General features: G+C 48.5%; 1 pseudogene; it reads right to left on the reverse strand.

The window, feature by feature from the left end:
• Positions 1-19,842: 19,842 nt before the first annotated feature.
• Positions 19,843-69,031, reverse strand: LOC149337351 (uncharacterized; annotated as a pseudogene).
• Positions 69,032-144,179: the final 75,148 nt, after the last annotated feature.

The following is a 144,179-nucleotide window of genomic DNA, read 5'->3' on the forward strand; positions in this document are numbered from 1 at the left end:
CCTAGTAACGCTGTCCAGTTCAGCGAAATAATCAAAATGACTCTGTCAAATGCACCCCTTGTAGCTAACTTACAAACAACGACTACCGAAGTGCTTACTACTGTAAAGACACTGCGGGCGTATTTCATGAAGAAACATCTACTACAATCACAAGTCGATGAATGAGAGAGAATGGGGCTATGGTTGGGGCGTGGGAATCTCTGCCAATGCATCATGTAGGTGGCCCTGACAAGGGCCGTTCTCTTGCTTCAAAGGAATTGAGGGCTAAATGTCAGGCGAAGAAGTTGGGGCCAAGTGGAAGTTCATGAAGCTCTCCTCTCAGGTCCGAACCTGTGGGCTTCTAACCTTTGAACCGCAGCCTCTCGCAAATTAAATTCTGCCTTCAGGACGCGTATGGTCTTGAGCGGCGTGTTTAGCAGCACGAGGCGATCCGGCCCATGGCGGGCAGAGCTTTTTTTTTTGTCTCGTACAACAGCTTCGAAAGAGGGGAAGCCATTCTTCACTTTCCGCTGCAGTCACCAGAAAGCACTGGAGTAAAGCAGCCTCTTGCAAATTCAATTCTGCCTTCTGGACGCGTATGGTCTTGAGCGTCGTGTTTAGCAGCACGAGGCGATGCGGCCCATTGCGGGCCGGGTCACTCTTCACCTTCCAGAGCTTTTTTTTGTCTGGTACAATAGCTTCGAAAGAGGGGAAGCCATTCTTAACTTTCCGCTGCAGTCACCAGAAAGTACTGGAGGAAAGCAGCCTCTTGCAAATTCAATTCTGCCTTCAGGACGCGTATGCTTTTGAGCGTCGTGGTTAGCAGAACGAGGCGATGCGGCCCATTGCGGGCCGGGTCACTCTTCACCTTCCAGAGCTTTTTTTTGTCTGGTACAATAGCTTCGAAAGAGGGGAAGCCATTCTTAACTTTCCGCTGCAGTCACCAGAAAGTACTGGAGAAAAGCAGCCTCTTGCAAATTCAATTCTGCCTTCAGGACGCGTATGCTCTTGAGCGTCGTGGTTAGCAGAACGAGGCGATGCGGCCCATTGCGGGCCGGGTCACCCTTCACCTTCCAGAGCTTTTTTTTTGTCGGGTACAACAGCTTCGAAAGAGGGGAAGCCATTCTTCACTTGCCGCTGCAGTCACCAGAAAGTACTGGAGGAAAGCAGCCACTTGCAAATTCAATTCTGCCTTCAGGACGTGTATGACCTTGAGCGTCGTGTTTAGCAGCACGAGGCGATGCAGGTCGATGCGGGCCGGGTCCTTCACCTTGCGGAGCTTCTTTTTGGTCTGGTACAACAGCTTCGGAAGAGTGGAAGCTATTCTTCACTTGCCGCTGCTGTAACCAGAAAGCACTGGAGTAAAGCAGCCTCTTGCAAATGCAATTCTGCCTTCAGGACGCGTATGGTCTTGAGCATCGTGTTAATGAGCACAAGGCGATGCAGGTCGATGCTGGCCGGGTCCTTCTTCACCTTGCGGAGCTTCTTTTTGGTCTGGTACAAAAGCTTCGAAAGAGGGGAAGCCATTCTTCACTTGCCGCTGCAGTCACCAGAAAGCACTGGAGTAAAGCAGCCTCTTGCAAATGCAATTCTGCCTTCAGGACGCGTATGGTCTTGAGCATCGTGTTAATGAGCACAAGGCGATGCAGGTCGATGCTGGCCGGGTCCTTCTTCACCTTGCGGAGCTTCTTTTTGGTCTGGTACAAAAGCTTCGAAAGAGGGGAAGCCATTCTTCACTTGCCGCTGCAGTCACCAGAAAGCACTGGAGTAAAGCAGCCTCTTGCAAATTCAATTCTGCCTTCAGGACACGCATGGTCTGGAGCGTCGTGTTTAGCAGCACGAGGCGATGCAGGTCGATGCGTGCCGGGTCCTTCACCTTGCGGAGTTTCTTTTTGCTCTGGAACAACAGCTTCGAAAGAGGGGAAGCCGTTCTTCACTTGCCGCTGAAGTCACCAGAAGGCACCCAGGCAGCACAAACCGTTGGCCCAATATTGGGAGTCTGTTGGCTATGTGTGGCCCTATACAGGACCAATGTTGCCTTCATTGTCCCCATATTGGCACTGCCACAATGTGCCATTTCCAACATTGGCCTTACTTGTCCGATGTTTTCCCCATATTGGCAATGCCGCTTAGTTACACCTCCAACGATGGCCCTACTTGTCCGATGTTTTCCCCGTATTGGCAATGCCACTTAGTTACACCTCCAACGATGGCCCTAAATGTCCGCTGTCGTCCCCATATTGGCAGTGCCGCCTCATTACACCCGCAACGATGGGCCTACTTGTCCGCTGTTTTCCCTGTATTGGCAGTGCCGCTCCACGACACACCAAAGGATGTCCCTGTGATTATATGTGGTTATTTCTCTCAATCCATTTTTTTCAGTATTCGGACTTGTTTATTTATTTATTCTTTATGACCAACAACAGCGCTAGCGTCGAACTCTGACGCGAAATTACAATAAAAAGCGCGATGTAATTGATTGCGCGAAAGTGAGCCGAGGTCACATTCATTCACGAAGGTATACGAATTTTGAAAAGCGGCGTCTTTTGTAATTATGGCATGCAAACAAAAAAAGAAAAAGAGAAAGAGGTGCCACAATCAAGAAAATGAAATTTCGATTCGAGGAACGGTATAATAACGCACTAATTAACGTGCTGCCTCGCATATCTCTCGCATACCTCGCATACCACAGCCCCCGATTATAGGTTGCCGGTTCAAATTCGTGTCTCAAGATATAGGCCCAACTTAACTAATAAGTTTAGGCTGCACGAAACGCTGAATCGTATTACACAATCCGGAACACAATTCCTCACCCACAGGATGCTCACCCTAGAAAAAAACAAATAAATCGCTTTTTCCACTAGGTCACAAATTATTGAGTGGCGCATTTGGAGAGAAGAAACGATGTGAGTAAAACGGGATTTTGGTTTTATCGCAAATAAACAGTTGGCGTGAACAACTTGCTGCGCATTTACTGCGTGAAGCAGCAGCAGACGGGAAAGAAAATGTAGATGTATGTTAAATTAAAAATATAATAAGCGAACAAACAGCTCTGCTTCGTGAAGCCGCGAAGCTAAGGTGGCTAGGTTTTTTTAATGTCGCAAATTGTTTTGTTATTCTGCTGTGCTTTTTGGGTATTCTATAACGACGGCTCTAGCATACGTTTTTGCTTTAAATTATCACTTTTTTCAAACTAAAGATCGGAACTTTTTCCCGGTCGCATTTCCACTAGTTTTTTTTTGTTTGCCTTTTCTTTGCGCATATCCTTAATACCAATGAGCCATAACAGGTGCATGCTGAGTAGCGCGCCGCGTCATTTCGAGCTAGCGCAGACACGCACGGGTGGGCCGCATGACTATGACTTAGACCGACCTGCCTACACTGGTGTGTATAAAATGTAGGGTATTCGTCGCTCTAGAAGCGATTCATTGGATTATATTGATGAATGGTGTTGCTTGGACGTATGTCATCCTACTTTGTCCGCCACAAGTATCATATATGAAACACTCAAAGAACACGCATTGTTCCCGCTAATTTTATTTATTGTCTTATATTTCCGGTATTTTCATAGTAACACATTTATCTCAGCTTCAACCAAAGAGGCACACGACCGCAGAGATTACGCTAATGTTTGGAGCCGTTTTGACGAAATTCATGCCCAAGCTCCACGTTTCCACTTCCAACATCTCCGCATTGTCGTTTCCTTGCCGCTTTTCACGTGCTCAACTGCCTATGGCGCACCCTCCGGACATTCCGGAATTCTTTCACTCATTTCACCCCCCCCCCTCTCCACCCCCTTTTTGAAGTCCCATGCAGCCGCCTTTTGCCGGGCCGAGCCTCTTTGTTGGAAGAGCGCTGGCCCTCACCATGCTAGGAGTTATTTTTTTCTTTGTGATTTTAGGTACACTGACCTTCTCTAACCTGTTTTCCCCTCGCGCCCAACTAAGCGCAACGCCTCTCATCTACCCTCCCTAGATTTTCTTGTACCCCTTTTCCAGCTGCCGTTTCTCTTGCTGCAGCAAATTCTCCGAAAAATATAAGAAACCTGTCCCATCGTCGTCTCCTCCTTTCCCGAACACTCGCCCAACGAGTATCGCCTGTAGCTAGCAAGGCGGCGAAAAGCCACACAACCAGCGTGCCGACGAAGCATGCGCGCTCAAGCTGACGCCGTTCGTTGTCGAGAATCCGCACCCGATACGATTTGACAATTATGACGGAATTCAGTAGCCTGGCCTGCAAGATTCTATTTGTTTGTGAGTACCACCATACTTTTATATTGCAATGTGTTCGGAAATGAATATGGTTCTTGGCGTAATTGCCGCTTTGAATCAGCGCCGACCTTTTTTTTCTCCGGCAGGAAAAGAGAAAGCGACAAAGCACTGGCGCCAACTTCTGAATGCCAACTTTCACAGCGAAATGTCTAGCGCAAAGGCATGCACAGAATGGTGAGAACTTTATTTTTCAGCTTTCAAAAATGGATTTACCGAGCGTTGACTATCTTTTCACTCACCGTGGCGGAGTGTTGTGTGGCCCGACTCATGTTGCGTTCATTACGACGTTGGTAGTCTATCGTTTGTGCAAGATGAGTACCAGAAGCGCTTATTCTTCCACTGCAGCAGTTTTCTGGCCGCGTGTAATATTCCCGTGCCGGGTGCCTTTGTCTTGGCCAGTTGCAGGCGTACGAGAAAAAGCGGAATTCCTCGTCCCAGCGAACTTTATCCATGTTGTCTCGGAATAAATCACCCATGGACTATCGGAAGAGTGATTTCGTGTGGTTTTCAAGTAAGAATTCCGTCTGCCCCGTTACATGCATGCCAAGCGGCATCGATAATCTGCTTACTTTAAGAAAAGTGTATTCGGTCTCCTGCGTTCAGCGCATTTCGCAAAACTGTGCAAGCCGTCTTTGCATGGAATATTATATTTCATAGCGAAAAAAAAATGCTCACAGCTGTTCAATGGGGAGGAGCTGCTACCACCTGTGCCATACTTTGCTGGAACAAAACGGCAAACAACCAGCTCGCAATAGACATATAATTTTGATAGGAAATATAAAAATAGATTGATTTGTATTAAACACTATATCTCTTTTTGTGACTTTTAATATGCATTTGAGGGTGTGACACGGCAAATTGGGATTAGAAATTAGCAATACGGTGGGAAAAAATTGTTAAATTCAATTCAACATTTTGCTATTAGTGTGGGGACTTATATTAAGAGTCATTTAGAAATTATACTTTCAACATATATTGCGAGTACCTTCTCGCACACTGCGCGCCACTAAGATCAATGTGTTATTTTATTTCTTGTCTTTTTTCTGCGATGGTTGTACTTACACTCATGATCACATCATGCACCTCTTTGCAGCTGCGATGTACAGCCAGATCATCGTGCAAGAGCTTGGCGCGGAATTTGTTTCAAGGCACTGCAAAAGTTCTCTTACAAGAGGAGTGCAACGATTAGTGCCGATATGACTAATCGATTCAGCGGCACGGCAGTGTGCATTTCACGATGTACTGGCACCGTAGATGCATAAATTTCGTTCTTTGAATCCGTTCTTTCTTTTTTGTATGTCTGCTGACTGCTTATATGTAAAATGTTACACATACAAGCTCCGGCTGGTGGAAAACAAGCGGTATATGTCTGCATTGTTGCTGGCCAGCAAGAGGTGTGGTACAAAACTAGGTGGGACCCCCGATCGCATACAACTTCCCACTGGCCTTGCAATTGATATGCCACCTATAAAAGTTAGATCAAGGGTGGAAAAGTGGGCACAAGTCGGAGCGAACCTGGAGCTATTATTGATACTGGCGGAATGTGGGCATACTATTGGCGCGAATTTCAGGCCATTATTGACAGATCGACGGAATGTGGGCATACTATTGGCGTGGGATTGGCTGAATATGGGCATAGTATTGGCACGAATGTCGGGCCATAATTAATAGATTGGCTGAACATGGGCATTGTCTTGGCACGAACGTTGGCCATTTGTGGATAGACTGGCTGAATGTTGGGTCAATGCTGGTAGCTAGACTGGCTGAGTATAGGCACAATCTTGGCATGAATGAAGGGCCATTGTTGGAAAAAGTCTCGAATTGCTCAAATGCCAGTGTAGGACCAATATTCATGCCAATTTCCGCCACTCTTTTGCGACTGTTGGACCAATCAATTTGTGCTGCTTGGGGTGCACTGGAGCAAAGCAGCCTCTTGCAAATACAATTCCGCCTTCAGGACGCGTATGGTCTTGAGCTTCGGGTTTAGCAGCACAAGGCGATTCAATTCGATGCCGGCCGAGTCACTCTTCACCTTGCGCTGCTTGTTTTTCGTCTAGTACAACAGCTTCGAATGAGGGGAAGCCATTCTTCCCTTTCCGCTGCAGTCACCAGAAAGCACTAGAGTAAAGCTGCCTCTTGGAAATTCAATTCTGCCTTCAGGACGCATATGTTCTTGAGCGTCGTGGTTAGCAGAACGAGGCGATGCAGGCCATTGCGGGCCGGGTCACTCTTCACCTTGCGGAGCTTTTTTTTCCTCTGGTACAACAGCTTCGAAAGAGTGGAAGCCATTCTTCACTTGCCGCTGCAGTCACCAGAAAGTACTGGAGTAAAGCAGCCTCTTGCAAATTTAATTCTGCCTTCAGGACGCGTATGCTCTTGAGCGTCGAGATTAGAAGCACGAGGCGATGGAGGTCGATGCGGACTGGGTACTTCACCTTGCGGAGCTTCTTTTTCGTCTGGTACAACAGCTTCGAAAGAGGGGAAGCCATTCTTCACTTGCCGCTGCAGTCACCAGAAAGCACTGGAGTAAAGCAGCCTCTTGCAAATTCAATTCTGCCTTGAGGACGCGTATGGTCTGGAGCGTCGTGTTTAGCAGAACGAGGCGATGCAGGTCGATGCGGGCCGGGTCCTTCACTTTGCGGAGCTTCTTTTTGGCTGGTACAGCAGCTTCGAAAGAGGGGAAGCCATTCTTCACTTGCCGCTGCAGTCACCAGGAAGCACTGGAGTAAAGCAGCCTCTTGCATATACAGTTCTGCCTTCAGGACGCGTATGGTCTTGAGCGTCGTGTTTAGAAGCACGAGGTGATGCAGGTCGATGCGGACCGGGTACTTCTTCACCTTGCGGAGCTACTTTTTCGTCTTGTACAACAGCTTCAAAAGATGGGAAGCCATTCTTCACTTGCCGCTGCAGTCACCAGAAAGCACTGGAGTAAAGCAGCCTCTTGCAAATTCAATTCTGCCTTCAAGACGCGTATGGTGTTGAGCGTCGTGTTTAGCAGCACGAGGCGATGCAGGTCGATATGTGCCGGGACCTTCTTCACCTTGCGGAGTTTCTTTTTGGTCCGGTACAACAGCTTCGAAAGAGGGGAAGCCATTCTTCACTTGCCGCTGCAGTCACCAGGAAGCACTGGAGTAAAGCAGCCTCTTGCATATTCAGTTCTGCCTTCAGGACGCGTATGGTCCTGAGCGTCGTGTTTAGCAGCACGAGGCGATGCAGGTCGATATGTGCCGGGTCCTTCTTCACCTTGCGGAGTTTCTTTTTGGTCCGGTACAACAGCTTCGAAAGAGGGGAAGCCATTCTTCACTTGCCGCTGCAGTCACCAGAAAGCACTGGAGTAAAGCAGCCTCTTGCAAATTCAATTCTGCCTTCAAGACGCGTATGGTGTTGAGCGTCGTGTTTAGCAGCACGAGGCGATGCAGGTCGATATGTGCCGGGTCCTTCTTCACCTTGCGGAGTTTCTTTTTGGTCCGGTACAACAGCTTCGAAAGGGGGGAAGCCATTCTTCACTTGCCGCTGCAGTCACCAGGAAGCACTGGAGTAAAGCAGCCTCTTGCATATTCAGTTCTGCCTTCAGGACGCGTATGGTCTTGAGCGTCGTGTTTAGAAGCACGAGGCGATGCAGGTCGATATGTGCCGGGTCCTTCTTCACCTTGCGGAGTTTCTTTTTTTGGTCCGGTACAACAGCTTCGAAAGAGGGGAAGCCATTCTTCACTTGCCGCTGCAGTCACCAGGAAGCACTGGAGTAAAGCAGCCTCTTGCATATTCAGTTCTGCCTTCAGGACGCGTATGGTCTTGAGCGTCGTGTTTAGAAGCACGAGGTGATGCAGGTCGATGCGGACCGGGTACTTCTTCACCTGGCGGAGCTTCTTTTTCGTCTTGTACAACAGCTTCGAAAGATGGGAAGCCATTCTTCACTTGCCGCTGCAGTCACCAGAAAGCACTGGAGTAAAGCAACATCTTGGAAATTCAATTCAGCCTTCAGGACGCATATGGTCTTGAGCGTCGTGTTTAGCAGCTCGAGGCGATGCAGGTCGATGCGGGCCGAGTCATTCTTCACCTTGCGGAGCTTCTTTTTCGTCGGGTACAACAGCTTCGAAAGAGGGGAAGCTCCCAAGCAGCACATGACATCGGTGCAATGTAGGATCTGAGTTGGCAAACGACGGCCCTCTGAAGGCCCGCGTTGCCTCTGTTCTCCCAGCCTTGGCTTAACCATTTTTAGAAGTTGGCTGTATTGGACCAGTTTCTCAGACGTTTTCCCCGCCTTGGCTCAGCCATTTTTAGAAGTTGGCAGTATTGGACAAATTTCTCAGACGTTTTCCCCGCCTTGGCTCAGCCATTTTTAGAAGTTGGCAGTATTGGACCAGTTTCTCGGACGTTTTACCCGACTTGGCTCAGCCATTTTTAGAAGTTGGCAGTATTGGACCACTCTCTCGAATGTGTCGCCTGCATTGACTTTGCCATATTTAGAAGTCGGCCAATTCCTGCAATAGGCAACGCAACTTTGAAGTGCCGACTGCTGTGGAGCATCATCGAGTTGCTATCGTGACTTCTTAGTTTTCTCAATTGCAGCGAGGCGCGATATATATATATATATATATTGTAAGGCTAAAGAAGATGCGTCTGATGGTTTTGCGAAGACGAAGACGAAGTGAAAGTGCTCTCGAGAGTCTTTGGCCAGCGCTACGCTTGTGTGTCTTTCACCGACCTGATTCCGGACTGCTGCCGTTGCTGTTCCCGTCGCCCCAGTACCTCGTAATAAACCCCCCGTTACATTTGGTGGAAGTGCCGGGGTAAAAACATCGGCCCTGGAGCTCCGTAGTCGTGCTCTCCCGACGCGCAAGATGCCTGAGGACGTCCAACACCAGGCCGTACAAGTGGGCCAGGCTGTCATCTGTGCCGGCTCCCTTCGTCAACGGGACCCGACCATTTTCAGCGGCACCGACGAGAACGATGTCGAAGATTGGCTCACATCGTACGAGCGGGTGAGCGTATACAACAAATGGGACGATGTGACGAAGCTAAACAACGTCATCTTTTACCTCGCCGGTGTGGCTAACCTCTGGTATCGCAACCATGAGGCAGATATTCAAACCTGGTCCACCTTTAAGACTAAATTTTCCGAAGTATTTGGTCGGCCGGCTGTCAGGCAACTCCGAGCCGAACAGCGATTGCGCGAACGATCTCAGCAGGCTAGTGAAAGCTTCACTAGCTACATTGAGGATGTCGTCGACTTGTGCAAACGGGTCAATGCTCGTATGTCGGAAGCCGACAAGATCCAACACATCTTGAAAGGCATCGATGACGACGCTTTTCAGATGCTTCTAGCGCGCGACTTGCGTACCGTTGCTGAAGTTGTCACGCTGTGTCAAAGCTTTGAGCAGTTGCGCAAGCAGAGGATTCTGACACGCCAGCGGCCACAGCAGGTTGAGTCGCTTGCTGGGCTCACGCCTGCTCCTGACCCATCGCTGCTACAGCAGATTAAAGACTTCGTGCGGGAAGAAGTGGCACGTCAACTTTCCTTTCTGCCGAGCGCTCACGACCGACCATCATATCTGGCTCCAGCCCTCCGACATACAATTCAAGAACAAATTGCTGAGGCTCTTCCACCGGCCCATCCGTCACCACCTGTCACGGTTCCGCTGACATACGCTGACGTTGTCGCTAGACCACAACCTGTGGCGGCTCCGCTCACATATGCCGAAGCCGTCGCGAGACCGCCTCCTGTCGCGGCTCCAGTGACGTATGCCGATGTCGCCGCAAGACCGCAGCCGCAAATCTATAATGCGCCTCCGGCGCATTTGCGAGGGCCAGTGGCTTACCGTCGACCTACTCCAAGGGTCAGCGATTATTGGCGCACAACGGACAATCGGCCGATTTGCTTCTTTTGTGGTCTCCCAGGTCATGTATCTCGGCATTGCCGCCGTCGTCTCCCGGACGCGGAAATTCCTCCCCAAGCTCCTGGGTACTGGCCTCCACCAAGTCAGTACTCTGTGCCAGCTGCGCCGCCGCAAAGTCGTACTTTCTCGCCGGACCGTTCTACCCTCTCCAGCCGCCGGCCCTCTTCTCCACGACGCCGGTCTATCTCGCCTATGCGACGTCGCCCCACCGCTAACCAGGAGGAAAACTAGGCGCCGCAGTTCCTGAGGCGAGAACTGCGTCCACAACGAACTTCGAAAGGCCTCATCCGTCAGCCGCTAACCTCATTGAAATTTCCGTCGACGGCGTTTCTGTCATGGCGCTTGTCGACACTGGTGCTGCCGTTTCCGTCATGGACGCAAAGCTGTGTAGTTCTTTAAGAAAAGTAAGGACGCCAATTGCTGGACTCTCACTGCGCACTGCCAGCGCTCAGAACATCCAGCCGTCAGCAGCGTGTACCGCTCGCGTTGTCATCCAGGGGACCATATATGCCGTCGAATTCGTCGTATTGCCCTGCTGTTCTCATGCTGTTATCCTGGGCTGGGATTTCCTATCGCGCCATGCTGCTATCATCGATTGTGCTCGAGCTGAAATCGAGTTCTCTCATCTGCCCGAAGCTGTCTTGGACACTGCCTCCCCTTCTGGTGCCTGTGTTAAGGCCCTCGTTGCCGAAGACATTGGCCTGCCTCCCTGCTCTTCAGTCCTCGTACCCCTTTCTTGCGGCCCTCTTCGCGACGACACTGTCCTCTTCACTCCGTCCTCTATCTTTCTGCACCGCAAGTGCCTGCCTCTGCCATACGCCGTACTGACTATATCCGCTGGCCTCTCCGTACTGTTCGTGTCTAACCCATTCTCGTTCCCCAACGCCTTGCGCCTCGGTGAATGTCTCGGCACTGTACAGCCATTCGCGTCTCTGCTCATCCGCGAAGAGGCGGACGACGCGCCGCACCTCTCCATAGCCGCACTCAGCTCACCTACTGCTGCGCCCGATCCCTCCTCAACCGAAGCTTTCCTTCGCTCCATCGACGACAACCTTCCAGCGCCGCAAAGGGCACAGCTTCTCACTTTACTTAATCAGTTTCGCTCCTCATTTGACTCACATCAAAGTTCCTTGGGCCAAACTTCCACTGTCACCCATGCCATCGACACAGGTGACCACGCACCGCTGCGACAACGTCCCTATCGTGTGTCTGTCGCCGAGCGCCAAGTTATTGAAGACCAAGTCGACAAGATGCTCCAGAGCGGCGTCATTCAGCCCTCAAGCAGCCCATGGGCGTCGCCTGTGGTGCTCGTCAAAAAGAAGGATGGCTCCATACGCTTCTGTGTAGATTACCGCCGCCTTAATAAGATTACGCGCAAAGATGTCTATCCCCTCCCGCGCATAGACGACGCTCTGGACTGTTTGCAAGGGGCCGAACTCTTTTCCTCCCTCGATTTGCGTTCCGGGTACTGGCAAGTTCCTATGAAAGAAGCCGATCGCCCCAAAACCGCCTTTGTGACACCGGATGGCTTGTATGAATTTACGGTGATGCCCTTCGGGCTTTGTAACGCCCCCGCGACTTTTGAGAGGATGATGGACACCATTTTGCGCGGACTTAAGTGGAAGACATGCCTTTGCTACCTCGACGACATTGTGGTCTTTTCCCCGGACTTTGACACCCACCTCTCCCGTTTGAAGCACGTCTTGACCTGCCTCTCTGACGCCGGCCTGCAGCTGAACTTAAAAAAATGCCGTTTTGCCGCCCGTCAGTTAACCATCTTAGGTCATGTTGTCTCTAAGCAGGGTGTCAGTCCCGACCCAACGAAACTTCGTGCTGTGGTTGACTTTCCCAAACCTACCTCCATCAAGGACCTGCGCAGCTTCCTGGGTTTGTGCTCGTATTTCCGCCGGTTTATTCGCAACTTTGCGTCCATTGCTGCGCCTTTGACTCAACTGCTTTCTGGAAGTGCGGATTTATCACTGTGGTCTCCAGCGTGCGACGACGCATACAACACCTTGCGCCGTCTCCTCACGGCGCCGCCCATTCTGCGCCATTTCGACTCGGCCGCTCCTACCGAAGTGCACACGGACGCCAGCGGTGTTGGTCTCGGCGCTGTCCTCGCCCAACGAAAACCTGGCTTTGACGAATACGTCGTTGCTTATGCTAGCCGCACACTCACACCAGCAGAACGCAATTACTCCGTAACTGAAAAGGAGTGTTTGGCGATTGTATGGGCCCTCGCGAAGTTTCGACCGTACATCTATGGGCGCCCTTTTGACGTTGTGACCGACCACCATGCTCTCTGTTGGCTTTGCAACCTGAAAGACCCCTCCGGCCGCCTCGCTAGATGGGCCCTTCGCTTGCAAGAATATGATATCCGCGTCGTGTATCGCACCGGCCGCAAGCATCAAGACGCCGATGCACTGTCACGCTGCCCCCTTCCAGCTGAGATCGCCAGCCTTTCCACCTTTTCCACCTCCGGCGCTTCTCTGCCCTTGTTTCGTCTCAGCGACATGCCTTCAGCGCAACGCACGGATCCGTGGATCGCTTCCCTACTCGACTTTCTCGCCAACCCGACGGCTGCTTCCCCGTCACGTGCGCTCCGCCGCCAAGCTGCCCATTTTGCGATTCGTGACAACCTACTTTATCGCCGTAACTACAGCTCCGAAGGTCGCAAGTGGCTGCTCGTTATTCCACGTCACTTACGCTCGGAGATATGCGCATATTTCCATGCTGCCCCCCACAGTGGTCACGCGGGAGTTTTCAAGACCTATACCCGCATACGGCTGCGCTACTACTGGCGCGGAATGTACACCTTCATCATGAAGTACGTACGCTCATGCATTCCCTGCCAACGTCGCAAGACACCTCACCATCGTTTTGCTGCTGAGCTGCAGCCGTTACCATGCCCTCCACGCCCATTCGACCGCGTTGGCATTGATTTATACGGTCCGCTTCCCTACACTGCAGCCGGCAACCGTTGGGCTATTGTAGCGGTGGATCACCTTACCCGATATGCCGAAACTGCTGCCCTTCCGGCTGCCACAGCGACGGACGTCGCCTCCTTCATTTTGCACCGATTCATCCTTCGTCACGGTGCACCCCGTGAACTGCTCAGTGACCGAGGCCGCGTGTTCTTATCTGAAGTGGTGAAGACGCTTCTCAAAGAGTGCAACACGATTCACCGAACTACCACCGCCTATCATCCGCAGACCAATGGCCTCACTGAACGATTTAACCGAACCCTCGGAGACATGCTCTCCAAGTACGTCGCTTCTGATCACACGAATTGGGATCTAGTCCTTCCGTACGTTACTTATGCGTACAATACCGCTACGCAGTCCACCACCGGCTTCTCTCCTTTCTTCCTACTTTACGGCCGCCAACCCTCTGCTACTATCGACACAATTCTCCCTTACCACCCTGATGACTCTGAATATCGGCCTGTTTCCGAAGCCGCGCAACACGCCGAAGCCTGCCGCCAAATCGCCCGCTCACTCACGACTGACACCCAGTATCGCCAGCGCTCCCGCATCGACCAAGACCAAACCTCACCGAACTATTCTTCTGGAGCACTTGTGTGGCTCTGGATCCCTTCAGGCACTCCCGGTCTCTCCTCAAAATTTCTGGCAAAGTACCATGGTCCCTACCGTGTACTGGAGCGCACCTCTCCGGTTAATTATGTCGTGGAACCCCTCACGCCGTCTCCTGATCTCCGCCGCCGAGGACGGGAGACCGTTCATGTCCAGCGCCTCAAGCCCTACTACGACCCCGCCGTCTTGCCATCATCCTAAGTCGCCAGGATGGCTCCTCTTGTCCCCGGGGCGATTGTAAGGCTAAAGAAGATGCGTCTGATGGTTTTGCGAAGACGAAGACGAAGTGACAGTGCTCTCGAGAGTCTTTGGCCAGCGCTACGCTTGTGTGTCTTTCACCGACCTGATTCCGGACTGCTGCCGTTGCTGTTCCCGTCGCCCCAGTACCTCGTAATAAACCCCCCGTTACAATATATATATATATATATAGCTCGCACATTGTCAATTATTTATATAGTTCGGGGCGTAGATAATGATATCTTTGTAAAAACCCGCATAACCTCCGCTGAGATTTTTTAAATCTCAGTTTTTTAAACTAAAATATGCAAGGTTGCATGCATGCATGCGATTATTTTCCCCTTTAAGGTTGTGGTCTTCGTTCTGTGTAAAATGTAAAAAGTCCAGTCGTGCAATGAAAGAATGCGAGTCGGAGAAACATATATGCAGCACTGATTTTCTGGCCTGAATTTCAAAAACTATCAATAGCATTTTGTAAAAATAACTTCTCGATACTAACGTTAGATCCGCTGTACCTTGATGCGCTTGGGCGTCGCAGTTAATGCAGTATACCTGCAGAACAGCACCAAAACATATATGCATGGCGCAACGTGTCGAGCACTCCATTAAAGCAGGAATGGGTAAACAGTAACGAGCGTTTGCTCCATGATAGGACACCGCTGACCATGCGCTTATATAAGAGATAGATATAGCTTAAGAAAAAAAAACGTTGCATCGTCTGCGGTAACTCGCATTGGAAGAATGCGAAGGCACTGCGCCTCCATGGTACTCGTTCTCTCCCTTTGCCTAGCTCTCTTTGATGCTCCGCCGCCGTTTTGCTCTCAATTAGCATTGCATTGGCTTTCATTAGCACGTATTAATCGCTATCGCTTAATCGTCTTCATATGATTACGGTTATAGATTTCAATCACCGTTTTACATTTTTCTTATATAATCTCCTTAATTAATCGCTTTCACTCTGATTACACCCATTTCCGCCTCTCGCGCATTTTTTTTTTTAATTTGGGGCCAATGCTGCTTTCCCGCCCACATACTCTATCTTCGTCCAGCGTATTCGACCATCCAACGACTTCTGCTTATAATTAATTAATTAATCGATGTGAATCAAACTTTTTGTTCGATTGAGTATCACTCATCAAACACATTTCAATCCATTTCAAACTATATTTTCGCTCCTTTGCCTATTTTCCCACTATTTTGCCACCCATGGTTGTTTTCCTGTCCACTCACTACATCGACGCTCATGCTATTTCGAGGGTTTTTCAACATTTTTGGCTCTAATTGATTACTAATCATCCTACTGAGATCAAATTTCTTGCACATTATCCTCACATTGTGCTCTATCGGTACAATCATTTGTTTTATCCTATACCTCTTCTGAGAATGACACTACTACTGCTGACACATTTTGGCGACATGACCTTGCTGACAGAGCCTAATTCTTTCACAATAAGCCTCTAATTGCCGCTGTCACTACTCAAATCGCGGAGACCTCTGTCTGGTTAGAACAGCAGCGAGCGAATTAAGTGTGTATTCGTTTACCTAAATGTGCGCTACGTCTTTCTTGCTATCATGTAACGCTTATATCTGCTCCTGAAGATGAGGAGGATTGGGAGTTCTATGAGCATAAGTAGCTTTGCATCGCATAATCAAAATGAAGTGTCTGTATTAGTGTCATTTATGACTCGTACATTGCATGGTAGCTCTATTGTTGCAACATGATCGAGGCACAAGATGAGAGCACAATTACACGAGATGAATAGTCCGCGATTAAGCATTTTCATTGCTTTGTGCCACCTTTTAAGTTTCGTATTAATGCTTGTTTTCCCGTATTTTTCAGTGTATAAGCTAACCGCACCCCTCTCCAAACGGTTGTTTTTCTGAAAAAAAAAACATACATGAGTCGCAGCAGTGTATAAAGACAAACCTGTTCATTCGGTAGAAAACTGCTCAAGGATCATGTTGGGAGAAAGTGCGATGAAAATGTTTGCGGCGGCCACTGCTTCAGCGCATATCACTTGATAGGCAGTGCTGACACACATGCATGTGTACCATCCAGAGTCGAGAGTACTTTTCAAAAATGTTTTTTTTTTCGATAGCATGGTTAATGCGCACAACGGTATTTACAGAGGGAATTTAGGCAAAACTATCGAAGCCTGCCCCCTCCGGGTCATTAGCAAATATATCAGCAAAATTCACCACTACACCAACTAATGAGAAGTACTTGAAATTGGTGCCTTTGTCAGCAGTACAGACGCCCTGTCGAATTGAACTGCGGCCATCATTTGATACCTATGTTAAGAACAGCTCTTCCTCCAAGTGTGATAAGCTGAACGAGATGGTAGTTTTACTATATTACTAGCAAACACACCACTGTGTAATTATGAGCTTTGCATTTGCGACATTTCAGTTCAGCAAAAAAACTGAAATATGGTGATTATATATGGCTTACACGGCATATGCCTCAAAATAAAAAATGAGGTTCCGCACTTATCTACACCGAGTGACACACAGGGGCTTGCATGTTATCAATGCAATATAACAGCTGTTGATATCAGCAGTACACAGGATAATGCTCAGCCCTAGTTGACAGTGTTTCGTATTTTTCACCCCTTCATCAGTCTCTGTGATTCAAATCACTTCATGCATTAGACCTGCACTCGAAGGAAGCATGACTCAGTGACCAATACACTCAGGAGGTATATTTTCTTGCAACAATGGTCGTTTGGTCAGACAGCCTTATCACATAGTCAGGTAAGACTATGCTACCCGCACAGGACCAACAGTAGCTAGGGTCTATGCCCTGCAGTGAGCATAACCAGCCGGGGAATGCTGGCAATAATAAACTTCTCTGAACTATACAGTTTTCTTCTCAGATCCTCATGTTCAAGCCTACGTCTCAACTTCAATGATGTGTGCTAATGTTTGTGTCTCTGTATACTTGTACCTACCAATTTTGAGGAAATCACAAACTGGCAACATAATTTCATCACACATTCATGTACACGTGGTACTGTTCAAAGTTATTCACTTCAGTGCTGCCTTAAAATGCAACTTGACATGCCAGATTCAAGTCATTTCATTTCTAGATGCAATGTTTAGCACAAGAACGCCTTCAAAAGTGTGCTATTAATTTAACCTTTCACTTGTGTTCAGTACGTCTTCATTAAAGCACCCTTAATGGAATCAAAAACCTTTAAGATTCCATCAATAACACCTAGGTCTTCTTACCAAAATGCTAAAGTTCACCAAGCACATTGAGCTTGAAAGCGCATATACCTGCAAGGCCAGCAGCCATTTACACCTCCTCGGCACACACTAAAAATGCCAGTGAGGCAAAATTTGATCAGGCATCTTTTGGTTTGTCTTGTGCGGCTCCCCTTGATTGCATTCTTGTTCATGGCACAGTACAGTGCAGTGACAAACTTATTTCGCTCTACTTGTAGCAGGACATTAGTTGATGTGGTAGCTTTAGTTTCTCTAACCCCAAGATTCGTAAAGTGGGTTTCGTGGAATCCCAGGGTTCCTTTTGGGGCTCTCTGAGAACCTTAATCCATATATATTTCTTGACTGTTCTTCATTTAACTTTATTTTCAGACTGATAAATGTTTACTTGTGGCTTACATTATGCAGGTAGCCTAAATAATTGAATGTGACCTTTTTTTTGAAGCGCTGCAAATCTGCAGGCTCTATTTTTTCATGCATTTAAGGCAGGAAGGTATGGAAGTAAAAAAAAAACTAGTGAAGTTTCACAGCCCTTCTTGAAAGCTGTTGGTGTTCCTCACTGCTAAAATAATTGAAGACTCCTGTATTAACCAATGGCTAGTTTCGGAGGTTTTTGTTACCCAAATGTAATTTTTAGTATTGCGTATATGAAAATTGGAAAATATCCTTGAACAACCTACTTTCTCGAACAAAAAACTGCAAAATATATGTAATCAAATGAAAAGTACTATATAAACTGAAGTGTTGCATGACCTACATGTCTGTCATTACAATGGTTTAGGTGTCTTTTTCTGGACACCTTAAACACTACTGCCAATGGCGTTGCTGACCTTTTCCTGACTGAAAACTTCTGGCCAAAGTTAATTTACACGACTACCATAACTCTAACAACACTTGTCATTTTTTGCCACATCAGTATGTATGGTACAAGAGACAAGATGTGTGACCTCTGAACACTTTATGCATGAAAAAAATACTGAAAAAAACACACTCGGGCACGTAACTGCACTTCCATTGCAGCAAAAAAGCAGTCAAAACAGAAGCTTAAAGTGTCATTTTGTGAGTAGTCGATGGTTTGATAGCCCACTGTCCGGTCAGGAATTATGGTTGATGAAGTTCACTGGTCAATGATCATGGTCAAAAACAAATGACGATTCGGGAGCGCTACAGCTCTTCTCAACCATGAAGAAGAGAGAGACATTCCTTTTTGACCACCGTCAGTGACCACTGAACTTCACCTACCTTTTGTGTGCAGTATGCTTTGTGCAGCCTATTTTACATTGCCCAAACTGGCACTGATGTTTGAGTATTAGCCTTATTTGGCGAGTGCTTTAATGTCATCATAAATGATAAGCACCTCCCTTTTTTGAGATCATTATGTAGTTCTTATGACCGTGTAACTTTCCTGTATTTGAAGAAGCCACAGTATTATTTTACACCATTTTTCTCACTGTTTAAGAATAAGTTGCAGTGCATCATATAGCCTCACTTTGGTTATGAAAGCGGCCAACGCAAGAATAACCAATGCCATTTGATTTCTGTTTTCTAGCATATAAAAAGCGCTATTTTCAGTGAAAGTAAACAGGAAAACATAAATTTTTGTGATTTCTGGGGTTCAACGTCCCGAAGTGACACTATACTCCATTTCATATATGAGGTGCAACGCTGTGAAAGGTACGGAATTAGTCCACATGAAAAAATAGAGCCATGTTACCACACGCTTCTGAGCCTGAGGGGTTTAAGACACGAGAAAGTGACAGCATTCCGTCAGCAATAAGAGTGCACTTAATCAGGCTCATGACGAATTTGTCATGTATCATGCCTGAAGGCAAAGCATTTATTACTTTTCGCTCCCCACAAGGAACACAACACTTTTCAATTCCGGATGTAGAGGGTGCAAACAAAAGCTCTAGCTTTGGCAGCGTTGCACAAGATGTATGAAACGGAGTATAGAGGTGCGAGGTCTATCAATTTACATTCTCCTATTACATAATTCTTTGGAATCATGCTAATTGCGCATCACTTCAAGTAATTATGCTGCACACCTAATATTCACACCAATTCATTTCAATGCAGCTTCGTGTGCTCAATACTATAATGTCTGCATTCTGTTTTAGACTGTCTGTTTTAGACTGTCAAATAGTAAACAACTTTGATGGGAACGGGAGGGTCTTTGGAGGCGCAGCTGCGGCCCTGGCAGCATCATTTGGGTGGCCCTGAAAAGGGCCGTTATCTACAAAGCTGACGCTTTCCACAGGTGAGGTTGTAGGAGATGATGCACTCAACACCAATGGCTGCAGTGTTGTGCAGCTGAACACAAGGCTGGAGGTCCATTCTCAGCTTGTTTCAATGGAAGCAGAATACATGGAGATATATCAGGTTGCTCCCTCTTCATACAGGCACATATTTCTTCATGCTGAAATAGCAATCTGATCTGTCACAGTGGCTCAGGTGGCCAAGGACATGAGTTCAATCCTGGCTCCTTTTTGATGGAGGTGAAAAGCAAGGCGGCCATCTACTGTGCGATGTCAGTGCACATTAAAGATCCCCAGGAGGTCGAAATTTCTGAAGCCATGCAGCGACGTCCCTCTTAGCCCGAGTTGCTTTCCAATGTTAAACCAAACCAACAGCACTCAGATTTCACTCACAGTGGAGTAGAGAAAAAATAACGTGCCCTCGCTTGTAATTACGCTTCAGGCATCGAACTCGGTCTTTCATATTTGAGAGAGGCCACATCTTAGCTTCTTCCCCAAGACCACTGTAACGCCTTATATTGAGCCTTGAGCTCTCGATCGGTGTCTTAAAGAAATCTCTGCCATTTGGCAAGATGTCAGCCTTGACACTTTCTTTGCACACAGCAACAATGACAACAGCAGAGTTGTCTACTAAAAATCAGTCTCCCACTTTCACGTGTTGCTCAACTCTTGCACTGATCATTGTACACTGCCTTGCTTCCGACATCCTGCGGCTAAGCTGTGCTAGTGGCTTGTTGGCAGTGCGGAGCATTTTTTTTACCTTTCCCAAACAGCTTGCGAAGGGAAATGCGCTGAATTGATCAACAGGGCCATGGTCTAGGCACTGCTCCGCCAGGTGCTCCAAGCTGTGAACGTTGTACACGAGCTGTTTTGCGCCATACAACCTGCCAAACTACTGAACAAAATACCTGAGCAGGTCCCGGGCAAAACTGTTCCAAGCTACACGGTGCTCAGGGGAGGCAAGTATCCTCAAAGCCACGTGGAGCTGAAGAAAATGCTTGTACTGTTCTTCAGTCAGGAGAGACTCGAGAACTACAGGCCCCAGATAGAGTAAAAACGTCCTGAACTCGGTTGCTTTCCAACGGTGCAGTTCCTCAGTTCCTCTGGGTTTTCGCTGAAAACAACTGGGAAAAACTGTGGCCGCTTCTTGCTGCCTGTTGTTGAGCTGGCTCCGTTCCTGTCTGCTAAGTCGAGCAGCATGGCCCGGGGAGACCCAATTTCGCAGTAGCCGCCGCATTACTCCCAGGCAGACCAGGTGCATGTATTCGGTGGGAAAGCATGCCACCATGTCAATATCTAAGTTAGTGAATGGTGAAACACCAGTGTGGTGCTGCCGATCTTCCTGGGAGCGAAATGATTGATCACTTCGTTGAGGTGCGTGGAGGTGCTGTTCTCCCCATAGCGGCCCTTTTGGCTCCATCTTTCACAAGCATGATAGCCTGCATGCCCAGTTATTGCCTTCACGAAACTTCTTGCCGGGGCATCGCAGATCACAGCAGTCAGTGTGACAGCAACGCAATTTCCTTTCAATACCAAACCGTTACTGCTGAGGCTGTGTACTTCTTTTAAAAAGGGGGAAAGAAATTTCTGGAGGCACGGTGGCTTCCCTGTGCCGCAGTACACGCTCACCATAAATGGTGCCGAATTTTTGAGGTTCGTAACTCGGCAAAGTATTGGCCACAAACCAGTTTGACTACTCTTGTGCAAAGGCAGGCCATCAATGTTGGCTTGCAGCCTAATGTTCTCGGGCGCAGGCCCTTGCCCGACTGCTTGCTGAATGCTTTCAGCAAGGCCGAAATGAGCAAATGTGCCGTTGTGCTCAAGTAGCGCTTTTCGCTGTGTCCGCATTACTGTCCTCGCGTCTTTTGGTAGCTCCTCAATCCCACGACGACGACAGAAGTCAAGCATATCATTGAGGCAAGCATGCGTCATGTTGTGCTTGCTAGCTATGAGAGCCAACTCCTCAGTCGCCGAGAGACTGTGAGTAAAATGCTCACGAGGCTCACCCACGTTCTGAGCCACTGTGGATGACACATTCTCATCATCTGATTCTTCTGAGCTTTTGGCATTACTTGAATGGTCTGAAACTGCATCATGACTCGAATGATCTGAGGCTGCAGCATCACTTGACCTGCTGCCTGTGCACGATTAGCTGCTCCCTGGTGACGCACGATCACACTCGTGCACAAACGGTAACGGCGGGTCAGCAGGTGGCGATGGAACTACTCACCCGCTTCCACTGGAGCACGCGTCTTCAGCGCACACTTCGCTTCTGCGTCGCGTGGTTGCTTCAGACGGTAGCAAGAGTTGGGGGGGGGGGGGGGGGGGGTGCGTACGTCGACTGATGTTTCGGTGTGCGATCGTTTCCTGCCGCCTTGATCCAAGCTTGAAGACGTAGATGCGACCGGCCGTGGTGAAATACCGAGATCTTGCGAGATCTCACGGTATTCTTTTTCAACGATACGGTACTTGCGTTGCTTTGCATTCATGGCGAAATGCAGAAGCTTTGCGGTGAAAGGCGAGTACCGCAACAGCCGCACAAAGGGACAGCAGACAGGCAGTACGACCAACACCTCCACACCACAAAAGAAAAACAACGGCGAGCACTCGCGGCATGACTCGCGGGCAGGGTTGCCGTTGGGAACGGTTTAAAAGGAGCCAAAACTTGAGCTGAAAGTAGTCAAAAGTAGCCATGCCATTCCATCTTAGCGCCAAATATGTAGCCAAATCAAATAGAAGCGTTATTAGGAATATGACTGTTGTCAAAGAACAGGTACTTTTAGCATTTCAGATCACGCAAGAAACAGAATAAAGAGCACAAAATTTTAGCCTTTTCCTTGTTCTTCAAGGCACAGGTAGGTTGCAAATAGATGAATTATTAAATGATGTGCGAGTAGATATTTGCACGCTCTAGCCAACAACCCAGTAGGACAGCTATATTAGCCTTCAAGCCTTAGATCGATCTTGATTCGACCGTAAGGCAGTGGAGCTTCATTTTGTTGCACACTTTTTTTATCAAGTTATCACAGAAGAAAACGCGCTCAGCATCAGAGTTGGAAATTCGAAGTGGGAAAATTTTGTGACTTATTGCGTAGGTGTGGAAAAGGCCATTCGCTGCGTCTTTGTACGCTCCGGCCACTGCGTGCCATAAACTCAAACATAATGGGTGATAAAATTCACGCTTAATGTTTGCAATTACCGCATTTCTGACTCCAACTCAATGGAGTACCATATATTAAAAATGCAGCGGCAGCTTCGTATGCCTTCACGACTCTCCGCGCTTTCTTTGTCATCATCAGGATTAATGGCATGCAGCCTCCCAAGTGCAGGGCATTTGAAAGCCGCTGCAGGAGTCGTATGTCCATTTGCCTCAAGAACTGGAAGCATCACGGATCCTTGGCCGAGTGAAATGTTTTTGAAGATGTCACCTTCAGCGTCGCGCCGCATGCAAAGCTACGTCGTTACCCTAGCCGTGCGTAATGGTGCCTCGATGCGAACAGACCCTGCCGGCATGCCTGCCGGCGAGGATGCTGCGAGTTAAGCAGCCAACAAACGCGCCAAAATAAAAGTTCAAAGTAGCCAGGAAGTAACCAGGGAGCCAACCTGAAATATTCATTGCCAGACAGGTTTCAAAAGTAGCCAATTTGGCACAATGTAGCCACCAACGGCAACCCTGCTCGCGGGCGTGCACTCGGAACCTCGGTGCCGGTGCCGGTGGCCTGGATACAACAATGTTTGGAAAATAAAAATATCACAAAAAAGCGGCAACATTGTCCAGGAAAAAAAAAGGTTCTGTAGTTGCGAGCAGTACACAAATTTTTCCCCGCAGGGAGGCGTCTGCAGCATGCAGACGTTGGTAAGTGGCGACACCATGGGGTTAACCCGAGCATCCGCAGGGACATCCCCGCAGGGGGATGATGGTGAACAATGCGTCACCACGGACCCGAGCATCCGCGCTTAGCCGTGCGTGGCATCGCCGTGTCCGGGGAAAAGGGGATCCTGGTGGTTGAGCCGATGCCGAGCGTTTGGACCCCTAAGGCCCCTCGGCGGAGGCAACACACCACTTTGGCCCCAGCTTCCTGTAGACGGCACCTCCGGCCTGACCCGACCGGGGGAAATCGGCAGTCGCCTTTTTTTGTCCTCCCCTCTATCTTTCACTTTCCTATATCTTTCGTACAACTCTCCTGTCTGCTCCTCTGTTCTTCGTTTTTTCCTCTTTTTCCTGGCATACAGGGACTAGACATAAAATTTTGCTGGGTTCCCAGCCACATTGGTATCGCTGGCAATGAGAAAGCAGATGAATGTGCTGGAAAAGCTCGAAACAAAGAAATAAAGAAAGTGTACATTCCCTACAAAGATGGTATGAAGTTGGTGCAGTGCAAATTAAGAAATAAATGGCAGTCGCAATGGAATATCGAAAGAAATAATAAGCTACATTTAGTAAAACCCATCCTAGACGAATGGAAATCATGCTCACACCAAAAACGATTCATCGAAGTTATTTTATGCCGTCTCCGTATAGGACACACACATCTCACACACAACTTCCTGCCAACAAAGAAAGACAAACCTGTTTGCGAGCAATGCGGACATGAACTTACCGTAAACCACATACTACTATCATGCACAAAACTTGAATCATTAAGGAAAAAATATTTTGCCATATTTTACAAAGAACATATCCCATTTCATCCAGCGTTGATTTTAGCTGAACATGCACCCGTTAGTATACTTGATGTTTTTAGCTTTTTAAGGGAAGCCGGTGTTCTTCAAAACCTGTAATGTTCTGACCCTGTGCTTCTTTACTTAGAACGATACACCTCAGCCACTTTCTCAGTCCTGAGAAGGAGGCTGAGGTTTTTATCTGAGTAGTTGGGGGCCTCGAGATCCTTGGCAAGCCAAGGATGTCCACGGAGGTTAACCAACTTAAAAAGCTTCTGCAGACAGCCATTTCTAAAAAGTTTGTATTTAATCAGCCAGGTAATAAAAATAACTTTTAGGCCCTTTACACCACCGTTTTTATCAACTTTGTTTTCACACTCTGCTCAAGCCAATTTTTCCATACCTTGTTTTTGGCGCATGATAGCCTTAGCTGCTTATGCGCCAGTAAACCCAACACAACACAACACTCTTTTTCCTGGCGGCGAGGGTTAACCGTGTGTGACCAACTACCCTGAGTTGAGTCATATTAGGTTATAGTTAAGGTGTACAGCTGTCGTGGGCAGGACTTGCTCGCAAGTTCCTGTCCCGTCCCCTTGTGGGGCTCCATGGTGGGTGGCTGGCACCATGACCGAAAAACTAGAATTTTTATGGCTCCCCCTTTTTCCAAACCAGATCGCTCTCTCAAGAGAGGGCGGAACGAAGCAGAACAGTTTTTTCAAAAAAGAAAAGTCAGTTTTCCTAAGTACCATGTGATTCATAGTGAAGTACAAGATAAGCAAGCTAGAATCCTGTCCCCCTTCCTAGTGTGAAAATGTTTGACAGAAGCCTTGGGCATTGGCTACAAGGTGTCTAAAATGGCCAGCGGGGACTTACTGCTCGAACTGCGTGACAACGTCCAACACTCAAAACTCGTAAACATTGTATCTGTTGGGGATATTCCTGTCTCCGTGACGTCACACCGATCTCTGAACACCGTCCGATGTGTTATATCCGAAAATGACTTTGTCCACATCACTGAAAAAGAGATGCTCGAAGGTCTGAGTGACCAAGACGTGATAGATGTTCACAGAGTCAAGATCCGGAAGGATAATAAGGAAATAGACGCAAAACACATGATCCTGACGTTCAACACCAGCACACTGCCCGACACAGTCGAAGTAGGATATCTAAAAGTTAACATAAGACCATACATTCCCAACCCTCGCCGATGTTTCAACTGCCAAAGGTTCGGTCACGGCTCACAAAGTTGCCGCGGCCGGAAAACGTGCGCGAAATGCGCCTCGAAGGATCATTCTGATCAATGTGACGCAGTCCCGCATTGCGCAAACTGTGAAGGTGACCATGCAACGTACTCCAGGGCGTGTCCGTCCTGGAAAAAAGAAAAGAAGATAATCACCATAAAGACAAGGGAAAACATTTCATTTAAAGAAGCGAGAAGGCGTTTTGCACTCACGAACTCATTTTCCTTCCCAACAAAACAAAACTTCGCCGATGTGGTGCGTGGGCGGGGCGCACCACACCAGGCTTCGGCACCCGTCCCGGTCACACGTAGTGAGCCTGTGGCGGTGCCATCCGCGCCCCAAGGCGGAGCAGCTAACGCTGCTCCGCCAACTGCAAGTCAGGCTGCGCAGACCCCCGGGTCGGCGGGCCTCAAGAACTCTTCCCACAGGTCGAGGTCAAACTCGAACGCGAACGTGCCGCCTGCACGGTCGTCCAGCGCCTCCGCAGAGGCGATGGACACGGCCCCGGGCAGCCCCGCGCCGTCCACGTCGGACGGTCGACGGAGCTCTCTGGATCGATCAAAAAAAGACAGGCCCCGAGTCACGGGGCCAACAACTTGATCTACCTTTCCACCCTATAGAAACACAAAATTAAGATGGCTTTCATAGTACAATGGAACTGTAGAGGACTTCTAAACAATTACAGTGACATAAAAGACATACTAGGAGCACACGCTCCTGTCGCCTTATGTCTACAAGAAACAAATTTAGGTCCACAAAAAAATAACTTTCTTAAGAATTACACTGTTTTCCGCCGCGATCGGGAACAGGCGAGCCGACTATCGGGAGGCGTAGCCATTATAGTGAAAAGCGGCGTCCCTGCTCAAGAGATCAGACTGAAAACAAAACTTGAGGCAGTTGCAGTCAGCATTGTCAGCTACAAAACAATTACAATCTGCTCTGTATATATTCCTCCACATCTAACACTAACAGTCCACCATCTACAAGGCCTCATTGATGAACTTCCAGAACCATATCTAGTAGTCGGGGATTTTAACGCTCACTCGCCTTTTTGGGGAAGTGAGAGCTGTGACTCTAGGGGTCAAATAATCGAAGATTTTATCCTCACAAATAATGTATGTCTTTTCAATACAGAAAAAGCCACATACTGCTCCCCTACCTCAGGGAAAATGACCTTTTTAGATTTATCGTTTAGTTCACCTTCTGTTTTTAACGATTTTAACTGGGACGTCGTTGACAACCCATATGGCAGCGATCACCTCCCTGTACTAATCACTTTAACATCCACACCGGAAATAATCCCCACAAGGCCACGGCGCTGGAAGCTTCACCTCGCCGACTGGTCACTTTTTAGAGCAAATGCAACTTTAGGAGATATAGTTTTAGGAAATCTTACCGTTGACCAGATAAACGAAAAGTTCACTAATTGTATCATAACTGCCGCACTCACAGCTATTCCTCAGTCGTCAGGAGTGGCGCGACAAAACCATAAAGTATGGTGGACAAAGGACTGTAAGGAAGCCAAAAAACAACAAAACAGAGCTTGGGGTAAATTCCGCAGGTATCCGACACATGAAAATCTCGTTAATTTTAAGAAGGCAAGAGCCAAAGCTCGGTACGTCCGTCGGTGTGCCGAGAAAGCATCATGGCAGAGTTATGTTTCATCCATTAACAGTCAGATGACATCTAAAAAAATGTGGGAGCAGGTTCGCAAATTAAATGGAAACTTTTCACCCTTCACAATTCCTTTTTTAACAACACCCGGAACACAAACAAGCATAGAGGAACAGGCAGACATATTGGGGGAACATTTCACTGCAGTTTCAAGTTCATCACACTACACGCAGTCCTTTTTAAAATACAAACATACAGCTGAAAAACAGGCTCCCAACTACTGGAGGTGCAAATGAAAAATACAATAGTCTAATTACCCGCCAAGAAATCAACAGAGTACTGTCTGCCGGAAAAAAAACTGCTCCAGGACCCGACCATATACATCATGAAATGCTTGCACATCTTTCTGAGCCTGCCATAGAAGCACTTTTAAGATTCTTCAACACAGTTTGGATGTCAGGGAAAATACCTGTAGCCTGGAAGAAAGCTATTACTGTACCATTTCTTAAACCTAGTAAACCCCCAACCTCTCCTAGCAGTTATAGACCCATAGCCTTAACCAGTTGCCTCGCCAAATCCTTCGAAAGTGTCCTAAATATAAGACTAACCTTTCTTCTACAATCCTGTGAACTGCTTGATATCCATCAGTGTGGATTTAAAAAAGGATGCTCCACTACAGATCACCTAGTCCGTCTAGAAAATACAGTCAGAGAAGCTTTTATACACAAACAACACTGTCTTAGCGTCTTTTTTGATATAGAAAAAGCATATGATACAACCTGGAGGTTCGGGATCCTCCAGGACTTAGCTGAACTTGGCATCCGTGGCAGAATGGTGAACTCCATTAAAGACTTTTTGTCTAACCGCTCATTTAATGTCCGCCTAGGCTCGACCCTTTCGAGGGACTTCATTCAGGAAAATGGAGTTCCTCAAGGGTGCATTTTAAGCACAACTCTCTTCGTTGTAAAAATGAATTGTATTAGAAAAATAATCCCAAGGTCCATTATGTATTCCATGTATGTTGATGATCTTCAGATAGCGTGCACATCTTCCAATATATCCACATGCGAACGACAAGTACAGCTTACAATCAACAAAATGGCAACATGGGCAGACAAGAATGGTTTCCAGCTCTCACCACAGAAAACAGTGGCCTTACTTTTTTCACTCAAACGAGGCTTGCACACAAATCCAACATTACACCTAAACCAAACCGAGCTGCCTTTAAAAAAGGAACACAAATTTCTAGGCATCACTTTCGACAAAAAACTCACTTTCCTGCCTCACATAAACGCACTAAAGAAGAAAGCGTCGCTATCACTGAACATACTGAAAGTCCTTTCACGCAAACACTGGGGTTCTGATCGGGTATGTCTTCTACACATTTATCGCTCTGTAGTACGTTCCATTCTAGATTATGGCTGCATAGTGTATGGATCAGCAAGGCCATCGTACTTGAAGCGACTGGACCCTGTGCACAATTTGGGATTGCGTCTTTCAACTGGTGCATACAGGACGTCACCCATAAAAAGCCTGTATGTAGAAACCAATGAACCACCACTTGCAGACAGAAGAACAACGCTCACATGCGCATACATTTTAAAGATCCGTTCCCAGCCTAAACACATATGTTACCCACTCGCTACAAAGTGCCCATCCCGAACACTATTTACTAACAGACCCCTCGCAATCAGGACACTTCTTCTCCGCTTTGAAGAGAAATGCCAAGAACTAGACATAATGAACACATTACCTAATATTGCCCGCAAACGTGATCCACTCCCGCCTTGGTACTGCCTACCATCTGTGTGCGACTTCACATTAACACAATTTCGGAAGAAACATACACCGCATGAACAGATATTACATGAGTATTTAACACTAAACGTAAAATACGGAGTATACGAAGCATTTTATACCGATGGATCAAAATCAGCGCACTACGTGGGAAGTGCTGTGGTTCAGACTAATTGGGAAAAAGTAGTACGCCTGCCTGAGTGCGCATCCATTTTCACCGCCGAGTGTTACGCAGTCTCGGTGGCTGTAGAAAAAATAATAAATGAGAACATTCAAAACAGTATCATTTACACTGATTCTCTGAGCATACTAACCTCACTTCACCATGGAAATGCAGTGACACCAGTAATCGGGGATATCATACATAACAAGCGCCACAATACCGGGACAACACATAACATTTTGCTGGGTTCCCAGTCACATTCGAATCACTCGCAATGAGAAGGCAGATGAATGTGCTGCGAAAGCTCGGAACAAAGAAATAAAGAAAGTGTACATTCCCTACAAAGATGGTATGAAGTTGGTGCAGTGCAAATTAAAAAATAAATGGCAGTCGCAATGGAATATCGAAAGAAATAATAAGCTACATTTAGTAAAACCCATTCTAGACGAATGGAAATCATGCTCACACCAAAAACGATTCATCGAAGTTATTTTATGCCGTCTCCGTATTGGACACACACATCTCACCCACAACTTCCTGCTAACAAAGACAAACCTGTTTGCGAGCAATGAGGACATGAACTTACCGTAAACCACATACTACTATCATGCACAAAACTTGAACCATTAAGGAAAAAATATTTTGCTACATTTTACAAAGAACATATCCCATTTCATCCAGCGTTGATTTTAGCTGAACATGCACCCGTTAGTATACTTCATGTTTTTAGCTTTTTAAGGGAAGCCGGCGTTCTTCAAAACCTGTAATGTTCTGACCCTGTGCTTCCCTACTTAAAACGATACACCTCAGCCACTTTCTCAGTCCTGAGAAGGAGGCTGAGGTTTTACCTGAGTAGTTGGGGACCTCGAGATCCTTGGCCAGCCAAGGATGTCCACGGAGGTTAACCAACTTTTAAAAGCTTCTGCAAACAGCCATTTCTAAAAAGCTTGTATTTAATCAGCCAGGAAAAAAAAGATAACTTTTAGGCCCTTTACACCACCGTTTTTATCAACTTTATTTTCACATTCTGCTCAAGCCAATCTTTCCATACCTTGTTCTTGGCGCATGATAGCCTTAGCTGCTTACGCGCCAATAAACCCAACACAACACACAACACAGTACACAAATTTTATTAAATTACAAGACTGCAAATACTGCGTTTAATTATTTCGTTTATTTTGTAACACCGAATAGTTTGTAACTTCGCCTACTTGAATACTATCATACTGAGTAAATACATTAATGATTGCTTTCATAACTGCAAGGGAGTCCACGGAAAGTCATCGCCCGTTCGGCGCGACACGGGCAAGGTGTCGCGAAATTACGCAGTAACAGTCACTTTCTTGGTGGACACCCGAACCACGCATGACACGATTTTATTTACGCAACCCGTCATTATAGGCCGCCAGTTCCTCGATTATTTCCGACACATGGTGCCCTATACCGCTACTACTACAAACGAGGCAAAAGATTGGTTTGGTTTGTGGGGTTTAACATCCCGAAGCGACCAAGGCTATGAGAGACGCCGTAGTGAAGGGCTCCGGAAATTTCGACCACCTGGGGTTCTTTAACGTGCACTGACACCGCACAGTACACGGGCCTCTATAATTTCGCTTCCAAAGAAATTCACCCGCCGCGGCCGGGATTGAACCGCGTCTTTCGGGTCAGCAGCCGAGCATCATAACCACTGAGCCACCGCGGCGGCTTCGAGGCAAGAGAGGCAGAGGTAAAATTGGATTCATTCAATGGAAAAGATCCCCGCAGGGAGGCGTCTGCAGCATGCAGACGTTGGTGAGTGGCGACACCACGGGGTTAACCCGAGCATCCGCAGGGACATCCCCGCAGGGGGATGATGGTGAACAATGCGTCACCACGGACCCGAGCATCCGCGCTTAGCCGTGCGTGGCATCGCCGTGTCCGGGGAAAAGGGGATCCTGGTGGTTGAGGCGATGCCGAGCGTTTGGACCCTTAAGGCCCCTCGGCGGTGGCAACACACCACTTTGGCCCCAGCTTCCTGTAGACGGCACCTCCGGCCTGACCCGACCGGGGGAAATCGGCAGTCGCCTTTTCCTATCCTCCCCTCTATCTTTCACTTTCCTATTTTCCTTTCCGGTTATGGTGCTCGGCTGCTGACCCAAAAGACGCGGGTTCGATCCCGGCCGCGGCGGCTAGAATTTCTTTGGAGGAGAAATTCTATAGGCCCGTGTACTGTGCGATGTCAGTGCACGTTAAAGAACCACAGGTGGTCGAAATTTCCGGAGCCCTCCACTACGGCGTCTCTCATAGCCTTAGTCGCTTTGGGACGTTAAACCCCATAAACCAAACCAAACCTATTTCCTTTCTTACAACTCTCCTGCCTCCTCCTCTTTTCTTCGTTTTTTCCCTCTTTTTCCTGGCGGCGAGGGTTAACCGTGTGTGGCCAACTACCCTGAGTTGAGTCATATTAGGTTATAGTTAAGGTGTACAGCTGGCGTGGGCAGGACTTGCCTTCAAGTTCCTGTCGCGTCCCCTTGTTGGACTCCATGGTGGGTGGCGGCCACCATGACCGAAAAACCAAATTTTTTTATGGCTCCCCCCTTTCAAAACTAGATCGCTCTCTCAAAAGAGCGCGGAACGAAGCATCAGACTTTTTTTCGAAAAAGAAACCTACATTCACAAAGTTTCATGTGATACATAGCAACAGTGACCAAAAGCAAGATCGAATAATATTCCCATTTCTTGTAACCAAATGTTTAACAGATACCTTAGGGCCTGGCTACAAGGTATCCAAAATGTCCAGCGGCGACCTACTCCTCGAACTCCGTGAGAGCATCCAATGCTCGAAACTCTCAAACATTGCTTCCATAGGGGACATCTCTGTCTCCGTGACTCCCCACCGATCTCTTAACACAGTTAAAGGCGTTATCTTAGAAGCTGACTTCATCCATCTAACAGAAACCGAAATGCTTGAAGGACTTTCTGATCAAAATGTAATTGACGTGCAGAGAATCAAAATCCGCAAAGACAACAAAGAAAAAGACACCAAACACATGGTCCTCACGTTTAACACCAGCAGTTTGCCCGAAACAATCGATGTTGGATACCTGAAAATCACCGTCAAACACTACATACCCAATCCCCGCCGCTGTTTTAACTTTCAGAAGTTTGGCCACGGCTCACAGAGTTGCCGCGGCCGCAAAACCTGCGCGAAATGCGCTTCGAAGGACCACCCTTCTAAGGAATGTGACGCAGCCCTACGCTGCGCGAATTGTGAAGGAGATCACGCTGCATACTCCAGGGCGTGTCCGTCCTGGAAAAAGGAGAAAGAAATCATCACCATTAAGAGAAAAGAAAACATTTCATTCAAAGAAGCGAGGAGGCGTTTTGCGCTTAGCAATTCATTCTCCTTCACAGCAAAACCAAACTTCGCTGATTTGGTGCGCGGGGGCGTAGCACCACACAGCGCTCCGGCACCTGCCGCGGCCACTTCCACCGCGCCTGTGGCAGTGCCATCCACGCCCCAGGCCGAGACAGCGAAAGCTGCTCTGCCAACTACAAGCCAGGGAGTGCCGGCCCACAGGTCAGCATCCCGCAGGACTTCCCCCCGTCGGGGGAGGCCTGACACCCACACACCCGCGGCTTCTTCGCGGTCGTCCAGCACCTCTTCCGAGGTGATGGACCAAACTCCCAGCCCGCCTGCTCTGCAGCGAGCGGCGGAACAGCTCTCTTGAGCGAAAAAAAGACAGGGCTACCATAACGGCCCCAGAACATAAGTAAACCTCTCGTTGCTCCTACCCCAAAACATAAACATGGCTTTTCTAGTTCAGTGGAACTGTAGACGAATATTGAGAAATTACGATGACATAAAAAACATTTTAGGGTCAATGTCACCCGTAGCCTTATGTCTCCAGGAAACCAATCTAGGTCCACAACATATGAACATCCTGAAGCATTATAAAACTTTTAGACGAGATCGTGAGCAGGCAAATAGACTCTCTGGAGGCGTCGCGATTATCGTACAAAGCGGCATTCCTGCTCAAGAAATAAAACTCAGAACAAAACTTGAAGCCGTTGCGGTCAGTGTCGTCAGCCATAAAACAATTTCTCTCTGTTCTGTATATATTCCTCCACATTCTACATTAACAGTCCACGATTTACAAGAACTTATCAATGAACTTCCACAACCGTATCTAGTAGTTGGGGACTTTAACGCTCACTCCCCTTTTTGGGGAAGCTAGCACTGCGACTCTAGGGGTCAAGCAATCGAAGATTTTATCCTCACAAACAATGTATGTCTTTTAAATACAGGAAAAGCCACCTACTGCTCCCCTGCCTCGGGGAAAATGACCTTTTTAGATTTGTGTTTTAGCTCACCTTCTGTTTTTAATGAGTTTAAATGGGATGTCATTGACAACCCATATGGCAGTGACCACCTCCCTATACTAATCACTTTAACTTCCTCACCAGAAATAATCCCAACAAAACCGCGGCGCTGGAAACTTCACCTCGCCGACTGGTCACTCTTTAAAGCAAAGGCAACTTTAGACGATATAGTTTTAGAAAATCTCACCATCGACGACGATAAACGAAGAGTTCACTAATTGTATCATAACTGCCGCACTCACAGCTATTCCTCAGTCGTCAGGAGTGGCGCGACAAAACCATAAAGTATGGTGGACAAAGGACTGTAAGGAAGCCAAAAAACAACAAAATAGAGCTTGGGGTAAATTTCGTAGGTATCCGACCTATGAGAATCTCTTGAATTTTAAGAAGGCAATAGCCAAAGCTCGGTACGTCCGTCGGTGTGCCGAGAAAGCATCATGGCAGAGTTATGTTTCATCCATTAACAGTCAGATGACATCTAAAAAAATGTGGGAGCAGGTTCGCAAATTAAATGGAAACTTTTCACCCTTCACAATTCCTTTTTTAACAACACCTGGCACGCAAACAAGCATAGGTGAACAGGGAGACATACTGGGAGAACTTTTCGCTACAGTTTCAAGTTCATCACACTATACACAGTCCTTTTTAAAACACAAAAACACAGCCGAAAGACAAAGACTTCCCACTAGTGGACGTGCAAACCAAAAATATAAAAGTGTGATTACCCTCCAAGAAATAAATACAGTACTGTCTGCTGGTAAAAAAACTGCTCCAGGACCCAACCAAATCCACTACGAAATGCTGGCACATCTATCTCAACCTGCCGTAGAGGCACTTTTAAGGTTCTTCGACATAGTTTGGATATCAGGCAAAATACCTGAGGCCTGGAAAAAAGCTATTATTGTACCGTTTCTTAAACCTAGTAAACCCCCAACCTCTCCTAGCAGTTATAGACCCATAACCCTGACCAGTTTCCTCGCCAAAACCTTCGAAAGTGTCCTAAATATAAGACTAACCTTTGTTCTTCAATCCTGTGAACTGCTTGATATCCATCAGTGTGGATTTAAAAAGGGATGCTCCACCACAGATCACTTAGTCCGCCTCGAAAATACTGTGAGAGAAGCTTTTATACACGAACAACACTGTCTTAGCGTCATTTTGATTTAGAAAAAGCATATGATACAACCTGGAGGTTCGGGATTCTCCAGGACTTAGCTGAGCTCGGCATCCGTGGCAGAATGCTCAGCTCTATTAAAGACTTTTTATCTAACCGCTCATTTAATGTCCGTCTAGGCTCGACCCTTTCGAGGGATTTTATTGAGGAAAATGGAGTGCCTCAAGGGTGTATTTTAAGCACAACTCTTTTTATTGTAAAAATGAATTCTCTTAACAAAATAATACCAAGGTCTGTTATGTATTCACTTTATGTAGACGACCTACAGATAGCTTACACATCCTCCAACATATCAACATGTGAAAGACAAATACAGCTAACAATAAATAAACTGACAACATGGGCAGACAGAAATGGTTTCCGATTTTCGCCACAGAAAACAGTGGCCATTCTGTTTTCACTCAAACGAGGCTTACAGGCAGACCCTACCCTACACCTTAACGAAATAGATTTACCAGTAGAAAATAAACATAAATTTCTAGGCATAACATTTGACAAAAACTCACTTTCCTGCCTCATATTAACACATTAAAAAAGAAAACTTCCCGATCACTGAACATACTCAAAGTCCTTTCACATAAACACTGGGGTTCTGACAGGACAGGGCTTCTAAAAATTTATCGCTCTGTGGTACGATCCTCATTAGACTAAGGTAGTATAGTATATGGTTCAGCAAGGCCATCGTACTTGAAACGACTGGACCCAGTGCACAATTTAGGTTTACGTCTTGCAACTGGCGCTTACAGGACGTCACCCATTAATAGCCTCTACGTTGAAACAAATGAACCATCTCTTACAGATAGAAGAAGCATACTTACATGCTCATACGTCCTAAAAATCCGTTCCCTACCAAAACATATCTGTAATGAAATAGTTACAAAGTGTCCATCCAGAACACTTTTTAATAATAAACCACAAACTACAAGACCACTCCTCTTGCGTTTTGAAGAGATGTGCGAGAGTCTCGGTGTACTGAACACATTACCTAACATTGCGCTCAGACGAGAGCCACTACCTCCATGGTACAACTTCCCTGCAATATGCGATTTCACTCTCACACAGTTTCACAAAAAGCAAACCCCGCAACAACATATAGTAGAAGAATTTCTTGCACTGGAGGAAAAATACAATGGTTTTGCGGATTTTTATACGGACGGTTCAAAAACAGCCACCTACGTAGGAAGTGCGGTAGTACGAGGGCATGAGAATGAAATAATCAGACTTCCACAGTGTGTATCAATTTTCACAGCCGAATGTTACGCTGTATGCTTGGCCGTACAAAAAATAGTAAATGAAAACCTCAGAAACAGTATTATTTACACGGACTCCCTTAGTTTACTTACAGCTCTCCACTCTAGAAATGCAATTACTCCGATGCTCGGTGACATAATACACAACATAACAAAAGCCATAGCTCAAGGAAAAAGCATAAAACTTTGCTGGGTGCCGAGTCACGTCGGAATTAAAGGCAACGAGAGAGCAGACCTCTGCGCTGCGCAGCCTCGTAGCAAACAAATAAAGAAAGTAGACATTCCCTTTAAAGATTGCATGAACTCGGTACATTGTGAAATAAGGAAAAAATGGCAGTCCGCTTGGGACAATGAATCAAACAACAAACTACACTTTGTAAAACCAGTTTTAGGCGAATGGAAATCTTGCACCCACCAAGAACGCTTCAAAGAAGTCATTATTTGTCGTCTTCGTATAGGACACACGCATCTGACACACAATTTCCTACTCTCTAAAAAAGAGCAATTTTTTTGCGAAGAATGCGGAGTTGAAGTTACAATTAAGCATATTTTATTCACTTGTATGAAATTGGAAAAAATAAGGAAAAAGTACTTTCCTCAATTTTATAACGAATACATCCCTTTTCATCCCGCACTGCTTTTAGGAGATGATTCAATTGTTCATATATCATGTGTTTTCAGCTTTCTTAAAGAAACTGGATTTTTTAAGTGTCTCTACATTTTTACCCACAGGTCTGTTTTAATTCTATTACACCTCAGCCACTTTCTCACGCCTGAGAAGAAGGCTGAGGTTTTTAATTTTGGTTGGTTGGGAGTCTCAGTGTCCTTGTCCAGCCAAGGATAGCTACTGAGGTTTCCCAGCCCTGTTTAAAGCTTTTACTAGTAGCCATTTTTAAAATTTGTGTACATGTTCAAAAGGTAATATTAATGTCTGAAGGCCTTTACACCAAGGATGACTTTTTACATATCTCTAATATTCAAAAATAAACTTTTACAATACCTTGTGTGTGGTGCATGATGGCCTCAGTTGCCTATGTGCCATAAAACCCAACACAACACAACACACTCAATGGAAAAGAAGCCTAGTGTAGAACTATATCGACACTGGAAAAGACAGATCAGGAACGAATTGTTCTATGATAAATCAAGAGGCAGTGCCCTACTCTTTGAACATTTAGGTCAGGGTGTCTCAGAACGCGCAGCTACAAAAGCAATTTAACAACGATGACACATGTGCTGTGTGTGGTAGATCTGTAGAAACAATTGAACACCTTGAAATGTGATTGTATCCATCCGAATGTCGATGCGGGCACAGTCAACATTCCTGAGGCCCTAGGGTTCAGAGATAACAATAGTCATGTAAATAAATCAGCGGTGGAAGTTACCAAAAACCGATTATTATCCCCAGTAGCACAAACGGGGCTCGGAATTGCGGGCCCTCGCGGGCCCCACACGGGCAGCCCATGGGGGCCCGCTGTGGGTTATGTGCGGGTTTTGCAACTCGGCATCGCGCGGGACCCACAGGGGCAGCCCAGTGGGCTTGCTACATAGGACCAGCAGTGGACCCCTATGGTCTGCATGCATAAAAACGATACAGGGGGCTTTCCTCGGTCCTTTGTGGGACCCATAGGGAAGGTAATGGGCTTCTTAGAGGGGATCTCCAGGGGGGCTTAGGCGGCAGTGCAGCGGGGACCCACACGGGCTAGCCCAAGTCCGGCCCACATGGGCAAGCCCAAGTCCGGCCCACGTGGGCTAGCCCAAGTTCGGCCCACAGGCAAACACACATAGACCAAGAAAGAGACAGGACACACATCAGCGCTGCATTCAGCGCTGGTGTGTGTGTCCTCTCTCTTTCATGGACTTGGTGTGTTCGCGTTGTTGAACCATCATTATGAATATAGACTAAATAGCCCAAGTTCGGCCCACAGGCAAACACACATAGACCAAGAAAGAGACAGGACACACATCAGCGCTGAATTCAGCGCTGGTGTGTGTGTCCTCTCTCTTTCATGGACTTGGTGTGTTCGCGTTGTTGAACCATCATTATGAATATAGACTAATTAGCCCAATCTGGACTTCATCCACAGGCAAAACAGTGCACTTTTGCTTCTCAACCGGTTTTCCTTGGGTGATGGCTCCCCCGCCCAATTGCTTCTCCTTGTTAGAGACACCTCGGTGCGCGCTATATTTTTCGCATTGAACAAGAAACGCGAGCTGTGATGCATTACGGGAAAGGTCTAGTATTGGACAGTCGCAGGTATTAAGCGACAGCGTAAGGAGCTCGTTGAGGTGAAATCCCGGCTCCGGCCGTCGGAAAAAACCCAAAATTCCTGTAAATAGAAAAAGAAAATAGCCCCACTGCGCCAGGTGGGCAAGTAACGCGTATGCCACGAAGGTTTTTGTTTGTTCTTTATTCCCGTAGGCCACGAAGGGTAATTGCTTCAGGCATGTTTGAGCGACACCCATTGAACGCGTGGTCGGGTGTATGGCTTAGTAACCTGTGTTTGGGATGTGTTCTGGTCTGACAGTAATGAAAAAAAAAAAACAAATATTGGTGTGGTGAATGGGGGCTTAACGTCCCAAAGCGACTCAGGCTCTGAGGGACGATGTAGTGAAAGGTTTGGAAATTTCGACCATCTGGGGTTCTAAAACGTGCAAAGACATCGCACAGTACACGGGCCTCTAGAATTTCGCCTTCATCGATATTCGGCCGCCGCGGCCGGGATCGAACCCGCGTCGTTCGGGTCAGCAGCCGAGAGCCGTAAACATTGAGCCACCGCGGAGCCAGACAAATATTAATGTGCAAATTACGCGTCAGAAATTGGACGGAATGAAAAGGGGTGTTATGGTGCTTCAGTGTACTGGAACAAATGGTGTGTATGTGTACAAGTGGCGTAGTATGCCGTGCTCTGTAAGCTAGATAAGGATTGATCATAGGTAATCCATAATTGGGATTGTAATCGACGATCGTGCATCGAAGTCATGACACGTCGAATGCCAGGGGGCAAAAGGGGCCCAGCTTTATTGAGCAGCGCGTATTTATACCCAGAGTAGGGCGAGGGGGCAAGCGCAGCGCTTCGGTTCATAACGCTTATCAGTTGCCCATTGCAGCCGGCCTGGCGCACGCTGCCCGTCGCACATACGATACATCTTTCTTCTTCTATAACAAAGAACAACGAACTAAGGGAAGTTTGTAAGCACAGGATCAGCTCACTGCAGGGTGTCGAACCGGCATTTTTTCGGGTTCGGTTCCGGTTCGGATTCACGCCTTTCGGGTTCAGTTCCGGGTTCGGCTCCAGAGGGCCATTCCGTTCCGGTTCGAACCGGTTCGGACCGTCCCGAACCGGTTCAAACGGGTTCAAACGGGTTCAGGACAAAACAAATAGAACGCAGATGAGTTTCAGTCAATTTGCTATGCGTTTTCTTTTTTCTGCCACATCGGTATAAAAAATATGCAAAGATTTGTTTACGAGAACATAAAACTGTGCCAGTTTGTAAGGGTTCATGCTTAAGAAGCGCAGTAAACAGGACAAAAGGTAGACTGGGGACGACACAGACGCTGACTAACAACAGGTTATTACATTCTCGGAAAAGTATATGAAGGCGCAGGACACAGTGAACAATCCAAAAAACGGAAGAACAAAGATCAAAAATAAAACAAATATACTGCGCATGCACATCAATGTCGAGTCATGACATCTGTTTCAACGAAATTCGAAGACTATCTTCCATAGTAGACAGCACTCCCCTATCTTCTGGACCTCACACAGTTGCCAAGAAAGTCAGACTCCTTATCTACGAAGTTGATGGATGGTGAACAAGCACGCTCATCTGCTTCCTTCCTGATCATAAAGGCCTCCACCATCTCGCTACCAATTCGATCAGGGTGAATAAGCAGGAGACTTGTCTTTCTAAGTGGGGAAGCAATGAGCATTTGTTCGAGCATCACAGATGGGGGGAACAAGTAGCGGTGTCGTACAACTTGGCTTTGCATTGCAGCGAGTGCAACAATTGCTTCCCCCAGTAGATAAGACAAGTGTCCTGTTTAATAACCCTGTTTGCATATGTAGGGATTTGTCGAGGCCTATGTGATCCGGAAGGAAGCAGATGAGTGTGTTGCTTCACCATCTATCAGTTTGGTAGATAAGGAGTCAGGCTTTTTTGGCAATTGGGTGAGGTCCAGGGCATAGGGGAGTGCCGTCTACTATGGAAGATAGTCTTCGAATTTCACCGCCGTGGTGGCTCAGTGGTTACGGCGTTCGGCTGCGGACCCGAAAGACGCGAGTTCGATCCCGGCCGCGGCGGTCGAATTTCGAAGAAGGCGAAATTCTAGAGGCTTGTGTACTGTGCGATGTCAGTGCACCTCAAAGAACCCCGAGGTGGTCGACATTTCCGCAGCCCTTCACTACGGTGTTTCGGATAGCCGGAGTCGCTTTGGGACGTTAAAATCCAATAAACCAAACCAAAGAAATTGGCAACGTGTTTGTTTGCGACCTTGAGCTGCAACATTCTTGCACGTGCAGCATTGTGCGAGGAAGAAGATATACTTGCACTACACCGAATGTTTGCGACTTTTCTTGGGGCGCTATGAAATGCAACGTTTGCGTCAACAGAATTTTTTGCGCCCTTGATTGAGTGATAAAGAGTGGTTAATCTGGCATGCACCTTTTGTCCACCAATTTGTTTCAGGCATTTATTTTCAAAACTGCAAACAACTCCTTTCTGGGCCTGTCTTTTCTGGACGTGCTGGCGAGAAAACTTTGTGTTGATTCATTCGGTTTTCTCACTCTTCGCTTTCACTTACCTGTACGGCCTCTCCACAAGGCAGATGACAAATGTTGCGATCGGCCATTACTTCCTCTACTCATACATCTGCAGCTTGCCGCCGCGGTGGCTCAGTGGCTATGGTGCTCGGCTGCTGGCCCGAAAGACGCGGGTTCGATCCCGGCCGCGGCGGCTGAATTTCTTTGGAGGAGAAATTCGAGGCCCGTGTACTGTGCGATGTCAGTGCACGTTAAAGAACCCCAGGTGGTCGAAATATCCGGAGCCCTCCACTACGGCGTCTCTCATAGCCTTAGTCGCTTTGGGACGTTAAACCCCATAAACCAACCAACCAACATCTGCAGCCCTGCCTGGGCTTTCTTGATACCAGTGTATTAAAGCGAATTCCGCGGATGTGCAGCTAGACGAGCCCACTTTAACGGCCGCAGATATAACGAACCCTCGTTTATTACGAGCGGATGCGGTGCTACCGTCAAAATATGCATTTCCATTATTCATATATGCCTAATGGAAATTTGTCGGAGATGTAACGAACAAGTCTGGCCGCACCACGCGGCTATAGACCTTATGCGAAATGCACTGCCATCTAGCGGTCGCCGCGCGCGATCCGCCATGTTGGAGGATAGCCGCCGGATTCAGAGTACGTACTGGTACACACTCGTCGCGCGCGCTCGAGTTTCACCGTCCTCAGTATGCCCACATATTGCTTAGTGTCTTGCTGTACGCAGAAGGGTCACAAAGACGCCCAGGCAAAAAAGGCAAGAGCGTTTGATTTGAGCGCATTTCTATTTTTGGACTGCGATCCCCGACATCGGCGATACAAATGTTGCAGTACCGTCGCTACATGTCGAGACGTCGTGAAACGCATTTCGTTATCGCCATGTCGCAAATGAAATTAGAAATAAGCTTTGTAGGCACGAGGAAAATATCACACAAAAGTAGTTTTTCTCCTGCGATTGCCCGTGAAGTGCTGCGATTATCGGCCTCACAAGAGAGTAATCGTGATCAGCTGTTCAGTGGTACGGGTCGCGCTTTGTCAGAACCATCGCTCCTAGCGTTATCCGCCGCAGCGGTTACACTCGTTAGTTTTTAGTGCGAATATTTGTTTCGACGGAAACACCAGCAAGGGTCAAGTGCCCGTGGCATGAAACGTTTTTGCACTGCTAGTCAGTCAATCGTTTCTGTTAGATCCAGGGAAAGGTGCCTATTTTGTGGAGCGACGGCTTGATTGCATCATTGCATGTAGCGATTTCACTTAACCGACCGATTTCCCCGAAACCGTGCGTTGTGTAAAAAAAAGAAAGGACCGTAAGAGAAGCCGCTCAAGCGGTACCATAGTTCCAACTAGTAGCGGGAATGCATAACGCGTGTAGAATCCTCCAAAAATCTCAGTGCACAACTGCTTGCCCGTCGTGGTAAAGCCACAGACACTGCTGCAACGGCGATAGTCCAAGAATGGTAAACAGTTGTGTAGTGGGGTCGTGCGAGGACCTAGGGGTCTATGTGCCCGGTAATAATAATAACGTGTTTTCTTTCTCTGTCTAGGGCACTAGGGCAAACTAGGGGCTCTGGGCACTAAAGCACTAGGGCAAACAAACAAATGCTGTATGCACTTTTTAAGGAAAATGAAAAGCGTCGCATGTTGACAGGCCACTTTTTTCGACACTGCCAACATGAGCTTGAAGTTTACTATCGTTCGCTCTCGGTGTTGACGCAACACACAAAAAACGCTACCACAACATCAGAAATTCAAGCGGCATGCCCGTTCGCAAAAAGTATCTAACCAAATAAAAACTGACTCAAACTAGACTGAAATGCGCACATTTTTAGCCGTAAACGAAAATTACACTTGCTTCGTACATTTCTTGGTGTTCAGCGTCGGCAAACTGACGTAGGACTCCGTGAAAAACTTGTATCTCCGTACCCGGTGGCGTTCGGAAAGTGTTTTCGACGCGTAGTAAGTGTCTGCGAAGTCGCTTGGAAACTTGGGCAGCAGAAATAGGTCGACTGACCATTCAGTCATGTTTACAGGCTCAAGTGACAGGAAATAAGATTTTCGAGCCAGCACAGCAGTAAGGAAGCTAACGCAGGGCACGCCTAAATCCAGAGAGCAGAGGCGGAACGAGCTTCAGTCATCCTCCAACATGGCGGATTTCTGCTGGTTCTTCTTTTCTCCGATAGATGGCAGCAATTTTGCATAAGGTCTATAGCGAACGAGGAGGCGCGGTAAACTACCCTCGAAGTTGAAGAGGTCGAGCTTCCACTAAGCACGCAGATGAAAAAGTGTCTCTCAACCGGAAAGAACATGTCGACCCAGAAGTGCAATTAAAAGGCGGCACTGCCCTGCGCAGCGCTAACCGAAAACTCCAGCGTCTGGTAACAATGTAAACGATAAATTAAACACGGTAACGATATGCTATAACTCTCTATTGAAATAGTAAGTAACCGCCGGCCAAACCAGCGTCGATGGCCTACGAGGGCAATCATTGCCTACGCGGGCAATCATTGCCTACGCGTTATCAGGCTCGGCAAAGCATCCCGTATGGAAGAAGCGCGGTGTGCGTGAGACGGGGGCATCGTCGAAAGCGAAGCTACTGACCATGGTCGCGGATCAACTAAAAACGTTGAAATCCTGGCTTGTTGGTTCATACTTCGAAGCAATAGCGCAAACAGGACAAGGAACCAAGGGCGAGTAGACACACAGCGCTGTGTGTGTCTACTCGTCCTTGGTCCCTTGTCCTGTTCGCGCTATTGCTCCGAAGGATCAACTAAAAGCAGCGATTGATAATTCTGAAATCCTTGCTGGCCATGGCGGTCAAGTGGTATGCATAGCCTGCCCAGTTGTCTGCATCTTTTGCGCCGCTACCATGTGCAGGCATTGTCACACAGCGGACAGTGCAACGGATGTATTCTGCGCCACAAGCGCTGCGCTAGTTCGTCGCTGCATCATCCCATGCAGGAACGACAGAAGGAGCTCGCAAACACGCGTCACCAGACTCATGCAGATTTCTGGCAGCGCTACGTTGATCCATAGCCATGCAGATGTTTTCTCGGATAACTACGTTCCTGCCGACCACACAATCGCAGAAGTGCATGCTCTGACAGAGACGTTGAACACCATGGGCGAGTTCTCCCTACTGCCAGGAATCTCATTTATGGGGCCGACCTGCCACCAACTGCCATGCACATCTCATTCATGATTAGTTATACCCTGTCCCTAAATTTGATAGCTGGCAGCAAGGTCTCGACGAGGATTAAATGACCGCCCTAGATAGCTTGGAAAGAGCCGCGACAGGCTCTGATTTGCACAAGCAGGCACGAATAACGCAGTTTTATAAGAAATAGACGCCATTTTTAGTGGCCTTAGTGTTTATGGATGTTGTACGAAGAATCCACTTGCTACGAACATCAGATATAACGAACGGAAGCCGCGTCACCGTCAGGCTCGTTATAAATGGGCTCAACTGTAGTTTCAATCTGCCACAAAGGGTCAGAAAGGTTCCAAATATTCCATGCAACAACCATAAAAAGAAGCCTACAAGATAGCCGAATAGCCTAAAGCATCTGTAAAGAGAGTTTTCTGTTGCGCCGCCATTGGTACGAATCCCACTCGGAGTCAGAGGATATAGAGTATACAAACCCTGTTAGTTGTTCTTTTTACTGCGTTAGCACTATAGCCTGCTTTCCCAAAAATAACCGCGCTGTGTGTGTGTGTGTGTGTGTGTGTGTGTGTGTGTGTGTGCGTGCGTGCGTGCGTGCGTGCGTGCGTGCGTGTGTGTGTGTGTGTGTGTGTGTGTGTGTGTGTGTGTGTGTGTGTGTGTGTGTGTGTGTGTGTGTGTGTGTGTGTGTGTGTGTGTGTGTGTGTGTGTGTGTGTGTGTGTGCAGCCTCCATCCTTGATGCGCACTCCGGTGGGCGCACATTCGGGCATTCACTGGTAAAAAATACACCTTCAAAAACTTTCACTCATCTTTCTACCCCCATCACCCACCTGTACCCGATATAGCCGAGGCAGATTGTTGTGAAGGCTGAACGTATTCAGTCGCCCAAGCGTTGTACGAAAAAAAACGCCAACAGTCATAAGCCAATCGTGTCAGACACTACGAATGGGAAGTATGACAGCGAGAAGTAGATATAAGTCGCCAGACAGAGAATTTAAGATCGAGCAGTGAGAGAACAACGGATGGAGCCGCGCGCGGGTGACTGGCAGCAATTTTTTCTTAGAAGCAGAACGATTTCAGCGAATAGGGATAACGAAATCACTTCATCGCAGTTACATTTAATCGTAGTAGTATCTTTCTGGGCGTAATCACTATCGCATGCCAGCGAGCGCATATATTTCCGCAGTTCCCTTTTGAGTATTCGGTATTTAATTTTTTTCTTATTAGTACATCTCCACCGTTGCCAAGAACCCGCCTTTCGTTGCTTATTTCCGTCGCGCACAAACAAGAATATACGGATTCTAAAAACAAAACAAGCTGCACCAATTTATACATCCTTCTTTTGGTAATAATAGTAGGAATATCTCGGGTTTAATGTGTCGAGTAGACATTGTGGCTATAGGATGGACCATGTAGTGGAGGGCTTCATATTATCGAGGACCAGCTGGGGATTTTCGGCATGCGAGGAAGCACGCTGGTCTTTGTATTTTTGGAATCAGCAGCCGAGCTCTACAGCCATTCAGCCTTTTTTTTTCTTTGTTGAGCTACGTCGTGAGGGGTTTTATTTAGAACCTGCTGTTTGAGATAATGAGCGCCTACAAAAGTAGAGAGAGAGAGAGAGAGAGAGAGAGAAAAGGACGGAAAGGCAGGGAGGTTAACCAGGCGATGCCCAGTTGGCTACCCTACACTTGGGGAGGGGAAAAAAGGGGAAAAAAGGAAAAAGAGCGGCAAGGAAATGAGTTTTCTAAGTGTCCAGCGACCACCATGTCACAGGGACAGAGGGCGCGCACTGAAAACTTAAAGGTTATAGGCGGGAATGCAACCCCGAGTCTTTTAAGAAAGTCAGGAGCGCTTTCACCGCTTTCCGTTGTCTGGAAGGTTGAGTCCAAGGCCCCAGAACGTTAGACTCTGTTAAAGGACGCGAGTCCAAGCGGAGCAGAGAGACACTTAGGACACCGCGCTCTCGCTCAAAACGAGGGCAGTCACAGAGGAGGTGGCTGATCGTTTCGTCACAACCGCATTGGTCACACGCAGGAGAGTCAGCCATTGTGATCAGATGGGAATAGGCGTTTGTGAACGCAACTCCCAGCCACAGGCGGCACAACAGCGTAGTATCACCGCGGGGGAGGCCGAATGGTATGTGATGTTGGAGCAAGAGGTTGAAGTGATGCGAGCGGGGTGACCAACCTCCAGGGGCAGACCACGACGTTACAGTCAGGTTTCGGGCGAGCAGTTGAAGGTGCCTTGCTGCGTCAGCTCTTGTCAGTGGTATGCGGACAGTGTTGGTTGTATCGTGAGCCGATCGAGCAGCATCGTCAGCTAAGGCGTTACCAACAATGCCGCTATGGCCTGGTACCCACTGGAAGATGATTTCATGATCTTGTTCGATTGCCTGGTGGTGCAGATATCGTATCTCCGCTGTAAGTTGCTCATGGTCGCTATGTTTCAAGGCAGATTGAAGACATTGTAGGGCAGCTTTTGAATCACAGAAAACAGCCCATTTTTGAGGTGATTGTTGTGAGATATACTGTACTGCCGCAAGAAGCGCAGCCAACTCTGCTCCAGTAGAGGTAGTCCGATGCGAAATTAGTTGGTGAATTTGAGTCTGTCGCGCAGGAACGACCACAGCGCAAGCAGAACTAGTAGAGGTTACTGATCCATCCGTATAGACGTGAGAGCGGTCCGAATATTCGAAGTGGAGCATGGACAGTGTCAGTTGCTTAATGGCTGGCGTCGATAAATTTGACTTCTTCGCTATCCCCGGAATAGCAAGGCGCACACATGGGAGCCGCATACACCACAGAGGAGAGGGAGGTAGTGCTGCCGGGGTGAACTGTTGTGGGATCGACGACTGTTGCGTCGTTATCACCTTTGCAAATGCAGAATGTGGTCTCTGCAGTGGCAGAGGCGCAAGGTGATGCTGTGGAATCCTTGAGATATGACGTATGTGCATTCGCAAGCAGTCTAGGACAATATAAGTAGAGATCGGGTGGTCTTTGGCGAGTGCAATGCTACCCATTGTTGATGCGCTCCGAGGTAGACCTAGGCATGTGCGAAGGGCCTGACCCTGCACTGACTGGAGGGCACGCATGTTAGTTTTGCACGTGTTTGAGAGTACAGGTGTACTGTACCGCAAGCATCCGACAAATAGAGCTCTGTACAACTCCAGCATTGACTGGACCGACGAGCCCCAAGATTTTCCACCTAGAAATCGCAGTAAATGAGCGATAGATGTTAGCTTTTTTTTCAGTAGAGTGCAATGCGGGCTCCATGATAAATTGCGGTCGATCAGGATCCCTAGGAAACGATGAGTTTTGCTGTAAGAAATGACTTGACCGTCGATGCGTACCGGATATGGAGTCATACATTTACGTGTAAATGCCACTAGCGCGCACTTTTCTGGTGAAACGCTGAGACCTTGCTTCTGGAGATAGGAAGAAGTGATCGATGCTGCCCGCTGAAGTCTTGCACACACCTGGGGACGCGTCACAGAGGAGGCCCAAATGCAGATGTCATCGGCGTACATACACATCTGGACGGTGTTGGGGAGATTCTCAGGGAGGGCGATGAGAGTCAGATTAAACAATGTAGGGCTAAGGACGCCGCCCTGAGGCACGCCACGGTAGGTGTAATGCTCAGGCGTCGGGCCATCTTCACATTGGATAAAAAATGATCTTTTGGACAGATAGCTCTCTATCCACGCAAACATCCGACCACCGATGCCCACAGTTTCCAGCGCATCAAGGATGGCCTCATGGGTCACGTTGTCGTAGGCACCTTTTACATCCAGAAAGAGTGCCGCTGACAAACGTTTCAAGCGCTTCTGTTGTTGAACCGTGGATACGAGATCAACGACGTTGTCAATAGAAGAGCGACCCCGCCTGAAGCCGGCCATAGCGTCGGGGTATATTTTGTAGTGTTCGAGGTACCACTCAAGGCGCGACAAAATCATTTTCTCCATGACCTTTCCTACGCAACTGGCCAAAGCTATTGGCCTATACGACGAGAGCTCGAGTGGAGATTTCCCTGGTTTTAGTAGGGGTATCAATCGACTCGATTTCCATTCTTGAGGAACAGCACCGTCGAGCCAAGAGTCGTTGTAACGTTTGAGGAGCTCTTCTAGCGCGTCGTGGCAAGGTGGGACAGCGCAGCATATGTGATTCCATCTGGCCCTGGTGAAGACGAACGCCGACATCCTGCAAGAGCAGCGTCGAGTTCCTCGCGAGAAAAAAGGACATCCATGGCTGAGACCCGTGAGGCAGGAGGAACACGCCGGGAACTCGAAGCAGTTGGTACACCAGCAATTTTCCTGCAGTAGTCCGTTGCTACCTCAGACTGCTGTCGATCTTGATAGACAGCCAACGCATAGAAGGGTTGTCTTTGCTGCGGAAGCGTACGGAGGCCCCGCACAGTGCGCCATATGAGGGACATGGGCTTGCGGGGATCCAAGTGCTGACAAAAGGACCTCCAGCGCTGGTTCGCCAGCTGATCCATTCTTCGTTTGATTTTTTTCTGCGTACGTCTCGCCTCTCGTAGATCATTTAAGCACTTGGTTCGTCTGTATCGCTTTTCTGCTCGCCGCCGAAGAGCACGCAGGCGTTCTAGTTCAATATCAAAATCACTGCGTATTCTTGAGGACGTGATGTGACTTCTCGCAACGTTCATAGCATTAGCTATAGTGTGCTCCAGCCTGCCAGTGAGGGCTTCTTTGCTCGTCTCTTCCATATGTTTTCGAAATACTGCCCAGTCAATTCGCGCGAGTTGGGTTGGGGAGGACGCACCAAGGCCGCTTATTTTGAGGTAGGTAGGAATGTGGTCACTTCCATGGGTCTCCACATCACAGAACCAGCGAACACTCCGTTGCAACGACCTAGAAACTAATGTCAGGTCCAGGCAGCTGCTGTAGTTACAGCCGCGCAGGTATGTCGGACTGCCGTCATTCATAACATACAGATCATTGTCGGATGCAAATAACGCCAGATGTCTTCCTTTGGCGTTAATTCTGGTGCTTCCCCATAGCAAATGGTGGGCGTTAAAATCGCCAGTAATGATCCAAGGAGCACGGGTTTCTTCCATGATGGCTTTCAGCCTTTCACAGTCTAATTGAGAGGAGGGTGACACATAAGCTGCAATCAGTGTGAATTCTAGCGTTTTTGTCTTAAGAAACACGCGTATTGATTCTCATTGGGAGGTGGAACTGGGCAGCAAACATACGTCATGTCAGTGCGGAGGTATACCAAGACTTGGCTGCGTTCCCCGCATGTAGGGGCGAAGAAAGATTCGTACCCGGAGAGCCTGATTGCTTCTGATAATTTGGGCTCGCAGATTACCAATATCGGGAAGTAGTTAGTGAATACGTAAGGACGAAAACTTGACATTCGCGACCTCAGACCTCTTGCGTTCCATTGGAAGATTGTGGCGCCTCTGACTTCCTCACGAAAGGAGGGAAGGTGGCCAGCCATTATGGATTAAAGTCCTTGAAGTGCTGAACCCAGGGAGTCCAGCACTAGTAAAACGCTTCGAGCAGTTGGGGATTGCAGAGCCTGTAGGAGGGGCCGAATTGCGTTGACCACGGTCTTTAAAATCACGAGGGTTTGGCGGTCTTGCTCCGGGAGCCCGTCTGCAGCGGCCGACGTGCTCGGCGATGGGAGCTTACGTGGAGGGGCCTCAGGAGGACATAATGGCGGAAGCGCAGGCCAAGGATCGGAACCTGATGACATCTGGCCACCCTTGTCCACAGAAGGCGGACGGAGCACACTGGGGCGAGGTGGAACAGGAGGTGGAGGAGGGTGAGCAGGAGGCGCCAACAGCGCGTCGTTGCGGCTGTCATTCGCAGCAGCCTGTCTGGATTTCCTCTTGCGTCGGGCACGTCTCTTGCGAACGATCGCGGCGGCTTCGCGGTGCGTCGAGCTGTCTCGGACCATTTGTCTTAGGACAGCACGCTCTTCTTTTAGCCGCGGGCAGTCTCTAGATGAGGAGTCATGGGGACCGTTGCAGTTTGAACACCTGAGAATTTGTGCTGTGCATGTCCCAGAATCATGAGGCTCGGCACACCGGGAACACACACTCGCGTTGGCGCAGACTCCGCTAACATGGCCCAGTTTCATACAATTCGTGCATTGTAGGGGCTTTGGTATGAATGGCCGTACTGCGTGACGAAAAAGGCCTACCTTCACATGTGACGGAAGGCTGTCGCCTTTGAAGACAATCTTGACACAGCGAGATTTCCCAAGACGTGAAACTCGGAGAATCACGGTGCCTTCGTTTCCTGGCTTCACAAGTATGGGCAGATCTTCTTGCGTGATCGTCTCATCGACGTCATAGATGACGCCAGAAGAAACGTCCTCGCCGAGCGGGATAACTGTACGGACCGACATGCCTCCGAGTTCAGTGATGGCCCGCAGTGATTCGAGTGCTGGCGCATGATGGACGTCAACAGCAACAACGTTTTTGCGCGAGTTCACGCGAACGTCTTTAATTTCGTTCGGCACAAGGGCCTCAAGTTGCATTGAGACAGCTTGCCTGTTAAGCCGCCTCATGTTGTGGGATCGATGCGCAGGCAGGATGAGAATAGTGTGCTTCGATGCTTGGCCAGTTGTCTTCACCGTGGACTGGCTCGATGAGGAGCTGGCTCTTAATAGTCTTCTTTTGGTCCTGCGGCTGAGGTATGTCTCAAATTCACCTTCGGTACTGTCCTCGCTGAAGTACTCTATGGTATCCTCGCTGTCGGGGTCACTGGGAAGGCTGCAACGCTTCCTCGAAGAACTCGAGGAAGGAGCCGGCAGTCTGGTCGGATGCCCAGGAGGATCCACATCCATCGCCGTATGACGGGGGCGGCGTCCCCGCAATACACACACAAAATACACTAAAAACGCTGGAGACAGATAGAAAGCGATTCCACAAGGATGCACTTCGTCGTCTTTCAAAGATGGTTCTGTAAAGTAAATGTTGCACTACCCACTGCGGTGGCTCAGTGGTTAGGGCGCTCGGTTACTTATTCGCTGTACGCCTACTGCGCCTGTTTCTGTTTTTTCTTTCACTCCCACCTTCCCCCCTTCCTTACGGCGCGGTTCAGGTGTCCATCAAGAAATGAGACAGTTACTGCGCCATTTCCTTTGCTCAAAAACCACCGTCACAACGTTCTTGGATCCTCGCGCTAATATTTCATCTATTTGTGGCAAATGACCCAAAGAAAAGGAAGGCATTCTTAATCGGTGCTTAAATGACTGTAGACACCCAGTTTTATTGCGTGTTTTCTTCTTTCAAATTACGCCACAGATATTAGAATATTCGCCTACTGCCACTAAATAATTTAGAAAACAATTTTTTCTCCCATGCTGTTCCGTTTTCATCAACCAAATGATGGTTGTTACATGATTTCGACTTTAGGTCCAGTGAGGCACGAGAAAACTAATAGAAACGCTGATACGTTGTTTTGACTCACTATAGCACTTAAATCAGCCAGCTTCAAGACCTATAGTTACAACGAACAACGTATCAGCAGTTATATTGCCGTTTTATTGCACCTCACGCGACTTAATTTCCGCTACACGTCACAGCCATCGTTATGTTGGTGAAACCGAAACAGGGTCATGAAGAAATTGAAATATAAATTATTTATTGTGTGTTGGTGAAATACCACGCCATGCTCCGTGTACACCAACGTCTAACACATCGTTTGAATGAAGAAAGCACGCAAGCAAAAAATTTGGTGTCTTTAGTACTTTACTGAGTTAGAGCAGTCCTAACATTTTGATTAAAGATTTACGCAAATATGTAAAAGGGGAGGAGTAATAACTCAAGATTTCACATAAACCTGACGCACAAAGATTGGCGGTAGTACATTGCAGAAGCGTCAATTACTTTTTCCCAGGCACTAGACTTCCTGTAAGTTTGCTGTCGCATATACTGGGTACCATTTTCGCACTTCCCAGCGCAGACAGCTACGGGAGGGTAAATCTACGCGCTAGATCATCTCATTTTGTTCGAAAACAAGAAGTATGCCGAGATGAAAAAAAGTGGCGCTGAACCGGGTCCCGAACCGGTTCGGAACGGTTCCTTTGAATCGTTCCGGTTCGGGTTCAGTTCCAAGATGGCGAAAAATTTATGGGTTCGGTTCGGTTCCGGTTCCGGGCGAAAATTCGGGTTCGGTTCCGGTTTAGGGTTCGGGTTCGGTTCCGGTTCGACACCCTGGCTCACTGCACAAGGAATAGCTCAAGACACTTGTTCAAAGTTCCCGCCGTATGCCAAACGACGCGGGGGTACCATACGACGAGTCTGACGGGTAATCATACGCGGGGGTATTCATACGACACATTCGGGTTGCTGGCTACAGTAGCAGATATCCAATGCGCTGTGATGACGCTGATGTTTGCATCAATTACATTTTTTTTCAGACTTCTGATTTCGACTTTTGTTTTTTTTTTGTTGATTTCAAGCACTTAATTCATATGCAGTCGAGCCCAACCATAACGGTCGCAGTTATAACCAGTTGCTGTCAAAATATGTATTAACCTGTATTATTAATACATATATTAATACATATATTAATACAGCACCTGTATTAAAAAATACAGGTGCTGTCAATAGAGGTTGTTCAGATAGAACGAACAACCACGGTAACAATGCTCGGCTATAACGATCAAGGGCTCTGTAAACTGACCCCGATGGTGAAAAACGGGCGCTTTCTGCCCGTGCGCAAGCCGAAGCGTTTCTCAGCTTCCGTGACACACACACACACAACACGCGTGCACGCGCACACACACACACACACACACGCGCGCGCGCGCACGCGGACGCGCACTCGCACACACCCGCGCGCGCGCGCACGCCCACGCGCGCTCGCATAGGCGCGCGCGCACACACGCGCGCGCACACGCACACGCGCGCGCACGCACGCACGCACACACACACACACGCGCGCGCGCGCGCGCACGCGCACACGCGCACGCGCACACGCGCACGCACGCACATACGCGCGCCCACGCACGCACACACACACACACACGCGCGCACGCGCACTCGCACACACCCGCGCGCGCGCACGCACACGCGCGCTCGCACAGGCGCGCGCGCACACGCACACGCGCACGCGCACACGCGCACGCGCACACACGCACGCGCACGCACACACACACACACACACGCGCGCGCGTGCGCGCACATACACGCGCGCGCGCGCACGCGCACGCGCACGCCCACGCGCACACCCGCACGCGCACACGCGAACGCGCACTCGCGCGCGCACGCACGCACACACACACACACGCGCGAGCGCGCGCGCACGCACACGCGCGCGCACACACGCGCGCGCACACACGCGCGCGCACACACGCGCACGCGCACACACGCGCACGCGCACGCGCACACGCGCACGCGCACACGCACACGCACACGCACACGCGCGCACGCACGCACACACACACACACACACACACGCACGCACGCGCACACGCGCACACGCGCACGCGCACACACACGCACGCGCACGCACACGCGCACGCACACACGCGCACGCACACGCGCACGCACACACGCGCACGCACACACGCGCACGCGCACTCGCACACACCCGCGCGCGCGCGCAAGCACACGCGCGCTCGCACAGGCGCGCGCGCACACGCGAACGCGCGCACGCGCACACACACGCACGCGCACGCACACGCGCACGCACACACGCGCACGCACACGCGCACTCGCACACACCCGCGCGCGCGCACGCACACGCGCGCTCGCACAGGCGCGCGCGCGCACGCACACGCGCGCTCGCACAGGCGCGCGCGCACACGCGCACGCGCACACGCACACGCGCACGCGCACACGCGCACGCGCACACGCGCACGCGCACACGCGCACGCGCACACGCGCACGCGCACACGCGCACACGCGCACGCGCACGCGCATACGCGCACGCGCATACGCGCATACGCGCACGCGCATACGCGCACGCGCACACGCGCACGCGCACACGCGCACACGCGCACGCGCACACGCGCACACGCGCACACGCGCACGCGCACGCGCATACGCGCACGCGCACACGCACACGCGCACGCACACGCGCACGCCCACGCGCACACGCGCGCGCGCACACGCGCACGCCCACGCGCACACACGCGCACGCGCACACGCGCACACGCGCACACGCGCACGCGCACACACACGCACGCGCACGCACACGCGCACGCACACACGCGCACGCACACGCGCACACACCCGCGCGCGCGCGCACGCACACGCGCGCGCGCACGCGCACACGCGCACGCGCACGCACACACACACACACACACACGCGCGCGCGCGCACGCACACGCACGCGCACACGCGAACGCGCACGCGCAAACGCGCGCGCACGCACGCACACACACACGCGCGCGCGCGCGCGCGCGCACGCACACGCGCGCACGCACACGCACACGCACACACGCGCACGCGCACACGCGCACGCGCACACGCGCACGCGCACACGCGCACGCGCACACGTGCACGCGCACACGCGCACGCGCACACGCGCACGCGCACACGCGCACGCGCACACGCGCACGCGCACACACACGCACGCGCACGCACACACGCGCACGTACACGCGCACTCGCACACACCCGCGCGCGCGCGCACGCACACGCGCGCTCGCACAGGCGCGCGCGCACACGCGAACGCGCACACGCACACGCGCACACGCGCACGCGCACACGCGCACACGCGCACGCGCACGCACACACACACACACACGCACACACACGCGCGCGCGCGCGCACGCACACGCGCATACGCGCACGCGCACACGCACACGCGCACGCCCACGCGCACACCCGCACGCGCACACGCGAACGCGCACGCGCACGCACGCACACACACACACACACACACGCGCGCGCGCACGCACACGCACACACACGCGCACGCACACACGCGCACGCGCACACGCACACGCGCACGCGCACACGCGCACACACACGCACGCGCACGCACACGTGCACGCACACACGCGCACGCACACGCGCACGCACACGCGCACACGCACACGCGCACGGGCACGCGCACGCACACACGCGCGCGCACATAAATAAAAAAAATAAAAATAAAAAATAAAAAAAAATAAAATATAAAAAATATAAAAAATAAAAAATGAAAAAAAAAAAAAATAAAAAATAAGAATAATAAAAAATGAAAAAAAAAATAATAAAAAATAAAAAAATAAAAAAAATAAAAAATAAAAATATAAAAAATATAAAAAAGTAAAAAATAAATGAAAAATAAATAAAAAATAAAAAATAAAAATAAAAAATAAAAAAAAAATTAAAAAAAAAGAAAAAGAAAAAGAATAAAGATAAAAATAAAAAAAATAATAAAATAAAACTAAAAATAAAAATAAAAATAAATAAGAAAATAAAAAATAAATAACAAAATAAAAATAAGAAATAAAAATAAAAAAAGAAAAAACAAAAAACAATAATAACAAAGAAAAATAAATAAGAAGAAAGAAAAATGAAAAGAAAAAAATTAAAAAAATAAAAAAAAATAAAAAATAAAAAAGTGCACACACCCGCGCACACCGCCGCCGCGGTGGCTCAGTGGCTATGGTGCTCGGCTGCTGACCCGAAAGACGCGGGTTCGATCCCGGCCGCGGCGGCTGGAATTTCTTTGGAGGAGAAATTCTAGAGGCCCGTGTACTGTGCGATGTCAGTGCACGTTAAAGAACCCCAGGTGGTCGAAATTTCCGAAGCCCTCCACTACGGCGTCTCTCATAGCCTTAGTCGCTTTGGGACGTTAAAACCCCATAAACCAAACCAAACCAAACACCCGCGCACACCCGCGCGCGCGCGGGTGTGTGCGAGTGCGCGTGCGCGTGTGTGTGTGCGTGTGTGTGTGTGTGTGCGTGCGTGCGTGCGTGCGCGTGTGCGCGTGCGCGTGCGCGCGTGCGCGCGCGCGTGTGTGTGTGTGTGCGTGCTCATGCTCCTGAAGCAACACTGCTCCTAAGCCCAGGTCGCTTGCGTCGGTTTGGGTCACAAACTCCCTGTTTAGGTCGGGTAGCTGCAACTCAGCCGTGTCCGCGAGCACCTTGGTGAGGTTGCGCAGTGCAGCCTCTTGCTCGGGACCCCAACTCCAGCGCTCGCCCTTTTTCAAAAGCTTTGTCAAAGGTGCCTGCAGCGCTGCGCAATCTGGGATGAACTGGCGATAAAAGTTCGCCATTCCCAGGAAGCGTCTGAGACCAGCTAGATCTGACGGCGACGGAAACTTAAGCAAAGCCTCGAGTTTATCCTCGCACGGCAGAATGCGGCCTTTGTCGATCGTGAACCCCAATAGTGTTATTCGGGTCGCGGCGATCTGCGCCTTCTTCGGGTTCAAAGTGATTCCCGCGGACCTCAGCCTCTCTAGGATGTCCCTCAAGTGGCGCAGGTGTTCCTCGAACGTTTTCGAGTACACCACGATATCGTCTAGCGTGGTATCGATATATCGAGCGATATCGATATCGATATCGAGCGCGTGGTGCCACTTCGCATCTCCCAGAACACGGTCCATTAGGCGCTGATAAGTAGCGGGTGCTCCTACCAAGCCAAAAGAAATTCTCTTGAATTGGAAAAGACCTCTGTGACAAGTGAAAGCAGTCTTCTCCTTATCACGCTCATCCATTTCAACCTGAAAGTATCCGCGGCTAGCATCGAGCGTAGTAAAGTAATTCGCCCCACCTAGGTTGGACACTAGGGAAGAAATGGTTGGAAGAAATGGGTACGCATCCTTTCTCGTAACCTCATTCAGTCTGCGGTAGTCCACGCAAAGCCGATATGTATCGTCTTTCTTTGGAACTAAGACTACCGGGAAGCCCCAAGGGCTGTTAGACCTCTCAACAACGCCAGTGTCGATAAGTTCGTCCAAGGCGCCGTCTAGTGCTTTTCTCTTAGCCAAGCTGATTGGTCTAGGATTACACTTCCACGGCAGTGCATCACCCGTGTCTATTCTGTGCCTTACTAGTGTAGTGAGGCCAGGCCGGTCCGTGAATGTCTCGTTGAATTCGTAGAGGAGAGATGACAAGCGTGCCTTCTCCCTCTCCGATACGATGTTGACCTCCGACAACAAAGGGTGCATTGCCCTCACTGGCACGGTAGAACAGCTTTCTACCGCGACAACATTCTCTGTGGGCCCTCTCTCAGCGGCGACTGTCCGCCCGCAGGCATGTTTCCGGGCCGGCGGGGGTGATTTTCCACGGTCTCTCCCCGCTCGCGTCGCGTTCGGAGCCGCATAAAGCTTCAAGGCGCCGGTGGTGCGCTCCCGATAGCCTCCGCTGGTTATGTCTATCACAGTGCCTGTCTTGGCTAGGAAGTCTCGCCCAAGAATTACAGGAACGGATAAACAGGGAAGATGAACGAGGCGTTGTCGCCGCACGCGTCTTTCCCAGCGAACCATTATCCTAGCTGCACCGCTGGATTGCGCTGTGCCGCTCGCGAGGCGAAAAGTGGTATCGCACTCTCTCAACCGGATTTTGTTCTGGCGGAGATGGTGTAGCACCTCGTCACCGAACAAAGAAGCGCTTGCCCCTGTATCTAGTAACGCGGTGAATTTCTTTCGAGCTATCGTTAGCTCAATGAACGGCGCTGGCAAGTCAACAGATCTTCCTACGCGACATTCCAAGGGCGCTAATAAACCGGGGTTCTCGGTGTACGCCGCGCGGGATCGAAGGTCGATCACCGGCGGCTGTGGCAGTTTCCCGACTGTGTTTGGTCACGGGCGGGGAGGCGGCCACAGTCGCGGGCGAAGTGCCCCGGTTGGTCACACCTGTAGCAGCGGTTGCTCGGGCTCCGACGGGCTAGGCGCTGGTCGCCACGTTCCGGTCGGTCGTTTCGATCTTGATCTCGCGGTGCGGACGGTGGGGGCTGCTCGTGCGGCCGCGTGTCGGCCTCGCGATCTCGGCTACAGGTGTTCCGCTCTGCGGCAGCGTGTGCTGTTCGCAGCGCGTAGCTGAATGGGTCCAAAGCGCGGTCGGACAATTCCCAACCCCTCGGGACACGCTCGTCAGCAAACTGTGCTGTCGCTTCAGCTCTAGACGGACTAAGCGCTGAGCTGCCATTCCACGCGCAGCGCGGCTCGAGTGACTGCGATGCAGGTGGCGGCGGCCGATACGCTCGCGCAGAGAGGATGTCTCCCTGAATGCGCTTCGCCTCAGCTGCTAGCTCGTCCAGGTCTCTAAACCTGCCTCCTCTCAGGTAGGCCGCGAAAGTCGGGTGCGCTTCTCGTGTGACACGCTCAACTTTCTCCGTGTTTGTGGCGCGAGGGTCAGCGAGGCGATACAGTTCGTCCATCGCTCGGACATACTCTAACAAAGACTCGTCGGGGTGCTGGGTGTGGAGTTCCAGCTCTCTCCTCAAACGCCACTCGTAGTTAGCGGGAAGGAATTCGTCGCGGAAGCTTGCGCTAAACTCCTCCATTGTCCTCGTTCGGTTGCCGGTTAGTCGGTACCAGCGGGCCGCTTGCTCCGTCAAAGAAACAGGCACAACACGCGCGAGCAGTTCGGCGTCTGCGATTCCTGTCGCTTGCTGATAACGCAGCAGACGGTCGAGGTACTCATTAGCCCCTGTTCTGTCATGGTATCCCGTGTAGGTAGGTACGTCTATCCTAAGACGGGGTGCCTGGGCCAGGGCTTGCAAATTGTTTTGCAACATACCCGCTAAGCTCTGCACAACTTGCATCGCGTTCTGCAAGAGCACCTCGGATGACTGCGGACTAACGCCCCCGGAGTTGGGCGCAGCCGCTGATGGTGCCGAACAATGAGGCCTAGGTGCCCCATTGTTCGCACCACGGAGCGGCGAGGTTCCCGATGTGGTGCCCTCCGTACCAGGCCTATGTCCTGCCGACGCGCCCGGGAATGCAACTCGGCTATTCCGCGTGGAACACTCAAGATTTACACCTTCCAAAGGCAAGTCAAGTAGGAAGCCCTGGCTCTGTGCCGCTAGCTCTGACAGCATGAACAAAGACTGGAAGTCAGGCCTATCAGCTGTCGTCCTTTGTTAGCGCGTCGGCAGTCGTTCGCTCCAACAAAGTACACTGCTCAATGCCTAGTTCGCCCCACGTTCGGGCGCCAAGATATGGGGTCACTCGCGTCCAGCCAGCCGGGAAGGCGAGCTTCCGTGCCAGCTATGCGCGGGCGTTCTCGTGTCCCCAACCCGTGGCGCAAAGTCACAGCCACGGCGGGTTCGGACGAAGTAGGCAACGAACAGAGTACGCTAGGAAACCGTTTATTAACCTTGCGCCAGGCAAAGCACACTGCGGAAGAATGTTCTATCCGATAATAGATGGTTCAGCAGCTTACCAGGTCGTCGTCGACCGGCGGTGGATAGTCCGAGGAAGCGGGGGCAGGACGCGGGGTCGGCGGGGCTGAGCGGCAGTAGCACCGCGGCGAGAGGCGAGACTCGAGAGCCTTTGTTCCCGCGCTAGCTCTCCTTAAACCCCTACGACATTGCCCCCCCTTGAGCAACCGGTTGCAATCAAGAGTCGTTCACCCCGTCCCTAAGGCGCCTGGGCGTAGGCGTGATGTCACGTCGAGCTGGGGGTGAGGAGAGTGGCCGCTTGCCCCCCCTCTCCCCACGCCCGGCGGCGGGCGCTTCGTCGCGTGACTCGGGGCGGGGCGGCGAGGGATATCTGTATATCCCACAACTTAAAACGCAAGTAACCTCAGACAGGCTACAGCGCCAGCTGGGATCGGCAAAAATTACGGATTGGAGCGCTTTTCGGGAGGCATGCGACGGGAATCTCGCCGCGAACGGGATCCAATCGATAGAAGAATGGGGAAACATGCTGAAAGAAAAACAGCGCAAGTACACTAAAGAAATCGCGCGAACGACGCAGACACCCGGGGTGGACGCCAGGCTGCTCAAGCTATGGGAAGCTAGACGCGGGCTCACCAAGAGGTGGAAGAAACAAAAGTACAACAGAAAACTAAAACTTAAGATTGCAGAAGTCACAGCGAAAGCAGAGGACTACGCGGCGCAATTGGCAAGGCAAAACTGGCAACAATTCAGTGACTCCCTCTACGGAACTTTGAGCACATCGAGGATGTGGCATATACTCAAGGCTCTCATAGATCCAACAAAAACCAAGGCAGAAAACAACAAAGCCATCTACCGGTTAATCCACCAGTTCGAGGTACCAGATTCAGCACTACTGGAAAAAGTACGCGTTAAGTGCTTCGGGGACACACACCCAGCAGCTTACGCAGAGCGCTATCGGGGAAGTGAAAACGACACCCTGGACAGACCCATCACGCGAGAAGAGGTCTACGCAGCGATTCGAAACACAACCAGAAACACGGCCGCGGGTGCAGACAAGATCAATAACGCTCTCATCTGCAACCTCAGTGATGAGCTAGTCGCAGAATTAACCGACTTTCTCAACAAACACTGGGAAGCGGAGACCGTCCCCGAGGAGTGGAAGCATGCGGAGGTTTTCATGATTCCTAAACCGGGCAAGAAACTACAAATTGAGAACCTCAGACCGATCTCGCTCACATCGTGCCGAGGAAAACTGTACGAACGAGTGGTGACGCTGAGACTACAACAGTACATGGAGGACAAGGAACTGTATCCCCACAGCATGTTCGGTTTCAGAGCAAAACTATCGACCCAAGATGTACTACTTCAAATCAAAGAAGTACTTGGGAACGTCCCCAAGAGCGGAGAAAACATAATAATGGCATTGGACATCAAGGCGACTTTTGAGAATGTAAGTCACGAGGCTATCCTTACGGGCATGAACGACCTGAACTGCGGGAGGAGAGTCTACGGCTACGTCAAAGCCTTCCTCTCAAACAGAACGGCAACGATTGGCCTGGGGGAGTTCAGATCAGACAAATTCCTTACTCCAAATAAAGGAACACCTCAATGATCGGTCATCTCCCCTACGCTCTTCAACATAGCCATGATTGGCTTGGCAAAACAGTTAGAAGAAATCGACGGCATACACCATGCCATGTATGCCGACGACATCACCATCTGGGTCAACACAGGCTCGCTCGGAGAGAAAGAAGAGAAATTACAAAAGGCAGCCACCTGCGTAGAGAACTACGTCAGAGCAAGAGGGCTAGCATGCTCCGCCGAGAAATCAGAGCTCCTAAGAGTTTGGAGAGGAAAATAAAATCGCACAGTCCCCACTAGCGACGACTTAAAGTTGAACGTCTACCTCGAGGGGAAATCGATACCGGAAAAAACACTAATCAGAATCTTGGGGATGTGGATACAGTCAAACCAACGCTGCACTCACACCCTCGCCCTACTCAAAGCATCCACTCTACAAGTGGCCCGCATGATCACGCGCATCTCACACAGACGTCATGGCATGTGTGAGGAGGACACACTCAAGTTGGTCAGAAGCCTGGTAGTCAGCCGAGTGACATACAGCCTCCACTACTACAATCTCATCAAGAGTGAGGTACAACAGGCGGACGTGATTCTACGCAAAGCCTACAAAACCGCACTCCACCTTCCTCACAGCACTTGAACTGAAAAGCTCCTAGCCCTAGGACTACACAACACTTTCGATGGATTGAGAGAGGCACAACTAGTCTCCCAACTGCGCAGACTACAACAGAGCCCATCTGGCAGGGAGCTCCTAAAGAAACTGGGCCGCGCCGATCAAATTCAAGAGATACAGAGGACAGAAACAATCCCGGACGAATATCGCAACACACTAAAAGTAACGCCAATAACCCGGAACATGGATCCTAAGCTACACAAAGCACGCAGAGAGGCAAGGGCTGAATACCTACAAAAGACATTAGCACCCCAAGAAACGACGGTATACGTGGACGCAGCCGCATACACCAGAACAGCGGGGCAGCACAACAGCAATGCGGTAACAACGGTGATTGACTCGACCCTACGCGAGATCACCAGCGCATCACTACAAGACTACGATAGTCGAGGCTGAGGAAGCACCCGTCGCTCTAGAGGCAGATGCCTCTAGAGCGACGGTCTCTAAAAATCCTTACAGACTCACAAACAGCATGCCGCAACTACCTATGCGGCAGAATAGGGCACAGAGCGCTCCGCATACTCCGCTCTGGGGGCCCCATAACACAACGACAAACAAACGAAGAACCAATCAGGCATACGATAGTATGGACGCCGGGACACGCGGGAGTAACAGGGAACCAAGAGACCGACAGGATAGCTCGAGGGTAGACTTATTACCGAGCATCCAACGTAGGCGCCCTCGAGGGGAACGAACCTGTACCCCAAGATTATTCGGCGATTCTAAATTATTACAAGGGCTGCAGAAAGCGGTATCCACCACCGGACAACTCCCTTAGCAGAGAGGACTCTGTCGCGTGGAGGCAGCTACAGACGGGCTCCTACCCGAACCTACACGTACTCAACAAAATGTATCCAACACAATACAATGACAAATGCCCTTGGTGCCAAGAACCCCCCCACGCTGTACCACATAACGTGGACATGCCAGAGAATAAGCGTGGTACCAGTGATAACAAAGCCGAGTGCGGAACAATGGGAGGGAGTGCTCTCCAGCGATCGCCGGGTCGACCAAGAAGGTCTGATTCGGCGAGCAAAACTGGCAGCAGCATCCAGCGGAGCCCTGGACTAAGGGCAACCGAACTTTGAGCAAGATGGACGAAGCCATCTCAAAACCGCCGAATACAACCGAATCTAGCGCTAATAAAGTTTTCACTCACTCACTCACTCTCCCACGCGAAGGAGCTAGACACCGCAGCGGACACGCGACAGAGAAAGAAGACGACACAGGCGGTACCAGACTTTTTGGTGAAATTCTTTCGCAAGCTTTCGACGCTTTCTAAAAGGCAGGATGTCCTCTCCTCAGCCGGAGCCTTGTTCGCCACTCTGTGCACGGACGCTAGAAGGTCATACTTGTCCACCGATGGTTCCAAGCTCTACTTGGGGCCATGCTGTAATACGGCCTCCACTTCTGCAGGAACATTCGCGTTGCCGAGGAAGGTAACTGGAACAACACCCACTTCTTTCCCTTTGCCTTTCCTTGGGAGCTGGTGGCGCAAGCGGTTCCAAAGGAATTCTGTCGACTGCTGCGTTGTGCGCCGAAAGTCCTGCCATCGCCTCCAACCAGACGATCCAAGACCAAAGCTTTCAAAGCACACATTTCGAAGCCAAGTGTTCAAGAATCCCACTTGCCTCCAGCATTCTGCTTTTAGGATTTTCGAAACCCTTTTCCAATGTCCTACAGATGGTCCAAGCGCCCCGAACATTGACGAAACGTCAAGGGGGCAGGTATTATTTCGCAGGCAATAGGCATAGGCCCTAGCTCTGCACGTCGAAGAAGCGATGATTGAAGAACAAAGTGCACACTGATCCTCGGGGGCCAAGTAACACATAAAAGAGCCTACGTCTGGGGACACATAACTTAGGAGGGTAGATGTGTAGGCCAGTTGGTGAGACATGAAGGAGCTAGACACCGCAGCGGACACGGGGCAGAGAAAGAAGACGACACAGGTGGTACCAGACTTCTTGGTGAAATTCTTTCGCAAGCTTTCGACGCTTTCTAAAAGGCAGGATGTCCTCTCCTCTGCCGGAGCCTTGTTGGCCACTCTGTGCACGGACGCTAGAAAGTCTTACTTGTCCACTGATGGTTACAAGCTGTACATGAGGCCATGCTGTAATACGGCCTCCACTTCTGCAGGCCTACACATCTACCCTCCTAAGTTTTGTGTCCCCAGACGTAGGCTCTTTTATGTGTTCCTTGGCCCCCGAGGATCAGTGTGCACTGTGTTCTTCAATCATCGCTTCTTCGACGTGCTGAGCTAGGGCGTATGCCTATTGCCTGCGAAGTAATACCTGCCCCCTTGACGTTTCGTGAACTACCACTTTTATCGACACGAAGAAAGCTATCTCGCCTGTCTCTCTTTCATAAAATATACCATCATAACACAACCTTGCGCTATCTTTGGGTTCAACCACTGTCATACATTTCAACTCGCCGTGACCACAGCAAAAAGGTACATATTCCACACTCAAATACGCTTGCATATTCATACTCGTTTATTCCTCGGACAAGCAATAACTGGAATAACCTACCAGCATCACTAACAAGTATATCTGAAATTGAGAACTTTAAATCAGCATTACACAGTTTCTTTTCATAGCTAGTGCTCATATCATCATCATGGCGTTCGTAGATGGTGTTCATATTCCCAATACGACTGTTTGTTTATTAGGAACTGCATTCCTTGTTTATTATTTGTTTTCCTTGCCATATTTTTCTGTATTTATTAACACCGTTACTGATGTCGTAGTTTACTCTTTGTACCTTTGTTCTTTTTCATTCGTTTTGTATGCTTACTTTCGTTTTTGTAATGGTTTTACAGAGATTGTGTATATTTTTTACTAATAACTTTTTGTGTAAATTGTGTATGCCTCTGCATCCGCCCCTCCCCTCTATAATGAACATTTGTACCCTGAGGGTATAATAAATAAATAAATAAATAAATAAAATGTTCGGGGCGCTTGGACTATCTGTAGGACATTAGAAAAGGGTTTCGAAAATCCTAAAAGCAGAATGCTGGAGGCAAGTGGGATTCTTCAACGTTTGGCTTCGAAATGTGTGCTTTGAAAGCTTTGGTCTTGGATTGTCTGGTTGGAGGCGATGGCAGGACTTTCGGCGCACAACGCAGCAGTCGATAGAATTCCTTTGGAACCACTTGCGCCACCAGCTCCCAAGGAAAGGCAAAGGGAAAGACTTGGGCTTTGTTCCAGTTACCTTCCTCGGCAACGCGAATGTTCCTGAAAAAGTGGAGGCCGTATTACAGCATGGCCCCAAGTACAGCTTGGAACCATCGGTGGACAAGTATGACCTTCTAGCGTCCGTGCACAGAGTGGCCAAAAAGGCTCCGGGTGAGGAGAGGACATCCTGCCTTTTAGAAAGCCTCGAAAGCTTGCGAAAGAATTTCACCTAGAAGTCTGTTACCGCTCTGTGTCGTCTTTTTTCTCTGTCCCGTGTCCGCTGCGGTGTCTAGCTCCTTCATGTCTCACCAACTGGCCTACACATCTACCCTCCTAAGTCTCCAACGCACATAAGCTACACAACCACACAGCACACAGCTCCGCGACAGGGCACAAGCACTCCGCAACGACATTATCCCCCACTGCAAGACACTCGACCCCGAACACTGGACACGAACATGCGACCGCTGAGACGGAACTTTACGTCAACTATTATCCTGGTACCTTCTCCACTCCCTTCTCGGACCTCAACCTCATCCCACACCCACTCTTGAATGCCTCTACGCCTTCTGTACTCTAACGGAGGTTTTCACTGACCTCCAACAACTTTTTTTCCCACCCTCACAATCCTCTTTAAACTCGCCTTATCATGGCCCGGCCCTTCCCGCTCTAGACGGCCCCTTCACGCACACAGAACTTGACACAGCTCTCGCGCGTTGTAACAAACACTCTGCCTCCGGTGCAGACAAAATCACGTACACAACTCTTAAGAACCTTCGCCCCGAAGCCAACACATTTCTTGAAGTCATCAACGACGCCTGGACCTCTGGCACCCTGCCAGTGGTCTGGACATTGTCCCTGCCACAGATGAGAACATGAATCTTCATGCCTCCTGCTCTCCTGCTCCGTACCCACTTCACATATCACTACATCGGAAGAAGTAGCTATTGCTCTCGCGCTCTCCACTTCTAAAGCTAAAGTAGTCATAAGTGACTCACAGCGCGCCATTCTTAGTTTTACTCATCGCCGTATTTCAGTCGAAGTGTTTCGCGTACTCATATCCAATCCTCCTAAACACCTGACCCTCCTGATACGGGCTCCAGCCCACATGGGTCTGAAGGGTGATAAGGGAGCACATGAGCTAGCTCGAAGCCTCACTTTCCGAGCAGCTTATCATCCCGCCCCTACATGCCCGCCTTGGTCAGGAAGGACACCATAATCACTTCACGCGACCTGCTCCAACACTATCATCTTTCTCGCCAACTCTATCTAGGTCCGCACCAAGAACTAACAAAGACAGAGGCCGCCATATGGCGCAAACTTCAGACGGACACTTTCCCCAATCCTAAAAGATTCCATAATATATTTCCTGAACGGTATATGCCGATGTGTAAACACTGCAATATCCCAGCAGACCTCCTTCATATGGTTGGGACTAGTCCACGACCACACACGCCAACACCCACATAACATACCTGGGAGGCTCGTCTACGCAGCTCTCCCATAGACGACCAACGAGCGCTCATCGGTCTCGCTCTAGAGGCTGCCAGATTCCAAGGAGTCTTTGCCGACCCCTAGATCTGGGCCTTCGGCCCCTTGACTGCTTTTATAAATGTTTACGAACCAACCACAAACTTCCACAGGTGGGTGTATCCTAGACTCCGTCGGAATCAGAATACCGGCCAACGACCCAACCCTCCTCGCCATCCCACGACCCCTTCACCGGGAGCTTCTCATTAGGCCGCTCCCGAGGAATATGTACCCGTCCCGCCATGAGCAGCGCCGCAGAGCCCGTGCGAAGGCACTCCATCGAGCGTACGACCCCGAGCCGGACGCCGTATGGGTGGACGCTGCCTGCACGGGTGATGAAGCGACAGCAGCTGTGGTGGACTCCTCTTTATCCGCCCTCCTCACACTACCTCTCCCTCCAGACACGTCCCCAGAGGCTGCAGAGGAAGCCGCCATTGCACTAGCTATCACTCGCACGGAAGCCCGGTATAGATTAAGTGACTCCAAAACTGCGATTTAAAATTTTGCTCGAGGCCGAGTTCATGTCCCTGCTTTTGGCATACTGGACTCGCCCGATGCACCCCCGCCCCGCCATGTGGAGCTGATATGGGTGCCTGCGCACTCCGGAAATCCTGGAAACGAGGCTGCCAACCTTTTAGCCCGAGGTTCTTTAAACCGGGCTCCGGTGGCCTCGGATCGGGGATTCACGAAGGAGCGCATGCACACATTCAGTGAGCTGACCCAGGCATACAGAGCCTCACGCCAGCTCTACCCCCCGCCCCACCCCTCCCTAGATTAAAAACACGCAACACTCTGGCGCAGACTGCAGACACACACTCTTCCCTCACCCCTTAACCTAGCCCACTATCATACATCCTTTCCCACTCCCGCATGCACCCTATGCCCAGAACCCTTCGCTTCTTCCCTCCACATCCTTTCCCTCTGCCCGGCGGACCCTCCCCCGCGGGACCTAGAGAACCTCAAGACCTGGGAGGACTGGGAGTCGCCACCGGCCGTGCTGCTAGTGTTATGGACCTCAGTAACAAAAACACTTGAGTGCAGTGGGGTCGTGCGGGGACCCTGGGGCGTGCCCCGAATTCCTGTTGAAATAAAGAATTCTCTCTCTCTCTCTCCGGTAGCACCTTCACACATTCCTGGGATAATTTAGGCGGAAACTGGGAAGACGTAGAGGCAAAACTGTCTCTGTGTGGGAGCCTACACAACAACAGCCCGCTATCCTTGCAATAGTTGGCTTCTGGTTGCACAATTTTCATATTCTCGTTGGCTAAATTTAAATTTCCCGCAGGATCCCAGAATGCACAAACATTGCAAGAAATATATGCATTCGCTCATAAATCTATTTGAAAAAAGCGCAATTTTTTTTCATATGGCCAGTGCACCTTCGAGCGTTCTACGCTTCAGCATCGCCACGGAGTATTTGGAGGGAGACGGCTCCGAAACTTTGATTTCGTGCATCCCAGTCATCGCGTTTATCATTGTCCATGAAAAGTCCTCAAGGTGGTGGATGAGCGGCTCCTTCTCATCGAAACATTGCTGCGCCTGCCAAAACTAAAACATTTTGGCCCGTTTTTTAGCGGCTTCTGCCTGCAGTGTAGAGCGCACCCTTCTGACCCCTATCACATGGTGTGGGCCCGCCCCTCCAACACGGCTGTTCCCCCCCAACCCAACCCGGGAGGACTGGGTGGCGATCCTGCTCGGCTGCCACGACTTACAGGCCCAACAAGCCTCAAGCCTTAGTCGGGCGTGCCAGAGCGGCGGCCACCGCCACTGGGGTTCCAATCTAGGGACCTCCACCTTGCGCTTGTAAGGATCGGTCGGTCCTTTAAAGGCTGATCTAAGCATACCTCTTGTCCCTTCGAAATGTTTTCTCCTTGGGGTAGAACCAAGACGTCTCTGAAAATGCCCCCTAACCGCAGGAAAAAGCATTAGCGAAAATAAAGGTTTCCCTTTCCACCACTTTATAATTAGTATTGTCATCAAGACTACCCCATTTCTCGATGGAAAACAAGAGGAGAACGAAGAAAGGTCAACAGCCCTGCGAGGAAAAATTGCAAAATTCTTTTTTTTTTCAGGAAAGCAAATCGCGAACGAAGCAAGGAGTGAAGAGAGAGAGAGACAAACGTTATTGTAACAGGTATTCGGGGCACGCCCCAGGGTCCCCGCCCGACCCCACTGCACTCAAGTGTTTATGTTCCCAAGGTCCAGTAGGAGAGCCGGCTGGACGTGGCGTGGATCGGACGCTCGCGCGAACGCTCCTCGCTTCACCCATGCCCACCGCTGAATTCAGCGACGGTCAACACCGCTCTCGCCTGGAGTTCGTGTTTGAAGCTCGGATAACGCCTTCGAACGCACCGGCAAGTCCCTTTTTGCCTGTTTGTGGGGACTTTTTTGCGTTTCGGCTCTCGCCGGTACGCACGGCCCGCTGGGCCTACGCCAGGCCTAGCGACCGAGCTCTGACGGGGCTGTGGCGCATTTTCTGAGTGAGATCTTCGCCCAACAATGGATATGGAAGCCACCGTGGAGGGGACTGATATAGCCCCCGAAGAAGTTTCGCACCAATATGGTTGGTTCACCGTCGGTGAATCTCAACGATACGGTCACGAACGCCAAAGGAATGACTCCGCGGCACACAATGGAACCGATCGCGCCCAGGGACAGGGCAGCATGCGGCAATCTGCCGACTCCTCTGCGAAAAAGCTTGGCCGACGATTTGCTCGACAATCGGTGGCGTCGAACCTACCTCGCTTAAACAAGGGCGTAACCAAGGTGATACTCCGTCCATCGAGCAGCCTCCATATACTCGAGTGCTGTGCCCAACTCGGAATCTTTGAGGGGCGCTACGAGCGGCTGAGGCAAGCGGACGCGTCTCACATCGCCTCCGCGGTTTTTCGATGCTTTCTGCGGATTTAAGTCTGCGTCTTCAGAAACTTTTGCGGGGACCGACGCCGGAAGTCTGCAGGACTACCGGGATAACAAATCCACGGCAAGTGAACTGACTTTTTGTGCTCACATCACGATCTTCAGTTCGCCAGCTTGACGACCAAGCTTAGCCTAACGTCGACTCTGGCCGCCGACGCCCGTAGGGTGCCGGCGAGGCAAGTCACCGGCCTCTTGTGGCCCAGGACTGCACTCGGAGGCCGACATGGAAGTTACGGTTGATGGTGCGACGCTATCGCCGGAGGACTTTTCCATCCAAGCCGGATGGTTTACGATTGATAAGTCAAAACGCAGCGCTCATAAGAGCGACAGCCATGAGGCAGGGGGACGCCAGGATGGCGTTCCGAACGAAGGAAGACAACAAGATGGTCAGCGAGGGGCTGCCAACTCAGCTAAGACGGAGGGCAGGAAGATGGCAATGCGTTCGGTGGAAACGCAGCAAGTTCGTCTTCCCCCCGGACTACATAAAGTCGTCATTAGACCGCAAGGCGGACTTCGACCGCTCTCAGCATGCAAAACTGAGACGGTCTCTGACATCGTGAAGTCGGCGGCAGGTATTGCGGCGGCTGACGCAAGAGATGATATCGTCCTTCTGAATCAGAAGCAAAACACCATTCTGGTAGGCACCGACAGCTCTGAACGAGTGCGGAAGTATATGAATATTGGGCATCTCACTTTAGGGACGGAAAAACTTGCAACGTTTGCGTATCTTGTGACGCCGGATGGACACGGCAAAGGAGTTATTCACGGAGTTCCGCTGACTCACACGATTGAACGGGTGCGTGAGAACCTGATCAACAAGTACAACCCTGAGATTGTCGGGGTTAGAAGATTAGGAAAAGACTCGAGCTCTATTCTGCTGCTCTTCGCAGATGAAAAGGTGCCATATTGGATCTACCACGCGAGCACCCCCTTTCGGTGCCTATTATATAAGAAAAAATACGAAGTGTGTTTCAAGTGTGGCCAGCTCGGACATCGCGCCGATGTCTGCCCGAACGCAGGCGTGGTCAAATGTCGAGGATGTGGCATGGACAACCCAACGCAAGACCACTCGTGTGAACTTAAGTGTGCTCTTTGTGGCAAGGGACATGAACTGGGACACAAAAAGTGCCGTGAGATGTATAGGATTCCTTACATACTCAAAAAGCGCCAGTGGGAGAAGAAGACCCACGACAAGACAGCAAATTCATCAGACAATACATCAAACCGGAGGAGCTGACCTAGGACCAAGGAGGAAGAGGGCTATCGCGGCCGCTCGGTTTCCTTCCCTCGTCTCGGGTCTCGGGGCCATTCCAGCTCTAGGACCGTTCCGGCTCCAGGGGCCGTTCAAGATCCAAGCCCCACTCTGGTTCCAGGACCGGGTCCCAGTCCAGGGGCCGCTTGAGCTCCCGAGGGCGATCACCGTCGGTGTCTTCAGCCAAGAACAAGACGGCAGCCGACCATAAAGAGGTGAGCTGGGTAGGTCGATCCTCCCAAAATAATTCGGATAAGGGGGCAGATGAGCTCCTCCAATTGAGAAAGATGGTTGAGACCCTTACTGACACCGTAAGGAAACATATTAAAAAAAACAGAACAGTTAGAGAAGGAAAATTCAGAACTCCGGAAGATGGGCCAATCCCGGCTTACTCAACAACCAAAGATAACGCCTGCACTGGTGGAGGCGGCGGCCGGTGTCAGTGATGCCTCGGTGGCGCCACCATCGCTTCCCCCGCCTACAAAAAAGAGGACGTGTGACAACACGCAGCCCGAGCTCACGCTCGCAGAGGTATGCAGGAGGCTAGAGGACAAAATTGATGCCCATGTTCAGGCCACAGATAACAAAATTCAGGCACAAATTCAGTCCATTTTTAACGTTGTTCAGGAAATCACTACAGAAACCAAAAGGCTAGGAAACGAGCTGTTAGCTATGAATGCATGGCGGCAGGCCGTAGAGAATAAGACAGACGCTATTACGATAACCCTTCAACAACTTCAAAATGGCCAGGCAACATAAGGACAATAGATATACGCTCTGGCAGTGGAACTGTCGGGGATACCGCCGGAAGCGAGCAGTTCTTCAACAACTCCTCATTGGTAAAGACTGCCCGGACGTGATCGCTCTTCAGGAAACTGGGGGGATTGCAAAATTATCAGGCTATCAATCTTTTAATACCTCTGGCGAGAAGGCGGGAGTTACCACCCTCGTCAAAAGAAACATAACGGCTATTGCGCATGACACGGGGATCAGTCACGTAGAGCACGTTCTTCTAGAACTCATTCCGAATAATAAAATTAAGACCAGCCTATTTGTGCTGAATATATACAGCAGTCCAAAACAAAGAAAGACTCGCTTCGGGTCGCTTCTTCAAAAAACTCTACGCATTGCTAACAAACAAGCGGTGGTGGTAATGGGGGACTTCAACGCCCATCACGCTGCTTGGGGGTACCAGAGAGAATGTGTCAAGGGTAGAGAGCTCTGGCTCGATATGCAACAAGGGGCCTTCACCCTACTTACGGACCCTCAGTCTCCCACTAGAACGGGAAATAGCGTCAGTACGGACACATCTCCGGACCTCACCCTCGTTAAGAACGTCGGCAGCGCAAACTGGGTTAACACTCAAGAAAATTTAGGCAGTGATCACTTTATTTTGGAAACGGTAATTACTGCTGGGCCCTATAAACGCCCAGGCCGACGTCACTCACTTGTTGAGTGGGACGCCTTCCGAAAAATCCGGGAACAGAGCGCTAACACCACAGAAATTGATGACATTGAGGAGTGGATAAGGCAGCTCCAATTGGACGCTCGTAAAGCGACCCAGACTGTGGCGGAAGACTCAGGCCTAGAAACAATGGACACCCGCCTCCTCCATATGTGGCAAGCCAAAACCAGTATGGAAAAGCGACTTAAAAGTCAAAAGTGGAATCGTAACCTTCGCAGAAGGATAGCAAGGCACAACAAAGAGATAGAGGAATATGCGCTCAAACTTTCTAGGCAAAACTGGGAATCGCTATGCGACAAAATGGACGGGAATATAAGTCTCGCTCGCACATGGAGTTTACTCAGATACCTCCTAGACCCTGACGGATGTAAAACGGCCCAGAGGCAAAACCTCCAAAAGATCCAGCATAAACATGAGGGTACAGAGCAAGAGCTGCTCGATGAGATTCGATCTAAGTACATAGGGGACACCGAGAAGGTACCTCTGCATGGTTACTGTGGGATACCCAACGATCGCTTGGACGAACCCATTACTGAATCCGAAGTGCGAGCAGAGCTTGCTAGATTAAATACTAATTCAGCGCCCGGACCGGATGGGGTAAGCAACAAATTGCTCAGAAATCTCGACGACAACTCTATAACAGCACTCACTGCCTACATGCAGAAATGTTGGGAGGCGGGTGAGATTCCTAAGCAGTGGAAGTCGGCTAAGGTGGTACTTATTCCTAAACCGGGGAAACCTTTGTCGATCGAGAATCTAAGGCCTATATCCCTAACCTCCTGTGCAGGGAAATTGATGGAGCATGTAGTGCAGACACGTCTCAACAACTACATGGAAGACCACCATCTTTATCCTATCTCCATGGTGGGATTCAGGTCTCATCTCTCAACGCAGGACGTGATGCTGCAACTAAAACATGAAATTCTGGACTCACAAACGCGGGACGCGAAGGTCATTCTGAGTCTTGACCTGGCGAAGGCTTTCGATAACGTCACGCACAAGGCGATCCTGGATAATCTCAGCCTCCTGGGAGTAGGCCCGAAAACCTACAACTATGTTAAAAATTTCCTTTCCGACAGAGTGGCCCAAATTAACTTCGGGGAAAGTAAATCAGACTACATAGAGCTAGGTAGCAAGGGGACCCCGCAGGGATCTGTACTGTCCCCGCTTCTTTTCAACGTGGCCATGATCGGGCTTCCTAGCAAACTAGCAGCGATTGAAGGTCTCAGTCATTGCATGTATGCGGATGACATTACTATGTGGATTGGCAAAGGAACTGACGGTCAAATAGAGGAGACTCTCCAAATGGCCATAGGAGAAGTTGAAAAGTATGTAAATGATAGGGGGCTTAGGTGCTCCCCGCAAAAATCGGAAATGCTTTTTTACCAACCAAAGAGGAAATCACGGTCGGATCCCCCGCGGATATCTCTTAAGGCTCAGGGACTCGATATCCCGACGGTGGACAGGATTAGAGTCTTAGGGCTGTACATTCAAAACAACGGCTTCAATGGAGAAGCAATAAAGAAGTTGGAGATATGCGCGCAACAGACTATGCGGCTCATCCGCAGAATCGCAAATAGGCGCTATGGCATGAAAGAAACGAATCTAATCAGATTAGTTCAAGCCTTTGTAATAAGTAAGATTGCTTACGTAGCTCCTTTCCTTAATCTCAAGGCAGCGGAGAAGTCCAAGCTGGAAGGGATCATTCGCAGAAGTGTCAAGCAGGCGCTGGGTTTACCAATTCGGACCCCCACCGCAAAACTTTTAGAACTAGGTCTTCACAACACATTGGATGAAATTGTGGAAGGCGTGACAGTCTAGCAGTACGAAAGGCTGTCGGGAAGCGTTATAGGCAGGCAAATCCTCGCGAAACTAGGAATAAATTACGAGAGTCAGCGAGGTCCGAAAGTGGACATGCTTAAGAGCGTGCGCGATAGGCTGATGATCCCACCACTACCGAAAAACATGCATCCCGTCCACCACAAGGATCGCAGAGAGAAACGGGCTGAAGCGCTCGGCAAATGTTTCAAAAACTATCCGATAGAAGACGTGGCCTACGTGGACGCAGCTAATTGCGGGAGGGGGAGAATGGTGATAGCGGTAGCTAGCGCCGAGACATATCTCCGAGCCGGCGCTTCGATCACGACGGACAGTCCCGAAATTGCAGAAGAAGCCGCCATCGCACTTGCAATAGTGGGTACGGATGCGTCAATGATAGTCAGTGACTCAAAGGTAGCAGTGATGAACTTTGCCAAGGGGAGGGTCTCCCCTCTGACGAACGGAATCCTGCGGACTGCAAGGGACGACCGCAAAATTCGCATAGTCTGGACACCTGCACACGCATCCCTGGCTGGAAATGAAGCAGCTCACGAACTGGCTCGAGGTCTTGCTTTCCGAGCCAGTGGCCATACCGAGGGCTTCGCAGACAGGGATCGTCTTGTAGGTTACAGAGAAATCACACAACATTATAGGCTCAATCGAACAAAGTACCCCGCTGCTGATAAATCATTGACAAAGAGTCAGGCCACCTCTTGGCGCCGTCTCCAAACTTATACGTTTCCGAACCCGGTTATGTGTAGTCGTTATTATCCGGGACAATAATCAAACGAGTGTAAGCAATGTAAGGCCAAAGCGGATCTCAACCATATTCTCTGGAAATGCCCTTTTGCCCCCCTGGAGGGACAAAAAATAAAGTCACTTGAACAATGGGAGGCTCTCCTACTCAGCTCCGATCCGGAGACTCAAACAAAAGTCGTCCAACTGGCCGAAGACGCCGCCAGGAGCCAAGACCTTCTGGCCGTCGTTTAGGCGGGGGGCCTATATGCCCTTCAGACTGTTGGCAATAAACGTTTTACAATCCAAAAAATCGGAATCTTTCAACTCATTCGTGACGCCGCGGGTGTAACCTTGGCGGAATCTTCTGAAGACTGCATGCTCCTCAACTTCAAGGAACACACCATACTGGTGGCCACCCAATCCGCGGCACGAGTGGAACGCTACTTAAGCATCCAGGAGCTCACCTACGGCTAGAACAAGATCGCCATCACCTCGTACGTCGCCACGCCGCACGGCAGTGGTAAAGGAGTGATCCAAGGCGTTCCCAAACGTCTATCGGACGCTGTCATCCTAGCGAACCTTCAGCATCCCAGAAATCCTCCAATATGTGGTGTCCGGCGCATGGGTGCGCAGTCGCAGACGGTCCTCATTCTCTTCAACGGTGAGAGAGTTCCTCGTTGGATCAGCTTCGGCGGTGGCATGATTCGTTGCTGCCTCTACAAAAAAAAATACGACGTGTGTTCTTTGTGCAGACAACTCGGACATCGCAGAGACGTTTCCCCGGACCCGAAAAACGCTCGCTGCCGCGGATGCGGCATGGCCAACCCTCCTGAAACGCATAGCTGTGAGCCTAAGTGTGCCTTGTGCGGTAAGGGCCATGAGCTGGGCAGCAACAAATACCGCGAGATCTACCGCACTCCATACATTGTGAGCAACCGCCGCTGGGAACAGGAACGCCATCTGACCCAGCATAGCCAAGAGACACCGCAGTCTAAAGAGCGACGCAGCCGCTCCAAAAGCAGGGGGCGGACGAACTATAGACATCGATCCAACTCCATTCCACGACTGGAACAGAGAGGCCGGTCCGCCTCCAAATCCAGGACTCCTTCACACCAGCCACGGAACCCCGGTTTGAACCAGGACGCCGTCGGCACGCAAAAGGTAGGCTGGGCAGATAAAGCCTCCCAGAAATCTAACTCCAACCCCTCTGAGCTAGCAGACCTGAAAGTGCTGGTAGGGAAATTACTTTGCGAGGTGGAGGAACTAAAGAAAGAAAATGCCGCTCTAAAACAGCAACAAATGCAGACTGGGTCACCGCCTATGACCGGTGGCGCCAATAACCCTACCCCTTCTACCTCCGCCGGAGCAGACATGCATGTTGAATCATCGCGGGCACCCCGCCTAAGCGAAAAGCGGGCGGTTCCCTCTCCGAAGACCAAAAACTAGCCGACAGCATTCACAAAATTGAAGAAGCGCAAAGGCAGACTACCAACACCATCATTCAAATGCAGCTTACAATGACTTCCATCATCGAATAATTGTGCACACACCGGCAGGAATTACTTAACTTAGGCACCTGGCAGCAGGAAGCAGAGAGTAGGCTCTTTCCCGTCAAAATTCGCAAATCCGCTTCTTCTGAAGCGGTATCAGACAAGCACAATATGGCGCCACAACCAAACTACACCATCTGGCAGTGGAACTGCCGAGGATTTAGCCGCAAACGAACTGTACTGCAACAATTCCTCCACAATAGGGACGGACCGGACTTGACCGCACTACAAGAGACACAAACCAATAGCAAGCTAGCTGGATATCAATCCTTTTCATTGGGGGGGTGAAACGCTTGGAGTCACGACTCTCGTCAAGCGAAATATTACGGTTATCCAGCACGATACCCCAGTCACAAATGTCACACACGTGCTAGTCGAATTAATTCCGCCTAGGAAACCTGACCACAGTCGGTTTGTGCTGAATGTCTATAGCAGCCCAAAGTTACGGAAGCCAAGCTTTGGCCCGCTCTTTCAGGCGACCCTGAAACTTGCAGGCAATCACACCGTCATTTTTACGGGAGACTTTAATGCCCAACACCCGGCTTGGGGGTACCCACAGGAGGACATTAAAGGTCGAAAATTGTGGCTCACCGCACAACAGTGTGGGTTGACTCTTCTTACAGACCCTGTAGTCCCCACCCGCTGCGGCAACAGTGTTTCCAGGGATAGGACTCCCGATCTGACTTTTGCTAAAAATTCGGGCACTCCAACATGGATAAACACTGAACAAAATTTCGGCGGCGATCACTACATATTGGAAATAGTGGCCTCAATTGGCCCCAAACGTCCTAGCGCTCGAGCTCCCACCCTTGTCAATTGGGACATGTTCCGCGCTAAAAGGGCCGCCCGAGAAGCTGATACCCCCGATATACTAGACATAGATGTCTGGGCACATGATCTTTGTCAAGATACCAAGGCAGCCACCCGTACGTTAGAGCAGGCTGACCACCTGGAGATTGCGGACAGCCGGCTTCTTCACCTATGGGAGGCAAAGAGAGGACTCGAGAACCGACTCAAACGACAGCGGTGGAACCGCAATCTGCGCAGAAGAATAGCTAGGCTAAACAAGGAGATCGAGGATCATGCGGTCCAACTTACTCAGCAAAACTGGGAGGACATATGCAACCGCATGGATCGCAATATGGGAGTCTCTAAGACTTGGAACTTGCTCCGTCATCTACTTGACCCTGCAGGTAACAGAACCACCCAGAGGCAGAACCTGCAAAAGCTTGTGCATGCATACGCAGGCACACCAGAGGACCCTTTCCTTGAACTTAAAGACAGATATATTGGCAATCCAAGCCTTCCCAGATTATGCTGGTCCGGAAAACACGCAGCTCGACTCCCCGATTACTGTGGATGAGGTTCGGGCAGAGATTGCCAGGCTAAACTGTAAATCCGCCTCTGGCCCAGATGCAGTATCCAACAAGATCCTCCGCAACCTAGATGAACAGTCGCTACAATCACTAACTGAGTATATGCAGAAATGCTGGTCGGAGGGCTCAATCCCACAAATATGGAAAACGGCAGAGATCATTCTCATTCCAAAACCCGGGAAGGCACTCTGTGTTGAGAACCTCAGGTCAATTTCGCTCACGTCTTGTGTAGGTAAGCTCATGGAGCACGTAGTTCATACCCGCCTCAACCGGTTTATGGAGGAGAACGAGCTGTACCCCCCAAACATGATTGGCGTTCGACCAAAACTTTCTACGCAGGATGTAATGCTTCAGCTCAAACATCAGATTATTGAGGCAAAAACGCGGGACACCAGAGTAATTCTTGGACTCGACCTGGAAAAGGCCTTTGACAATGTCAGACATGATGAGATCTTGGAGAACCTTCATGAACTCGGGGTGGGAGCCCGCACCTTCAACTATATCTGCGACTTTCTCTCAGGTAGAAAGGCGCATTTTCAAGTAGGAGGTCTCCACTCGCGTGACTTCCCCCTCGGCGACAAGGGCACCCCGCAGGGATCGGTCCTGTCACCCTTTCTCTTCAACGTTGCAATGTTGAAATAAGACTTCACAAAAAAATTCTCGGCAGCGATCTTTTAACAGCGAGGTAGCTCTTTCCGTACCTTGGCCATTAATCCCCTCGCCTGGGTATACGCCATGTTTACTGAGGTATACAACGACTGTCGCTGTACACAACTGGACCATTATCACTGTCGCCTGCCCAGAGTAGCGAGTTGGAATAAACATTTTTAAGAACGTTTCTAAGAGGCACTGCATCGTGCGGTGCAGCGTCGCTTTGTATCTAGATGGTAGTACCATCTGCTACCAATGTGTTATGCCGGTAAACATTTCATGCTTACTCTGCTCTCGGTTACAGGAGAGGGAAAGAATTTTTTTTCAGCTTACCAGAAATCTTGCTGCCTAAGGTAATAGATTCCGCTGTGGTTTTTTTACAAGCCCTGTAGAAGACTGTTAGCGAGAATATTTTAATCATCAAATGCAAACGTTTCTGTATATTTTGATTTTAGATACCGTTATAAGCAACACCGATGACAATGGCACATCGCCAAGTATTGATGTATGAAAAAAAAAATGTAGATTCCACCTGCCAGACCCTAATTAGACATTGCACTTGTAAGTGGACTTGTACATTGGCCCGTGACGGTTCGCTAAGTTAGTTGCGCAATGATTAACAGCACCTTTTGTGTCTACTTGTGATGTCACATCCCGTTAGTCCGCTCATTTAGTGGTCCTGGTAGACAGCGCAGGCAAATGAATTGCACACAATTCGAGGAGAAGTGCCCGGTGAGGGGGAGCAGGGCGTGACCTTGCAAAGGTGCTAGGATGCAGAGTGTGAACGTTGTCCAGGCACAATGAGAGCTAAAAAGAATAGACCTGCAAAACTGTGAAATGAAATACGGTAAATCCATAGAATGAAATTCCGGGGGTGGGAGGGCGGAAAAAAAAATTCGCTGTGGCTTAGCTTGGTTAAGCCCCGTAATTGCGAAAGCAATATCCGTACCTACGCCATGGTTCAGCTGGTAGTGTAGCTGGTGGTGGTGCTTCTGGTTAGACTTGCGGCGATGCATCGGTTATGCAATCCAATCCAATCCTATCTAATCTAATGTAATCTAATCCACTCCAATCCACTCCAGTCAGGCCGCCGTTCATGTGCACCGCCGTCGCACACGGACGGCGCGAGATGGTCGCCCAGCTCTTCGGCGTGACGTCACAACAGCTGTGGCGCTCCTGGCGGAGAGAGCGGGAGTTAGACCGCCGTTCATGTGCACCGCCGTCGCACACGGACGGCGCGAGTAGGTCGCCCAGCTCTTCGGCGTGACGTCACACAGATGTCATGCGAAAGGTCATTTCATGTGCACCGCCTTCGCACCGCAAAGGCTTGAAAGTGAAAGTAGTATTGCTTTCGCAATAATAGAGAAAATGGGCTCGATGGCTGTGCATCCCCAAATAGGGAGCGGCAACAGGTGGCACGGTACGACTGACAGAGTGGACCAAAGTTGAGCAGTAAGCCCGAACGAAGTACCCGGAAGGAAAGAAAAAAAAGAGGGAGGGGTTCAATGAACGAGCGAAACAGTAGGTGGCGGAGAGTGCGAAAGCACAGGGTTCCTGAGAAATGATAGCAGGTGGTGCCGAGCTAAAGGCAAGAATAGATAAGAATAACCGATAAGAAAAGGTAGGGCAGTAAGGTGGAAGAACCGATAAGCAAGAGATATGCAGCAATGAAAAAACCCGTTTTCTCCCAACAGATGCAAGACTTTTTTAAAGAATCAAGACAGTGGCAGCTTTTACCAGAGATATTTTCTTGTACATGGTCTAGATATGTTGATTTCTACCGTGTGAGGTTTTAAGTTTGTGCATAAGGAATGCTTATTTGTTTTTTCTCTCGCTTCCAGATTAGAAGGCTGATTGGAGAATGAATAACTTAAGACAATGCCAGTTGTGTACACATTGATTAAAACGGCTGGACACTGACTTTTGGACGCCCTTTCTGGCTGTGCCTGCACGGAAACCATTTAGTCAAGTTCTCATTGATTGTGCAGTTTCTCCAATATATCGTTTTTGACAGTAACGGCAATTAAGAATCTGGGTAACAGTACACGCTGTGCAGGTAAATGTAGTCTTTTTATCAAAGGGAAAGTCGCTTGTCGTGCTTGTAACAGTAGTGTCGGTTTCCAAATGCTGGCACATCATGCATCTAGGCCTAGAACATACGCCAATTATTTGCGGGGTTTCTTATCGAGTCCAACGTGTACTAGGATATCTATCAGGTTTGGGCGGTGCCTGTAAGCAACCATTAGTGTGTGGGCCAATGCTTTCTTGGGACGGTTGTTGCTATTCAAAATAATGCGCACAACCCACGAATTTCGGCACAAAGTGTTTTTTAACGGAAAAGAGCTTATAAACGCAATTTTTTTATATAATATAAGGGTTCAGTATAACAATCATTATGTACGCCGATGGCTGTTTTGATTTCTTTTTTGCTATTAGCGTTTTCGCTAACGCCAAAATAATTCCCCATTGATTTTCTACGGCAGTCTACACAGCTCGACACAATCGAAAAAGACACTTTAAATGAAATATTTTGTTACACTTCAGCAGAATGGATCACTGCCTTCAATATTTCCGCAACAGTATCTCACAATTGTGCAATATTCAAAAATTTTGTACTGGAATATTGGACAAGTTTGCGCAGATTATTGCTTACGTCTCGAAGTGCGTTCGAGTATTTCGCCATTAGCGCAGGGAGACGCCACAACCTTCCTACTTCTCGCCCTCCTCCCCCCGCACCAGGCTTTCCTCCTCGGAGTTAAAGACGTATTTAAGAGGATAATAGGCGGTGACTACTGTAAAATGCCGACCTTACATAAAGAGCGGGTTTCGGCAAGAGGACCCTCAATTGCCATACAGTCACGCTCAGTGACTCAGCTATTCCAATTGGCGACAAGTGGAAGGCGGTTTTCAATGGCACATCCATCCCCTTGCTGTGCTATTCGTGGGCTGACGCAACACAGGTCACCGTGTCATTAGTGCAAACTTCACCGTGGGTTGATGTGTCGAAATGTAGCAATACAAGTTGTTTCCGGTATTGTTAGCTACGCCATGAGCGATGTAAATCTTTCCAGCTGGGTAACCCTAGGTAAAAACATCGTTACGTTATTGTAACGTCTGCTTAGGCCGTGGAATTTTGGGTGTTTGCATTTTTGATAGTTCGGCGTCTTTCGGCTCGTCGTACCGGAGACAGCGCCGAACAACGTAACTTTGATACTGAAAAAGAAAACGAAATTTTCCCGCAAGGTTTGTGTACTTTGAGTTTATTGGAGAAGCTGTATTCGAACGCTGATATCCATGAAAATATATCTGGTGAATATGTCTCAGTCCGTCAGATGCAGAAATATATGAAAAAAAAATGTCATAGTAGCACCTGAGAACCTGGCCGAGCTCTCTCTAAGCACGCAGAAGAAAAATCTTCACTGGAAAGAACAAAGGATTCCGCGCAGAACTGGAAGTAAGGTAGGCAGTCTTAAATGTAAGATATTACTGTGGTAACACGTGACATTGTTGCCTGAAATAACCTCCCCGACGCTCCCTAAAAATGGCGAGGACACTTTGGCAACTAATGTGTTGAGAGGCGTAAGCCGAGGACACTATGCCGTTCCCGTGGCTATATCAATGCACAAATTTATTTATTTATTTACAAATACTGCAGGCCCTTCTCCGGCCCATGCAGGTAGGGATACAAAGGATACAATACAGGGGAACAAGTTAGGTACACATATATTACAAAATAAAAACTCATTATAGCGGCATCGTGGTGGTAATGATCCAATTCAGGGAAACGAACATTACACATCTTTCGGGGATCTTAAGAGTAAAGTTTCACAGGTTCTTTATCTTCCTCGCACCAGGGGTGCCCCGTCAGAGACGGTCTTGTGATCAGTTGAGATGCAGGGATAAAAAAAGGCAATAACTGAAAGATTTATATACAAATATTTACAGAATATACCAGTTAGATACAACGGCAAAAAGACAAACAACGAAAAGGCGGAACTGGCTAATACTAGGGGAGGCCCCTACTCGGCATAGCCGAAGATGCATAGCATCTCGCCTTAGCGCAGAACCCCGCTCCCAGCTCCGGGGCCCGGTTTTAAAGCCCTAAAGGCCCGGCCCACATTTCGTAGCTTCCAATCATGTTGTGCCCTTAGCCTGATTGGTTCATCAAGGGCATGGCCAGCCCTCAGGCTTCTACAAGGTAGACCACCCTCTCTACCACCAAATAAAATAAAAACAAACATAAATATACATTCGTGCCAGCACGTCCGCGAATCGGTACCGCGGGGCGGGGGACACCCGTTCTTCCCAGCGCGTTCGCGAGCGGGCGCGTTCCAACAAAGGACGCTTCGCTTTGAGCGCCCCCAGCCGCGTTCCGATGACCCCGCGTGCACTACCGATCCCTTACATTAAGTGTTAATTATGCTTAATTATACATTTTTCCATCTCTGACGTTTTTGACAATTATGTCACAATTATCACTATGCCGTGACTACTTCCGATGGAAGTTACGCCACATTGGTCTCGTGGCTATATCAGCGTGTGCTCTATTTCGACATTTTCGCCAATAATTAAGTAACTAATTATTCTACCATCATCAAACTTGATTTCTAGGTTCATTTTTCCTCCTCTATCTGCAGCAACCATCGGTTCTTGTTTATCTTTTTAGTTCTCGACTTAAACGCGTGTGACACGCTTTATTAACGGACGACAGTATGAGCCATTAAAGGCTTTCGCCTTAAAATTCTGCTTTCCTCACTGCCGCTCCGGCGAATAAGCGTCGCCGACTCAGTGAAAGAGCGCCGCCGCCTGAGGCGCTCGTGTTGCCCTAGAGTTGGATGTGCACGGTGCCTACACCTAGTGAAGGTCAATGCCGGTAGCTGAGCTCTAGCACAAAGATGTTGCTCGGCGCGGAGTTTCCGCAAGTTGGGACGGCCGAAAACGTCAGCAGATCTCGACTTAAAGGAGGACCAGGTCGGAGGGTCGACTTCATGGTTACTTAACCACCGGTTGGCGACGTCCATGAGGTAGAAGGGGGCGTTGCGCAGTTTAACAGAATCGTCCTACCGATTGTAACTGCTGACACGCGCGTAGTAGGCCGACATATCGTCGACGTCCCGGTCGTCGTCGCCACTGAATTGAGAAGGGTCACGCTGGCGCTGCGCCCCGGAACAGTGGACGGTGGTAGGGATGGGCGGCGATGGTTGGCCCAGACCGTCTTGCATATTGGCCGGGGAGAATAAAGTTCTCCTATGAAGTTCCAGGATGAATGCTGAGACACTTCCACCAAGTGTAAAAGTAATTATTGGAAGCGTAGCTAGGCGGGCGCTGGCCGATGAGCGTCACAACGGACGCACTCACAGGTGTCAATAAGGACCACGACTCCACTTCGTCTACCTCTTTGCCGCCACTCGGTCACATTACAAAATGCAATTACTAACGTCAGTTAAAGAAGATACCGAAGACAATCGATTAAGCAACACTTCGTCAGAAATTTGTTTCTTTAGATTCTAACAGAAGCTAAGTTACGAAATATGTCAACTGATATTTAAGCACTGGAACGAACTCAGAAAATATTCGCTACCGGTTCAATAACCTTGTGCAAGTCGAAGAGAATAAATATGCCGTCAAGCATGCACCATCCATCCACAAAAAAAAATAAACAAAAGACCTCACAGTTACGCTCTGGCTTCGCTACCGCTGTCCTAACCAAAGTATATTTGGCACTTTTGGCCGGCGCCTGTCGAACAACAGGACACGGCCAAGTGAGAGGGAACGGGGCCGCGCTTCGTCCGCGAAGCTCTGCCAATGCACCACGTGGGTGGCCCTGACAAGGGCCCTTCGTCTTGCTTGGAAAGTGCGAACGAACCTCAGTCAGCAGTGCTCCAGGCGGGAGCAGGGGCTGCTTGCTGCCGAGCCAGCCAGAGCTGGACCTCGTGCTCCGTCTTTTTCAGCATCTTTGTGAGCAGCAGGTAGCGATCCAGGCCCACGCTGCGCCGGTGATCGTCCGTCAGCGTTCGGAGCTTCTCCATAGACTCAGACCACAACCACTGCAGGCAGTGACCAATGCGGGAATCCATTCTTCCGTACCAGCGCAGTCGGGGAAGAGACAGGAATGACGTTTGCTCGTTGCGACGCCTTTTATAGGCCGCAGTATGATACTCTCGCACCGGAACCGGTTCTCGCGTACTCTCGAACCCGGAGATCAGGCGCCATCTTCTGCCTAGCTACCAAAACGTTAAGAAATGCCTTTGCGCCATGCCTAACAAGCGAGTTTTGTAGCCTCTGAGACTGCTTAAGAATGTCCGTGTCATCCTCCTGGAAGTAAAAGAAGTCATCTGGGCCCCACTGCGTTGTCTCTGCATGCATTAACAGCCATACGAAAAGAAGCAGCTGGGTTGTGGGGCGCTGTGTGCGATGTGCGTGATGTTTGTGGAGAGTTCTGCCGCAGAGGAATGATCGGCCTGCATCGCTTACACAGGCGTAAAAAATGTCGATGTGCTTCAAGTATGGATTGGTGCGTTATATAGAATGATATACGAGGCAAATACGGAACCAGGAGTAAGTACAGCGTTTGAAATTGTCAACCTAAGTGCGTGGCCATCGCATTACGTTCAGCACTCAGTGACGGTGTTATGGGAATATAAAGGCACGATGAGAACTTTCGGGAGGGGATGAATAAACGTCCTTTTTCTTGCCTAGCCTAAAATACTATGGCTAATAAGATACCGGCTAAAACATGCTTCCACTAAAACAAAGCTTGTGGCGTATACTTCCCTAGTGCGTCCACTACTCGAATGTGCTGACGTAGTATGGGACCTGCATACGAAAACGGATGCGAAAACCTTAGAGCGTGTTCAAAGAAGAGCGCTACGCTTCATTTTCAACGCCTACGGACGACATGCATCGATATCTGATCTTCTTAGCCGTTCCCGTTGCAAATCAAATCAAATCTTTATTTTCCTTGGAATAAGGATGGGGCAGTCGCAAAAAGCTGCTCGAAGTGGCAGCTTGACGAGGCGACTGCCCCTACATCTTAGCAGCAGTTGGCATCACATAATGCATAGTTCTCATACATTTGAAAATGGTAACTGAAATGATAACTGATACAATGTAATTAAGCAGAAAAGAAACGACGAAGAGTAACATACATGAAAACAAATACAAAAAAGGAAAAATGGAAATACAAAAAATACATGCAAAATATAAAAAGACAGAAATTCACGCACGCTTCTGCGTATTTTGAACAGAGGTGGATTTTAAACAGTAAGATAAAGCGGGAGGTTCTTTTACAAAACATTATTTCACAAGAAATAGGGTCTTCAAGCATTTTTTGGGAAGGCGACAGACATCTAATTCAGAGTTATTAAACTTATTTAGCAGCATTGGGAGATTATATCTTAATGACTGCAAGGCGTAATTATTTTTCGGCGTTGGAGTGTACCATTTGTTTGTCAATCGAGTTGCATACGTACTCGGGTTGGGGCTCAATTGTGATAAGTCTGTATAAAATGTATCTGTGTTCTTAATTGCTCTGCAGTAGGTCTGGAGTAATCGGTATTGGTATAAATTACTTGCTTTAATTATTTTATATTGGTCGAATAGTTCCTGCGTGTGTGAAGCAAATGGTGCATTAGCAATAATCCTTACCACTTTCTTTTGCAATCGTACTAATTTGTCAATGTTTGTTTTTGTGGTTGTTCCCCAAATCAGATTACAATAGGTCAGGTGCGGAAGAAAGAGGGCGTTATAAAGCAGGATCCTTACACGTTGAGGCAATATATAGCGAGCTTTGTTTAGAATGCCACTAACTTTGCACAGTTTTTTGGGGATTTCATTGACATGACCATCCCAGCTAAGTGTATTTGAAAATTCAACACCCAGCACTTTAAATTTATTGACAGTTTGGCAGCAGTGCGTGCGGATTTCACAACGCTCATTCAAGTTCTTTCTCGTACAGGTGCGGAGCGCATACTTTTTTCGGCACGATCCGTTGGATTCTGCGTGGGTACAAGCTGCGCTGGGAAAGGTGTTTGACAAGCTAAGGCGTCGATTGCGGCGAACATCGCTGCGCCGTTATCCTCTGGGATAAGCTGGTGAACATCGACGTTGCCGCGCCTGCGCCGTGTCCTACCAAAGCCACAGACTACGCCTGCATATACGGGCCGCTTTCGCGTGCTCTCCTCACTTTGGCAGCAGTGCGCGCGGATTTCACAACGCTCATTCAAGTTATTTCTCGTACAGGTGAGGACCGTTTTCCTCATTTTTATTACTTTGCTGTTGTTTCGCGCACTGCCGCCAAAAAAAATTCCCTGTGTTTTCAATCAGTTATCTGTCATGTCAAACACGAAGGAGCTTAGTAAGACGCTTGAGGATTCCAAGCGGGAAATTCGTGCTGAACTTCGCTCCTTCAAACAGAGTGTAGAATATTGTAGTGAATCTTGTGACAGTGTCAACGCACTCTCCGCGAAAATAAAGGCTCTACGTGATGAACTGGCCGCAACGCGCAACTGCAACCAAGAACTCGCTGCAGAAAATCAGAAACTGCACATGCGAATCACAGAATTGGAACAGTACTCACGGGCCAATAACCTTGAAATTAAGGGCGTGCCTGATAGTGGAGATGTTTTTGACACTGTGCAGAAGACACTCTGCAGGAGATGTTTTTGACACTGTGAAAAGGTAGGGGAGCCGGTAACTTAGGACGATGTTGACATTTGCCACTGAGTGCCAACCAGCAAGTCTGATGTAAGGAACATTGTCGTACGCTTTGTGCGCCGTGACAAGCGAAATGCTGTTTCGGCTAAAGCCAGGAAGGCACGTATTTCCACTAACGACATTGGTTTCGAAACAGATGCTTCGGTATTTGTCAATGAACATCTGACTAGGCAGGTCAAACAGCTTTTGGGAGCCGCAGTAGCACATAAACGAGAGGTCGGATGGAAATTTGTTTGGACACAGGGCAGAAAAATTTGTGCTAGGAGGACAGATTCATCAGATATGGTAAGAATCACCTGCCAAGAAGACTTGAACAAAATGCAATAGTAGGACTTGCAATGTTTTTGCAAACTAAATTTCGCACTGACAGCGATATGGCTGCCACACCGGAGTGTAAATATTATGAACCTGACAATTTCAACAAAGCATTTAAAGCGCCGTCTCACTACTTCAGGGCATTTCACCTAAATGCTCGTAGCATTAAAAATAAAATGCACGATCTGCGCATGTTCTTCGATGACTTACGGGATAAATTTGATGCTATATTATTCAGAGAATCCTGGCTTTCTGTAACTGATAGTGCACCGACAATACCAGATTATATTTATCACGGCATCGTCCGGCCCGCAAACCGAGGCGGTGGAATTGCTATGTTCATCAAAGCCTCAATTACCTGTGAAGTTTTGAACGAATTAACATGCATTACACCCAGTGTTGAGTGCCTTGTGGTACGGCTGAAAAATATTCTTATAGCAGCTGTCTATAGGCCACCATTAGGATACAAGTCCCAATTTTTTGAATTCATGGAAACCTTACTGTCAAGCCTCTATTCAATGCAAGGAGCCTTCTTAGTTATGGGTGATGTGAACATCAATATGCTCGGCGAAGATTCATCTTCTGAGCACCTAGAAACTATACTTCGAACTTTCGCTTGTTCAAATATAATTTCCTTGCCCACCCGTGTTACCGATACCAGTGCCACACTTCTAGATATCTGCATTACCAATGTACTTTGTGACCAGTGCTTGTCAGGTGTGCTTTCCTTTGATATCAGTGATCACCTCCCGGTTTTTACATGTTTGCCGACGGCGATTGCCAAACAGAAAGTCACTTGCAGCTCTTCTTATCGTGACATAAGTTCTGCTTCGCTCGAGAAATTTTACGCCGCGATGGAAAATATTGTCACGTTGTAGTGACGGCAGTCCAGCGGTCAGGAAGACACCAGAAAGACTTGGAAACGAAGCTCTTTATTTGGGCTGACTTGCGCCCGCAAAACATCTGAATCACTCGGTGGCGGCGTAAGCAACACGCGTGCTCGTCAATCGTCGAACTACGAAATGTCCGCTGCTCGCGGCATCGCTCAATTTAAAGCCGGCAAGGAAACTTCCAGATAGCAGGACAAGATCATGTACAGTAATCTGGAAAAACCTAGATGCAGCCTTTCATGGCTGCGATAATCGAGATTAGACTGGTCGCTTCTCGCGTCACGAACAAAAATGATAACAGCCCTTTCCTGCAGCTTTGAGCGTGAACGAACAAACACTACAATGATACGTGGCATTACCCCCCTTCCAAAGAAGCATCGTCTCGATGCTTTATAATGTAATGAAACACGGAGAATGCTTCGAGAACTTAGAGTCCTTTAGCGTTCCTAATAAGGTGTAAGGGTAGCGGTAAAAGCTTCAAGTCTGGCCGTGTCGTCGTCGTCGTCGGTGTGGTCGTCGTTTTTGTCGTCGTATTTGTCGTCGTATTTGTCGTCGTCGTCGTCGTAGGCGTCGTCGTCGTCGTAGGGGTCGTCGTCGTCGTAGGGGTCGTCGTTGTCGTAGGGGTCGTCGTTGTCGTAGGGTTCGTCGACGTCGTAGGGGGCATGGTCTTCTGTTTTCGTCGATGGAGGATCTTAGTTCTTGAGCTAAGAAGCAACCTCACCTCCAGAGGCTGCTTTATTCAGTTTAACCTTCTTGGGCTGGGGAAGCGTCCACGCACTGCGTAGCCTCGGCTAGGAGATACTTAGCGCGGTGACGACGGCGACGGAGAACGAGATAGGCGGCTCGGCGATGAGTATCCTTCCCGACGCAAAAAATCCTCGATTTCGGCTGGTCGCTGGCCGGGTCGGGGTAGTGGGGCGTCGTAACGGAACCCTCGGATGCCCATTCTCCTGTATGGGCAGTACCGGAGAATGTGACCGGCTTCTCCGCAGTGGAAGCATTGTGGGCGGCGCTGGTCGGGTGTTCTCCACTCGGCGCATTTCCTCGACCGTGTACGACGCTCGTAGGACGGGCGAGTTGGGGCGAGAGGGCGACGCTCCAGCGCAGCTGGCTAAGGGCGATAGGGGCTTGGGTCCCGTCGTCGAGGTACAGGACGGCGCACTGCTGCTGCGTAAGTCATGGCTGGAGGCTCCAGTGGCTGCGTGGTAGACTGGAGTCAGGTCTTCCGGCGAATAACTCAAAAAGCTGGCGTCACGACTTGCAGGGGTTGTCCGGTACCTGGAAGGCTACCCAGCACCTCCACCAGATGTCACATTGTAGTGACGGCAGTCCAGCGGTCAGGAAGACACCAGAAAGACTTGGAAACGAAGCTCTTTATTTGGGCTGACTTGCGCCCGCAAAACATCTGAATCACTCGGTGGCGGCGTAAGCAACACGCGTGCTCGTCAATCGTCGAACTACGAAATGTCCGCTGCTCGCGGCATCGCTCAATTTAAAGCCGGCAAGGAAACTTCCAGATAGCAGGACAAGATCATGTACAGTAATCTGGAAAAACCTAGATGCAGCCTTTCATGGCTGCGATAATCGAGATTAGACTGGTCGCTTCTCGCGTCACGAACAAAAATGATAACAGCCTTTTCCTGCAGCTTTGAGCGTGAACGAACAAACACTACAATGATACGTGGCAATATTCACTGGGATAGTATCTACGCCGAATGCGATCCTAGTCAAGCGTATTGTCTTTTCCTCAGCAAATTTAAGACCTGCTATGAGAAACACTTTCCTTTGGTGCACAATTCTAACCGAAAAAAAATACGCAAGCCTTGGATTAGGACCACCTTGCACAAGAGAATAAAAGTAAAAAACAAAATGAACCACACTTTCATCCAATCACGTGATACTATTCTACTAAAGCAATTCAAGGCATTTCGCAATAAATTAAATGCTGATTTAAGGAAGACAAAAATGTGCTACTATCAATGTCTATTTGCTGAAATATACAACACCCCAAGAAAGCTATGGCAAGAAATTAATAATTTATCCGGTAACCTTAAAGCTAAGTGTCCTCTTAATATTGCAGCTTTTGCTGATGGAAAGGCTGATATAGAGGCGTTAGATGCAATGAATGAGTTCTTTTCTAACGTTGGTGAATACATTCCTCCAAACAGAGACTGTGCTAATTCGTTTTCTGTACTTCGCCCAAGGCTTGGAAATTCACTTATATTCTCCCCAGTTACTTCCGAAGAAGTCATCAGCTTCATTGCCAGAATTCGAAAGAATGTCGCCACTGGACTAGATGGTCTGATCAGTGTCCCTATTAAATATGTGGCAGCGATTATAGCCATCCCACTCGCATTTATAATCAATCAAATGATTGCAACTGGTATCTTTCCTTCTGACCTTAGACAAGCGCGTATAACCCCGGTCCACAAAGGTGGAAGTATTAGTGATATAACCAACTATCGCCCGATATCCGTTTTGCCCATATTCTCCAAGGTTTTGAGAGTGTTATTAATGCTCAACTTACAAATTTTCTCACTAAATACCGTGTTATCAGCGATTCGCAGTACGGCTTCCAGAAAGTAAAATCAGTTGAAATGGCCTTACTACAAATCAAGGATGAAATACTTAAAAACATGGATAACAAACAATTCACTGTAGGCTTATTCATTGATCTGAGGAAAGTATTTGACTGTGTAAACCATAATATATTACTCTCAAAGTCGCAAGATTATGGCATACGTGGCGTTCGCCTTGACCTTATCAAAAGTTATCTTTCAGACAGAAAGCAGTGTGTAAAAGTTGGTGACCTGACGTCTTCGATTGCATCTGTAAAGCATAGTGTACCTCAAAGGTCGATCCTGGGGCCTTTGTTGTTCATCTTGTATATTAATGACATGTGCAATTTGCCTCTTTCACCGAAACTGGTCATGTACGCTGACGACACAAATATTTTTTTCTCCGCACAAACCGTAACCCAATTGAACACTGTCATAAATAGTTATTTGGTCAAACTTGAAGAGTGGTTGCATAAAAACAGATTAACCTTGAACGTTAAAAAGACTAAGTATATTATTTTTAAGCCACATAACAAAGCCTGTGAGACTGAGCTAGTCCTAAATTTTCAAGATACAACTTTGCAGCGCATGACATCAGAAAAAATTTTGGGTGTATGGTTCGAAGAAACCATGTCGTGGAACACGCATGTTAGCAAGCTGGCGATAGAACTAAGCAAAACAGTTGGCTGTCTCTAAGTTGAGAGAACTACTTCCACTGAGGCTCAAAAAAGCAATATATTTTGCTAACTTCTACTCTCGTCTTTCATATTGCACCTTAGTTTGGGGAGTTACAACCATCCATAATTACAATAAACTGGAGCGACTACAAAAAAAGGTGCTACGAATTCTTGAGGACTTTTATGGAAACCCTAGCCAGCTATCTACTGATCCCTTGTTTACTAAACATAATATGCTTAAAGCAGCTAAGTTATATGACTACAAACTGTCTCTGTGTATGCATAAGCATAACATTCCAAACGATGTACACCGTTCCATGCATGCTTACAGCTTACGTAGGGAACTAAAACCAGTGCCGCGTACACGAACGAATTATGGCCGGTCCACACTAGACTTCCGCATACCATCACTTTATAATAAACTTAAAACCCACATTGATTTTACTGCCCCACTTAGCTCATTTAGATACGAATTAAAAAATTTTCTGATGAGGCAATGAATATTACTGCAATCCAAAAAAATGACACTGACCAATAAGAACTGACACCACTACTCGACCGGCGGAAAACTGATTGGTTCTTGATCGATTAACTTTTGTTTGCATCATAATGTGCTAGCATGTATTGGTTTGTTTCTTTTTAAACGTATTGAAATAAAATATATTATATCGAAATATTATTGTATACCTCTTCAGGAAGTGTAAACACTGCATTTGCTGTTTGTAAGTTTCATGTTCATATTCATCTTGATATCTGTTGTGTGTGTACTTCTTTAGGAAATGTAAGCACTGCATTTTCATGTTCATGTTCATTTTTATAGTGATGTGAGGTCCACTGCGTGATGCTGCCTGTAGGCCCCCAGGGCCCAGTCAAGCTGTCTGTGACAGCTTTGTTCCTGGGGGACCCCCAACTTGTAGGTTGGAAATAAAGGGGAATGTGGACTAGGTCTACAGTTTCTCCGCCCAGTAGTATATTCAGTGGCTGCACAGTCTTGTTTTTGGGCCGGTAAAGCACAGCTTTTGTCTTCGTGGTGTTTATATAAAGAGCATTTTCATTAGTCCACTTAAGGAAATTAGGCAAGACCTGTTGAATTGTTTGCTCGATGTCTACCGTAGTCTTACCGGTTATCAAAATGGTTCTCATCAGCGTAACATATGAAGGAAACATCAGGATGATTGAGCCCATAATGTAGGTCATTTATATATATTGTAAATAAAAGTGGTCCTAGTATACTGCCTTGGGAGACTCCTGCTTTAATGCTTTTAAATTCAGATGAAAAATTACCGAGTGCTATGCGCTGTTGCCTGCGCTCTAGTTAAGAAGCCATAAGGTGAAAAGCGACACCACGTATTCCATATGAGAGTAGTTTAGTGAGTAAGATTTCGTGGTTCAGAGAATCAAATGCCTTAGATAAGTCAACATAAATTCCTAACGTTAGCATGTTGTCATTGAAATTTTTCAAGATTTTTTTCTTTTTGGTTTAGTAACGCAGTTTCGGTCGAGCAGCCCATTCGGAAGCCATGCTGATAGTTGTTTAATAAGCTATACTTATATAGATACAGTGATGCCCTGGAGTGAAGTAGTTTTTCAGAATGTTGCTGTCGCCACCCTTAAATACTAAAGTAACTTTCGCAGTCTGCATTCGTTTCGGGAACACACCGGTTTCTATAATTAAATTATATATGTGTCAGAGTCTGCCCTATTAAGTCAATGACATACTTTATTGGTTTGATTTGGATTCCTTCAGCGTCACATGCGCTGTTGCTGTTTAGGTTCAGCACAGTTGTGATCACCTCTTGCTCGTTTGTAGGGGTTAAAAACAGCGCGTTTGAATTAGAGGGAATGTTCTTTCCTTCCCGAATAACTTTAGTGGGTTTCCTATCTGCAAACTGGTTGATGAAAAAATCATTGAAAAGATTTGCTAATGCCTGGCCGGATACTGTTACACCGTCGAGTGTAACAGCCTCAACTGTTTTGTTTTCACGCGAACAATTAAGTACACTGGTTACCTTCTTCCAGGTTAAGTCCGTATGATGCATATCGTTAGAAAACAAGTTAAAATAGTACTCCTTTTTTGCCTTCCTTAATACACTGAGAAGCTTGTTTCGCCGACGCTTGAAGTCTTTGAGCAGACTATAATCCTTAGTTTTAATGAATTTCTCAAAAAGGCGATCTTTTTGGTGTATCTGTTCAGCTATGTCCTTGGTCACCCAGGGCTTACGGCATTTACTGGTCTGCTTAACAGCTTTATTTGGAAAGGCAGCATTATAGGCTTCAGAGAAGTCATGCAAAAATACTTCATACGCTACGTCACTATCAGTTTGCTCATATAAAAGTTGCCACGATAGCCTTTCTATAGCTTCACTGAACTTAAGTTGGGACTTGAAATATCTTGATCAATGTGATGTTTCTTTTTGATTCGGACTTTTTTATTATTTATGATGATGAAGACAGGTAAGTGGTCACTGATGTCAGCGAATATTGTATCTGCTGTAACTTGCGAAGGGAGATAATTTGTTATAAAAAAAATCAAGTAATGTGCACGAAGACGGTGTAATTCTGAATGAGCTAGTGTAAATAGCATCGAAGCCATTTTGAGTAACAGCGGACATTAAGGATGTTTTTTTTTAAATCATCTAGAAGTAAGTTAATATTAAAGTCTCCTCCTAAAACGAGTTCTAGCTTGTTTTCATTTGAAAAAGATAATACACTTTCAAGAAATGTTATAAAATTTCCGAGGTTGCCTGTCTGTGGCCGGTATATACCAATAAACATACATGAACGATAGCGTATGGTTACAGCTTTACAATCATTCGTCACAATCGTGAACTGAGCTTCTACACTTCAATGGAAAGAGTTTTGAACAAGCAAAGACACGCCACCACCTCGTCTACTGTGGCGTGTAATTGAGTAAGGAGTGTAACGAAGAGGAGCATACCCATTGGATTCTTGATTATACCAGGTTTCAGTTAATATAATTACACTAAAGTTATAGTTCGGTGTACTAAAAAGCATGTCAAGGTCGTCTGTTTTTGAACATGCCGATCGACAGTTTACTGTAATGAAAGACAGGGACGATTTGCATGTTCTGACGCTTTCTGCAAAGTTTCCAGGTAGAATGCCCATAACAGACACTGGTATGTTTTCCATGGTGTCCTTAAAGCATACATCATTCAACTAGCGTGTCCAAAAACGTAGCTGATTTTACTGTGATGGCAGAACTTCCGACAGCCTTTCTTAGAAAAATCCTGCCAATTTAGTGCCAGGCGAAACGGAAACCATTCTCTAAAGCCCAGGTTTTAGTTGTGCGGAGCAGTTCCCTGTTGTGCTTCAAGTTTTCCAGGATATAAGCTTGCTCTTCTTTTTCTCCGAGCGTTTTCCGTTTCGCCAACCGCTTGTTTCGGTCATCCAGACGATTGAATCTTACAATTATCTCAGGAACTTTTCCCTTTTTTGCTGGAAGTCGATGGATAGCCGAGATGTCATGTGCGGTTAGTGAAGGCAGTTCAAGTACGGGGGCAAGATCATTTATCTTTTGCAGGGTGTCCTCGCCATCAGTGACCGGTATACCATGGTAGTCTAGATTAAGTTGTCTGCTACGCCATTCCAGGTCCTTCACTGCTGCTTGCAGTTCCTTCTGAGTGTCAATGATCTTACTTTTTTCAATCTTATCGACACGCTTGCCGAGTGCTTTGATATCGCTGTCTTGTTGATCAAGGCGTTTCATGACGTAGTCGAACTGGTTTGACATGTGCTGAACTGAGCGTTCTATCTCGCTCACAGTTTCCTGTAGTGATAGGAGTTGCTCAAGCTTTTCATTTCATTGGACAAGGTTTGTTGCTATGTTACTACCTTGGCTAGGCTCTGCGCACGTGCTACACTTCCAGCTTTTGCGGAAGGATTCATTTTTCGACCGGATCGATCGTTCACTTACGTTTGAACAACAGCCGGCGTGATAAGTATCACTACAATCGCAGTATATCAAAGTTCAGTATTGGGGGGTACAGGGTTCCTGACTGGCATAGCACAGTAGATCAGGCATGGTGCAGACCAATTTGAATCAGTCCAAAAAGAGTAATAAAACCACACAAGCACTGGCAACAAACAGCAACGGACAAATGAAGTGTATAACGCCTACATTTACAAAGTTAAAACAACAAACCTGCGTTTTACGAGAGGCAGATATAGGTCCGTACACTGGCGCTGCTGCTGTTGCCAATGGAGCGTCGATGGCCGGTGCCTGACTTTTGTAGGGCTTGGGTAGCACTAGGTGCCCTCGCTGTCTTCCCGCCGGGCAAGTGGTTGCCGCGATGTGGTGACGTGGCGCCTTCAGGTGTTATCTGCTCGCTTCTTCCGAAGCAAAGCCAAGGAAACCTCCGTTTCCTTGGAACCACCTTGGAATCTCGTAGCAAAATGCATCGCTTGAAAATGTTATTCGACATCGTCAATAATCACAACAGAATAGACTTTCACACTTATATGCAGTATAACAGAACACGACAAACTTGGCACAAACACGATAAATCAATTGTAGTTCCCAAATGCAGAACCACTGCATACAAGCTGTCGTTCTTTCCAAGAACGATAGCTGATTGGTATTGGAATGCATTACCTCGTGAACTGGTCACCTTATCGTCAGCCGAAACAATTTTATCTGCAATCAACCCCAGCCGGTCAAGTTAGGGTATTTGGTTCGATTCTGCAGTGTTGCCCTTGTCGCATGTTGTTTTGTATTTGAATGTAAAGTGTTTGTTACTCGTCTATTATTTGTGTTGTTCGGCAGAAATTTTGTTGCCTACCTGCAGGCCTTCTTTTTTATCTTTCGGGTATACACTGTGCAATTATATCCCCACTCCTGCCTTGGCCACCAAAGGGAATAGATCACGAACCTTATTACTTCTAAGAAGCAGACCAGCCACACCCCCGGTCTGCGCCTTGCATTCACTCACCGGAAGCTTCCACCCCGGTCAAGAAGATAAAAACATCAACCAAGAAACTCGTTTCGAGCTCTCTTTTTTTACCCCTGCCTTTTGTAATCACTAAAAAATAGACAGGACCAACGCCTTACACTTATTACCAAGTAATTGTAAACTGCATAGCTATCAGAGACGAATGATTCAAAATAAAATCTGCATAATGAGTGCCTGTATTCCGCTGGGCGATTTTGCAGTTTTTTTTCCCCTTGAGATACACAGTATTAGCTATTATGCAAAGCCTACTCAGCCGTCAAATCGCGCATGCTTTTTTTCTGGTAAAGTGTATGTGACCACCGTTTAGACGGAAATTTTCAATAGCCTGACTGCTGCCAGACGTCTCTGGAACACGCAGACGCAAAATACTGAAATTCCATATTTACAACCCAGGTAGCGCCATCGCAATCTTGCTGCTCATTAACCCTTCACTGTGCCGAGTCTACTTCGAGTAGAGCCATTGCTGAAGGCCATGAATGGCACGCATAGTGGCAAAAAAAAAAAAACAGGAGGCAGAGCCGTTCCCCCAGCTGCGAAGTTTAAAAGCGAATGCAAAAGAAATTCTCCTTTCCTCAAAGTTATGAGAGGAAGGCGTGAAATACGTGAGATATGCATGTCGTGGCCCCACCTAACAAGCTTTTTTATTTCTAGCTTTCGGTTTTCTGTCGATAATGTTTTCACAAACCTCGAAGCACATTTTAGAAGCCGGCGCACCAAAAAAAAAAGGCATTGTTGTGTGCAAAGGGGAAGTATCGACCGCGATCGGGAGCACCAACTCAAGAACCTGCGGCCAACGCCCCTCAAGAGAGGCGCTCAAGCCAGTAGCGTCTGCGTATTAGGTGCACGCCTGGACAAGGCTGAACAGGCGAACAGCAAATTAGAGCTAAGGATGGATGCTCTAGAAACAAAGTTAGAGGTAGAGAGGGCAGAGAAACGCAAGCTTCAAGAACAGCTTGGTCAGTTGGAGTCAAAAACGGCTGACACCGCCATTGGAAGCCACAATGGCGGGCATTCCAGCGCCAGCCACGTGGATGGGGTTTGCACTTCCATGGACAGCGATACGCAAGTAAGGCAGACATGTTCAGACAGGAACAGCAACGCACAGGTGGCAGCTGGGAAGTCGAGAGGCGATACTGAGAAGGGGAACGAGCTAATTCCAGGAAATGAAGTCACAGTCGCTGATAAGAGGCAGCAAGATCCGGAAGTTAGGAGGGAGGGGCAGAGTACACTAGTGCTTATCGCTGTGACTCAAACATGAGGCACTGCAAAAGAGCTATACTTGACCGTGTAAAGGGTGATAGGCGGTTAGCAGTCGGGGTATTTCAAGGAAGGGCAATGGACGATGCTCTAAAATGTAAGGCGCAAGGCGTAACTTTCGGTAGTGGTAGCGGCGGGGCTAAATGACGTCCTGAATGGTGACGCCGCACAAGTAGGGAAAAGATTAGCTGAGGGAGTTGACGGTATAAGGGCGATAGCACAGCAAGCGCAGATCGTGGTGTGTGTACAGTGCCGAAGGTACAAGGATGGAATGGAGACGTTGCTAACGACGTTGTGAATCTTAATCGAGAGATAGGGCAGTTAAACCTCGAGAAAGGATTTGAGGTGGTAGACATAAACAAGGAAATGCACAGAGCAGGTTTGTGCAGAGACTTTGTACGAGATGGCATCCGCTTCAGTGGAAGAGTAGGAGAAGAGATAGGCTGGCGCTTGGGAGGCCGAGCGGTAGCTTTCTTACGGGGTCCACGGTGGCTCAGGGCGTAAGGGTAGGTAGAAGCGAAGTAGTAAATGTAACAATGGCGGCTGAGCCCAACAAAATGGCTGCTAGGAGGCCCAGAAAGAAAACTACGAAAAATAAATTTACCGCCAGGATCAGTTACTTAAACATGCAAGGGGGTAGCAAAAGAGCGAAATGGCTAGAAATAGAAGAGCAGTTAAATGACGATGAAGTAGGTGTTTACGCTCTATGCGAAACACATCTGAGGGATCTAGAAGATCCACCTTTCATCGATGGCTATGTCTGGGAAGGATGCAACAGAACAACAACGGAGAAAAAGGGAGGAGGAGTAGGTATGCTGATACATCAAGGAACAAATTGGGAAAGAATAAAATGAACTTGCGAAGAACAAGTCTGGGTATCAGGTACAACTGCTGGCAAAAGGATATGGCTAGGGGTAGTTTATTTAGGGACCGAAGACGAATGCAGGCTAGAAAAAAAAACAAATAAACAAGGATCTAGTTAAGTGCCTCAATGACGATATACAGCAGTTTGGAGACGGTGTCGGTATTATTCTGCTTGGAGACATGAATGGCCACATCGAGGATCTAGTTAGTAGTATGGGGTTTTATGGCGCATAAGCAACTGTGGCTATCATGCGCCAAACACAAGGTTAGATAATGTTATATTAAGTGTATAGATCTTACTTTATGTTAGATTTAAAACACTGGCTTTCTTTAGAAACTTGCAAACAAGTGAAAACATGACGAGTCTGTGCTCGCCTAAAAGCAATGCGGGATGAAATGGGATGTGTTTCGTTGTAAAATACAGTAAGAAATTTTTTTCTAAGTTCTTCGAGATGCGAACATGAAATTAAATGTGATTAACTGTGAGCTCCTCACCACACTTTTCACGCACAGGTTTGTCTTTTTTTGTTAATAAGAACCTATGGGTGATGTGTCTGTGACTTATGCGTAAAGGGCATAAAATTACCTCGATAAAACGCTCCTTATGGCGGCATGATTTCCATTCTTTCAAAGTGGGCTTTAAACTATGTAGCTTGTTGTTTCCTTCATTTCCCAGGAAGCTTGCCATTTGGCTCTTAGTTTGCTATGCAATAACTTCATGTAATCCCTAGGAGGCAAATTCACATGTTTTATTTCCATGGTTCTGGCTTGTGCAGCACACATGTCGGCTCTCTCATTGTCCCTATTGCCAACGTGACTGGGAAACCAGCAGAATTTTATAACACGTTTTTGTGTTGTGACCTTTACTATATTGTGTATGAGGCTTCCTATCAGTGGTTCCGTGGCATTTTCGGAGTTTAATGCTGTAAGGACGCTCAGTGAATCTGTATAAATGATGCTGTTTTTGATGTTTTCATTTGTTATTTTCTGTACCGCAACACAAATGGCATAACACTCAGTGGTGAAAACTGCAGCACATTAGGGCAGTCATACTGCTTTTTTATTTTTTCCTTGTATTACTGCGCTTCCTACATGAGCACGAGTTTTTGATCCATCAGTATAAAATGCAGTATAATTTCTGTATTTTTCATCTAGCGCTAGATATTCTTGTATTATGTGGTCGTGTGGCGTACAGGTTTTCCTGAGGCGTGTTAGTGTGACGTCACACACTGTGGGGAGAGAGTACCACGGTGCTAGCGCTTCGTGTCTTGGGGCAATATTTAGTATTTTTTTATATATATTATATTTTTCTATTTACATTTTTTTATTTCATTTAGTATGTTCAGAGCTTGGCATTTTTCTTCGAAGCGCAAGAGCAACTGCTTAATCGCGTGAGGGTTGTTGTTGAAGAGTATTCGGGATGGGCATTTCGTGACAATTGGGTAACAGAGATGTTTGGGCTGAGAAAGGATTTTGAGGATGTATGTACAAGTTAGTGCAGTTCTTCGATCTTCTAGGGAAGGTTCATTAGTTTCCACATACAGACTTGCTATTGGTGAAGTTCTGTAAGCACCGGAAGACAACCTTAAACCAAGATTGTGGACAGGATCCAGTCGTTTTATGTAGGATGGTCTTGCTGAACCATATACTATGGACCCATACATAGTCTAACTTAGAGCGAACGAGAGAACGATATATATGTAACAGGCATGCCCTATCAGCCCCCCAGCGTTTTCGTGACAGTGTGTTCAGCACATTGAGGGCCTGGGAAGCTTTTTTCTTTAAGCTGTTTATATGTGGCAAGAAATTGAGCTTTTTATCGAAAGTTATCCCTAGAAATTTATGCGCTTGTTTGACAGGTAATGGGGCTTGGTTTAGATATACGAGGGGATACCCAAAAGAAACCGGAGTAATTTTTTGAATCGGCACAGCTTCTGTGGTACCGCGTTTTGCCGCTAGGAGCGCATAGAACGAACATTTCAGAGTAAGTAAGCCGAGTGCCGTCGCTAAAGGAGGTAAGACTAGTGTAGGCAGAGTTTTAGAGTGACGAATGTTTTGTGTGAGTGTCGTTTTTGCAATGGCTGATTTTCGTGAACAGCGTGCGCCGGTGAAATTCAGATTTTTTCTCGGAAAAAGTGGAACGGAAACTCTTGAAATATTCAGAAATACATTCAAGGACGATGCTATGGGGACAACTCAAGTGTTCCTGAATTAAATCCTGAATTAAAGCAACCGTCACGCCAATGGAAAACTTCAAATTGACCTCGCCTCAAGAAAGCTCGTCAGGTGAAACCAAACCTCAAAATAATGCTGATTTGTTTTTTCGACGTGAGAGGAGTCGTCCATTCAGAATTTGTTCCGCAGGGTCAGACAGTTAACCAGGCTTTCTGCTTGGATGTTTTGAAAAGATTGGGCAACAGTGTTCGGTGGAAGCGGCCTGATTTGTGGCAGTCGGGTGGCTGGTTTTTCCACCATGGCAAGGCACCTGCTCACACAGCCCTGTCTCTACGACAAATTTGGACCAAAAATGGCATGGCCTCTGTTCCTCAACCCTCATACTCACCCGACCTTGCCACGTGCTACTTTCTTTGTTTCGTAGAATGAAAAGACAGGTGAATGGAAAGCGTTTCGCTGATGTTGCTGAGGTGAACAAAAAAAAAACGACGGAGGGACTGTCAAGCACCAGAAAAGATGAATTGAAACAATTTTTTGAAAAATGTAATGAAAGATCCGACATACGTATCATTGCAAGTGGAGAGTACTTTGAAGGAGATTGAAGGTCTGTGCTGAAAATGTGAACAAATAAGTTCAAACAAAAATAAGTGCGGTTTCTTTTGGGTACCCCCTCGTAGTGTGGGGTCGGCCTGTAGGCCTCATCTCAAAGAGAACACAACCGCTACTGTTTTCAGAGGGGAAAATCTAAATCCGTTTCTATCTGCCAAGATAGCCAGTTTATTTATTATTTGTATCTGTCGTTCACAGGTAGGTATGCTGGAAGACGTCCATGCTATTTGGAGGTCGTCTATATAAACTGTGTACATTATGGATTTTGCGATCACTTTTCCTATGGAGTCCATTTTGATGATGAATAAGGTCGTGCTGAGGATGCACCCCTGGGGTACGCCACTTTCTTGAATAAAAGTGTTGGAGAAGGTTGCGCCTAGGCGGACTCTCAACGTGCGGTTGGTTAGGAAGTCGCTCAAACCGCCAAGCATCCTGCCGCGGATACCTAGCTCTGCTAGGTCACGAAGGATACCGAACCTCCACGTGGTATCGTAAGCCTTCTCCAGGTCGAAGAGAAGACCCCGATACAGTGTTGGTTGTGGATGAACGCTTCCCGGACTGTGTCCTGAAAGCGAACAAGGTGATCGGTTGTGGAACATGTCTTTTTAAACCCGCACTGGTGTATATCTAAAAGTCGCCGGGACTCAAGTATGAAGGTTAGTCTGATGTTTAGAATGGTTTCGAATGATTTTGCTATACAGCTAGTGAGTGCTATTGGCCTGTAACTGGTGGGACTAGTTGGTGGTTTCTCAGGTTTTAGGAAGGGTACTATGATTGCTTCTTTCCATGCTTGGGGGATTTCTCCACTCATCCATATTTTATTGAAAAATTTTAGGAGAGCCTCTATGGCAGTCTCAGAGCGGTGAGCAAGCATGGCATAATGTATATTGTTTGAACCTGGTGCTGTCTTTTTACCGGATGTTAGTACTGTGTTTAGTACCTGCATTGTAATAAGCTGATTGTAGTCTTCATGTGTGCATGTTCCGAAGGTAAGTTATTGTTTTTATACTATTGTTTTGTGCTTTTGAAATGTGTATGAGTAGTTGGATGAGCTTGAAAGTGTGGAAAAATGCCCACCCAATATGTTGGCCTGCTCTTCTAATGTTTTTTGAGTACCGGGTGTTGTTAGCATTGGAAATGTGATCGGAGTAAAATTTCCTGTGAATTTACGCACCTGCTCCCACATTTTCTTTGATGATATTTAGCTGTTCATTGAGGACATGTACTGTTGCCATGATGCCCATTCTACGTTGCGTCTAATGTATCGGGCTTTGGCTCTAGCGCTTTTGAAGATGAGCAAGTTTCCTGCAGTGGGCTATCTGCGAAGGTTGCTCCAAGCCTTGCTTGCTGCTTTTTAGCCAATGAGCATTCATTTGACCACCAAACTATATGTGTTTTTCGTGCAATTTCAGACGTTTGTGGGATTGCTGCTATTGCTGCAGATATTAAGCATGGGACAAATTTTTCATTCATTTCTTATATCGTAAGTGTTTCGTCATATTCTTTTTCCAGTGTAGCCTTCGTTCTGAAAAGTGCCCAATCGGCGAGGTGGATTTTCCATCGCCGTGGCTTCGCAGGGAGGATGGATGTAGCTGATGTCAGATTTAAAACCGTAGTGTAGGTAAGTGATCACTTCCCCGAGGTTCATCTAAGACATCCCAAATAAAATCATTAAAAACCGATGGTGATGCAAACGCTAAATCTTGGCAGGTCATTTTTCCAGAGCTGGGGCAGCAATACGTTGCTTTTTCTGTGTTCATTAAACATATGCTATTTGAAAGAATAAAATCCTCGATGAACTGACGCCTGGAATCAGTATGCTCACTGCCCCAGAATGAGGAGTGTGCGTTAAAATCCCCAATTATGACATATGGCTCAGGCAACTGTCCCAGAAGTTCTTCTAGGTGATGCATGGTGATTGCGTTGTGTGGTGGTATGTACACAGAGCATATTGTTATTCTTTTATGGCTAATGATGTTTACTGCGACAGCTTCTAAGTTTGTCTTTAATGATACCTCTCTTGCAGGGACATCGCTTTGCGTAATTATAGCGACGCCTCCCGAGAGTCGGCTAGCTTGCACTCGGTCTTTCCGGAAAATATTATATCTTTTTAGGATGTCTGTGTGCTGTGGCCCAAGGTTCGTTTCCTGCAGGCACGCAGCCGTAGGTGCCATTGTTTTGAGCATATCGGTTATGTGTGTGTAGTTTCTGTGTAGAGCTCTACACTTCCATTGTATTAGATATGCCATTGTGATAAGCTGGGGATTGGGGAAAGTTACTTATTTTCAGGAGCAGTGATTCGTGGTTTCCGTTTTTTCTCTAGGGAGTCTCGCCGCCGCTGCAGCGGTGGCGAACCAGGAGTTAAATCCGTTGCCACTTTCATGGCGCCGGATTTCCGCGGAGACGCCGCGGATGTGTGAGTTTTAGATGTCGGCGGACTTTCGCTGACATCCATATCCTCCACGGTGGATGTGGAGGATGCTTCTTGTTTGCGATGGCTCGTGGCCTTCGCATTCGTCTTTTTTGCTGGCACCGCTAAACCAGGCCCTGCTCCAGCGGCAGAGTCTATTGGGACAGCAGGTGCCTTCTTAGAGGGGTGGGGCGACAGGTCCAGTTCAGCAGAGCTGTTCTGGGTGTCTGTCGCCGAGGATGCCGCTGCTGAAAGTGGGGCCTGAGGGCCTCCGGCGAGGATCGCGTGGTCTTCCCGAGAAATTTTCAGCCCTGTGGACTGTGTCACTGACTTCTGTGGTGGGGACTTGGTTGTCGACCCCAGGTCCTTCGTATCGACCTGTGTGGCGACAGAAACCGAAGGCGGCGGCGGTCCCCGCGTCACCGCTTCGGAGTAGGTCCCTTTCTGTTGGAAAGAGACGAGTTTTTTTTGCCTCAAGGTAGGACAGGTTTTCTGTGGTCTTCTAAGTTATTATTTGTTTTTCTGTTTTCCAGACTGGGCACGACCTGGAGTACGCGCCATGTGCGCCGTTGCAGTTGATGCATTTTGGTGTACGTTCCCATCTTTCCTCTGTATGTGCGTCTTCTGCGCATGTGACACAAGTGGGTTTACCTCGGCAAGCCAACATGCTGTGTCCAAAGCGCTGGCACTTGAAACATCGTCTCGGATTCGGTATGTATGGGCGGACCTTAAAATGGAGGTATGCGGCGTGGATGGAATCAGGCAGAGTTGTGCTATTGAAAGTTAGCACAATATTTTTTGTCTTGATTTCAGCATTGTTTCTCCGGATGGTTATTCGTCAGGCTGCTATTACTCCTTGTTCGGCTAGTTCTTCTTCCATTTCCGCATCGGTACTCTGTAGGAGTTCATATTCAGATATGACGCCCTTTGAGTGGTTCAGGGTGCGGTGCGGGGTTACCTGTACGCTCATTTCTCCAAGATTCTGTAATGACATCAGTTTGGTGCTCTGTTCTTTTGTGTTTATTTCTACAAGGAGATCTCCGGTTCGCTGCTTTTTTGCTTTGTAGTTTCTGCCTACACAGTTCTTTAGAGCATTGGCGATCACAAATGCAGACAAGTTTGCTACAGGTTCATCTGCATTTGAGTGAACCATGAAAAACTTCGGAAACGTTCCTGGTTTCTGTGGCATCAATTTTTTCGCATCGGTGCGACCCCTTTTTGGGGGCCGATCAGATTGTTTTGCAAATTTTTCCATACGGCATGTACAGGCTAAGGATTCCTAATACTCTGTCGCCTCTGATTCACCCTTATACACAGAGGAAGGTCCCGGGACTCCCCGCCTGGTAGACAAACGAGGAGCCCATCGGCCGAGGATTGACCACTTCCTCGACCGCCACCGTTCATGGTTTCTTTCCTCCACCTTTCAACATATCGCCTCGGTACGGATGACAGCTTCGATATGGGTGCTAAGGGTCCGTGGTGGCGCCAAGCACCAACACCTCGTTTCAAAAGGTGCCCCTGCGTGTTCGACAAAAATATGAATATTGAAAAACTGTAAGGTACTGGTATAGAAATTTTGAAGGTAATGGTGCATTCTTTCAACAAGTAGCAAAATGTATCGCACATATCAAGCAGTTAAGTCTGCCGTCAAAGATCAGGAGGAAGGGGGGGGGCGTTTTGACTTTAGCAATAAAGTTAATAGCACAAAATTCAAACCTGCCGACGAGAGATCTGCGCATATATTGATTTTTATAGTGAAAGTTTACAATATGTGAAAATGATATCGCTCAAACTTTTGTCGCTCAAAATGCATTTGTTCAAAATTTTTGGGTTTACGTCCAACATTCTCGCAAAGATATTCTAAGAATTGTAAGATAAATTTAAGAAAATATTGAAGGTAATAGGCCATTCTTCGGATATGTAGCAAAATATTTCTTTTAAAATGTTTCCATCGATCGGATCGAACAGTTAAGAGTGCCACAGAGAAAAGTAATGCGACTGCCTTCGGGACATATGAGGATATATTGATTACTAAGCCCCGCGGGGTGGCTCAGTGGTTATCGAACTCGGGTGCTGACCCAAAAGGCGCGGGTTCGATCCGGGCCGCTGCAGTCGAATTTTGATGGAGGCGAAATTCTAGAGGCCCGTGAATTGTGCAATGTCAGGACGCGTTAAAGAACCCCAGGTGGTCGATATTTCCGTAGACCTTTACTGCAGTGTCGCTGATAGCCTGAGTTAGTTAGTTAGTTTATGGGGTTTAACGTCCCAAAGCGACTGAGGCTATGAGAGACACCGTAGTGCAGGGCTCCGGAAATTTTGACCACCTGGGGTTCTTTAAATTGCACTGACATCGCACAGTACACGGGCCTCCAGGATTTCTCCTCCAAAGAAATTCAAGTGCCGCGGCCGGGATCGAACCCGCGTCTTTCGGGTCAGCAGCCGAGCACCATAACCACTGAGCCACCACGGCGACGCTGATAGCGTGAGTCTCTTTGGCACGTTAAACCCTCATAAACTGAACTGAACTACTGATTATTATATTGAAATCTTACACTATATGAAAAATTTGCCTTCATAAACGCTTTCCCGCTCAAAAGAGCTTTTGTCCAAAATTTTTGGCAAAGGAACAAAATAAGAAGCCCATTATTGGTGTCATTTCAACACTTAATGCTCGTTGTCCAGTCCGCATTGACTATGGTTTGGTTTGGTTGATACGTCCCAAAGCCCGTACCTCAGGCTACGAGGGACGCCGTAATGAAGGGCTCCTGAAATTTCGACCACCTGGGGTTCTGTAACGTGCACAGACATCGCACAGCGCACGGGCCTCTAGAATTTCGCCTTCATCGAAATTCGGCCGCCGCGCACGGGATCGAATCCGCGTCTTTCGGGCCAGCAGCCGAGCGCCGTAGCCACTGAGCCACCACGGCGACGCTGATAGCGTGAGTCTCTTTGGCACGTTAAACCCTCATAAACTGAACTGAACTACTGATTATTATATTGAAATCTTACACTATATGAAAAATTTGCCTTCATAAACGCTTTCCCGCTCAAAAGAGCTTTTGTCCAAAATTTTTGGCAAAGGAACAAAATAAGAAGCCCATTATTGGTGTCATTTCAACACTTAATGCTCGTTGTCCAGTCCGCATTGACTATGGTTTGGTTTGGTTGATACGTCCCAAAGCCCGTACCTCAGGCTACGAGGGACGCCGTAGTGAAGGGCTCCTGAAATTTCGACCACCTGGGGTTCTGTAACGTGCACAGACATCGCACAGCGCACGGGCCTCTAGAATTTCGCCTTCATCGAAATTCGGCCGCCGCGCACGGGATCGAATCCGCGTCTTTCGGGCCAGCAGCCGAGCGCCGTAGCCACTGAGCCACCGCGGCACATTGAGTACCCATGCTTTCAGAAAGCAGAAAACATTGACTATCCACGCTTTCTGAAGGCAACTCTGTAACGGGGCAGTGCTTCTGACCTTGCACATCTGTTGCACCCTGCAGGTATCCCTGGTCTGTCCATTAACGCGCAGGAAGATTGTGCTGCCCAGTCGTCGAAGGCACCGTTGGACCGTCGAATGCTTCGACGCTTTAACGTGCACATACATCGCACAGTACACGGGCCTCTAAAATTCCGCCTTCATCCAAAATCGGCCGCTGCGGCCGGGATCGAACCCGCGTTTTTCGGGCCAGCAGCCGAGCGCCGTAGCCACTGAGCCACCGCGGTACATTGAGTATCCATGCTTTCTGAAGGCAACGCCGTAACCGGGCAGTGCTTCTGACCTTACACATCTCTTGCACCCTCCAGGTATCCCTGGTCTGTCCATTAACGCGCAGGAAGATTGTGCTGCCCTGTCGTGGAAGGCCCTGTAGGCACGTCGAATGCTGCGACGCTTACGCGTACCTCGACTTCAACCAGGAATCTCTGGAGCCGCCGTGCAGATGGGCAACCTGCAGCGACCAGCTCCTCGTACCGGAGATGTGGGTGGACTTGCTAATGCTGGGCGTCCTTGAAGCCGTCGACTACATGTGCGTCGCCGTACTCTTCAGGCCAGGCGCAAGCTGGGAACCGGTGATTCCGTAGCATCGAGTGCTTTCCGTTGTTGACCGTGGTTCGCCTCCGTATTCGGCCGCGCCATCTCCAGGCAGCGCACCTCTGCGTAGCATAGAAAAGAATTGCACGAAAAGAGAATAGAAGCGCACGTGAGTTTTTGAGATTTGTGTTGAACTGTATTAACGCACTCCAATGACCACTGGAGTTCCAAAGGAAAGAGAATAGAAGCGCACATGAGTTTTTGAGATTTTTGTTTAACTTTATTCACGCACTCCAATGACAACTGGAGTCCGAATGGAAAGAGAATAGAAGCGCACGTGAGTTTTTGAGATTTGTGTTGAACTGTATTCACGCACTCCAATGACAACTGGAGTTCCAATGGAAAGAGAATAGAAGCGCACATGAGTTTTTGAGATTTGTGTTGAACTGTATTCACGCACTCCAATGACAACTGGAGTTCCAATGGAAAGAGAATAGAAGCGCACGTGAGTTTTTGAGATTTGTGTTGAACTGTATTCACGCACTCCAATGACAATTGAAGTTCCAATGGAAAGAGAATAGAAGCGCACATGAGTTTTTGAGGTTTTTGTTTATCTGTATTCACGCACTCCAATGACAACTGGAGTTCCAATGGAAAGAGAATAGAAGCGCACGTGAGTTTTTGAGATTTGTGTTGAACTGTATTCACGCACTCCAATGACAATTGAAGTTCCAATGGAAAGAGAATAGAAGCGCACATGAGTTTTTGAGGTTTTTGTTTAACTGTATTCACGCACTCCAATGAAAACTGGAGTTCCAATGGAAATAGAATAGAAGCGCACATGAGTTTTTGAGATTTGTGTTGAACTGTATTCACGCACTCCAATGACTACAGGAGTTCCAATGGAAAGAGAATAGAAGCGCACATGAGTTTTTGAGATTTGTGTTGAACTGTATTCACGCACTCCAATGACAACTGGAGTTCCAATGGAAAGAGAATAGAAGCGCACGTGAGTTTTTGAGATTTGTGTTGAACTGTATTCACGCACTCCAATGACAATTGAAGTTCCAATGGAAAGAGAATAGAAGCGCACATGAGTTTTTGAGGTTTTTGTTTATCTGTATTCACGCACTCCAATGAAAACTGGAGTTCCAATGGAACTAGAATAGAAGCGCACATGAGTTTTTGAGATTTGTGTTGAACTGTATTCACGCACTCCAATGACTACAGGAGTTCCAATGGAAAGAGAATAGAAGCGCACATGAGTTTTTGAGATTTGTGTTGAACTGTATTCACGCACTCCAATGACAACTGGAGTTCCAATGGAAAGAGAATAGAAGCGCACGTGAGGTTCTGAGAAATGTGTTGAACTGTATTCACGCACTCGAATGACAACTGGAGTTCCGATTTTACAATTCACTTATTTTCTGTGGTGGCTCAGTGCTTACGGCGCTCGGCTGCTGGCCCCCAAGACGCGGGTTCGATTCCGGCCGCGGTGGCCAAATTTCGATGGAGGCAAAATTCTAGAGAGCCGTGTTCTATGCGATGTCAGTTCACGTTAAAGAACCCCAGGTGGTCGAAATTTCCGGAGCCATTTACTACGGCGTCCGTCATAGCCTGAGCCGCTTTGGGACTTTAGACCCCAATAAACTCAAACCTAGTAGGGGAGTAATTACTCCCTGACATCCACCCAAGGATGTCAAAGAGTAATTGCTCCCTTATTACAAATCTACTCCCCCTTGAGGGATTCCCCTAAAACATTTCACCAAACCTAAACTTATTTCGTGTCGTTCATTTCCTTGAAATCGTATGTCTATACTCGCGGACAACTTTTTGTTTGGCAACGCAGTAGAGCCTAGGCAGGAAAGGGAAGGAGAAGGATTTTACACCCTTGAGTTGTTCATTATTCAGCTCCGTAGATTTCTCCTCCATAGATTCCCCGCGGGCTCAAAAGGCCGTCTCTTTCCCTTTCCTGCCTATAGCCACTACTGCATTGCCAAAAAAACTTGTCTCGGCGTATAGCACCGATCAATTTTCATTTTCAATAGTGGTTATGAGCTTTTCACTCTTAAGCCGAGTCTTGAAACCGCCAACGACACGTGGTTTTGCCAGTCATGACCCTGCTAACAATGCTCCACTTTTCTTTCCAAATTTGAAGTGTCCACTGTTGTGACTGAATCCTCATTCCGCTCGCCTGTCTGGGAATCAGAGCTGTGCGCCCCGCGACGCGCAATGCAGGCCCGGACTCGCCGCCATGGCACGGCTTCCAACGAGTCATCCTGGCTCGCCGGCGAGACCCTTCCCCTCCTCCTCACTAGCCTCTGCTGGAGCCAGTCCGAACGGTGGCCTGTCGAGTGACCTTATTGGAGCAGAGGAACGCCTGGTGCAGAGGAACGCAACGGTCACCGGCGGCTATAAGAAGAGAGCCGCGCTGAGACGCAGTAGCAGACGGGCAGCAGACGCGCCATCGTGACAGAGTCGCTCCCCGCAGGGCCTCGTCCTAGCCCGTTGTGCTCACGGCCCTTGTACATATCTTGTAAAAAGCCTTGTAAATACTGTATTTAAACGTCAATTCACTCACCGTCGCATCGACCGTTTTTCGCTCAGGTCTGCTCAACAGAGGCAGCAGACTGAGATGCCCCAATCGCTACAGTGCTGACTAAGGTGGGATGTCGCGTCTCAACACCACCTAGAAGAGGAGCTATCACTGGGCCTTTCATTCACATACTTAGTTGGTTAGTTAGTTATATGGGGTTTTATGGCGCATAAGCAACTATGGCTATCATGCGCCAAACACAAGGTTAGATGATGTTATGTCAAGTGTACAGAGGTTACATTATAATAGATTTAAAACATTGGCTTTCTTTAGTAACTTACAAACAAGTGAAAACTCGACAAGTGTTTGCTCGCCTAAAAGCAATGCGGGATGAAATGGAATGTGGTCATTGTAAAATACCGTAAAAACTTTTTTCTAAGGTCTTCCAGATGCGAACAAGAAATTAAAATGTGATTTACTGTGAGCTCCTCACCACACATTTCACACAGAGGTTTGTCTTTTTTTGTTAATAAGAAGTTATGGGTGATGTGTGTGTGACCTATGCATAAACGACATAAAATTACTTCGATAAAACGCTCTTTATGGCGGCATGATTTCCATTCTTTTAAAATGGGCTTTATGGTATGCAGCTTGTTGTGTCCTTCATTATCCCAAGAAGCTTGCCACTTGGCTCTTAGTCTGCTATGCACTAACTTCATGTAATCCCTAGGAGGCAAATTCGCGTGTTTTATTTCCATGATTCTGGCTTGTGCAGCACACATGTCGGCTCTCTCATTATCCCTAATGCCAACGTGACTGGGAACCCAGCATAATTTTATAACATGTTTTTGTGTTGTGATCTTTACTATGTTGTGTATGATGCTTCCAATCATTGGCTCCGTGGCATTTTTGGAGTTTAATGCTGTAAGGACGCTCAGTGAATCTGTATAAATGATGCTGTTTTTGATATTTTCATTTGTTATTTTCTGTACCGCAACACTAATAGCATAACACTCCGCGGTGAAAACTGTAGCACATGAGGGCAGTCGTACTGTATTTTCATTTTTTCCTTGTATTACTGCGCTTCGGACATGAGCATGAGTTTTTGACTCGTCAGTACAAAATGCAGTGTAATTTCTGTATTTTTCTTGTAGTGCTAGATATTCTTGTATTATATGGTTGTGTGGCGTACAGGTTTTACTGAGGCGTGTTAGTGTGACGTCACACACTGTGGGGAGAGTGTACCATGGTGGTAGCGCTTCGTGTCTTGGGGCAATATTTTTAATTTCGTTTAGTATGTTCAGAGCTTGGCATTTTTCTTCGAAGCGCAAGAGCAACGGCTTAATTACGTGAGGCTTGTTGTTGAAGAGTATTCGGGATGGGCATTTTGTCACAATTGGGTAACAGATATGTTCAACGGGAAATCCCGATTGTTTGGGCACGACCTTGTTTCTCCCGAAAATAGTCCCTTACCTTAATTTCGGACTTACTTTCTACGCTTATATTTGGGATCGCGCTGTCTGCGGAATGTGATATACGTGGATCTTCCCCTCTTTTCTCGCGTCCGGAATGATCAAGGAGAACAGCGCCAAGGGGCAGATTTTTAAGCTACATAAACGGTAACCTGCTACAACATTTGAACCAGCTATTTTTTTTTTTAGGATGATGAGCAACTTTCGGATTGACACTTTTTTCCGAAGCTGCCAATTAAAAATTCAGCTAATTAGTCCTGCCGGATTAACAAAAGCTCCAGAACAAAAGATATCCTGCACGCTAGGCCTCCTGCCTCTCAACACCTATGACACATCGTGTTTTTTTTTTAACTGTCTTGCATTTAGCTGTTACATCTGGTATAACTGAAGCATAATCGCTAGCACGTGCTGTATATCCGCCGAAGCCAGTGCGACCACAGCTACAACAGCTGCCAGGTAAAAGTTCTGGCATTTGCAAAAATAGAACTGTCACATATTTATGACGAGTCACCAGCTTTCATAAGGGGCTGTTACTTGTTTCTAGCTCTGATCTAGAGCCGCCACATACCATCTCCTACTTCAGTGGGATACAACTCAAGAACCAAGCGGCAAGTGCCCCTTCCTTTATGGAGCCCCTCCAGCCAATGGAGTCGACGAATTCCCCCCTTGACCGATCCTCTTGGGCGGCTAGAGTGAAATCGAAGGGGGCGGCTTATAAATGGGGAATAACCACGGCTTACTCGGATTAACCGCGTTGTCATAGAAATCGGTCGACGCCATTAGCTGGAGGGGCATCTGGCCCTTCTTTCTCCAGTTGTCTCCCACTTTTTTGTTTTATAGTGCATTTCTATGAGCTCTCCTGGCGCGTTTCGGGCATCAGCGTTATTACATCAAGTAACGGGAACGTTGCGGAGCGTAGCCCCCATCTGCACTTGTAAAGACAAGCATGGCTGACCCCGCCTTTGTTACGTGCACGCATTCTGCGAGCTGGACGGCCATCTTGGAGCCAAGTTCAAGTTAGAAAGTGGAGCGAAGACGGCAGTGCTCCGCGGGCTGCCAGCTTTGTTACGTTCATCGTCCATGAAAGTACAGTAACGCAGTGAAATAGTCAATCTTTCAGCAATGCTCGGCTGTGAATTGTCGCGGCGATCTGAAAATCTTGCGAACGAGCAATCTTTAGTCCCTCGTTGTCGTCTGACTGCGTGACACGTGGCTTCGGAATAAAAAAAGAAAAGGTCAGCGCAGGCTACCGGGGCGTAATTGAGATACGTCCAAAGCTTCTGCTGATGAATCATCTCTGCATAAATTACTGAAGTAAGCAATGTCCTGTATATCAAAGTCACTCACTCCTTTGCGGTATGAGATGGGCGGAGTTTCCTTACCCACCTGAACGACGCGGCTGACTGACTGCAACCATGGAAGCCGAGCATGCGCAGACGCGCGGCACGGAAGAACGAGTGGCTAATGGTTGCTGGAAAAGGCGTGACAACTTACGCCTGCGATTGTGCATGGGTTCTTTGCTGTGTGTAGAAGAATGTTATTTGGCTTAATTTGCCCACGTCTGTTTTCATCAAGTGTATTGCTAACCTAGCCCCAGGTACTGCGCATGCGCACTTCATGTTATCGACAGGCACGCGTGACAGATGACGCAGCCGTCAGGTTTGCGCCTCATGCAACATGATCGTGCCTGCGTGGCCCACGTGCGTCTTTTTTTTCAGCCAGTAGCGGTCGATCTTTCGGCACTGTCCAGAAGGCGCCACATCTTGTCAAAAAGGCAGATTGCTTTGACTGGTCGGTAAAGTTCCGACTGACTCACCCCAGAACGCCCTATTGAGTGGAGAAACACTGAGCTGCACCCTCGAACTTACGAGGGTGCAGCACAATAAGGTCCCTGTATTTTTCAAAGGTATCGCAAACTCCTCCTCTCCTCGCCCCTCCCTCTCGGCCGCCAAAATCAGACTGCCACATCCCCGCCTACGCTGAATATGAGGAACGGGCATACTTCGACACCATTTATAATTTATTCTTTCAAGTGCGTTCATCGGCCGTGGCTCATGCCAGCCAGGAAATGTCTAATCTGAACCTAACTTACAAAGCATGAATTGCCCTATGGCAAAGGAAGTTCGCTCATGGTAACTTAAACATAATTCGGGCGCGAAATGCTGCCTTCCATAAGTCTGTAACGTGACTTGCTGCTTAAAACAACAGCTTAAAACAGGAAGAGCAGCAGTTCAAAATCAGTTTCTTAAGAAATTCGCGACCGCACGCCGGGCTTAAGAAATCAATGAACCTTCAACGGACCTCTTCATAAAAAGAAATGGTGCCGTTTTAATATCATAAATGTAAAAAGGTGAAAAGCAAGTAATGCCTCGAAATGGACAAGCGCACAATAAAGCAGTTCATTTAAGCCTGCTTCTTGAATTCGCCTTTTTGTGCGCTTATACTGCTAAAGTGCCCACAACCGACTTGCCCATGCAGAAAAGCAGTGCTATGGAAAGTGGCCACTGTAAGTTCCTTCATAAACAGCCTGCACTGCTTGCTTCATCTAGACAGAGCAGAAGTGCGTGACCAACAGACAAGCCTATCGCGCAGTACATGTGAGCCAACTCATATGCCACTCTGTAGGGTATGCCTCGCAGATTAGGCCCCGCGCTCAAGTATGAGTGCTATGCGCCGTCAACGGCAATATCTGGAATTTTCTGTCTGATGCTTTGCCCGGCGCGCGAAGTGAGATGGCAGCAGCGCAGGGCTCGAGTCATGCACAGCTTTGAGCCATCAGATGATTCGAAAAAGCAAATGTGTCATTTAAAGCCAAAAACGTGCCTAACTTGATCCCAACTTGTTCACCGCTGAGCTTAGCGGCGGCGTTTGAAGGGCGGTGGATTCAAACGACGGCCCGTTTGCCCGCGGCCCGCGCACCACGTATTCATGCGTCACCACAATGAGGGGCGCGCTGTAGGCCCGCGGACTGGTCGAGCAGAACTCAGGTGCCTCTCCCCTCGCGGGAACTAGCGGCGTACAGCAAAGATGCGTGCACTAGCACTGGCAACTGTACTAGCAAGACGGTGAAGAGAAACACAGCGCACTTGCTGCTCGTTGTCTAGCGCTGTTTGAATTTTCTTGTCACCATGGAACACCAACTCGCCCATTCTGCCGTCCTTCCAGTAAGACGGCGCAGGCCATTGAGGAATTGATTCCAAGAAAAACTTAATTGAACTGCAGAGGAAGTCCTGCGTGCTGGGTGCGGCCCTTTGCCCACTAATGGCCGCACCCACTACGCAGGACCTCCTCTGCAGTTAAGTAGTTTTTCTTTGATTCAATCCCATAGTCATGGCTCGGGAGGAAAAACCGGTTCAACAGGCTTGCCAAGCACTTGAACATAATCTGGCAACTGTGGTACACCCAGCGCGTCGTCTGCTCTTTTGGTCCGGCGCATCCGCTTGAGGTTATCGGATCGCAGGCCAGTTTTTAGTGGTGTTTAACACGTAATGCGCCAGCCGCGGGCGAACGGACCGTCGTGTGAATCGGCCTTAACCGACAGCGTCACCCTATTCTAAAATATCCATTGTGACGACACGGAGTAGGGCGGGAAAGGTAAGCGCCGAGAGAAAACAGGCCTGGTTTTCATGACCGGTCAATTGGAATAAGCCTTAGTTATTCCCCAGTCATGTGCCTACCTCTGCGAATTTACGCAGGCAGGTTCAAAGGAATCGGTCACGGGGGATAATCGCTGTAGGGGGGAATCATTGGACCCCAATGGCTGATGGGGCTCCTTTGAGGAGCATTTGCAGCTTCGTTCTTGGGTTGTATGCACGGGCCAGGCTTGTTCTAACCTGATACAGAAATATTTCTCCGAAGTGCACGTGTGCCGGAAACTTGAAGTCTTTTTTCTAGTCGCTAATGTGTCCAGGTACTAAATTTCCCAGTTCTTGGGCCTCACTCAATAATGCCCAATTTCCGGAAAATACACATCGTCGGACTGCTTCGCCATACCCCACTGAGCAGGGTGACCGGACTGGAAAGGGCGATTATGCCAACAAAGCCTGTTTTCTTTCAGCGCTCGCCCTTACTCATGTGCACCCCGACGTCACGATAGAGACAGGCGCGTTTATACTCCGACGTTCTCGGCGCGCGGGCGAGAGCCGGTTGTGGTCGGATACGTCAGATCGGCGACACTACGCCAGGCGCAGTTCGGGAGCTCTACAGTCCAGCCACTCGGACGCGAGGCAGCGCATGCGCAGAACGTTCTTCATTCGAAAACCGGCTGGGAGAGGAGGCGAGTGGCGAAGGGGGTAGAGGGAAGGAGTGGCGTGGGAGGCGCGCGCGGTGCATTCTGGGTGGGCGGCTTCGGCGCGCTCTTGGCGCGGCCCGCGCGAAATGCAGCCGGCTGCATTCCGCGCCGGAAGCCGCCGAACACGCTGGCGATCGGGCGCCGCTGGAGTATAGAGGGTCGCGTCGCCGTGCCGTCGCCGGACGTCGCCGTGCCGCGCGCGTACGCGCGCGCGCGCGCGCGCTACGTCGGAGTATAACCGCCCCTTCCTGAGAATAGGGTGACTACCTGTTAGGGGAATAGCTGCCGAGCTGTGGGGCAGGACAATAACCGAAATGGGGGTTAATTTCTTGCTCCAGCGGAGGCCAGAAGAAAGAGAGAGGTTAGCCAGAAGTACAGAGGAGAGCGACAACGATAAAGGATACGGCATGGTTGATACAGTACTTACAGTGAAACCTGTATTGAGGGCGGAAATCGGGCGAAGTTCTGAAAAGTATCTATTCTCATAAAAATTCCTGTCTTTCGTGTATAATTCTTCCTTGCTGTCCCAGTCCCGATAAAGTGCTTGAGCTCCGTTCAATCACTGCTTCTCAGGTGCTATACACCCTCCACGCCCTGCAGTCGCGAACGAACAGTGAAATGCAGCTGTGTGCAGTAGTCTTTAGTGCTGCACCCAATTTCTGCCCTTAGACCGATCCGTGCCGCCGTGGTCAAGGGGTGTTGTCTGAGCAGAAAAGACAGCGCTTCTCCTCGGTTCTGCATTTTATTTTTATAATGGCATCCTAAAGCCTCGTGGGGAAAGCCATTTCCTTTCAATCGCAGCCGCCGAGCTGATGAGTCTACAAGTCGTGATCAAGTTCGGCACACTTGGTTTTAAATCACGCATTTGCTTTTCGAATCATCTGATGCCTCAAGGCCGTACATGACTCGCGCTTTGCGCTGCTACCATCTCACTTCGCGCGTCGGGCAAGGCATCAGACAGAAAATTCAAGATATTGCCGTTCACGGTGCATAGCACATGAGCGCGAGGCCTAATCCGCGAGGCATACCCTACAGGGGGACATATGAGCTCGCTCACAGTGTACTGCGCGATAGATTAATGTCTGTAGATTGGTCACGCGCAGTCTAGACGAAACCAGAAGTATAGGCTGTTTGTGAAGGAACTTGCAGGGGCCACTTTCCATACCATTTCCTTTTCGCTTGGGCAAATCTGTTGTGGCCGGGACAGCCACAATACCATATCACTGGAAAAAGGCGAATTCATGTAGTACGCTTAAATGAACTACCTAATTCTGCGCTTGTCCATTTCCAGGCATTACTTGCATTTACCTTTTAACATTTATTATATTAAAACGACACCATTTCTTTTTATGAAGAGGTCCGTTAAAGGTTCGTTGTTTGGTTACGCCCGGCGTGCGGTCGGAAATTATTAAAGAAATGAACCTGAACTTTCAGGCAGGTTTCTTTCGTGCAGCTTACTAGGCAGTAAGCCGTGTTTAAAGTATAAAGCAGTATACCTTACAGATTTATGTCCGGCAGCATTTCATGCCCGAGATGAATGTTTAAATTAACATGCGCGAACTTCCTTCGCTATGTTTGCTAGATTTTAAAAGAGCTCAGATTAGACATTTCCTGGCGACCATGAGCTGCCGCCTATAAACGAACTTGAAAGCAAAATTATAAATGGTGTTGAATTACGCCCATTTCACATATTGAGCACAGTCGGTGATATCGCAGTGCGATCTTCAACCAGTGCTTTCAAATGCAACGCATACCCAGCGAGTTCGGTCGATGCGACACGCAGTGTCGCTTGGTGTTTGCATAGGCGCAACCCTGATTAAACGGGACAGTACTGAAATACAAAATGTGTTGATGTTGAAATGGGAGTGCTTTTAGAAACAAGCCAATATTTCTTTTCGATCTAAAATAGACCGTTTTTCTTCCGCCGCCGCCACTCGTCGCACGCCGTCTCCGCGCTCTCCTCAGGTTAGTCGCAGGGCGTGCACATGGACGATATTCGCAGCGTCGGAAGCATCATGTGGGAGGGGCCTTAACGTTGAATCAATTTTTTTCCCCCATACAGTATATTCCAGGAACGACGTTATAAAAAGAAGGCAGAAGACTTTAGCAGGAAGAGAAATGCTCCCCATCCAGACCCCCCCCCCCTTCCAAACACACACACAAACTTCTAGCCTTCCTAAGCCTTCCAGTGACTTGCCCTTTACTGCCTCTCTCTCTTTCCTCCTGTAATCCCTCATCTGCTACCCACACGCATTAGCTTTGCTCGCTCTACCAGGGAAGCGTAGTTCACCCTCTCTCCACCAGGGTGGTACCCACAAGGAAGACGCTGCAGGCGGCGTTGATTGCAAGGGTTTCGTGGCTACGTAGCCAATCAGGAACTAGATTTTCGAATTCCAAACATCGTCATCAAGAAAAGCGCTCCAGGAGCAGAGAGACATCCAATCACCTGACACACTTCACCTACTTCAGTGACGACACTGGTTGGCGCCGCTTCGAATCTATGCAAGAACAGGTGTTATGGTTTCTTGAGATAGCCCGGCAGTGACCCCAACAGGAGCAGACGTTGTGCACATCGTCTTCGTGCCTGGTGGCACGGCCTGTTGCCACAAGCGTTTCAGAGAAAGTAGACAAGACGCCTTTCGGGTACAGGTAAGACATTCATTCTCTTTACCGTTTAGACTACGTTTTTTGTCGTTTATATAGCGTTAAGCTGTCAAGTGTAATCTCCTGTCAAGCTGTCGTCTCCAGTCTGTATGGTGTCAGCTTTTTCTTGCCTTTTGTTTGGAACAAAATCCCGAAGGTGCTTATAAAATTTAGGGTCTTATTCCAGTCAACTGATTCTGGTGACGATTTTCAAGTGTTTACGCCATTTTAAGTGTAAGCAATTTTTTATGCGCTGACTGGCGCAGATGCCCTTATTTTTCATTATGTTCGCGAGAACCTAGAAGCTGCTCCGTTAGGCTGCTTCCCTCTTTCCCACCCGCTGAGATGGCCGCACGTGTTCGGACGGCTTTTCCACGCGTGCTCTTACAGGCTGCACCAGTGCCGCCGTGTATATATCTCTGCCAAATTGTTACCCTCTTTAAATTCGCCACCTGGTATTGTCGCTTAATGCCTGCTCGTGTACATCCGTGCTGCCTCTGAATACTCTGCATAGCCGCCTAAGCGAGAAGGTTCCCTCTAGAGTTGCGCTTCTTTTGTGACGGGAATTTATTCGTTTACTCTGTGCCGTCTATCCATGGAACGCATGTTAGCCTTCAACGTTTCAAAACCGCCATGGGAGCCTTGTTTTCTCTTCTTGACGCGTCTAGTAGCCTGTTCCGCAAGTGTCGTGAAAGAGGTGCCCGTCGCATTCGCTTTGAGCGTACTACAGGAGCCGCAGTCAGCTGCATCGAGACAGTCATACTACTGAACGACAGCTTTGTTTGGCAATGAACAGAAATCGACGCGGCCAGAGCAGGGACATGGGCGTAGCGTGTCCCACAAATAGTAGCAGGTCGCACGCATGTCTAATACGCTTATTGTCGCGCCTCCAGTCTTCGCATGTGGCGTTAAATGGATTAGGTATGAACACGGTCGTATGCATGCAGTACCAACATTGTTGTCCGGGGGTGCACCATACCGACCAGAGATAGGACGTTACGTGACGTCTTACCTGTGGTCGGTATGGTTCACTCCTGGACAACAATGTCGGTCAACTAACGTTGCGAATGACCGTGGCTACAGCTAACCTGTTCTTCGCTACGCGCGTGGGTGAAGGTCCGAAGAGGGGCGATAAGCGGATTAGACGCGTTTTCCTTTGTTCCGTAGGCAGGCGGTCCTGAGTCTTGCGGAGCAGAAGGGGAACGTCAAGTAACGCCTGGTTCGCGGGCGGGCGGTTCGTCATGTGGATCTGCCTTTATCGGTAGTCCGCGGGGAAACATGGAGGCTAACGAAATGTCTCCAACGGACCTTGCTTGCTGGCTTGGGTAGCCAAAGCTTCCCCGCACCATTTTTTTGAAAATTCCATAAAAATAGCGCGCGGTGAAGGCGACCCGGAATCGGGGGGGGGGGGGGATATCCAGCATTTCTCCAGAGGGGTAAGCGTTACCCCAGTCTCCAAATGCTGTATACAAATCATGTCCCCACAGAATTCGTTGGTTGTCTGACCCCTGCTCATGAGCATGATTCGCAGAACTGACACCGATTATGCACAATATTTTTTTAGTACAGTCAGTCACTGTGTGTGCGTGTGCATCTTATGAAGCCGCTGATTTCATTTCAAGTTTTATATACATTAACAGATAGGTTTTTCAAACGTGGAAAATAATGGCAAATATAAACAAAAGTGTCAATTTAATGTTTATAAAACATGCGGCAAATAAATATCAAAAAGCCCCCCCCCCCAACTCAGAAGAGACGCTCCAGATTGATTGATTGATTTCAATTTTTATTTCTCAACATTCATACAAGGCATGCTTGTTAAAACATCTGGATCCCTAGCTGGAAGCTAGTTGGGATCCATGCAATTCAGTTTCAAAGAAAATTGCAGGCATAACAAATATTAATTACATTCATATAAAAGCTCATGAAATTAGAAAGACATAAATGGGTACATAGAGCAACAATATTCAGAGCACCAAGGCTCTTTTACAAACAGATACAAACACACAAAAATACATGAAAAGAAAAAAAAACGGTGGCTTCACTCATTCTTTATAATATTTCTTCAGTGACACAGGAAAAGTTTTACAATGTTTGAGTTCACTTGGAAGCTTGTTCCACAGCTTAATACCAACATGGGCCATCCTTCTTTCTCCATAGACATTTTTTGTTTTCGGAAGAAGGAAATTTCTATGAGTGGCGTTGCGAGTGCATAGTGGTGGGATACAGAATAGCGATGAGTGTAACGGGTAATTGTCTGTAAGGCATGTGTGTATTGTCAAGACAGTCCTGTATTCAAGTAATGATTGTAGTGGCAGTATATCCATCTGTTTAAAAAGAGGAGCAGTGTGGGCGTTGTATCCTGAATGTGAAATGAATCGAATTGCCCTTTTTTGCAAGACCCTAAGTGGTTCGAAATAAGATTGGTATATGTGGCCCCATGATTCAATGCAATATGATAACTGGCTTTGAAAAATTTAGAAATAAATAATTCTGAGTATGTCATTACCAAAATAATCTCGGCATTTGTAGAGTGCAAACCATGCTGCAGCTAACTTTTTACAAAGCGCCTGAATGTATGGCTTCCAGTGCAGGTTCTCATCTAGAATTATTCCAAGATAAGTGATGTTATTGACAAGTGCAATAGGTGTTCCCAGCCATTGCACGGAAGGCAGGTTTTCATGTATTGTTTTTCTGGAGCCCCTAAATATTATGCATTTTGTCTTATTAACATTTACAACAAGTTTATTTGAAATAAACCAGCTACACAAAGTTTCCAATTCTCGGTTTGCGGTGCTAATAAGATCCGTTGTAGATTCATGAGCACACAGAAGAGCAGTGTCGTCAGCATACATAAAAACAGAGAAGTGTTGTGTGAAATGCGGCAGGTCATTAATATACAAGGTAAAAAAAATCGGACCAAGCACTGAACCCTGAGGCACACCAACCGTAACTGTTTCAAAGTCAGATTTTACACCACTAAGTTGGATCATTTGCCGCCGATTCCCTGCTGTGAAGGCCTTATTTTGCGGGCAACAGTTTTCAGCTGCGCTGGCTTCGCCTAGTCGTAGCAGGCAGGGGTGTGTTAACTCTGGGCACACCTTTCACACTACACTAGACCTGTTTAATATTCAGGGAATTTTTTCTTTTCGCAATGCACCACAGGCTAGGGTAGAACGGGTAGAAGATTATGCCATGGGGAGCGGGTTGCTCAGTACTACCGACCTTGAGCCCTCTCCATCTTCTCCCCTTTCATCTCTCAGTAGCCCCAGTCCGAAAAACAGGGCAAAAGTCTGGCTCGTTCCCTTCCTGCCTAGCCTCTGCAGCACTGCCATGAAAAGTTGTCCCCGAGTATAGACCCTATTGACTGTAAGATTTGGCGAATATTAGGAGGCTCATCCTTTAGTTCCTACCTGGCATACCTGTAGCCCCTACTTCCCCATACTTTTCCAAGATTCGAAAGCAGCACAACACAAGATGATGAGGGGGTAGCGCGCCACACTTTTCTAATAGGCGTGTCGAAACGGTGCTGACAAATGTCCCTACGCCGCGCATTGGTGTGAGGGCCATTAACGGATTTTCTGAACAATACCATTGCCTCCCTCGTGCGGGGGCGATGGGACCACTATCTTGCTGTGCGCCATGACTGCCTGCTTAGGCGCACCGCGCGAATGACGTTACGTTTATTTTCTCGCAGTTCGTCACGTTGACACCGTTACAGGATCCCGCCTGCCGTGAGTGCGCATGCGCAAGTCTCCTTGTCTGCTGGGTATATGGACCAATCAGCGCGTATGTAGTGGCGGTGGGTGGTCTCCCGGTAACGGTAACACGTTGTGTTAAAGGTATCTGTTGACCGCGTAATCATCGTTCGTGGATGAACTTGGGCAGCGAACTCCTGCCCCATTTGCGCCTTCCATAGCGACAAAAATGGCGGACAGGGAGGCTTGGCGCATGCGCAGATAGTTATTGAATACAGGTCTACTGAGGAAACAGCAGCGAGCTACGAAGAGGAAAAAGTGGAACTTTAGAGACGGAAAGAGATCAAAGTAGGTCAGGGGACGAACATGGTTTAAATGACATCCAGGTTCACTCCCGGCTAATTGAATCTTTCTATGATTAGAGCACCTCTTTAAGGTTCAACCCAAGATTGCTAGTGCCCAACTTACGCGTAATTCGCCACTGTTCCGGCCATTTATCAATGGAATGCGCAGCCTTCAGAAATTGTTTTTGAGATCAATTGCAATTTTTGACATCAAACTGAGAGTACTACTGTTCACAGTGAAGTGCACAGCTTACTGCGTGCTAACTCTGAGTAGACTCTTCTCAGAACTGTATTTGTGATTGTTTTCCCTAGCATTGTTGCCTACTATTATGAGTGTGCTCTCAAACCCGTTTTATCCGGTTTTGTTGTTGGTTATCAGCGCATATTTTGCGCGTGTTACTTCTTTTGTTTTATGATGCACTGTGTTGTGCATTGCAGTTTTTTGTGCTTTCTTTTTAAACGCCGATTTAACGGCTTTAAAGGGCATTTAGAGTACGTGAATGAAAAAATAAATCTGCGGGGCACTCAATCCAAACGAAAAGAAACTTATACGACGCTTAACATACCCGTCAGAGCACAACGCGTCCTCATAACACCACTAGCGGATTAAGGCGAGAGCCTTTAATGGCTAGTACTGTCATCGGTTCAGAAATCGTGTCACACGCGTTTAACTCGGGAACTGAAAAATTAGAACAAAACCAATGGTTGCATCAGATATAAAGAAGAAAGGAACCCAGAAGCCAAGTTTGATGACTGTATATTAATTAGTTAATTAATTATAGGAAAAAATGTCGAATTGCGTCGAAATAGCGCGGATGTCGATATAGCCATGGGAATGATGTGACGTCAGATTCACCGGAAGTCGTCACGGTATAGTGAAAATTGGCACAGAATGGTCGGAGAAACGTGGGATATGTGTCAAATTAGATTAAAAATGTGTAATTCAGCGCAATTAACACTTAATATCCCCGCAAGATGTATAATTTGGGTATCGAAATACCCACGGGAGCGGTGTGACGTCGTATCAACCGGAAGTCGTCACGACATAGTGTACTCGGCTTTCGCCTCTCAACACTTTAGTTGCTATTTTTTTCAAAGGACAACCATCGGTGGGCCTTTTCCAGAAGCCCTCCAGTCAATGGCATCGACTGTTTGTCATGACGTCGCAGTTATCCCTATTTCAAGGAGACATCTTCCGTCTGCCTGCGATCTCATGCTAATAATGGTTGTCAGTCGGCGTCTTTGTCTGGAGTTCATAGAGGGATATTTGCCGTTTCTTTCTCGTGTTGTATCTGACTATAGTTGACATTAGCTACAATATACCAATCATATCTTCTTGTCTTCGAGGAAAAAGCCCGCGGGACATCCCGGTGTTACCTCGGAGCCCTCGCCATGTTTTACTCCTCACTGAGGCAGTTCCCCCTTAATTCCGTCATATCGGCCGACCGCCCCGACATGGTTTCGTACTTCGTCGAGGTCTCAAGGACCCCGCCAATCCGCGCAAATCTGACCATGGGGTTCGACACCTTCGCAGTGACGATGCGCAGCTCGGTTCTCTCCGGTGGCGCGGCAACTGTGAGCACCTATACATACGACTAAGCCTATCACGACGTGATGCTCACCATGGCCAACGTAACACCGCTCCTGAACACAGCCGCTAAAGACTGCGTCTTGTGTTTCGAAGACATCCCGGTGGACGTGACAATGCAGATCCACGAAGTGCTCAGGGTATCTGAACACGAAATTCACAGAGAGCTGCTCCATGCGTACGCAGTCATCCCGTACGAGTATCAGCGGAAACACACGCTGGCTCGCCTCCAAATCCACTTCGCCGGGAGTGACCACTATGCCCAGTTTTTACAGGTACGGCTGCGTTGCCTTGTTTCTGAGGCATGTTAGCAGGAAAAAATTATCTTCCTTCCAGTCTATCGAGATCCTATTGGAACGGCATATGCTGTAATTACCTCCGTTGGCCAGGAATCTGTTCTAGATTACTTTATTCCGGTCTTTTTTTTTTCAATCTTATCGTAGTACCTAAATTTTTGCAAATTTGCCTGTTCTCCTCCAGTGTTTGCGTCCACACATCGTTAATGCATTGTCCAACATTCTTGGACACAAATACAAATATTGAAAAACTCTAAGGTACTGGTATAGAAATATTGAAGGTAATGGTCCATTCTTTTTGAACATGTACCAAAATGTTTCCATCGCACATATCAAGCAGATAAGACTGCCATAAAAGACCAATGGTGGGCGATTTTGCTGGTAGAAAAAACGTTAATAGCGAAAAATTCTAGCCTGCTGACAAGAGATCTGCGTATATACTGATTGTTATAGTGAAATTTTACAACATATGAAAATCATTGCGCTCAAACTTTTGCCGTTCAAAAATGCTTTTGTTCAAAATTTTTGGGTGCACGTCCAACATTCTCGCAAAGATATTCTAAAAATTGTAAGTTACTTTTATGGAAATATTGAAGGTAATAGTCCATTCATGTGATGTGTAGCAAAATATTTCTTTTAAAGTGTTTCCATCGATCGGATCGAACAGTTAAGAGTGCCATAGAAAAAAGTAATGCTACTGTTCTCGGGAGATATGAGGATATATAAGATTACTATGCCCGCCGCGGTGGCTCAGTGGTTATCGAACTCGGCTGCTGACCCAAAAGACGCGGGTTCGATCCGGGCCGCGGCAGCAGAATTTCGACGGCGAAATTCTAGAGGCCCGTGAACTGTGCGATGTCAGGACGAGTTAAAAAACCCCAGGTTGTCGATATTTCCGTAGACCTTTACTGCGGTGTCCCTCATAGCCTGAGTCGCTTTGGGACGTTAATCTCATAAACTGAACTAAACTATTGATTATTATATTGAAATCCTACATTATATGAAAAATTTGCCTTCATAAACGCTTTCCCGCTTAAAAGTGCGTTTGTCCAGAATATTTGGTAATGGAACAATTTAAGCCGCCCATTATTGGTGTCATTTCAACACTTAGTGCTCGTTGTCCTCTCCATATTGACTATCTATGCTTTCTGAAGGCAACGCCGTAACGAGGCAGTGCTTCTGACCTTGCACATCTCTTGCGCCCTCCAGGTATCCCTGGTCTGTCTATTGACGCGCAGGAAGATTGTGCTGCCCTGTCGTGGAAGGCGCTGTCGGCACGTCGAATGCTTCGACGCTTACGCGTACCTCGACTTCAACGAGGAATCTCTGGAGCCGCCGTGCAGATGGGCAACCTGCAGCGACCAGCTCCTCGTACCGGAGATGTGAGTGGCCTTGCTAATGCTGGGTGTCCTTGAAGCCGTCGACTACATGTGCGTCGCCGCACACTTCAGGCCAGACGCAAGCTGGTAATCGGTGATTCCGTAGCATCGACTGCTTTCCGTTGTTGACCGTGGTTCACCTCCGTATTCTCCGACGCCATCTCCAGTCAGCGCACCTCTGTGTAACATGGCATGGAAAGAGAACAAAAGAGCACGTGAGTTTCTGAGATTTGTGTTGGACTTTATTCACTCACTCCAATGACAACCGGCGTTCCGATGTCCAGTCGCGGTGGCTCAGTGGTTACGGCGCTCGGCTGCCGACCCGAAAGACGCGAGTTCGATCCGGCCGCGGTGGCGAAATTTCGATGGAGGCGAAATTCTAGAGAGCCGTGTACTGTTCGATGTCAATTCACGTTAAAGAACCTGTTGTATCGGCCGCTGTGTCATTGTGCGGGCTACACAGTGCGCAAGCGTGAAGTTTTCTTTCTACCTCGCCATGTCCCCTCTTTCCATTTCTTCTCTCCCCTGGAATACTATATAATCACCCTCTGTTGCAATAAACGTTGGTTTTCGCTTGTCTCGTTCCCAGGCGAGTACGCTCGTTCCGTTCCTGCCGTGGCCTATCGGCCGCGGCTATGAAACAGTGGCGACAAGTCAAAACGACACCCACGCTGTCAAGGCAGACCCAGACACTCCGGCCCTGAAGACAGCACTGCCAGCGACTTCCATGGCCTTCCAGACGCTCCCGAGCTTCGACGAAAGCACAGATAAGTGGAAGCCGTACTTGATCAAAGTGGAGGCGTATTTCGAAGCAAATGGCATCGCTTAGTCAAGTAAGAAGAGAGCACTTCTTGTGGCTGCACTGAGCACGCAGACTATTCAGATCCTTGCCGGAAGGGTGGCTCCTCAGGCGCCGAACTCTTTGAGTTATGATGGAGTTATCAAAGCCCTGAATAAATACTATGACCCAAAACGGAATGAAATTTCGTAGTGCTACAAATTATTCAGTCGTTGCCAACTGGAGGGAGAATCTATTCAGGCTTTCCTCGTCGAGATCAGCCGCATCAGAGACAACTGTAACTTCGGCAGTTGCCTTGACAGGATGATCCGAGGTAGAATTGTCTGCTGTGTACGCTCAGGTGCAGTACGGAAACAACTCCTGGCAAAGAAAGAGTTAAAACTAGACGAAGCCGAAGCGATAGCTGCTGAAGCCGCGGAAAACGATGGGCAAAAAATTTCCCCAGAAGTAACACCACTACTGAAAATGCAAGCGCGAAGCCGGCCGACACCGAGAGAAAGCGCCGAAAATGCAGCGCGTTGGCAATGCGACAGATGTGGAAGCTTGAAGCATGACGCTAACAGCTGCACCTGGACCAAATAGCGCTGTTGTCACTGTGGTCAACGTAGACATCTCGCAAAATTGTGTCCCAATCACCGTGACAGCAACTCGGGGCTGCTGCACCTGCGCCTCATGGTCAAACATTAACAGCGCAAGAAACCACTTCGGAAGATTGCTATGAAAATGCTCATATCTGGACTTTGCTGTCGGCGCGAACGAAGTGTCTCGAGCCGCCACATCGCCGCACATTCAATTGGGGCTGTGTAGAACTGGCAATGGGAGTAGACACAGGATCACCAGTAAGCGTCATAGCGCGACAGGTTTTCGATAAGCATTGCAAACACTGGCCAAAATTGAAGCCTGCACATCTGAAACTTCCGTGCTACGCTGGAAGGCTGCCTGTGTAAGGAGAGCTTTAGCTAGTTGTTGCGCACCAAGGTGTGTCAGTTGAATGCACACTCATAGTACCAGACTGCAACGGACCAAGCCTGTGCGGGCGAGACCTGTTAACCCTGCTGGATAGAGCTGGAGTTCCGGTACTGCAAGTCAGTAGAGGTGAAGTGCCAGTGGCGGGAGAAGCCATCAGCCCCATCAATGCCTTACGGAGCAACTACGAGGATGTCTTCTCGGAAGAATTGGGCCCGATGAAGGGACCCCCCGCCAGCTTGGTGCTGAGGGACGGTGCGGTTAGCGAGTTTTGCAAGGCAAGACCGCTTCCGTACGCGCTCCGCGAAAAATTGGCAAAAGAGCTGGATCGCCTAGTGTCGCTAGGCATAATATCTTCCACAAAATATTCGGACTGGGCGACCCCCATAGAACCAGTGCTTAAAAAAGATGGCACAGTGCGGATTTGCGGGGATTTTAATGCCACCTTGTATCAGGCTTGTGCACTTGAGCAGTGTCCCCTTCCGGCGATTGAAGACATGTTCGCGTCGTTAAGCGGTGGTGAAGTTTTTAGTACACTCGACCTGAAAGACGCCTACAACCAGGTGCCACTAGACGAAGCTTCACGCAAGCTGTGCGTGATTAATACGCACCAAGGGCTCTTCTGTTACAACAGGCTGCCGTTCGGCATTTCCTCTGCTCCTTCTATATTCCAAAGGAAGATGGACACCATTCTAGCGGGCCTTCCTGGAGTTCAGGCATACTTAGATGACGTGCTTGTGTCTGACAAGGCGGCAGACAAAGGGGCTCGGCTGAAAACTGTGTTGCAGCGATTTCGAGAGCACGGCGTAAATCTGCGATACGACAAATGCAATTTCAGCCAGCCATCGGTTACTTATCTGGGACACCGTATCGATCTTCTCGGTCTTCACCCGACGGAAAAGAACGTGGAAGCTATCATGAAAGCACCGAGCCCTCGTAACGTGAGCGAGCTGCGTTCGTTCGTCAGAATGGCAACATTTTATTCAAGGTTTCTGCCGAACATGTCAACCGTGTTGTCCCCGTTATACCAGTTACTGGAAAAGAATGCGCGATGGCAGTGGAACCACCCCCAGGAAACTGCGTTCGTCAAGGCCGAACAGTACCTCAAGGATGCCGAAGTGTTGCCCATTTTGACCCGTTAAAGGAGCTGAAGCTACACTGCGACGCTTCGCCACACGGCATTGGCGCAGTACTGTTTCACACAGTAGGCAGCGTCCACAGACCGATCGAATTCCGTTCAAGGACTTACTAAAGCCGAGCGGAATTACTCGCAACTGGAGCGTGAGGCTCTGGCACTAGTTTTTGGGGTCACCAGATTCCGAGACTATCTGTTGGGCCGTCAATTCCCCTTGGTTACAGACCACCAGCCTCTCCTCGGATTGCTAAGACCCGACCGCCCGACACCCTCTATGGCTGCAGCCCGCATTCAGCGTTGGGCACTCTATCTCGGAAGATGTCGGTACAAACTTCAGTACACTCCCGGAAGGCAACTGCTGAACTCGGACGCCCTCAGCAGGCTTCCTCTGCAATCACCTGGTCCTAGTATGGAGCCCCAAGAGCCGCAAGAGTACGTTTTTCTTTGGAAAGCCTGGACGAATCACCGTTACGACATGAGAACTGAAGGAACTCACAGCTGTCGACTCGACACTAGATCGCGTCAAATATTACGTGCTACATGGTTGGCCGAGAAGCTCTAAAGGACTTTAGCCGTGCCTGGCGGTATTTTTTGACCGTCGACTTGAGTTGTCCCTGGCACATGGGTTAATTTATTGGGGCCATCGAGTGGTTATACCTGCCGGTGCACGAAAACGATTGCTGCAGCTGCTGCATGAAACCCACCAAGGGTCTTCGCCGATGAAATCCATTGCGCGATCGTTGTTTTGGTGGCCAGGCGTAGACCGAGAGATTGAGGAAATGTCGGCTCAGTGCAAGAATTGCATCGACAATTTGCCCATGCCGCCAGCCGCTCCACCAGCAAGCTGGCCACAAACGTTTGAGAAGTGGCCGCGCATCCATGTGGATTTTGCCGGATCGATAGAAGGCAAGATGGTGCTTGTGCTAATCGATTCGCACACCAAGTGGATAGAAGCACTCCCTCTGAAGCACGATACCACGACAGCTACAATCCACTGTTTGCGGGGCATATTCAGCCGATTTGGCGTGCCAAGAACGATAGTATCTGATAACGGAACACAATTCACTAGCCTTGAATTTGCAACATTTGTCGCGAACAACAACATAACCCACGTTAGGACCGCCCCCTTCCGCCCGCAATCTAATGGGGCTGCCGAAAGAGCAGTCCGAACGGTGAAAGATGGCCTCCGGAAGTTGAAGCTAGGCAAATTGGAGCACAAACTTATGCGTCTACTGCTACATTACAGAAGGACGCCCCAGAAGAGCGGCAAGTCGCCATCAGAGATGCTTCTAGGATACCAGATTAGATCGCTCCTGGATACGTGTGCCCCGAAGGGTAGTGGAAACGCACCGTTGGACAGCCAGGAGTGGCTGCCCCAACTAAAGAGCCGTGTGCACGTTCGCAACTATGGGACCGGATACAAATGGATACCAGGGCATGTGACATCTACTTCTGGGACCAGAATGGTTACAGTAGAAACACCTGGAGCAATTGTCCAGCGGCACGTGGACCAGGTACGTCTCCGGCTTGCTGAAACGCAGTCACCCGACACTACGGAAGAGGCACGCCCGGACGGCACTACAGAAACAGTCACCCGACACTGCGGAAGACGCGCGCCCGGTCGGCGCTACATTCAGGAAAGAGGAATTCGCATCACAGCTCGATATGATACTGGAAGGATCTACTTTGCCGCCTGCAGTTGGTGATCATTATGCCGATGGCGCATTCCTGGCACTTCCGTCATCCGGAGCAGTAGTGCCAAGCGAACCCGCTCAAGCCTTAGGACGCTCGACGAGGACGAGGAAACCAGTTGACCGATTTTAGGAGGAAGAAGTGTTGTATCGGCCGCTGTGTCATTGTGCGGGCTACACACTCCGCAAGCGTACAGTTTTTTTTTCTACCTCGCCATGTCCCCCCTTTTCGTTCCCTCTCTCCCCTGGAATACTATATAATCATCCTCTGTTGCAATAAACATCGGTTTTCGCTTGTCTGGTTCCCAGGCGTGTACGCTCGTTCCGTTCCTGCCGTGGCCTATCGGCCGCGACTATGTTACAGAACCCCAGGTGTCGAAATTTCCGGAGCCCTTCACTACGGCGTCCCTCATAGCCTCAGCCGCTCTGGGACGTTAAACCGCAATAAACCCAAACCTAATAAGGGGTAATTACTCATCGACATCCACCTAAGGATGTCAATCAGTAATTACTCCCTTGATACAAATCTACTCCCCCATGGGGGATCACCCTAAAATATTTCGCCAAACCTAAACTTATTTCATGTCGTTAATTTCCTTGAAATCGTATGTCTATACTCGCGGACAACGTTTTTTTTTGGGGGGGAACGCAGTAGAGCCTAGGCAGGAAAGGGAAGGAGAAGGATTTTTTACCCCTGAGTTGTTCATTATTGAGCTCCATAGATTCCCCGCGGGCACAAAAGGCCGTCTCCTTCCCTTGCCTGCCTATACGCTCTACTGTATTGCCAAAAAAAGTTGTGCGAGAGTATAGTAACGACAAATTTTCATTTTCAATGATGGTTGTGAGCTTTTCACTCTTAAACCGAGTCTTGAAACCGCCAACGACACGTGGTTTTGCCAGTCATGGCCCTGCTAACAATGCTCCACTTTTCTCTCCAAATTTGAAGTGTCCACCTAGAAGTGGGGCTGTCACTGCGCCTTTCATTCACATGCCTGCCGCCTCCAACGGGAAATCCCGAATGTTTGGGCACGACCTTGTTTCTCCAGAAAATAGTCCCTTTCGTTAATTTCGGACTTACTTTCTACGCTTATATTCGGTTTCGCGCTGGCTGCGGAATGTCATATACGTGGATCTTCCCCTCTCTGGTCGCGTCTGGGACGATCAAGTAGAACAGCCGCCAAGGGGCAGATTTTAAAGCTACATAAACGGTAACCTGCTACAACATTTGAACCAGGTATTTTTTTTAGGATGATCTGCAACTTGCGGATTCACACTTTTCCCCTAAGCTGGTAATTAAAAATTACCGACGATTACGTTACTTCCTAATGCGAAATTTGAGCGCAGCAAATAAGCTGTTTCACCTTTTCGATAGTGAGTCAACCCCAGCTGCGGAGTTGGTTTCAGGGACAACGCCGCCGATGCCGACGCAAACAATATGATACCCTCGCTTCCGCAGCGCTAAGAACCAGGTCTAGCCGTGGGAAGGTGGTCACGTATTCGTCGACGTGCCGGGGCCTACGTGAAATAACCGGCGCGTCAGCAACTGAAGAGCACCCTATCCGCCACACAAGAACAGGGGGGGGGGGACCCTTTCGTTCTCTTTCTGCATGGCGGCGACGGTGTTCTATGCAGTCACGTTATCTTGACTCTCTAGCGGCGTCAGCGGCATCCAGCGGTATCAGTCGGTCGCTGCTAGCGCTGGGGGGATGAAAGGGGGGCGGAGCTGGTTACGAGGCCGACGACAACGCCGACGACGACGCGAAACCCAGGAACGGACGCCAAAGAGCTGCGCTCTAAAACTCAGCTAGTTAGTCCTGACGGATTAACAAACGCTCCAGAACAAAAGATATCCTGCGCGCTAGGCCTCATGCCTCCAAACACCTATGACAAATCGTGTTTTTTTTAACTTTCTTGCATTTAGCTGTTACATCTGGCATATTCGCTAGCACGTGCTGTTTATCCGCCGAAGCCAGTGCGACCACAGCTACAACAGCTGCCAGGTAAAAGTTCTGGCATTTGCAAAAATAGAACTTTCACATATTTATGACGAGTCGCCAGCTTTTATAAGGGGCTATTACTTGTTTCTAGCGCTGATCTCGAGCCGCCACATTCAATCACCTACTTCAGTCGGATACAACTAAAGAACAAAGATCTTTGACAGGAACATATGGTGTACAAAAATCATTTCTCCAGATGTGTTTAAAAATTGCTGTTCCAGAAAATAGACGAGAAAAGTCAGACATATGTAAAAGTTCAAGCACGCTACTATCTTCATCTCGTGACCTGCCATGTAATACTGTAATTATGTATGCAATTTATTTTTCATTAAAAATCATATAATATTTGCTGCTAGGGCACTGCCCCTAAAACTCGCTCTCGCTATGTTCTTACTGCGGGTCTAAACGTACTGATGAGTAATATTTTTTATTGTTTGAAACGGGGTTTATGCTCTCGCATAAATGGTAGGTTGCTGAAATAGGACATTATATATTGTCAACGACTGATTCACAAACAAACATCACACATCGTGGCACATTTCCACGATTTTATAGCTACACTGTATCAAACCATTAAGTAGAAAAAACACTACCGCCGTTATAGAAGACTGAGGTATCAGGATGTGAATACGAGCCTCAAACGCGCCGACTCCATGGATACCTATATATGACAATAAAGCATTGAACAGTTCTTCACCCGCGACCTTACATCGGCCAGAAACCACTGAAACAGCTTGACGAAGCAGCCCGAAGGTGGATCCTGCTGCCTTCTTGTTGGCAGTTTAAGCTCCTCCCCCAAAGGTGAATGGCGCCTGAAAGTCTGTTTATAGCTTCAGGCATTGAAAATCACAATTTTCCAATGTGCACTGATTAGCAGGGACAAGACGGCTAACTAAGGTGAACAGGATTGCTTCAGCTCCTCATCATGTCCAGTTTCTTCGCCCTATTTCGAAGGCGTCTTCTTACTTTCAAGAATACGAAAAATCGAGGGCCCCTTTTTCGCTCACCTGCCTGAGCGCATCAAGGGAATTAAGTAAATCCACTTGTCCCACAAATTCAGCAGTTATGCAGATAAAAATCTCCTGGCGATGCAAACACGAATGTTTCTTGCGTGTACGCCACGCACCGCACCGCGCCGGTAAGCGATTGCCGGTCGGATTGCTAAAACTCCCAGAGTGCATTGCGGCGGCGGTGGTGTGGCGAAACTGCTCGTGAAATCGGTCTGTTGCAGCAGTTCCCAGGACAGCAGAAATGTCTTCTTGAGAGGAAGGCCATTGCACCTTTACCAAGCATTGCCTTTCGGGAAGGGGGCAGGCGGAACGAGTGAGGGCAAAGAAATCTTCGTTAAGCAGGGAACACATGTCCGGCAACGCGTCCGGCGCGCCGCTCCGGTCGCCGCTTCCGAACTGCCGCACCACAGCAAGCAGGGACACACAAGGAGCGGTGAGCATCGCTGCGCCGCTCAACCCAAGCTCCGCCCACAACCGGCGTCGCACATCGCCGCCGGGCAGCGGTGCCTGAGCGCTGCTTGGCTTGGTGTACAAATATTGCAAGAAAAGACGGCATCGCCTTGTTATCAGAAAGACTGCATGCTATACTCGAGCGGCGACAAAGCATGCCTGCTTATGTTGCGAGCTTTCGGCAACGGCACCGCTCGCGGGCGCTCCGGGCGACGAGCTCTGCTGCTGCCTGTCTGCCGTGGTCGTCGCTAGGCCTATAGCCTGCTCCGCATCGAAGCGGCAGGGCCCGGCGCTTCGGAAGTCGCCTGCGCTTGAATTCAAGGCCTATTCTTCACTCCGCTTTGCTCTCAACAGCATCATCACACAATAAAATAATAGTATGGTCAGTTTCCGTGGCGCCTTCAGCAGCGGCTAGCGGGCGCCAGTCGAGCCGGACCCCAGCGTCGGGCCAGCTAGCGGCAGCTGCGAGGCGGTTCTCGCAACTAATTCGCTCGTACCACAGTTGTTACTTTTACCAGCAACTCGGTATTGGCCAATGAACCAGAAAAATGATATAATTTTCTCATTTCCCTATCCCAGGGTTTATTATTTACGTCAAGAACACTCATTAGCTCGTTTTTATGACGCCAGCAGACGCGATCCAGGCTGGTCGACCGGCAGGCTCGGCTTACTTCCCGTTCGCACAAGAAAATACAGAACAGCCATGCTACCAGAAAAGATGCTTCCTAGATTCGAGCAACGACAGCATGCCTTTGCTAGAGTGGAGCTTTCGGCAACGACATCGCCTGCGGCAACGCCGGGCGACGAACTGCGCGCTAGTCCCCGACTGCCCTAGTCGTCGCTAGGCCTAGTGGTTTCGTATCGACGCCGCAGCCGCGGGCTCTTCGGGACTGGCCAGCGCTCAAAAAAGGTGCTACACTCGGCACCCCTTGTTCGTTCTCCCAAATCCGGGACTGTTTGAACGAAGACATGGTGTTCGGTGAAAACAGCGCTGTCAAACTAACCGTACAATTGAGCAGCCGACACACCGCTCACCACGGTACCTCTGTCGTGCTCACCTGTGACGTCGCGAACTCGACGTCATCGTGACGTTGGCACTCTGCGCGCTCGCATTGGCTGCCGCTGCCCGCCGGAGCGGCGTGCCGGACATTCGCCGGACGCGGTGCACCGGACATATCTACGCGGTTTGACGCGTCCGGCGGTCGCCGGCTGGCCGGAGCGGCGCCGCCGGACGCGGCGAGCCGGACCGGATTCGGAGCGCCCGCCTGACATGTGTCCCCGCCTTTACCCCGTGATAACGTGCGACACATCAGTGGGTGAGGGAGGTGGAGTGATAAGCTTTATCAGGTTCCGTTTTACCTCTAAGAAGTGGACCAGCCACACCCCCGGTCTGCCATTTGCATGCACTCATATGAAGCTTCCACCCAGATCAAGGAGACAAAAGCCTCAAGCAAGAAATTGGTTTCGAGCTCTTTTTTTACGCCTGCCCTTTATAATCACTAAAAAATAAACAGAAAAGACCAGCGCTTTACACTTAGTACAATGTAATTGTAAACTGGATAGCTATCAGAGATCAAGGATTAAAAGTAAAATCTGCATAATGAGTGCCTGTATTCCGCTGGCGATTTTGCAGTTTTTTTTCCTTTCAGATACACAGTATTAGCTAATATGCAAAGCCTATTCAGCAGTCAAATCGAGCTTGCTTTTTTCTGTTAAAGTGTGTGCGACCACCATTTAGACGAACATTTCCTATACCCCAACTCTTGCCAGACGACTCTGGAACAAGCAGACGCAAAATATTTCTGAAATTATTTACAACACAGGTACAGCCGTCACAATCTTGCTACTTATTAACCCTTCTCTGTGCCGAGTCTACTTCGAGTAGAGCCATTGCTGAAGGCTGCGAATGGCACGCATAGTGTCAAAAAACAAACAGGAGGCAGAGCCTTTCTCTCAGCGGTTAAGTCTAAAAGCGAGTGCAAACGAAATTCTCCTTTCGTCAGAGTTATCAGAGGAAGGCGTGAAATACGTGAGATGTGCGTGTCGTGGCCCCACCTAACCAGCTTTTTTATTTCTAGCTTTCGGTTTTCTGTCGGTAATGTTTTCACAAATCTCGGAGCACATTTTAGAGGCCGGCGCACCGGAAAAAAAGACATTGTTGTGTACAAAGCGGAAGTATCGATAACGATCAGGAGCAACAACTCAAGAACCTGCGGCCAACCAATACAACACAATACAACCAATACAAGGAGTTCGCATTGGTCACGAAGTGACCTGGACAGCTCTTCGTAGGCATAGATGTTTTCTTGTCATGCAGGCGTAAGCAACTGATACAACGCGCTCGCCGAGTGGTACAAGAGTAAAATATACCTGCAGGAATCCCTTGGGCGCGGGATCAAAGTTCTCATCCATGAACCATGTGCTGCTCGCGGCTAGCAACTTCAAGCAAGTTGTGCTGGCAAATACATGTAGTCGGTTTTCAGACTCTGTACCATTGTCGTAGCAGAGGAAAGGTTCTGGCTTGCGACCGGAATGTACACTCGTACATTCGATCAACGCCACATACGATTAACCGGGGCCGTGGCAACCTCCCAGAGATATACCTGCGCACCCTTCGAAAAATCGCCCATATATAGCTCCCCTTCCCGTCCTTCCCCTCAATGTGACCAAAGCACCGTACCGGCGCCGAAATCAGTTCCTCTAATTTTCTTTGCATCTTTAGCAATTGTATGTTTTCTTTGACAAACCACGTGTAGAGAGCAATTGAAATTGGCAACGGTTATGGTTACATTCCCGTACATGAAATTTTATTTAATGGAAACAATAGCAAGCTTAGCACAAAGATGCCGCCGACTTCCTGCTGATCGAAACACGCGCTTCACCGGCACAACCCTCAGTGCGCAGTTGGCCTACCCGGTTACTACACCATCGAGCCAAATCAGTAAATTCACATTGTGATGCATGAAATTATCGTTAGATGGTAGCGCACATTAAAGGCGGTAATAAACGACATGTCAGCGCAGAAATCTGCTTATAAGTACCGGTTTCCACACCCCACCGCACACACCATTATACGTTACGTGATGGAGCGCAACAACGACAGAAGAGAGCACGTAAACACTCGTTCTACGAGAGGTGCTAGCGCCACCCCGAGTCCATCTGCACGCAGCACCGACAGATGGCGACTGGTATCGGGAGTATTGGCGCGACCGCAGCCTACGTGCGAGGGTAAAAGGATTACGCCTATAAAAGGGTTCGCAACCAGAGAAGCTTTACTCCAGTGCTTTCTAGTGACTGCAGTGGCAAGTAAAGAATGGCTGCCCCTCTTTCGAAGCTGTTGTACCAGACTAAGAAGAAGCGCCACAAGGTGAAGGAAGAACAGGCCAGCATCAACCTGCATCACCTCGTGCTGCTAAAAACGGTGCTTAAGCAGATACGCGTCCTGAAGGCTGAATCGAAGTCGCAAGAGCCTGCGGTCCAAAGGCTCGAATCCAACAAGGTCTGTTCCGACAGGAAAGCCTGATGAACTTCCACTTGGCCCCGACTTCGCCTGACATTTAGCCCTCCATACCTTCGAAGCAAGACAACGGAAGGTGCTGCTATAGACCAGAATCCAAAACCGTTCTCCGGCGCGGCTAATTTTCACCCACTGGTGCGACGCGGTGCGGTCGTTTATTTGGGGGCTGCGGCAGCTCCGCCGTCGCACCTGCATATATAACCGGGATTCAGCCGGTGTGGGGGCGGGTGTGTGTCTCGGGGAAAGGTGGCTCGTCAACGTGTGTTCTTGACGGACGTTTCCGTGAGTTTTGTGCGACAACCGTGCGTTTCTTTTTTTTTCTGTGTACCACGTTAAATGTGCGAAAGCTAGTAAAACCCTTCGTTTATATTTTCTAACCGCCTTCCAGACTGGTGTGACCTGTGTGTCAAAAGTTGTTAACATCTCAGAAGTGGGATACTCCAACGCAGGATTTTAGGACTTGCGAACTAAGCGGCAGTTGTGAGACGCGAACGACGCCATGAACAAAGACGAAATTCCGACCGGGGGAGTCTCTTCTCACTTGTTCACGCGCGGGCGAGGCGGATCCGCCGCGCCGCTGCTGTTTCTCGCTTTTCCACACCGCGTCGCTGCTAGCGGCATACACAGATATAGTAAGAAAAGAGCATAAATTTACGCTGTCTACGTTCCATAAGCATAAGCACGCTTACGTACGTACGTTAAACGCAGGCGCATTCTCAGTTTTCAGCTCAGCGTATGCTAGCACAGACGCAAAAATAATATTAGCATATAGTGGCGCCATCTGGTTGTCAGGGCGGGAACCATTACTGTCAACAAACCGACTCTGCTGTTAAGCCTAGAAGCGGCAGAATCGTCACTCTGAATTAAATAAATAAAGCAAATTTATCAATTATACGTTTCCTTAGAGGCGAGGAGAGACGAAGCGAAAGACCTGTGCCGCATTTCTTGCCAGTGAACGCACTGAAAAAGGCAGCAACAATGAGAATTCAATCTGAAGTGAGGGTTCCGGCTTCGAAGGGCCTTGCCATGTTTGTCGGCGCGCGGCGGAAATCGGTCCAGCCCGATCGCCCTCGCTGCGCCGCTTTCCGCTTCGCTCGCCAGATTTTTTAGTAAGTGTGAACGGGCCTTTAGAGGTGCCGCCGCCGCGCTCGACAATTGCGCATGCGCCGTAGCGGCGCATAGCTAGTGTGCCGGGGCCGCTGCCGCGCGCTCTCCATCGCCTCCTTCTCTCCTCGTTGCTTTCGCAATCCTCCAGGTTTAACCAGAGCTTGGCCACTGCCGATTTTTTTCTCTCTCGTCTCACTCTCACCCTTTTAAGAAGTGGCCTTCACGGCAAATGCTCGCTCCAGGTTTCCCTGAGCTGATCTTTAAAGAAAGGCGCTGCTATAGACCAGAATCCAAAACCGTTCTCCAGCGCGGCCATTTTTCACCAACTGCCGAGCCGCGGTGCGCTTGTTTCTTTGGGGTCTGCGGCAGCTCCGGTTTTTGTGGCAGGAAGCATTTGTGTTATGAAAGGGACAAATGTGGTGCGTTAAAAATGACATTTAGTTTGACATTCACGTTAGTTGTGCCGGCGCTAAACACGCGCTTGCGCTTATATAGCTACCGTTATCGTGCTCCATCGCAGAGAAAACTTTTTGCTCAATAGCAAGCATGAGGTGCATAGCTAGCACGCAGTCTCAATTCCAATGCGCTCTTAATCCTTCCTGCCGGCCATAAAGCACCCACCGCAAATTGAACTTTGTTTTCGGCTTCGTGGAGGTGCCCCAGTTATATCAACAAATTATTGTTGTAAGCTCAACTCCGTTGCTGCGTGACAAAAAACAAATTATGTCGGGGTTTATAGTATCTGGCACATAAGAACGTATTTTCGGTTGATTTATCAAAGCTGCAATGCGTTTTACAAAGAAGCCAGCTTTCTCAAATTTTGACGCCCGAAGTCCCGTTTATTTTATTCGGAAGCTCTCCCCGTGTGTAACAGCATTGCACAGCCGTTTGGATGAGTGTCACAGAATCTAATAAAATCGTGCATATTTTCCTATGCCTAAGGTAGGTACCAAAGTAGGAAGATACTACAGTGAGTCCTTTACCCCGCCGATCCCTCTCAGATACGAGTAGAAAGTGCAACTGAAATTTGCAGCGGTCGTGTTTACATTAAGTACACGAAATTTTATTTAATGGGAACAATAGCAAGATCAGCACAAGGATGCCAAAGACGTACTGGTGATCGAAACACGCGATTCGCCGGGACAGCCTCCAGTCTGCAGCTCTCCTACCCGGTTACTACACATCGAGTCAAATCAGTAAATTCACATTCTGATGCATGAAATTATCATTAGATGGTAGCGCACATTAAAGGCGGTAATAAACGACATGCCAGCGCAGAAATCTGCTTATAAGTACCGGTTTCCACACCCCACCCTGCCTGGTCGAGTACCCTCGGATGTCACTTTAACGAGCAACTGCGCGTCAGATAACCGCACTACTGTCTGGTAAAGAGAATATAATCAGAGGCGCACAGTACACACCATCATACATCAAGTGATGGAGCGCAACAACAACAGAAGCGAGGACGTAAACACTCGTTTTACTCGCGGCGCCGGCGCTACCCTCTCTCCATCTGCCCACAGCGCCGACAGACGGCGACTGGTGTCGAGAGTATTGGCGCGACCGCAGCCCGCGTGCGAGGGCAAAAGAATTAGGCTTATAAAAGATGTCGCAACCACACAAGCTTCATTCCAGTCCTTTCTGATAACTGCAGTGGGAAGTAACGAATGGCTCCCTCGCTTTGGAAGCTGTTGTAACAGACTGAAAAGAAGCTCCGCAAGGCGAAGGAGGATTCGGCCCGCATCAACCTGTATCGCCTCATGCTTCTAAGCACGATGCTAAAGAGGATACGCGTCCTGAAGGCAGAATCGAAGTCTGAACAGGCTGCGGTTCAAAGACTCGAAGCCAGCAATGTCTGTCCTCAGAGGAAAGCCTGATGAAGTACCCCTCGGCCCCAACTTCGCCCGGCATTTAGGCCTCTATACCTTCGGAGCAAGACAACAGCCCTTGTCAGGGCCACTGACGTGATGCATTGGCAGAGCTTCGCACGTCGGAGCCAATCAGCGCGTACTCACCGCCTGTGGGTGGGCTCCCGGTACTGTGCGACTGTTTCGGCACATCACAAAATCACAACGTTACTCAAGTGCGCTTCTTTGGATTTTCTAGCATCCGCGTCTCAACCATTCTTTGTGAGGCGTGTGCGCGAAAAAGAGCATGACGATGCGGCCCGGCGAGGAGTGCCGTCGGTCTCTCCGTTGCGAACCTGCAGCAAACGACGGCAACATTGGCGCAGTGCAGCAGCGGTGTGTTTTCGTTGGGTCAGTACCTCCGGCTTATGAAGTACTCCGGTAATCTGTCACATTGATCTGAAGTGAGCAAACTATGCATGTGAACAGCTACAACGCGAGTGACTCTGCACCGAAGGCTAGCGCAACGGCACTGCTGATCGAACGCCCGCAGCCGGATCGACTCGCCCTCAAGTGCCCCTCCTCGTAGTCGAGTCCGGTCCAAGTGTTGTTAGCCCTCCTTTATCGACAGCAGATTCGACCTGACGGCAACGCGTAGCTTGCTGAGAGGTGCGGCCGAACGGACCACGCACACTGTGCGCATCATAATAGGAATCCAAAAGCCTTTCCGAAAATCCGGCCGGGATGATGGCCATCAGGTCCCTCGACCACTGCATATTTTCCGCCATCGCTTTCACCAGCACAATCACGCATGCCACAAGATGGAAACTGTTGCAAAGGCTGTGCAGAGCTGCGCGTCTTCTAGCCAAAGGTGCCCAAAATATGGCGCACGTCGCCGATGGAAGTTGCTGATGATGATGCCTGCCAATTTGCCGGACTGAATTTTCTAAAGGGTCAATTCTCAGCCGAGACATTGTTCCTTTCATAGGCGCTTCTAATATTTGAACTTCGCAGACGAAAGCATCGGAATGGTAGTCGCCGGTAGCGTTACTACCAATGCATTTTCGAGTTGTACTTTACAGTGGTTGACATCCTTCTACTTAAAAACCCAGCCCAGTTGGGGGTAGAAGAAATATGCCAAATAAGCTCTGTCCACGTGTAGGAGTGGAGTGGAAGGTTGGAATAGTTTTCAAAAATAAATTCATTACGGCAGTGGCGTGGTTATTAGGGAACGTTAGAGTAGTGTGACCCCATCTATTATGGGGGACCGAACCCTCCTCATTCGAGGCGCGTGGTCAAAGCACACAGGGTTAAAGAGGTTACGTACGAGAAATTTAGAGGCATGCGTTTGAGAACATTGTTTTTTCTACTTCGAAAATGAGGGCGTCTTTTCAGGGGGGGGACATTGTTCCGGAACCGAGGACACACAACGTGTACAAGCTAGCCTGAGTTCGTGGGGTGCCGTATTCTAATCTCAAAGAGCACACTCTAATCTAAAGCCGAGACTTTAAAAACCAGAAAAAAAATGTACCGACGATTACGTTACTTCCTAATGCGAAATTTGAGCGCAGCAAATAAGCTGTTTCACCTTTTCGATAGATTGAGGCAAAGAAATCGAGCAACACATGTATGCGCTATCACAGAATTTTTTTTTTATTTTTCACACGTATTCCTTTAACAAAGACTCCACTAACAGTTCTTGACAGTCATGAAGGAAGCTTTGTGGTCGGAGAAATAGACTGATATATGTTCCACTTGGTACACCAATGCTTGATTCTCAAAGACGAGATCTATACAAGTGCCTCGCGAGGTTGTCACAGCCGTGGGACGCGTTACGAGCGAGAGGAACGGGGTGTTCTCCCGCATAAGTGTTAGGAAATTGCTGTTTGTCTTTATGTCAACATTAAAGTCCCCCACTACTAACATCGGTGTGGATCGATGGACGGTTAATGCGAGTTGCAGGAAGTGCACAACGTCTTTCGTGAGTGCGGTAGGGGCGAAGTAGGCAGCTACTACCAGCAAGCCGTTGGGCAACTTTGCGGCGCACAGTTCGCCAACTTCATGTGACGTGCCAAACATTTCGACTGGTATTGCAGAGAGACCTGTGCGCAAGTAGACAGCGACTCCCGCCGCTCTGTTGTGGTCTCTGCGAGCACCACAGCAGTATACGAAATCTATGATGTCGAGAGGCTCTTCGGGATCCATCCAGGTTTCAGCAAAGCAAAGTACAGAGGAATGGCGCAGAATGTGATCGTGGTGTACGTCCTTGGCATGTGCGACAAGGGAGCGTACGTTAAGAATGTGGTTGTGAATGATGAATCAAGTGCTGCCAGCGAATGACGCGTCCATTGGCTGTCTGCGTGTGTTACTAATGTGTGGTTAACATGTTAAGCTTCGCCTGTAAGAGTGGAACGCGACAGCGTCTTGCAACGCTGCCAGGGAGTCCACAGAACGCCATCGCCAATTCGGCTGTACGCCTTGCTGGACGGTAAATTTATTTTTTGAGGAAAAGAAATGTATCTCTCTCGCATATCTGGGTGGACACCTGCACCTCGCCGTAAGGGAAAGGGGGAAGATGGGAGTGAACGAAGACGCCGTATTAGCTAGACGCGCCTTTGTTCATTCCAAACCATTCAGCTGGCATTACGGAGTGGCTAGCGTGCTCGTATCGCACTCCGGAGACCCTGGTTCGATTCCCCAACTCGACCAATTTCGTTCTCGGTTTTATTGATTTATGCGGTCTAACTAGAAAGGTTAATTAGGCTATTTCATATTTATATTATTGTATTTCTATCCATCTTGTTCTGTCATTAACCTGTCAATTGTTGGAACTGTCTAGGATGTTCGACACAACGTATATGAAACGAGCAACGTCTTACTGAGTGGGGAAGTGCGTGGTGGTGGAGGGAATGCGGCTTCGTACTTATCTGTTTTTTTCAGCAGCGTCTCCTTCCGCGGACGCTGTTGTCGCTGCGGCGCGCGTCTTTCTTTTCTTTTCTTCTGACCTCTTCATTCTCCTCTATATTAATTAGGCTAATTGATTAATTAAGCAATTAACTAAACTCAGTCCAACTTAGTTGCAGCATCACTATACGATCCCTTTGATTGGTTGCATGGTTACTAGCCAAAGTACAATTGGCCCCATTTGAAATTCGCGCACTGTGACGTCACGAGCATTTCGACCAATTGAAAAGCGTGACATTGGGGGCGGAGCTGGTTACGAGGCCGACGCCGACGCCAACGACGACGCGAAACCCAGGAACGGACGCCAAAGAGCTGCGCTCTAAAAAACAAAGAAATGAAATGCAGGTCCCGCCTTCACATATTTATTTCGCAAGTAAAATACGGGTTTAGACGCCAATTTTAGGCAGCGGATCTAAGACACTATGCTACAGATGCCATTGCGTGAAAAACAGTGTCAACCCTTCCTTTTCGGCACGGACGTGAAAAGCTCGAGCCACGATCCGGAATGATTTTACAACCGCATTTTCTCGGCTATACGAGGGGGGACCCAAAAGAAACCGAACTGAGAGCGCGCTGCCACTCGTAGACGTAGCAGAGAGTTCTACCGCTAGATGGGGTTAGTAGAGACCTTCACGAAACAGCTGTGCAGACGACATATATTTGTAGGCAAACATTTGAGCGTAGTGTTGTGTTTCGCTTGCAGTTATTTTGTTCTGCCTGCGAAATCATTATGGCAAATTTAAAAGAACAGAAAGTGTGTTTGAAGTTTTGTTTCCTGCTTGAAAAATCGGCAACGGAAGCTTACCAAATGTTGCAACAGGCTTTTAAAGAGGATGCTATGAGCCGCACACAGGTTTTCGAGTGGTTTGGGCGCTTCAAACGTGGTGAGCTGAGTGTCGAAGACCATGCTCGTTCTGGGCGTCCTTCAACGTCTCGAAACGATGAAAACGTTGAAAAAATCCGTCAAAAAATAAACAAAGATCATCGTTTCACTATCGACCAAATTTCAGAAGAGACAGGGGTGAGTTGGAGCTCGTGTCAGCAAATTTTGACTGAGTAGTTGCAAATGAGACGTGTTTCTGCTAAATTTCTTCCTCGCATTCTCACGCAGGATCAAAAGAACATTCGATTAAATTTGAGTCGGGATTTAAAAAAAGAGATTGAAAGTGATCCAAACTTCTTGACCAAAGTCATTACAGCTGATGAGAGTTGGTGTTAGGGGTATGACCCAGAAACTAAGCAAGCGTCAAGCAAGTGGAAGTCTCCCAACTCTCCGAGACCAAAAAAAAGCAAGGCAGTTGAAGTCGAACGTGAAGACAATAATG

This window comes from Amblyomma mixtum, chromosome 7 (assembly GCF_055824585.1).
Source record: "Amblyomma mixtum isolate Tamu chromosome 7, ASM5582458v1, whole genome shotgun sequence".
In the NCBI taxonomy this organism is placed as follows: domain Eukaryota; kingdom Metazoa; phylum Arthropoda; class Arachnida; order Ixodida; family Ixodidae; genus Amblyomma; species Amblyomma mixtum.